This window comes from Electrona antarctica (assembly GCF_951216825.1).
Source record: "Electrona antarctica genome assembly, chromosome: 3".
In the NCBI taxonomy this organism is placed as follows: domain Eukaryota; kingdom Metazoa; phylum Chordata; class Actinopteri; order Myctophiformes; family Myctophidae; genus Electrona; species Electrona antarctica.
The window spans coordinates 21,051,639-21,195,817 of NC_136808.1; the positions used below are offsets into that span (position 1 = coordinate 21,051,639).

The window sequence follows — 144,179 nt, forward strand, 5'->3', positions numbered from 1 at the left end:
CCCTCCCCTAACCGTGCTCCCCCTTTATCATACAACTACAGCTATGGGTGCATCTTAAGTTCAGGTGGATCACCACCCATCACCACCCACCAGGCAAACCAGGCATACTTAATGAACTGGTGGGGGTGTCCACATAAAAACGACATTTTAACAAATACTGTACACTTTTTTGAAAAACTTCTTCCTCCTTATATAACAATAAGACCTGATGATCATGTTTTAGGGTGGAAAAAAATCATGGCACTCCATCTTTAAAAAGTGAAAAAAATACAATTCAATTTCAGCCTACTTGTAGAACAATAGCCTACATATAAGCATTTTAAAAATGTTTTAGGCCTACAGTATTGTAATTAATGACATTGTAATTTATGATATGCAGATTAATTTGTTCACCGGTGACATTTAAACAAGGTAGCCTACTATTGCCCTGCTGGAACAGTGGTTCTCAAAGTAGGGTCCCGGACCCCACTTTGAGAACCACTGTTCTCAAAGTGGGGTAACAGGCAACATTTTGGGTGTTTCAGGGGTCCCCAGCAAAATGAGTTAATAATATTTACATCAAAATGAGTTAGCCAAAAAATAAGTTTTACTCTATGTACCTGTACACAAGATCTAACAATAAAGTACAATCTTGTCCTTGAACCCTATATGCATTGGATATTTGAAAATGGCTGATCTACACGCTTGTGTAGATCTGCTATTTTCAAAGATATTCTGAAAACATTTCTGAAACATTTACAAATCTTGTAAATCTTGCCCCTGGCACAAAATATTTTCAGGTGAGTGTCCGCAGCCAAATACATATTAATTTGGTGGTCCTTGATAAAGTTTGAGAATCCCTTATCCAGAGCACTGCTAATTCATATGAATTTATGCAGTGGCAACAAATCCGTTTAGCAGTTACATGGGTTCAGCCTTGAGAAATTATTATATTATTATTATAGTAAACTGGAATCAATTTAGCAGTTGTCAATCAACAAAGGGGGGGGGGGGGGGGGGGGGGGGTTACCGTCCTAAAGTCGGCTCTTCGGTGCTACAGAACATTTCTGACGAGCCGAAATCATTTCGGCACTACAGCGCCGAAACAGCGGTAAAAATAGGAGTATGAATCGGCCCTTATAGTCCAGTAATAATGTAATTTGACCTCTAACTAATTGCAAAAAAACCAAACTCAACTGATTTTGCATCTTCAATATATCCTGAATAACAGAAAGAAAGTTGCCTGGAATTGTCTGAGGGGAAGTGTTGAAAATGGCCTGTACAGTATGGCCACCATTGACATCCTATTATAAGGCAATATTTTCTAAATTTCCTTATGCTTTAAGTAGCATGTGACATATCAAACTAGGTTGTTGTCATGATGCTGAAGCCATTCCAAGCATTAGTTTTGCATAAAAACTTGGGCTAAATTTGGCCATAGCAACTTGCCAAAATGTAATGAGGTCAGCACATTTGGGCAAGTTGCTATGGCCAAATTTAGCCCAATGAGTGTTTTTATGCAAAACTAATGCTTGGAATGGATTCAGCATCATGAAAACCCCCTAGTTTGATATGTCACATGCTACTTAAAGCATAAGGACATTTAGAGAATATTACCTTATAATAGGATGTCAATGGTGGCCACACTGTACAGGCTATTTTCAACACTTTCCCCTCAGACAATTCCAGGCAACTTTCTTTCTGTTATTCAGGATATATTGAAGATGCAAAATCAGCTGAGTTCTGTTTTTTTGCAATTAGTTAGAGGTTGATCCTGTATTTTCCATAGATTTCCTGTACTATTAGGCTCCAAAGTTATTAGTGCAGCGGCTGCAGCCACGCCCGGCAGCCGGCGAAAACTAGAGTTCTCAACAGGCCTGAAAATTAAGGCCTGACCCTACCTGAGCCCTCATCAAACCCTGTACGCTGAATATACTACCCCCGCTGCCACCCTTAGATCTCCATATATGGAGCTGACCTGTTCTGACATTCCATATGTTGATCTGACCTCATCAAACCCTGTACACTCAAGACACACTCCATATGGCCAGTACAGAATTCATTCTATATGTTGATCTGACCCCCCATGCCAAAGCACCAGCACTCGCCCAGCAGTCTGCTGTCACCCAGGCGGATGTGTTGATCTGACCCCCCATTCTAATGCGCCAGCACTCGCCCAGCAGTCTGCTGTCACACAGGCGTGCAGGGGCGGGCGAGGTCGCTTCTCGCCCAAATACATTATGAATTAACCATTTATGCCGTAGTAAGTATTTTCGTGGGTAATTTCATAGCCTGTATACATTTGTCCACCGCTTGTTAATAACTCATGTAGCATGATAAATAATCATAGTGCCCTGCCTCGCCCCCAACCTTCCTAGACCAGTTTTCTAAATAACTGCGCATGTCTCAGCTAGCCAGCAGGGTTGCCATGTAAATATGAACAGCAGGTCAACAAGTAGCCCCTTTTGGTACCCCAGGTTACCTTTTCTGAATTTTGTATGGCGGTACCCTAGGGTCCCTGATCGGTTATTCCACTCTCCATAGGACGCAGATTTACACACTCTTTGTTCACGGAGACCTGCGCAGTCGCTTGAGTGTTGGTGAGATGTTTCAAAGATGCATAACACAGCTATAGGAAACAACGGAAACGTGTGCGAAAGAGCGCTAATCGGAGTTGCCGTTAAGTATTTTTAATCTTTTTTTTTAAATGTTCCGTCGCTGAACTTCTCTCTCCTCTCTCTTCCTTGACTTCCTTATTGACTTGAATCCCATTGTACCGCCTCCCGCACCGAGACTGGCTAGCTGCACGTCCTTGTTACTGCCTCTGATTGGCCGACCGCGAGAGAATGAAGCCAAAACCAAAAAAAATTATTAACGGCAACTCCGATTAGTGCTCTTTCGCACACGTTTCCGTTGTCTCCTATAGCTGCATGTGTTATGCATCTTTGAAACATCTCACCAACACTCAAGCGACGGCGCAGGTCTCCGTGAACAGAGAGTATGTAAATCTGCGTCCTATGGAGAGTGGAATAACCGATCAGGGACCCTAGGGTAACCTGACTCCGCCAGATGGGGCAGCAGAGAGTACACAGGGTTCCCCACCTCCTGCTCCCATCTGGGAACTCTCAGGCAGAGTCGATGCACCGGCCACCAAACGGCCTGGCCAATCAGCGGCAGCTAGAGGCGGGATCAAGGCAGGACTGTGTATGCCTTGACTGTGTGCATCGGCTCTGCCTGAGAGTTCCCAGATGGGAGCTATATATATATATATATATATATATATATATAATATTATACACACACACACACACACACACACACACACACACACACACACACACACACACACACACACACACACACACACACACACACACACACACACACACACACACACATACTTAATTTTTGTGATTGTTTTCATAGACATGGTTGCTTGCTTCTCTCAGAATCTGGCAACCCTGCTGCTAGACAGTCAGCCTCAGCCTGACAGAATGCGACCGAATGAATCCTAGTCTTGTGTGTGTATGTGTGTGTCACTCACTTCACAATAGTCATTAAAACATTAAACATGTCACCATGACACAAGCAGCGACACGTACACTGACGTCTTCGTGAAGTGTGTGAATGAGGTAAGCGTTTTGATATATTTTCTAACAACGGAATGTTTCAGTTTATGTTCCAATGTTAGCCTGTTAGCTATCCCAGCTAACTTTAGCTTCATGAGCAGCGTCAAGTTAACCTCCGTCACTATTTGACTTCCGGTGTGGTGGGATTCAAAATAAGAGTTGTTACCAGCGATGATTATGTTTTTTTTCCTGTCTTGATCGGTGGCGATCAGTGCTTAAACTGTGAGGTTGGTAGAACAATGGACATTTAGAGACAAACAAATGTACACTTCCATGCAGAATAAATAAATAAATCATATACATTATTAGAAAAAATGTGAAAATGTGTACAGTATAGAAATAAAGTGCTCATTGACATTGGACTATGACAGGCTGTTATATATTTTATGTATTAATTTTATTGCAGCGGACCCTCCCTAACCCATAATACAAATACAAAGATAATAATGTGTTGTGTTGGATGCATTCACTGACTGTATCCTTTCATACCAGCTAATTCTTGCATTTCCTAAACAAAAACAAACAGAACAATATTAACTAAGCTTTTATTTTTGAACGTGATGTTATTGTAGCTCACTTACAGTGACTTGACGCAGGTTATGTTAAAGTTAGCAGCTACAAGAGTACGTTTGTGTGTGTCAGACTGTCTCTCTCTCTCTCTCTCTCTCTCTCTCTGTTCTACTGAGCACTCTGCAGTCTAAATGGTGCATTTATAGTTTGTCATCCAACCAGCCTGAACCAGGTCATGAAACATTCATACAACTTGGCTAATCAGCCTAATGTCAACACACCAAATGACAGCCTTGCAGTGACATCGCCATTGGTGTCACTGAACACATCTAATACTACACTAGTAACTATAGCAATTGTATATCTATTAGGGCTGCAGTAAGGCTACTGTCATACAGTGGTTCTCACCCTTTTCAGGCCATTACCCCCAAAATGAACTATTTTATTTGAACTATAGTTCAATTCACTTCACTGTAATCTGGGGATCCCCCAAAATTCATGTGGGGACTGGGGAGTGTGGACCCCCTAGGGGGTCTCGACTCTCGACCCACAGTTTGAGAACCACTGCTGTAATAGATAGTATAGATGCAAGATGGGTAGATATAAGATATCCTGTGTGTGTGTGTGTGTGTGTGTGTGTGTGTGTGTGTGTGTGTGTGTGTGTGTGTGTGTGTGTGTGTGTGTGTGTGTGTGTGTGTGTGTGTGTGTGTGTGTGTGTGTGTGTGTGTGTGTGTGTGTCACCAGTGTTGTTTTATTGTGAAAAGTCTAGGCAAAATCTCAGAGAAATCATCATTATCCGCTTAGTTATGGTAAATCCTATTAGCCATAATAGTTGATTCTCAAGGAATAACTAACATGCCTCTCCTGTTGTGAGCTTGTAGACCTGCATTTATGTAGGGCATTCCACATTTCGGTGGCTTATATCAGTAGAAAAGAAATCTGGACAAATCTGGGTTGAACGTTATTTGTGGAGCTCCGGAGTCCCTCTGGTGTTTTTAAGCAGTTTGACAGGTACATGGGCATCTTTGTGGGGTAGTGTGTATCTTGTAGACCAGCCCCAGTTTCTTTTTAGTTTGTGACCAACGTTTTCTTTTTTTCCCCTTTTTATTTTTACATTTTACAAAGCAATTAACTGGAAAACAAAACAAAACATGATGACAATGTTATTGGACGTTCTCCAAACCCTGAAGGGAGACAAGAAACAAACAAACTAATCAATCTCGTTGATGCAGAAGTGCAGGTATTCACCCTAACAGAGTTCTGATTTTACCTTCTGGGCCCTACGGTCCTCTAGTCTGACTCATAATGTGGATTCACTGTGAATCCACGTTATTATGAGTCTGGCCAAAGCCAGGCTAGTGAGTTTGCTGTAGGTGTCAGGGCCAAGTAGTGACCAGTGGCGTATCCAGGAATTACGTTTTGGGCAGGCAAGATCATGTGTTAATTGTCGTCTCCCCGCACACAATCGTAGCACTAAAGGTTTTCAAAGAGAAATACCTGCCAGACGAGTAGGATACAAAGGCTGAAAGGCATGCATTTACATTCCAATGGGTGAGTGAGGGTCGCGCTCTACCGCAACGGCCAATCAGCTGTCCATTAATAGTTCTCAGGTCTTGTTTTTGTCTTCTTTTTTTCTCATTGTATGGATTTTGGCCAGGCCAGAAATGGATTTGGACAGGCGGACGCCTGCCCTCGCCTTATTGTAGATACGCCTCTGGTAGTTTATACCAGTTTGTTGGATGTCTGACTCTAGTCTGGAGCCTTGGCCTTTGTGGTGCTATGGTACCATGAGGTGCATGCACAGTCATAGTGACATTGAATGAGTGCTCCAGCCCTCAATGTATTCTTACTGACCACCAGTGAGGAGATCCTGTACAAATATATTGTTCTTTGCTTGCCGTTTTTGATTACTTTAGTTGCCATTTTTTCACTGGAAAGATTTGACTCTAAAATACAACCCAGCAGGTCCTTACCTCTTTTCACTGTCACCCACTTTTACTTTGCAGAGTAAAAGAGTGGGCGGGGGGGTGGGCGGGCGGGCCCCTGAGGATCCCGATCCACAGGTTGAGATCGGGTACAGTACTTAGTAGACTAGTCATTCGTTAGACCAGTCATTAGTCCTACAACCTATCTCAAACCCTCACCCTAACCTCCCACAGGGCAGCACACCTAAACCTAACCATAACCCTCTCCCAACCCTTATGTCTAACCAATGACTAGTCTAAACTGAGTATGCACCCCGTTGAGATCCAGGGCCTTAGTGTTTGCCAGTGAAATTAATGACCCATTGAAAGGCATGCTAGATATAGGTAGAGGTCAGCCCAGTTCTATTAGCCACACAACAGGTGTGGCTAATAGAACTGGTCTGACCTGATAAGTCACGTGAGATGGACCTTCACTCTCTCTCATCCAGGGAATGTCTCTCTGTACTGTACTGTACTGCCCTGAATTATTAAAGCCCTCGTCTCTGGCGACTGATTTGTACACTACATGTAGGCCCTGATCACAATTATTTTGTAATCGGACAATACATTATTTGAGGTGGTATTGTATATACTGTATTGCAGATCTACAAGATCACAATGTGTTATGCTGCATGCCACTTTTTGAGTATACATTTATACAATTGGGCAAATGGGGGCAAATTTTGACCATAGCACATTGTATATTATTGGTCATTATCAGTCATTTCTTTCTATATTTATATTATTTTTCATCCTGTGCAATTTTTATTCACAAAGCCTGAAAGCAAAACAGAAATGCTACATTTTAATCAGTTATTTGTATGACAACATAACTGTCGAGGGCAATTTCATGATGGTGACAGATAGCCATACATCATGCAGTGGCATTCAAGAGGAAATAACTGTTTACGGCTTTACGCCAATGACTGTAAATAAATAGTTAGGCTGGCCGAATGACGATCCCTTGTTCTAAGATGCACATCATGCATATTTTAGTTTGTCTTCTCCGGGCTAAGAGGGACTCGTAGAACAAAGGACACGAGATCAAACATTTGATGAGGAATCTGTCAATCTGAGAATACTTTACTTGACTAAGACTCAACTGGTTTGATTTTTGAGTGGTGGAACCACTCCAAGGAACAGCAATGTCCCTATGTCCTAACCTATGTCCCGATGTTTAGAGTACCAATAGGGGGTGCTGTTGCACCACTCGCTTCAGACTGGTCTTATTTTTAACTCTGCTGGTTTTGTCATTTATTTCCTGGAAAGTTATTTATTTCTGAATAACCTCATATATTATGGGCTCTCATCTGTTACTAATTGTTCTGACTTCTGAGCACAAGAAAAAAATGTTATTTTAATTAGCTTTATTTTTATTTTTTTGTGGTGGTGATTTTTTTGGATAATGTGTGAGAAATACTGAGAAACAGCAAAAACTCAGTGGTGCAGTGAAACCCCAGCCTGGAAATGTTTTTCAAGGGAAATTAATTTTGTGCTTTTTTTTTCTCTCTCTCTCTCTTTAGGACTAAATTAAAACCATGCTGAAGTGGTTTTCTGGAGAAGAAGGAGGGCCTGGCGCTGGAGTAAGTAAAATGAAATGGCTGAATGTAAAACATGACCTTTTGAGTCTATTCCCACTCATGTCTCTGCGTGCGTGAGGGCGTGCTTGTGCGCACGCGGCTACATTAGTTGATTAGTCAGTTGGTCTGCCTTGGCTTGTTGGCACTAGACAGAGCAGACAGGTCAGGGGTCAACCAGTGATCTATTCTAGAGACATTGGAGTGCTGAGCACAGAGCTTTTATACACACACACACACACACACACACACACACACACACACACACACACACACACACACACACACACACACACTTCCTGTTGGGAGGACCACTGCTATAATCCTCCCTCATCCCCAACCTGCCTTAGTGGGCTGCGACTATATCAGTTCTTTTTTAAGATTTTTTTTGTTTTGGGCTTTTGTGCCTTTATTGATAGTTACAGTGAAGACGGACAGGAAAGAGGGAGAGAGAGAAAGGGAGAGACATGCAGCAAAGGTCATCATGAACGGGACTCGAACACACGACACGCTGTCAGGCCAGAGCCTATACGTGGCATGCGCTTGGACCACTAGGCCAGCGGGCGCCCCGCGACTATCGGTTATTGTCTTTATTTTCCAATTAGTCAAATTATCGAGAAGCAAAAAAGGAAGCAGTAAATACATAAATGAATAAAATATATGCTCGCAAAAAAAAAAGTGAACAATATTTTTTTTTTACGTTTTGCCACCACGTGGTTTCCACATGGATTCATTCACTGGGGATCAAGCAGTGGATCATATATTAGCCGAGAGAATCTAGTGGAAAAAAGAAAGAAAAAAAAACATGGAGAAAAACAATGTCCAAAGTCATCTTTGGCGGTGTGGGCTTATAAAAAAAAAAAAAGAATACTGTGGTCACCCTCGTTGCTATGTACTAATCTGGTATGAATGGTTTGAGTTTAATTTAGCATGACATTGTTATGTTGAATGAATGCCGTTCCACCATTTAGCCTGCTGGCTCTGACGGAATGGATTAGAACCTCCAGGCAGGCAGTTTGATCCTTGTTCTCTGTTGGTCCTTGTCATTCTGAAGGGCTCGTTCACATGCTCTTTAGTATCCTGGGTACTCCCACCACTGCTGGCACAATGCTGATTTCACGAATGCCATGAAATGGCAAAATAGTACAGACTAATAGGACTGCATACTGTGTACAAACCGCCGATCAAATAATTGTTGTAATTTAATACATTCAAGCAGACATCAAACTCTCACTCTACTTTTAGCATTTCCAACCACAATGCAGAGGCTTTGGACTCAAGGAGATACAATCTAAGCTGCGGCAGCAAAAACAGATTCTGGATGAGCATTAATTTCAAATTTTCTCATTCAAGATGCAGGATTCATCAACAGACGAGCAAAGTGTGCATTTTTTGGAGAACATATGTCTGCTTTCCTCAATTACTCATTGAGTAATTCAAATGACACTTGTGCGGTTCTTATTGATTGATTGATTGATTGAAATATTTTTTAACAGTTTGCAGAATTACAGTACATTTCAAGCACAAACTCAATACAAAGGCTGTTAACTGTGAGTGGACGACCCAATTAAGCATTACACTTGTTTCCAATAGGGTCCACCATGTTCAATTCATCAAAACCATCATGTCATAGACCCATTAGGGTCTGGCCCCTCCTGTAAACCTTTTACAGTGCAAATTGTACATACAATAGCATTACTAAGCCATTACTAAGCCTACTTAAGTAACGCCTCTTATGCAAACTCCGTGGCTGAAGCTATAGACATTTCCAGAACGTGGCATACACATTGGTAGCAATTTTTTCATAGCTTTGATAGCTTCTCTCAGCAGAAGATTTTAACCAGAAACACAAGGACATCTTCACATGTGTTTTCGGTTCAAATCTGTTGCTGAGCCAATCACATGAAAAAGGAAGCAGGTAGCCTATGTGATGCCATCTTATGAGAAAGGGAACTTCACTTATAAGTTATAAGCCTATAATGAGCCTATCATCACATTAATATGTGTATTGTAATTTGTAATACTGATAAAAATGTCAGCCTTTCTTGTAGAAGGTACATGCCAGCAGTCTACTGTCCCTTGTGTCCCCCCACACAAGGGACAGTAGACTGCTGGCATGTATACTGGGGGATTTATAGAATCCTTAGAAACACAACGTTTTACCAGATTTCCTTGAGGCCTATTCATACTCCAGTTTTAGGTGATAAGATATCACCTAAATTCCTAAAACCTTATCACCGTGGTGAGTCGCTTACCACTGCGGCGGGAAGTCATGTTGTAGTTTTCAGGGTCACTTTTATCACCTAAAACTGGAGTATGAATGAATAGGCCTTTAGTCTAAATCAGAGTACAGTTGCAGTGTCCTGTTAAACGTACTGTATGTAGCGTTGAATCTAATCCTGTCATCTCTGTCCATCTGATCCCTCTTGTACACATCCCCTCCTGTCCAACCTGTCTGTCTGTCTGTCTGTCTGTCTGTCTGTCTGTCTGTCTGTCTGTCTGTCTGTCTGTCTGTCTGTCTGTCTGTCTGTCTGTCTGTCTGTCAGGCGCCAGGCTCTCCCCAGGGGTCAGCGGCGGTGGCCAGTGGTGAGGTGGCTCTGACCGAAGCGGCGGAGCGCCTGGCTCAGACCGAGCTGCTGGTCACTCAGCTGAAGGAGATGATCAGAGAGAGAGACGCTGCGCTGCGCTCCAAGGATGACCAGCTCAAGGTGAGGCCACCTTCTTTTTTTTTTATTGTTTTATCCGGTACCAATTGCATAATCTGTAATCCTTGGCGCTACTCTCCCTCTGCCAACCTGGGGAGCTTCCTTCAATGCATGAGGAGTGAGCAGGCCGCTTCTCATCACCTGACAGGGGGTAGTTTTCGGTAGGACGTAGCGCATGGATGGAACGCTCTTAGTGTCAACGTTTGGTGGTGTTTTGAACAGCTACAATGTGCGTCTCGGTGTTGCATGGTGGGTGGAGGTGCTATAACAGGTGTATAAGGAGGGCTGTAATGTACAGTACAGTAATGTACATCTCGGTGTTGCATTGTGGGTAGCCTCGGAAACCCAGACGTTTTTATTTCCAGGGAGAAAAAAAAGTCTGGGTCAGAGTCCACTTCAAGTCGGCATAGAGTAGCGTAAACATCACTCACTCTCTGCTGATTTCTGATCGTCTGCACCTTTGTTAAATTGACACACACGCACACACATACACACACACACACTCCTCTCTCTCTCTCTGTCGCTCTAATTAATCTCATGTCTAGCAGCTGCGCATAGTTTCTCCCGGCGGATCCTGCCGGGAGCTGCCTATGCCATAAAAAGCATAGATGAGTTCCAGGCTACATTGCGGGTGGAGGTGCTAACAGGTGCAGAAGGGGGCTGTGGAGTTTTGAAGAGCTACTAATGTGTGTCTCTGTGTTGAATTGTGGGTGGGGTTGCCAACAGGTGGAGAAGGAGGGCTGTGAGGCCAAGCTATCCAAGCTCCGTCTGCAGAACAAGGCCAAGGTGACCTCCCTCACCGCCCAACTGGAGGAGTTGAAGAGACTGCAGGGAGGCCAGGACACACCCACCCACACTAGAAAGGTACATGCATACACCCCCATCCACCCACACTAAAAAGGTACATGCATACACCCCCACCCACCCACACTAGAAAGGTACATGCATACACCCCCACCCACCCACACTAGAAAGGTACATGCATACACCCCCACCCACCCACACTAGAAAGGTACATGCATACACCCCCACCCACCCACACTAGAAAGGTACATGCATACACCCCCACCCACCCACACTAGAAAGGTACATGCATACACCCCCACCCACCCACACTAGAAAGGTACATGCATACACCCCCACCCACCCACACTAGAAAGGTACACCCCCACCCACACTAGAAAGGTACATGCATACCCACCCACCCACACTAGAAAGGTACATGCATACACCCCCACCCACCCACACTAGAAAGGTACACCCCCACCCACACTAGAAAGGTACATGCATACCCACCCACCCACACTAGAAAGGTACATGCATACACACCCACCCACCCACACTAGAAAGGTACATGCATACACCCCCACCCACCCACACTAGAGAGAACTATGAGAACGTGAACAGCTAGTAACTTGTTACCATGGAAATGGATCATATACAACCACTTCGTAACATTGGTGAACTTCGAGACTCTCGAGAGTGGTGAGTGAAGAACAAGTACTATACATAGCCGATCAGCACAACTCAATACAAAGAGTAAGACTGTTACTTGACAGGGTCAACCATTTTCAGTTAATCAGAGAACGGATGGCAGGTGGTTGCGGATTTATACATTGGAATAATTAATGTGGTCAGATAACGGGTGGATTATTTATTAATATGCACACGCTCATCTGCAGGTCTCTAATACATACACCCCCATCCACCCACACTAGAAAGGTACATGCATGCATACATGTATAAATGCATAAATGCATTCACTCCCCACACGCACACTTGTCTATGACGTCCGTTGAACATTTGTTGCTGTGTGGCCTCCCTCCCTCCAGGGTGCAGCAGATGGAGGCGACCAGGCCAGTCGAGGGAAGATTGTCCTGCTGAAGAAGAAAGTATCGGAGCTGGAGCAGGAGCTGGGTCACAGAGAAGAAGACCTGGAGGCCAAGGTATGCCATATGCATGGCTGTGTTCTATAATTAGATGCCCGTGTACGGCACAGTACGGTGTACGTGAGTGCATGCTAGAACGTGTCCCCTAACAGAAGCGTAGCGTCTGATGGGCAGCCCAGTCAATGGAGCTCTTGCCTAGGCTAGGCATGAACCATATCACGTGTGTGTGTGTGTGTGTGTGTGTGTGTGTGTGTGTGTGTGTGTGTGTGTGTGTGTGTGTGTGTGTGTGTGTGTGTGTGTGTGTGTGTGTGTGTGTGTGTGTGTGTGTGTGTGTGTGTGTGTGTGTGTGTGTGTGTGTGTGTGTGTGTGTGTGTGATGGCTGGTAGAGTGTGTTGTTACTGTTGTTTTATGGTTGTTTGAATTAATTTGTCACGAGTTGTCTACTTTTGTGTGTTTGTATACTAGAAAAAGCCCCTCGGGGCACAGGTCTCCACCAGGGCAGGTCAGGTTGTGCCCTCCTGGTGGCGCTATAATAGGCCAATGTGAAAAGGGTGCCATTTGTTCTTATGCCTTTGACGGTGGCGGAGATTAGCTGGTATCGGACGGACGGACACACACAAGGACACACGGACAACGGACAGAGTGGAAAACATACTCTCCCCATGCCTTCGGCCTGGTGGAAACAATAAAGGCATAGGAGTGGGTGTGATGATATGAACAACAAGGCTATATGGCAAACCTATTCAATGACTTATATGAGTTTCCTCATTTATAGATGTCGGCCTCCAGAAAGCCATTCTTCAGTTGTAAATAATAGCAGCTCATCCGGTGGGGAAGTTCACATTTAGCTGTGAGCTGCTCTTTGGCTCTTTTGTGAGTCAGCTGATAATAAATAAGGAGTGTGCTCTTGGCAGGAATGCATGGAATGGGGTAACGTTATCACTGAACAACAGGTAGTTGTTCTAAATGACTTCCTCCACACGGGAAGGGGAGCTTTTATGGTTTTCTAGCCTGCAGAATTCCCCCAGGAATCCCTTGATAAACAGAGAGACAGGACAGGACCAGCAGGCTTTACAATGTTATTGAGTCTGTACCCTGGGTTGGCTCCAACAATGTCCGTTTGCTTGCTACCAGTAACCCAGTTCCGTCTCTCCCCACCTTGTCTGTGACTTTATTTTTTGACACACATATATTCAGAGACCCATTGCAGAAAGTTAGTAGTAGTACCTGTATCTGAGCTCAATTATGCGTTTTGTTCTGTTACTGTGACAAAAAAACATGTTCATTGAAAACGTTGAGGAATGATTTATTTATCCTCCAAGGATTAATACCAGGTTTCATTTTGATCTAAATCTCAGAGGAAGGAGGTAGAGAGCCAGCGGCAGCGCGGTGAGGAGATGGACGCCATGTTGGCGGACAGGGACAGGAAGCTGTCAGAGAAGGAGGACTACATCATTCACCTGCAGACCGCCTTGGCAGGAGACCAGCCCCTCCCCCCTGCACCACAGCAACAGGTACAGTAGGAACACACTGGTTATATTCGTTTTTATTTGTATTTAGTTTTGACATTTTGTCTACAGTTTCAGCTTAGCTTTAAAGTTTACATTTTTTTTTATAGGCTTTTGAAGTTTTAGTTTGGTGTTCATTATCAGTTTTAGTATTTTGTTTTTATTAACTTCATAGAGAAATGGTCGCTGTGTGAATATGGTTAATATAAAAGGCAAAAATTGTGAAAATAGAATATCTACAAGCTCACAACGATGTGTCCCCGACTCCCCATCCTTGATTAATGTCCCCCCTCTGTGTCTCCATCCAACCATCCCTCCCACCCATCTCTCCCACCCAAAACTCCCACCCCCACCCATTTCTCCCTCCCATCCCTCCCACCCATCTCTCACTCCCACCCATCTCTCACTCCCTCCCTCCAGGTGGACAGTGGGGACAGTGGCTCCATGCAGGAACTCCAGGTCTTGATCCAGAACCTGACCAAGAAGGTTGGAGAGGCAGAAGAGCGCTACAGCCTCCTGCAGGAGCAGACGGACAGCCTGAAGGCCCTGCTGCTCACAGAAAAGGAGCAGTACACCCAGAAGGAGAACATGTACAAGCAGAACGTATGTCCCATCCAATACACCATGCACACTACAGTTAGTCATTTACACCTTCAAAACATTTGTAAACATCTGGTTTGTTATATTTGCCCTGTGAACTGTAGTGCTGCACGAGTATTGCTTAAATGTGAAACTCGATTCTCCTCCACAACAATTGAGATCACGATTATCACACGATTCAAAACATTTTCCATGAAAATATGTCTTTCTTTAGTCTGTAGTTGCTGAGCATTACTACATTCAAAATGTGGCACCTTGAGCCAACTATTGTGGCTTTAAACAGACAACATCAAAGTGCATGACTTAAACCTTTCTTCTAAAACGGTTAGTCCCAATACTTGATTCTGATTGGCTGGTTACCGTCACGTGAGCGTTGTAAATCTCACCGATAATCCACACGTTCATCATCAAGCGCCTCCTATTCCCCCGTCACACTGGCGGACTAAAAACAAGGAAGTGTTGCTCGCTCTGGTGGGCGCAAAGCATAGCTACTTTTGTGAATTTAATAGTTTTATTAGGTTAATATTGCTGTTTATAACCGTTTTAGAAAAGCAATAAGCCACGCGAGGCCCCAGTTTACCGTTGATTTTATAATGTGAGACACGAGTGTGAGTCACCCTAGTGACTCGATCCAAAGTGTTAATTTGAGGGACAGAAGTATCACTTGTGTGGGACGGGACGGGACGGTGCGGGGTAGCAACTTATTACTTAAAACCTTTGATTCTAACATGTAAACAAAATGAAATAAGAAGGTTGCCTCTTATATCCATTCTGGAAAGTTATGCAAATTCTGGCATATTTTCATATAATGCTCAGATTAGGAGCCCAAATTTGGAGCTCTGGCTCATGGACTTCCGACTTATTTTGGTATTGCCATTAACACCTGAATGCAGCCTGACTACTGACCAGTAATGTAAACCAACCAGAATCTCAACTGAGAATACAGGTTCTGTTTCAAGCTCTGTCTATAAAGAGACACAATTTTAGCCTGGCTAATAAGCCAGACTCAAATCACACCGTCGTGTGGTATTTGAGTCTGGAGATGCTGTGTATGGATCTTGTATCCCGGGGGACGGGTTCAAACATTTTCTCTTTGACGCAATTGGTCAGAGCTACTGTCAGTCAAAGGTCTCAAGCATAGAGACACACGGGGACTACAAATTTCACGCCCCCAAATGAGACAGCGGTCCCACTTCTGGTCCGTTTCAACTGTGTACTGCAGCTGCCAATGCAATCCCTATGAGAGGCATCATTAAATACCCTAATTTCACTGGTTCATTACTGAGGCTATAGCAATTTTTTGTGTGTTCTAATAAAGATATTGATTTTTCGTTTTCAATGTCACATACCTGCCATCTCAATATACATCCTACATGTACTATAATATACTCCATCAGTTTGTGAAAAGTGCTAGCATTGTAAATCTCAAGTCAAAGTGGTCGCACGGTATATACGTCACGGTTGCATCCCTTGAGGTTTTCAATACCCAGATATATTTGTTGTATTTCGTTTTATATGCTATGTATTTGTTGAAAATGATCTAAACAGCTTCTTGCAAGACTATTATTAATACTCATCTGGAGAATTCACTAGGTAGTTGAAAATGTCAGGATGTCACTCCTCCATTTAGCTGGGTTATTTTCCCATGCAACTATTCAGCAAAGTTAATTATACAACAAGTTGACAGCGGTAAAACACACCGTCGGAGCTCCGTGGTAGGTAGAACATATAAAGTAAGCCTGTGACATGTTCAAAATATAGACATGAATAACAAAGTCAGTCTGGACTCGGGATCGGGATGTATATTGAGAATTCCACTCTTCAAAGTCGGCGCTCTTAGCCTCGTAAAGGCAGTGACGTCCCTTAAAAGCGACAGGTTCTCTGTCTGCCGTCTCCCCTTTGCTCCGTTAACATTATGGGTAACTCATTCAAGTGGTAAATTAAATGTGAAATATATCCTCTATTGAGAAAACAACAATATATGTTGACAAAGACACTTCATACATTTGGAAACATATTTTTATTCAATTCAATATAGTCTTCAGTTAATTTCATATTATTTTAAAAGTAGGCTAACTACAGTTGAATTTCAATGGACTTCTATGGGCTGGCCTGCAGTAACGGACCAGAAGTGGGGACGCTGTCTCATTTGGGGGCGTGACATTTGTAGTCCCTGTGTGTCTCTATAGAACGTCACTGTACCAAAGCCCGCCCATATTGCATACCGTGTCCCGATTGGCCACACCAGTTCTCTGGTGTAGGAAATGGGCTTACAATTGAGCCTCTCCAGACCATAATCCGCCGGCAGGCAATTTGTTTTTTGCCAACGGCTGATTCGGGCTGGCTTATTAGCCAGGCTAACACAATTTGGCCATGCAGTTCAACTCACCCTGAGCCACTATTACATAGACTTCATAGACAAGCACTTACCTGTTGTTCTGTAGCTGCTGATGCCCTTTTAGGATGACCAGAATCAAATCCAAACTGTTCATTTGAGGGACAGAAGTATTTGTGTGGGGACGGGGCGGCGTTAGCAACTTATTACTCAAATGCGTTGATGTCATATTCGACCATAGGCCTAATAATGATCATTTTATTATTAAACCCCTCTGATCTCACATTTGGTTTTAAATGCAAATTTTGGTCATGGGTAGTATGGCTGACTTGGTACCGTAGCCCTAGGGGATATTTATCATGTTATTTTAACAGACTTATTAATAGTAGGCTACATTTTGCAGGAAAGAGGCAATGAGAGCTTTACAACAGAAAGCCAACTATTAGGGGACTATAGCGGGCATTTGAACACTGCTAGTCACAATGTGGGACATGGTCTCAATTTGTGGGACGCCTGAAAAGTCCTGGCAATGAGGGACTGTCCCACACAAAGGGGGACATCTGGTCACCCTATCTCTAACCCTCTCACCCATTATAAAATCCACAGTAAACTGAGACCTCTTGTGGTTTATTGCTTTATTAATGTCTCTCTCTCTCTTGTAGCAAAATCGCAAGTAAAATTAATTGGACAGCTAACTAGTGCTGGACGATTCTTACTCAAACATAGGTGTCTGAATCTAGATTGATATTTTGATTAATCGTGCAGCACTAGTAAACTGACAAATATCAGATAAACATATTTTAGTTACCGGTAAATAATTAGGTAGCCTACAATCCAATATCCATAAGGTGTTTGTTATCAGTCGATACCACCTCAGGCTGTTTTTAGCATCCGAGGGGAGCAGACGGCTGACCGGATGTTGACATGTTTTTACAATGCACTGTTGAAACTGTCTTTTTTAGTGACCTGTGTTTGGGGAAACACTGACTCTACAACATATCTATGACATATGATTTCAAATTTTCAGCCCGATCACAGCCCCACTGAGTTCAATTATACAATTAAAGTGAAATATTTCCCCACACAACATATGTGGTCAGGGCCAGCGGTTTGTGAGATTAGCTCTGGACACTTCTTTGTACAAAGTAGCACTTAATTTCTAATTACTCTGCCTGCAGCAAGGTAATCAGTTGTTTGCTCTGTTTGTGTGTTTGTCTTTAGTAGAAGAACAAATGACTGAAACTTAGAGAATGTAGAGAATGATCTTGATCTTTAAAAAAAATCTTGTTAGATCCAGACCTTCAAGGACATCATCCTGGAGAAAGACAACCAACTGACAGAGCTCAACCAGCAGCATGAACAGGAGCTGTTCAGGCTGGCTGCCAAGTCTGACGCCAGTGCTGACCTGGAGCAGGTACAGATGGGGGTCCGCGGCCAAATACACATTCGTTTAGGGGTCCTTGACATGAAATAGTTTGAGAACCACTGACTGCACTAGGCAACATCAGTGTGGATAACTGCTAGATATTAATGAATTGATTCTTAGCCACTGCCAGTGTTTTTCAGTGTAACCATTATTTTGAAGGCCCACAGGGACACGAGACATGAACTCGAAAATACACCCAGAAAATACATTTTGTAAATGCGATCATCGTTTTTTTTGTTCTGGGCTGTTGAATAAAGCTTGTTTTGACCAAAAATGCAATCAGAGAATAATCAGAGATGAATGCATTTTTTTCTCCAAATCTGATAACGTGGAGGTGAATGGCAGGCAAAAATTCCGGACGGGAACATTTCGGAGGTGAACATTTAAAGGTGTAGTGAAATGAAAATGACGTTTTTCACACTTTTAGACCATATCCATGGTCATCATATGGGCATACCTAACAATGGATGCCAAAAAAATGGGCAAATTCTCATTTTTGTGTGTTTTTATATCAAAAGTCCATACAAATATTGTTTTATTACTTCCTGAAAATGAAAACGTGCTGCGTGATGACGTGTCGAGGCCCACATCGATACAAGCCAATAAAAATGAAGCTCACCCGTTTAATTCCCCATATGTGCGCATCCATGCAGCACAGCTGCTATTGATTACAGAAATCCTCCGTTTTTATTCCCATTCAAGATAACATCCAGACAGTGTATTACTCGGTTTCAACTTAATCATCACGCTAAAATATGTATCTGAAAACATTATAGGGTAGAAATAAGCCACATAACGGTAAACTGGTAAAGCTGGCCGTCTATCTGATTTGTAAACAAACACATACCATGCTGCTGCGTATAGCATAGCAACCGCCCCTAGCTACCGTCCCATCGCCTGAAGGGATGCAACGCTCTGATTGGTTCAGAAACTTCAGACCAGTGTTTCAACTTGAAACCGTTTGAAACTTGAAAATAAAGGTCCACCATTTCCGTTGCACTGCACCTTTAATGTTCACCTCCGGTTCATTTCCTGTTTTGTCCGTGGTGTGACCTATCATAAACCACTGAGAAGACCACTTGACGGAGATCTCTGTCATAGGCGGTAAAGCGTTGGATTAGACTTGACTGAGATCTCTTCTCAACTGCAGGGAATGTGTTAACAATTAACATACTTGTATGAACTTTGTTGCCCTCTCTCCACAGCTGCTGAAGGCTCTGAAGCAGAAGCTCCATGAGAAGGAGGAGGTGCTGCAGGGTAAAAACCAGGTGGTTGACGTTCTGCAGGGCGAGGTGGACGGCAGAGACCAACAGATCAAGGTTTGACAAAACACCTGACCTGACTACCTGTCGTTCCCATTAGTAGCTATTCCATCTTTATTCTGGGACTCCACTTCAGTACAGTCACATCATTCACAGGTTTTTGCAGCCCTTCTTTTCTCACCATAAGAGACCTCATGATGTCCTTATTGTATTTATTTTTTCGCACCACAGACCTTATGTTGTCCTTATTGATATAATTTTCTTTCCATTTATTTTGACTAGTGCCGCAACTTCTTCTTAGTAATTATTCTATAGATAATGTTTTTGATTAATCAAATAATCAAGAATCCTTTTGAAATCCTTCATGAAAAGTTTCTAATCGACTAAATTGGTTTGGCTAATCCCTATTTAATAGTCCATTGTACACTGGTGTCATACAAGTGTATACTGAAAATAGCATGCTCAACGCATCGCATTGCAACGCGCTGTGAGCGTGTAGATCGGCTATTTTCACTATTTAGAATTTATCTTATTACTTATCTTTCACAAATAATCAATTCAGTCAGTCTGATTGCAGTGCCTAATTTGAACGATCTCTTCTCTCTTTGCATTCTCCCTCACAGGAGCTGTAGTAGTGAGCGTGTGTCCTTTGCATTATTTTCCTCTATATTTGAACATTCTCCTCCTTTTACAGGAGCTGTCCGAGCGTGTGACCTGATATAATATTTACCTCTGTATTTGAACATTCTCCTCTTCTTTTTCCAGGAGCTATCCGAGCGTGTGACCTGATATAATATTTACCTCTGTATTTGAACATTCTCCTCATTTTACAGGAGCTGTCCGAGCGTGTGACATGATATAATATTTACCTCTGTATTTGAACATTCTCCTCCTTTTACAGGAGCTGTCCGAGCGTGTGACATGATATAATATTTACCTCTGTATTTGAACATTCTCCTCCTTTTACAGGAGCTGTCCGAGCGTGTGACATGATATAATATTTACCTCTGTATTTGAACATTCTCCTCTTCTTTTTCCAGGAGCTATCGGAGCGCGTGCGGCGGCTGCAGGTGGAGCGGGAGAGCCTGGAGTCCAAAATGGAGGCGGAGAAGCATGTGATGCGGGCGCAGCTCCGCGACCTGATGTCAAAGCAGCAGGCGGAGGTGAGCCGCCTGGCGGAGCAGCACCAGGCCCAGATGGACCAGACCCAGCAGGACCTCCTGGGCCAGCTGGAGGAGATGAGGAGGAGGACCTCCACCTCCAGTCCCACCACCACCCACCAGCCAGCCGCAGGAGACACGGCCATGGACCCAGCCTCCGCCCAGAGGCTTGCTGAGCTGGAAGGTAAAAGCGGGAGTACGCGTGGAGCATGTGTTCCCCCCGGGTGTTTAGTTCAGTGGTTCTCAACATGTTTTCATGTCAAGGACTGCTAAATTAATGTGTATTTGGCCACGGACCCCCATCTGAGAATAGTCACAAATATTTAAAAAATTTCTGAATATTTCCACGATTTTTTAGAAAATAGTTGTTACAGATTTTGACATATGGACAGGTTTGCTGAGGAAACCACTTTGAAAACCCCTGCAAAACCCAGGCTACTGCATTAGACCACAGACCGCCATAACTTCCCATGTAGCGAATGGGAATGTAACAAATAGAACCAAATGGACCCGTTCATTTGGTTCTATTTGTTACACTCTGTGTTACAGCCCCATAAAGGGCCCATTTGGTTCCTAACTATCACATCATTTAGCTGGGGACCCCCAGGAACTCCCCTCAAGGACCCCAGGGAGTCCCCGAACACCACTTTGAGAAGCACCGGTTCAGTTAGTAATGAAGGGATAGCACTTCACTCGGTTTCTACCGTATCTTCATATAATTGGTCCTCCTCATTAATTAATTTTCGCACAATAAAAAAAACGTAACAACCGTTACAAAGGTAACAACAGTTACATACAAGTGATGTCATCAGATTTTCCCATCTGTCCATGTTCATGTAAATCCCCTTTTCTCTTTTTGTTTCCAGCCCAAGTGAAACAAAAAACAGACGAGGCCAGCAAGTCAGAGGCCAAGTTCCTGAAAACCAAAGCGTGGTCCAAGACTCGAATAAGACAGCTGGAGGAAGAGCTGAGGAAGAGCCAGGTTAGATGACAAACGTTGAACTATTTATTAACAAGTCTTCTGATGTGGAATGCAGTATTTTAGACCACTCAGGAAAAACAAACTGTGATCTAACTTTATATTGAGTTCATCGGGTAGGAAAATTTTTTTGTCCAATCTGTACTGTAAAGTATGTTAATAGAATATAACTTATACAATATCTATACAATCTGTATGGTAGAGCTTTAATGTACAGTATATAAATATATACTATAAAGGGTGTCACTTGACAACAGGTCTTCAAGCTCTAACGATGCATCCCATTGTAGATCTGTTATTTTTGGCGAGCAACAGTGCCATACTAAGGATTATACATTGGGTGTAAAGCGACTGCCTGGAGAGCCATTTGAATGAGCCGTTTACCCTGAAACTCCTTTTAGGGTGGAGGTGTGCCCCCAGACGTGACCGCCCTGAGGAGCCGAGTCACGGAGCTGGAGGAGGAGAGAGAGGAGAGCATGTGGAAACTGGAGCAGTACGACGAGCTGAAGGCCAAGAACGGTACCATGATGCAACGTGATGACGTTATGTGTTGTTAGTAGGGTTGGGCGATATGGAAAAATATATCACCACAATATTTTGTCAAGCAGTATCACGATGCATATTATTATATAATATTATTTCATGTGGTTTTTAAGGTTATTGTTACTTAACAGTACAACCATCTAGAAGGTAACACAAATTAAAAGAAAAAGGAGTAACAGAACATTTAGAACTAAATACGTATTCATTTTGGCTAATAGCCTAGTAGCCAAAAAGTGAACCCGGACATGTTGAGTACACCAACATTTTATGTTAGAAATGTTTAGTATGGGTCCCCAGCATGTAGAAACTGCCGGATGCTAACTTGCATATGTTGAGCAATTTTCATAATTGACATAATATGTGACCATACCATTAACAACCTATAGAAGGCAAAATATTAAAAATTTCATTATGCTTTATCTAGCATGTGATGTGTCAAACTAGGGGGTTTTCATGATGCTGAATCCATTCCAAGCATTCGTTTTGCAAAAAAACCCTCATTGTGCTTAAAACGGCCATGCCCACTTGTAATTGGTATGGATGGACATATTATGCCAATTATGAAAATTGCTCAACATATGCAAGTTAGCATCCGGCAGTTTCTACATGCTGGGGATCCATACTAAACATTTCTAACATAAAACCTTGGTGTACTCAACATGTCCGGGTTCACAATGGGGCTTTATGGGCTGGCTACTAGACTATAACGAAACCGTCGTTCTACAAAATTATAAATTATGGTATAGAACTCCAAATCATAGAATACGATACAATATCTCTGAAAAGGCATATCGTGGAGACATTTTATCACAATACAATATTTATCATCCTATGGGGTACAGGTTTTAGTTTAGACATACTATTTGTCCAACTGTCATTAGACTGACAACCTACCTCAAACCCTAACCTAACCCTAAGCGCAAGCACGGCCCGGGAGCAGTGCATGTTTGTCCACATGTCGGTCCGTTGGTGTGTCTAATCTGGTGCATCCCACCATATCGCCCACCCCTAGTTGTTAGAACTAGACCATGCTGCAATGTGATGACATTGATGTGTTAGCATTGTTTACTTGGGTCTTAAAATGAACATCCCTTGGTTAGAGCTGGTTAAGTGAAAATGTATTGTGTGTCATTGTACTGCTCTCCTGGCTTTATGTCTAGGGTTGTCCCGATCTGATCACGTGATCGGAAATCGTGGCTTTTCGTCATTTTCAAATGATCAGAATCTGGAGCAAAAAACGTTATCGAGACATCCCTAGTACTATCAATATTATATCAATATTATAAGAAAATGCAATTCATTATATCCATATCTTGATAATAGACTGGACAATCACAAACAATAGGCTGTGATTTTGGATATCGTGTGATATTATGGCATAAAAATCGGTATCGGAAGATACTCAAAATCAAATAATCGGATCGGGAGCAAAAAAACCTGATCGGGACATCCCTATTTATGTCTACATTGTTTTTATATTGATGTATTTTTCTCTCTAGATCTCCTGGAGGCCAAGTTGGTGGTTTATGAGGAGCAACAGAGGACTCTGCAGACTGAGCTGGAGCAGGTCACCAAGAGAGCTGCCTCACAGGTCAGCAGCACGTAACATCACATAGACTTGATTTCTAGAGTGATGTGCCACGGTTGGAACACACGCTCATCTCTGCCTCTCTGACATCATCAGGCCAGCGAGTCGGGCAGCGCCGACGACACCCAGAGCCATGTGCTGGAGTGGCAAGAGATGGTGTCTGGGGCGGTGAGCGCACCAGACCGCAAGGCGGCCATGTCTCTGAGACTCAACCACATGGAGGAGGAGAGAGAGGGTAAGACAATAGAGTAGAACTGACCATGCTGTACCATCTATACAGCCTGACAGAGAACTCTCTGGCTTCACTGGCTTAACACATTTCATGCAGGAGGATGCAGAGTCCTTAATGCAGATCAAATGAGCTATTAGCCACGCTTCTACCACCCCCTAGTGGTCAAAGAGTAAAAGCCAGTTCAGATCAAAGATTTGCAACGATGCCAGATTAAACTGGCAACTGGCTGCAAAATAATGAAAAGAATCAGACGCATGATGAAACCGTTCTATTCAGAAGGTTTTAGACAAAACATTGCACATCAAAGCAGCAAGTTAAATTGTTTTTGAGAGGTTAAAACACACGCGCGCACGTGCACGCACGTGCACAAACACAAGATTAAGAGTCACATGGAAAGGTGGACATTCCAGGTTAAAGTCTAATCGAAGGAGTTCTATTATGCAGTGGATATGACTGTTTGCAGTCCCATAGTCCAGTTGACTATGGGACTCAAATCTCCTGCGCTCCCAGTAGGCTGTGCATTATCAGAGAGAGGCCATGCCAGCCCAGTGAGCAGCACACACAACGCCTTTGTTGTTCTTCAGTTGTATGATATTTGAAGCATGCTGTGGATAGGTAACCCATTTAGACCCGTTAAACCTTTTAGGTTGTTATACCTTCCAAGCTGGAACGCCTCTGTCATTTCAGTTGCTGCTACGTATATCTCATCTCCATATTCTGAATCTGAATGTTTGTGTTGTTTCATAAATGAACGCCCAACTTGATCATTCTACTGCGTCACACAAAAGTAGCAGATCTATAAGCTCGAAACCTTTGAGCTTGTACTGTAGATATGCTACTTTTACTATTTTTGTACAGTTTTGGACATTGGACATGGTTTCCATCTGACAGACAATATATATAGCAATATCATTATTTCTTTATTTTATTATTATTATTTTTTTTTTTGGGGGGACCTTTTTTGTTGCCTCCAGCCATTTTTAGAAGCGGCCTCAGGTCTATATGCGAGAAATCATCACTAGTGCCAATGAGGGATCCTCGTGTCACAAACAGAATTTCCGTTCCATTTCACGAATCCATTTTATTTCATAAATCCACCTCACCCCATCTTTACATGTGGAGAGAATCTTAGAGTATATTTAGTTAACAGTTTATATATGCTTTGTCTTGACTGAGCATAACTCTTTTATTTTCTTTATGCCCCATCCGTGTCCATCCATCCATCCATCATATCCTGGCATCATCGGCTATGATGATGAGAGTTTGGTTGGCCCCCGAGCTGCCTCCCATCTCCTGGACCCCTGTACCCCCTCCCTCTCCACCCCCTGCTCCAGGGATGGGGGCAGCCAATTAGAACGGTTTCCCATCAGTTTTGTGCATGCAGGCACCTCCCACAACCCCCCACCCCCAGTGCAGCGGTTGCTTTGCTGTACTGTCTGCAGTTTCCTCCTAAAGGTCTTGGCTGAGGGAACTGCAGGCAGTACAGAGGCATTCTGCACTCTTAGTTAGTTAGTCAGTCCCTTTGCGTTCCTGTCCTGGCCTTTCCCTTTTCTGTTCTCCTTCTTTTCCGTACCTCCTTCTCTTGTTTTCCTACCTTCCATCATCTTTTTGTCTTTGTTTTATCATGTAAAGGCCACTCTAGGGTCTGTGTTTTGGAACACAAAATCTAATGTATTAATATGTTGCATTGCCATGTTTCTGTGGCGGTGCTGGTTTGTTCAGTTTCTACTAACCCTGGGGGAAAAAATAGATGACTTGCCAATATGAGGAGTTACATCATGGCAGGATAACTACAGAACCCAAACCTCCACCAAAGGGGAATTGGGCCATACATACCAAGAAACAACTCTGCATGCATTGCATATGTGTATAGGCTTGGCTGGCTTCATAACTATTTACTTTGTCTCTCTGATACAATTGCAAATGCATGCATTTTCAAATCACATATGCTATTTGCAATAATTCTGAAGGCCAACACGCCGTCCTTTTTTAATTTAATAAATTATTGCAGAGTACATAAATTGGTCCAATATCGGTCTGATCTCATTATATGAAAGGTTGGAACAGATGGCCCTTGGACTTCTGTACTTGAGGACTTGGTGTCGCCCAATTCTCCTGCGTTGCTCTCTCTTCTCCATGAGCTGCATTCACAGGCAGAAGAAATCAGACAGATGTAGGCCTGTCACAATTACAGTTAACGATTAATTGTCATACAGATAATTGCGATTAACGATTTAATTGGGATTCTGGCATTGCACATTGGAATATTATGAATAAAGAATACATTGCTGTTGATACATGCGTGCAATATACAAAGAAATTACTGACATATTCATTATTTTTATACTTAAAAAGGTAAGAAATTGCGGAAATAGCTGATCTACAAGCTTTTTCAATGCAATGTGATGCATTGTCAGCTTGTAGATTAGCTATTTCAAGTTTTTATGTATGAACATTTTTTCAACATGGAAATGATTATGACAAAACCATTGTTATTATCTCAAATAATTGTGATTAGACAATGATGCAATAATTGAGACAGGCCTGGTCAGATGCACACATGATTGGTGTAATAATCTGTTGTGTCCTGATGAATGCAAATCTCTCCATTCTTATTCCCTCACAACAGCTTGTTCTCATTGTCATGGTCAATGTAGTTATTATCGTGGTGTAAACTGGTGTTTGAGAACTTCTAGGATATGGTTGTTGTCTGCTTCCATAATCATAGCTATAAATGTACCTCCTGGTTTTCAGCGTGCTTGCATGCTCTAAATGTTACCCATATTGTTAAAAGAACAACCAAAAATGTATATTCCAAGTGATGTGCTCTTATTATATGAATGGAAAACCTCTTTCACAACTTGATCATGTTTGAGCTGAACTACATTGACCACTGCATTGAGGCCCCTCCTTCCTCACCCTCCCTCACCCTTTGCTTTAAGACCCCCCCCCCATTCCACCTCGTATCACAAAACAGATGGGAACGTGTTTTGTACAAAATCCTTTTTGTCTTGATTAGTCGGCATTGCCTGGCTTGCACCCCCACGCTTCTAAATTAATATCCAAACATTTAAATCACACCAGGAACTCCCCTCACATTTGTAACTTTTTACATTTCAGACTGAATCAAGTGTGAAACCGCTTCATTTCCCATGTAAAGAAACTATGGAGCTGCTTGGTTTAGATGTGACTGTCTGTCGGCCACTCTTCTCCCACGTGTTTGAACACAGCCTGTTTAGAAATGTGAAATGCATGGCTCCCTCTGACCACAGTGCTGCTTTGGGAAATTATCTTTCATGTACAGTACAGCGTTTAACAAACCCTCATGTGCAAACGGAACAGTGGCACACACACACACACACACACACACACACACACACATACACGCACACACACACACACACACCTTGAGCGTCTGGAGTGCCTCTCTCTCCCTCTACCTTCCTCCTCCTGATTCTTGGTCCTGTCCATCTTCTCTCTGGTTTTGGATGGAAAAAACATTCTGCTGACTGAACTTTGTGTGTGCAACAGAGTCTCTTTGTTGTAGTGAGTGGAGAGAGCGTGGGTCTCCCTCATCGCCTATCCCTTCTCCTCTAGTCTCCCTCATCGCCTATCCCTTCTCCTCTAGTTGTTAACCTTTTCATTTCATTCACTGTTGCACGATGGCGTCGCCTGCCAAAAAAAAGACCCAATCTACAAGCAGTGGTGGAAGAAGTGCTTTTTTTTCCTTCAGATAAAGTATCAATAACGTTGTATAATAACGTTATTGTTCGTTTCCACCACTGTCTCTAAGCTACCAGGTGCGGTGTTAGTTCGTAGATCGGGTCTTTTCGCCATGCGACGCCACCATGCAACGGAGTGTAGAGTCTAGAGGGCTTTACCCATTCTATCTATTCTGCCTTTTCTGAACCCCCCGGTCTGGCCCTCTCCCCACTCTACACTTGGGCCCATAAAACGCATTCCGTCACCTCGAGAAAACCGACCTCCCTCTCCCCTCCCTTTCCCCTGTGGCACAAAACTGATTGAGGATGACTGGTTCTTTCCTGGCTGCTCCGATCCAGCGCTGGCCACTCGGCAGCAGGAGTTGGAGGAGGAGTTGGCCCAGGCCAGGGGGCCGACGGCAGGCCAACAGAGGCCCAGGAAACACCCGGCTCCTGGAGCCCAACGCAGCCTGCAGGTTGGTGGACACAGTGTGCTGGGAAAAGTACTCACACTTGATTATTTTGGGGGGTCCCCAGTTCAAATATTATTGCTTTCTGTTGAATTGTGAACACTCGCCCCAAAACATGCTCACCCTCATTTTCACTACCCAAGACCCCCCCTCCCCCCGTTTGTTATACTGAGGATAAGGTTAGACATTAGTTTAGGGTCATAGTTTTACTGAGGTTGAGATTAGGAATAAATGTAGGTTTTGGCACCGTTTTGCAGATGTTACATTTAGGAATAAGGTTTGGTTTAGGCATAGTTTTACTGATTTTTTTTTATGAATACCTGGTGGCGACTGTTCCCAGGTCGCCGGATTTGACCCCGGGGCCATAGTTTTACTGTGGTTACGTTTATGAATACCTGGTGGCGACTGTTCCCAGGTCGCCGGATGTGACCCCGGGGCCATAGTTTTACTGTGGTTACGTTTAGGAGTAAGGTTGGGTTTCGGTATAGTTTTACTTGAGGTTAAGTTTAAAATAAATGTAGGTTTTGGCACTGTTTTGCTGAGGTTACAATTAGGAATAAGGTTAGGTTTAGGCATAGTTTTACTGAGGTTACGTTTAGGAATACCTGGTGGCGACTGTTCCCAGGTCGCCAAATTTGACCCCGGGGCGAGCGTTCTGATATTCAAGTGTCTGTCTGTCTGTCTGTCTGTCTGTCTGTCTGTCTGTCTTGCAGGAGGACTTTGAGTTTGACAGCCAGCCCAGGGGGTTCCAGGACCCCCGCAGCAGCTCGGAGAGCACCACCCCGATGGAGGAGGAGGGGGAGAACATGGGAGGTTGGTGGCCCGAGTACACTTCTTCTACCACCCCTGACAACACAGGTGTGACACCCGCTGGACAGTTTACACTAGCATGCACCACCCTGTCATTATTATTATTATTAACACACCATGTTGGGTCTTCAGTTGTCATTGGTTTGGACATTATGTTTGTAATTTGTCAACGTAACACCCCCGCCGCTGGTTGTGTTTAAGTGTGTTTTTTTTGGCTGTTTTGGTGTTTTTTGGTTTGGATCTAACCCACCGGAAAAAAGGCAGGGTCCAAATAAGACCCTGTCGTGTATCATCTCGGTTTCCAACTGGGCGTTAAATGTATTGTTTCAGTTTCACATGCTGGGTATCGTCACTGTCGGGCAGAAACCTTGTATCTCCATACGTTATTTTTTTGTTTTTGTTATTGTTTTTTTTGTAAATGACTGACCTACTTTGTCCTATTACAGTGTCACACACAAGTAGCAGAAGTAGCAGATCTACAAGCTCAGACTCATTGTGAGCTTGTAGATCTGCTATGTTTAGCTATTTTTTAAAAACAAAGTGTATCTGTGGGATTTATGACTATTGAACCAATGAAAAGTATTAAATACATAACATGGAATGCAGAGAGACAGTGGTGCCTCAGTAAACTAGGGTCACAGGTAAACCAAGAGAACCTAGCCGTCAGCTATAATATACTATCAAAAAATAATAATGTGTTATTGTGTTGTACATTGAACCTATTCAAACTATAGGATGCCAGGTAAACAAATGTACATACACGGTTTCCACCCGGCAGCGACAATATTAGAGATTGAAGAACAACTCTGGTGATCTGTGCTCAGACCGAGTCATACACGATTTAATATTATTATTGGTTTTCATTGGAAGCATTATTTATATGTTTGGACACATGGCGTGCATGCTGGTTGAACTGACCGTTATATCTGTCAGCTAGACAATTCATTAATAAGTCTTGTTAGCTCACATAAATGTAGGTGGAGAGGTCTACCTCATCTGTGTGGTAAGTTTTTGTTTTTGCCATTGTTTGCATGCCCCCTGCTCCTTTTATTTCCTCCCATTTTCTCCATCTTTCCTTTGCGTTTGTAGGCTGTGGTAAATAAAATGCTGGAGGGGGGGGGGGGGGGTGATCGGTGGTGGAGGTGGGCTTGCCGTTGCGCTGTTACCATTTTGACCCCATTATAACTGGGAAAGCATCTGTGTCATTTTAGTTTTTAGCTATTCAACCCATTTAAGGACAGGAATCATTTTTGGGTTTTTTACCTTTCAAGATGGGAATTTCTTTGGTTGTTGCTATGTACAGTATATAGCAACATCTTTTTATTATTATTTTTGGAATTTCTTAATCCATATTTGATGTTTTTTTCTGAAAATGTAGAAGGCGTTTTTTAGAATCTGCCCCAGGTACTGTGTGTGTATATAGCACATTGGTTCTCAAAGTTCACTTGAACTATTATTTCATACTTTGGCTATTCGGGACCGGGAATAGAAGATCTACAATCTCACTTAGTGCCATGGGAAAATACTTTTGGGGGTCCTTGAAAAAAGTTTGAGAACCAAGAAAAGTTTTTGGTTTGGTTTTTTTCAGATAACTGTTAGGATTTAGAAGAAATATGTAGAATTGGCCTCAGGTCTTAATTGCTTTACCCTCAATACATACTGTGGTTATCATCACCGCCTTTAGCCACTAGAAGAGCTCATAGTCGTTGATCTAGTTGTGCATTAGATGTCATTTTATCAGCTTATTGCTACATATTATAATGTGTATGTTCATTTGCTAAAGCTGCGATCTGTCACTTTTATTCCCTGCTCGGGATTCAAACCCCGGTTTCGACACACGAGAGTCCCATAACTTGTGACTATAGAATGCACAGGGAAGCAGGAATTGGCAACAACTCAATTGGGAGAAAACAACAAAAAGGAATACAAATAAAGTTGCATTAATTACATATTGCAGCTTGAAAGTGAAACCTGGTAACATTGTGCTGGAGCAATTATATACTGTATGTTAGATGTAAATTCAAAAATAAATAATGCAAGGTGCAAAGTTAATAATTATGATGCTGCCACGCCTAAAAGACTTAGCCACCATGACAAGCATAGGCTGTGGTATATAAAACAAAAGTAAATGACATTTCTTCTGTTTTGGGGGCGTTTCTTCATGACTTTTGGCCCTGACACATTGAAAGCATCATTGTCGTGCGTCTCACAAGTCCGCCCGTTTACCTTGACTATTTAATTAATTAAAAAAACGGATAACCAAAAATATGTTGGCTTTCTGCATTGCTCCAACACATTTTGGATGGTCTGTACCATGCGTCCAAAATAGAACCGAACACTGAAAGATGGAGATACGAGCATCTGATGCTTTCAGTGTGTCAGGTGGTCCTTTGACCTTTTGACCTCTGGCTTTGGACTAGGGCTTCATTCTGCTTCATTAGTGCAGTGGTTCTCAAAGTGTGGTCTGGGCGGGGACCCCCAGGGGTCCTTGAAAGGGTTCCAGGGGGTCCCCAGCTAAGTTAGTTATTAAATATAGCATCAAAATCAGTGTAACCCCATCCCCTACATACATCGGCTAGTTGACAATAACAGATCTACAAGCTCACAATGTGTCACATGCGTTGTGAGCTTACGTAGATGTGCTATTAAAACAAATAATAATAATACAAAATAAAAATCTATGGGGGTCCTTGGCAGAAAATATTTTCAGACGGAGGTTCACGGCCACGTCCATATTATATTAATTTGGGGGTCCTTGTCATTGAAAAGGTTTGAGAACCACTGCATTATAATGCATCTGACTGTACCTTCAAATGAATGCCTCCAAATATTCACCTTACACTTTTAACAGTGGCGTCGTTTATAGCACTGCATGACTGATCCCTTGATGTTCATGCTTTCCTCCCTCTTCCTCTCTCCTCCTTTCTCCTCATCCCTCCTCTCTCCTCCTCTCTGCGGTGTCAGACGGCCTGCGCTCGGTGGTGGAGGAGCTGGAGCTTGAGAGGAACCAGCTGCAGGAGCAGATCGTCAGCCTGGAGGAGCGCTGTCAGGACCTGGAGGACCGCGTGCAGCTGCAGCACCGCATCGAGACGCTGCAGGTATACAAACATCTGCCTGTCTGTCTGTCTGTCTGTCTGTCTGTCTGTCTGTCTGTCCGACCTCCTCACTGTCTTCACTCGCTCTCACATGGATTAAAGGTTCTCAGTCGCCACGGCTGATTTCAGTCCAAGGGGCAACCCCCCCCCTGCGCTGGAATTGAAGCTCACTTCCAGGTTCACGTTCAGCCGATTATGATTATGACAAAATAACTGTGATTATCTCAAAGGATGATAATTTTGTATGATTATCATTATGCAATAATTGTGATGGGCCTCCCTATGGACTAATTGAAAGGGAAATTTCCCTTCTGGCACTGAGTCATTCAAAAAGTGAGCGGTCACTGTTGAGCTCTATGCGTTTGGAAACCCTGGATTACAGCCGGCAGCACTTTTTTGTTTTTTTGTTTACAGAATCATCTTACGTGTTCTATCATTCTCTTGCATCCCTTTCAGTTGTCCCGTATGTGTTTGTATGACTTTACATTTGCTCAGTTATGTCAGTAAACTTGCATTTGGACAGTTACTGCATGTCAGTGACTTGCATGAGGACCAGGCTTTCATACCGAACCCTTCTAATACAGGTGACGTTTGATGTAGATGAAGATTTGCGGCCATATTGGTTCCCTCAGGTGTGTTAGTGTGTGTGTGTGTGTGTGTGTGTGTGCGCGCGCTACAGAGAACACCTCTGGCGGTGTCCTTAATGGTTTGGTGTGCACATTAATTTACTCTTAATCACTGTAACCCTATTTACTTCATTGACCGTTGTCTTTGAGGTGTGTACGGTATACTATTCTCGGTCTCCTCCTTTTCTCCTTCTACTCTAAATCTCTTTGCAGAACATAGCCGATCTGCAAGCTCACACAACACATCACGTTGCGATGTGTTGTGATCTCGTAGATGTGCTATTTCTGCCGAATGTTGGCCTATTTTTTGCACACACGGAATGTTATGCCTAGAGGCTAGATCATGACCAGATCAGGGACGCTAGGGTTCATGTGGCCTTTCGGCTAATCTTCCAAGAGTCCAGAAATAAATAAAACATTACAGAATACATTATATTACATTACAAAATAGTACATTGCATTTCAAAAATACATTTCAGATACCTAATCCTCAACTCATACAACCGCACACATTCACGCACACACAGGCACAGAATATGCCTGCCCACAGACAGATACAGTTCATTCACCTATCTATAGTGGACTATGCATGGCAGGGTCGTCCTCTTCCCTGAGCCAGCTGAAAATGGTCCCTATAAGGACTCCTTTGGTAAGCAGGGGAATGTATTTTGTCACTCACTCATTCACTGGGTGCAATTAATACATTAGCTGGACTCTGTATTTATTATGAGCTGAGCATAATAAGCATTTTAGTTTTTCATCAGGCCTATAGAGAATAAAAGTACAGGTTTTTTTTAGGCTTACATTCACCTCTTATCTGTGTGCAGTGAGAGTGACTCTATCCATTAGTTTGACAGTGTTTTATCTTCCTGTATTTATCCTTTCTTCGCCTGTCACTGTGACTGCAGAGCGAGTCAGAGAGGCTGCAGAGCCAGCTGGCCAGCGTACGAGCTCAACAGAGCAGAGATGCAGAGAAGCACATGCTGCTGGTGACCAGTCTGAACCAACAGCTCCAAGGGTGAGGTCTTCTTTCAAACTGAACTCTCTGGGAGTCGTTTGGGGTCACAGGGGATAGCAATAGCCAGCACCAGCTAGTGCAATGGTTCTCATCCTTTTGACCATCATTTTTCCATCATTTTTGTAAAACAAACAAAAAAACCAATACTGCATCCAAAGTAATCAGCAAACTATACTATAAAAACTGGTTAAAACATAACAAATTGTATAATAATAGGAAAGAGTCAAACATTGTGAAAATAGTTTTGGCCGTCTTTGCATAATCAAAATAATGGATATCGGTTTGTCATTAAAAAAATATACTTGTAAGGTGAGGGACATAGGCTATTGACCCAAAAACCTGGCAGCGATGGATGTGGAAAAGCTTCAATAACGGATATCTAAGCCCACGTTTACACAGTAAGAACAGAAAATGATAAAGTGGTGTCACATTCTCACTTTTTATTCTACAGTGATTGAAAACGCTGTAGTGCATGCCAGGTGGCGGTGTGCCCCGCTGCCAGATAAACCAGCCATGCATGCGTAGAACCATGATGTCACATCTGGAAGGGGGTTTCACTTTTTTGTGATTTCAACCCCTGGAAATGCTGTTGTCGTCTACAAGGATGTCACATCTGACATTTTATTTTTCTCTAGATACCGTAGTCTAAACGGGGCCTAAAACACAATGCAAAAAATGGCCAAGTTGTAAACCTATCCTGCTGTTCCTCTTGATTTCCAGACTGACTGACACACAAGAGTGCCTGGAGAGCTCTCTCATTGAGAAGGAGAATACATTAGCCAAGACGTCCGAGAAACTGGAGCTCATCAACAAACTCCGGGACTCCATTACGGACAAGGAGAATCAGCACAAAGAAGTGGCGGACAAGCTGCTACAAACTGAACACAATGTGAGCCTTTGTAGTTTATCTACAGCATTAAATAATTTGAATGAATGATACAGTAAATATATCGTTGATTGTATTATTTTTCTTTTAGCTTTTGGAAGTTTCAAAGAAGTGCAGTGCTTTTGAGAAACAGTGTTCTGAACTGAAGACAGACGTTGCAGACCTCACACAGAAGCTTGTTGTGCTGAGAGAGAAGGTACGTTCCTATTCAGACTCAATTGTCTAACAATTCCATTCATTGTGAGTAGAATAATGTGCTTTCACTTAACAAATTAAACCCTATATACTTTGTTGACCGACTAAGTATATTTGTTGACTGACAACACAAGTGTTCATCGACAACAAATCTACAAGCTTGCACAATACACCGCTTTGTGAGGTTGTAGATCAGCTATTTTCGCTGAATGTTAGTCTTAACCTGGTTAATACTCGTGTTTAAACAGTATGTACTTTTTCACCACACAATGTATGACCATTTATGTTTCTTCTCCACTTTTGTAGACACAGAAGCAAGATGTCACTGTAGAAAGCCTCCAAACGGAGTTGGACCACACGAACGACGAGCTGGACAAACTGAACAGCACCCACATGGAGGAGCGAGCGCAGCTCATCCACGACCTTCAGAGCTGCGAACGGGAGATCGACTGTCTCAAGGACGTCCTGTCCGACAGGGAGAAGGAGATATCCACGCTCTGCGCTAGCCTGACGGAGTACACGGAGCAGATCACGACTCTGAAACAGGACATCAAGCTCAAAGAGGAGGACCTGATTCGAACCGAAGGTGCCTTGAGCAAAGCTGAGAGGGAGGCTAAGGTCATGCGGGAGTCTCAGGGCTCAGACCACGAAGGTCTGAACGAGAAGATAACAGAGTTGGTGGAAAAGCTCAAGGACGCCGAGTCCGAAACGAGCGTGGCCAAAGAGGAACGGGACTCGAAAGCGGCTGCGCTGGCAGAGTTGACCAAGCGGGCAAAGGAGGATAAGAAAACCATCCATGCTCTGCGCGAGGAGGTCCAGAAAGAGAGCGTCAGCCATCGCAATCATCTCTCTGAATGTGAAACACAGATCTCCTCCCTGAAGGAGCAGTTGACACTGTCCACCCAGAAGCTACAACAGGAAGCAGAAGGACTGAGCTCGCAGCTCAAGGACAAGCAACAATTGAACGAGACCCTACAAGAGCAGCTTTGCGATAAAGAGCAGACGCATGAGAAAGAACTTAAGTCGTTCAAGGAGGAACAGAACAGGCTTATTGCAGAGGTGGCAAAATATACAGAGGATGTCCAGAAGCTCTCCAAACTGTTGGAGGAAAATGTAGGGAGCCAAGAACTTATAAAGAAGTCAATGCAAGAAAAGCAAGAAACCATAGAGTCTTTGGAACAAAAACTGAAGACCAACCAGGAAGAGTATGAGGATGAGAGGCTAAAATTTACCAGGGAATTGAAAGCCAGAGATGAGAAAAATGCTAATCTGGGTAAAGAAATAAAAAATAAATCAGAAAACGTCTCAAAACTCAAGAACCTCTGTAAAAACATGAAGACTGAAAAACAGCAATTACAAGAAAGCCTCGAGAAATTGACTGGGGAGATTCAATCGCAAAAGCAGAATGTTGAGCAACTCAACGAAAAAGTGACAACTACTCTCCAACTAAACAATAGTCTAGAGACACAAGTAAATTCCATTACAGAAGAAAATCAGAGACTTCAACTGGACCTAACGGAAAGGATGGAATCTATTGCAGAAATTACGATTGAACGAGAATCGTTGCAAAGTAAATTATCGGCCTTAGAAATGCAGCATTCAGAAAATACAAAACTTATCGCAGGGCTGCAACAAGACAAGGAGGAGTTGTGCACTAGAACTAATGTACTAAACAGAACTCTTGAACAAAGTGCACAATCCATCTCAGAAACTCTCCTAGAAAAAACTAATGAATGTAGTAATCTTAGTCAGTTGCTCAGGGAGGAGGAGGAGAAGGTGACACGGCTACAAGAGCAAGCTGAAAACATAACTTCTCAGGTCGAACAGCTCCAGCACAGCATGGAAGAAAAAGAGCGCATCGTCACTGACCTCCGAGCAGAAGTGGAGTCCAAGCAAAGTCAACAAATGCAACTTCAGGAAACACTGTCTCTGCTTCAGGAACAGGCATGCACCATACAATCTGGGCTTCTTGAGAAGGATATAATGCTGAAACAGAGAGAGGACGAGTACAGCACCTTGCAGAACGAACGCTCACAACTCCATCACCAAACTCAAGAGAGAGAAGCAGTGTTCAAAAGTGTGACGCAGGAATGTCAAAACTACAAGAATGAACTGAATAAGCTCAACGAGTCAGTGATATCGCTTAGTGGTCAGCGAGCTGTCATGGAGGAAAGTGCTGTAAAGCTAGAGTCTGAAAAGGCAGAGATGAATACAAGATTAGAGGAATGTGTCAGAGAGAACACTAAAATGAGACAGGACCTCGAGCAGAAGCAAGCAGACACGGCTGTCCTACATAATCACATCCAGGCACTCACCGAGCAAAACCACCAACTTCGTGCTGCCTATGGAATCAGAGAAAAGGAGCTTGCTCAGCAAATGCATCTTTCGTCTGACCTTGATGAGAGGCTCAAAGTGGCTCTTGAACAGAATTCTGGTTTGAACTTGAAGGTGAACAGTCTAACGGAACATAAGCAGCGACTACAGGAGGAATTGGCACAAAAGGCTGAGTCACTTTCAGAGATAACCGCCGAGAGGAATTCATTGCGAGAGAAGGTTTCTGGCTTTGAAATGCAACACTTGGAAAATCGTAAAATAATTGAAGGCCTATTGATAGACAAAGAACAGCTTACCATAGCGATAGGGGAATTAAACACTGTCCTTGAGACCAGCAAACAGGCAGTCTCTGAGAAGTTGATGGAGAAAACTACAGAATGTATTAATCTCTGTAGAGCAGTAAGGGAGAGGGACGAGCAAGCTGCAGTTTTACAAGAGCAACTTGACAGTTTGCAAGCACAAATAAAGGGACTCACCAGTTCTGTGACTGAGAAAGAGAAGCTTCTGTCAGAACAAGGTGCCCGTGTGGAAGCCCAGCAGGCACAACTGGTGGAACTGCAGGAGACGGTGTCTCTTCTTCAGGAACAGGGGTCTGCCCTTAAGTCAGGGCTTATGGAGAAAGACACAATGTTTCTTCAGAAAGCAGAGGACTGTAGCTCATATCAGAAGGAAGTCATGCTACAGAAAGACCTTCTGTCCAAGACGCAGGGTGAGAAGGAATCACTCAGGGCAGAGTTTTCACAGCTGAGCCAGCAAATGGCAGAAAAAGAACAAGCTTTGAGCAAACTAACGCAAGACTTTAAAAAACAGAATGACGAGCTGACTAAACGAAATGAATCAGTGTTATCTCTCAGCAATCAACTTTGCGTGATGAATAACAATGTTGCAAAGATGGAGATTGAAATTACCAACTTAACATCTGAACTGAAGAAATCAATGACTGAACAATCCAAGGCCCTTGAAGAAATAGCAAGTCTCAAGACGGAAGTCTGCGACAGGAACAACCAGGTGTCTAATTTGGTACAAGAACTCAAAGCGACATGTTCAGATAAAGAGAGTCTTTGCCTGACAGTACAAGAAAAGGATACATCCCTGAGAGTGCAGGAGAGTCTCATTCAGCAGTTGCAGAACAAGTCAGTTGAAGTTGAAGGTCAGACAAGCAAACAGTTTGAGGTCATCACACAGCTGCAGAATAAAATTGAGGCTCTTGAAAAATCCATCCAAGATAAAGATGCTTTGAGGCAACAGGTTGAGAATGAGCTCCAGGAAAACTTTAGTTCAGAGAAAAAACATTTTGAAAAACAGCTTGATTCAAATGCAGAGATAATTATGGGGCTACAGAGTGAAGTGAATAAATGTAATTGTAGGCATAGCGAGCAGGAGGTTCAGCTTAGACAACAAGCCGACGATAATGCAAGTCTAAGATCTCAAGTTTCAGACCTCGAAAAATCCATCTCAACACTCGGAGGTCAAGTTGACAGTCTGACATCAGAGTCTAACATGTTGAAAGAGACACTGAAGGAAAAAGAGCAGCTTATTATTCGATCTCAAAATACGTCGGCGGTCAATGAACATCTCAATTCGAAGCTGCAAGCCAAAGAAGCAGAGTGCGAGAGTGTGAAAGAGCAGCTGGCCCAGTTGCAAGAATCTCTCGTAAAACTAAAGCGCAAACTCCAAGAGAAGCAAATTGCCTTTGACAGCCTTAAGGAATATATTGCAAGTCACTTTGAGGAGTTGCAGGAGGTTAGGAAACAGCTTTCACAGAAGACTGATGAGGTGTCCGATCTTCGTAAAGCCCTTCACGACTACAGTGTTGTACTCCATGCAGCAGAGGGTGCTATAGAGACTCTGAGAAAAGAGGTGTTGTTTACCAATCACGAGCTTCAGAAAACTCAAGAGCTCAACTCAAGTGTTTCCAAGCAAAAGGAAGAAGCCCTTGCTAGTCATCATACAAGTGTGTCGTCAATGACCGTGGAAATAGAACGACTGAAGTCACAACATCTTCAAGTGGCAGCACAGATGAACGCACTGACAGAAAACCTCGAGCAGAGAGAGATGGCGCTTCATGCAATTAACAACCAGTACACAGCCCAAGCAAAAAGCACGGCAAATTTAGTTTCAGAACTGCAGAAACTGGAGGATCAAAATAAGAGGCTAAATGAGGAGGTTAGTTTGTTGAAGCAAGAACACCAAATGCACGTGCACACAGCCGGCAGTGAAAAAGCACACCTGCAACAGGAAATGGAAAAGCTTGTCGCAGAGAAGGATGAGCTGGGGAGAAGACACGAGCATCACATCCGGGCATCCGAGGAGCGTCTGCAGCTTCAGGCGCTGCAGCAGACCAGCAACGTCAATGAAATCATGGAGAAAATGATGACCGAGAAGGAGAGACTTCAAGCTGAGGTTAGTGTCAAAGGTGAAGAAATCACCGGATTGAAAGCAAACATTCAGAAAATAGAGCACATTCTACAGGACTCTGAGAAAGAGTGGCTTTTAGTTCTCGATAGAGAAACACAAGATAAGAATCTCCTTGCAGAACGGTTGAAAAGTGTTGAGAATGAAATGAAGTCCAAAGATTGTAAGGTCAGTGCACTGAAACAAGACTTGGATAGTTTGCAGGAGAAGTTAGAAGAGGCAGCCTCAGCAATCAGGCAGGGTTCTGGTCAGCTTAAGACAAAAGAGTTGGAGGCATCATCATCTAGGGTCCAACTTGAAAAGATACTGGCTTCTGTCCAGGAAAAAGATAGTGAGAACATACATTTTCGACAGGCTCTACAAACTATGGAAAATGAGTTACAGAGACTTAATGCAGACAAAAAGCGCACTGATGAGGATTTGTTGGTTATGTCACAAACCATGTCTCAGAAATTGATTGCCGTAGATGAAGAAAAACAGGCCATGGTAAAACTGTTACAGGAAAGGCATCTGGCCGAATTGAACTCTTTGAGAGATGAATTGTTAAAGGGGGTTTTGCAGTTGCAAGAGTCAGAGTACAGCCTTAATGAAGAACAGACAAGTCATCGTGACAAGTGTCAGCAGATCACTCTCTTACAAGAACAGGTTGAGCATTTGCAAGTACAGCTCCAGACTGAATCAGAGAAACTGAAAGAGGCAGCTGTTGAACAATCATCTCTACATAACACAGTGCAATCACAAAATGATCAAATGAGTTGTATGAGCATTCAAATAAGTCAGCAGAAGGAATTACTCACTGGACTCAGCCAGCAGTTACGAGACAAGGATTTATCCATTGCCCAACTCATGGAATCTGTCTCGAGTGAAAGAACAAAACTCACTGAAGAAAAGAATAATCTAATTGCACAATTAGAAAGTACAGAGAATATAAACAGAACCTCAGTGATAAGGCTTGAGGATATTTCCCAGCAGTTAGAACAGCGTATTTCACTCTGTCAAAGTGAAATTGAAACCAAGACTGTAGAGAATTGCAAGCTGAGTGAGGAAAATAGCGATTTGAAAGGTGACCTTGTCAAATTGTCTAAGGAAAAAGAAGCACTGAAAAAGAAGCTTCAAGCTGCTCTCCTTGTCAGGAAGGATCTTTTGAAAAAGATGGAAGTGCAAAAAGAGGAGGGCGTGAATAATGTAACTGCAGTGTCAGTTTTACAGGAGAAGTTGAAAGAAATGACGTCACAAACTCAAGCCGCTGTAAAAGATTGCCAAGACAAAAATATTATTCTTGAAAAGACAATCACTGAGAAAGAGGAAGAGATCGATGAACTAAAGAAGGAGAGAGAAGGTCTCAAACTAGAACTAACTGAAATGATTCAATCTATTGCAGAAATTACAGTTGAGCGGGAATCATTACAAAGTAAAACATCTGCCAAGCATTCAGAAAATAGCCTAATTATTGCAGCGCTGCAACAGGACAAGGAGGAGCTGTGCATTAGAACTAATGAACTAAATGTTACCCTTGAACATTTACAGAAAGAAAAACACATTTTGCAAACCACATTAAATGAAAGGGAAGTGAGCTTGGCAGAAACACTTCATATACTTGATGAGAAGAGCACCCTCGTTGAGCAATTGAGGTCCTCTATTTCTGAGAGGGAGGATGCCTTTGAACATGATAGACGTGACATGATGCACAAATTGTCAGAGCTGCAAAACGAGCTGACAAAAGGGCAAGATGTTTCCAAGACCGACATCGCTAGCACCGTTGCTGCAGTTGACTTAGAAAATGAGTTGTCACAGATAAAACAAGAAAAGGCATTGCTGCAGAAAAAGACGCATGCTGCTTTGCTAGCACGTAAGGAAATGATGAAGAAATCGCAAGAAACTGAAAAGAAGCTAATCAAAGAGCTGTCTAAATTGAAGGATGACTACAAGACCCTTGTAGAACAACACTGTCAGCAGACCAATGAGCTAAATGCTGTCCAGATGAAGTCTGATGAGAAGGTCAAGGAACTGGAGAACATCCGCAAGGCTTCTTTGTCTCAGTTCGATGAAATGGATAGTTTAAGACGACAAGTGGAGGAGAAAAATACAAATCTGCACAATTTGAAAACAGAGCTTACTGAGAAAGAGAATCAGCACCACTCTCTCCTGATCCTACAAACAGAACTTGAAACCATCAAGTCTAATTTAGAGAATATGTGTTCCGAGGCCCTTGTTGCATTGGATCATATGTCACAGGCATTGAATTCAAAACTAAACATGGTCGAGGAGGATTTAGCTGAATCTTGTAGAAAGCTAAAAGACAACACGAAAGAACTAGCACAAAGATTTCAGCAAGTTCAATTGGCTGGGCAGAAACGTGAACAGGAGAAGCAAACGCTAATGGATGACAACATGGCTTTGCGATGCCACTTAAGAATTTCACAGACTGCTATGGAAGAATTAAAGAATAATATGGATGCTCAACATCACGAGTTGGAACAAAATATTAAGATTTTGATTGAAGAAAATAAGTCTCTTTTGGAACAAATTGATGTGATGAAAGTAGAGCTTGACACAGCACTGGCTCCTGTTTCCCAAAAATTCTCAGAAATACAAAGCATCCAAAACACGCTAGCAGAAACCCGGAAGCAACTCGATGAGGAAAGGCATATTTCAGCCAAGGAACTAGAAAAGGCAGAGCAGCACTGTGCTGAGAAAGAAAGTAACAAGTTACATATCGAATTGTTACAGCAAGAAAAAGATGACTCTTTCAGATTTGTCGACCAGCTAAGAGATGAGGTTTCCAAATTGAATGTTCAACTACGGGAGGCTGAAGAACTAAATCAACAGATGCAACAAATGACTCCTGGAATGCATGAGGGATATTTACAGCAGGAAGACATTGGGAAAGAGGAGGCTCAGTCGCTCCTCGTGTGCTCTAAAGAACTTGAAATGAATCTGAAGGAGGAACACGATGCCTTGTTGAGGACTCAGTCTCTAGTCTCAGAAAAGGAAGAACTCATCGCTGCCCTTGAGCAACAGCTGCAGCGGCAGATTCATCTGCATGAAGTGGCCATGGAGAAGATGAGAGTGGATGTTGCTGACCTGCAGCAGAAGTCTCGGGAGGATGGTACCAAAATGAATGACCATGAAAACCAAAGCAAACTGGCTCTCCTAACTAAGAAGCTCCAAGCAGCTTTGATTTCTAGGAAAGACCTCTTGAAGGAAAACACTACACTCAAAGAGAAATTGGAATCGCTTGCAGCAAAAATTGAACAAAAGGTGGCCGAGTCATTGGCCGTGGAACTATCCGTGTCCGAGTTGAAGCGGAAAAACGTAGATCTGGTAAGTGCTGTATCTTCATTAACCATGGAGAAGGACAAACTCGAGACAGAAGTTGAACGCATATTCAACGATAACCACAACTTATCTGCAGCCTGTGAAAGCCTCAAACAGACAATAGAAAATATCACTCAGCAGAAGCAAGCATTTTCATGCCAGCTTGAGTCACTTAAGGACTCTGAAACAGAGGAGTTGTCTGAGTGGAAGTCAAAGCATGCTGAGTTGAAACAGGAGTACGAGTCCCTTTTACAAGCATATGAAAATGTGAGCAGTGAAATGGATAAGATGAGACAGCTTTTAGAGGCGGTCAAAAGAGAACGGCAGGACGCACTCTTCAAAGTACACAAACTCGAGGCAGTGCAAGATAGCCTGGAGAAGCATGCTAGAGAAGTTGAGGAAGAGAACGACCGACTGAACGAGAAATTGCACACGTTTCCTGAAGGACAGCAGCAGAAGATTGAGGAGCTAGAATTGAAGAACCTTAAAATGAAACAAGACTTAATGGGGTTCGATGAAAAGCAGAACATCACAGTCGATGAGCTGACATTTAGAAATCAACAGATGGAAGCTGAGATCCACAACCTTAACAAATCATCAGAGGAACTTCGAGAGAGGCTTACGGAGATACAGACAGAAAATAAATACCTTAGTGGGAAGCTTAGTGACACTTCCTGTTCATTAGAAGAGTTGCATTTTGAAACAAAATCATGTGAGGACAATATGCAACGTAAACTTGACAAAGCACTCAATTTGAATAACTCATTGACTGCCGAGATTGAGGCCCAGAAAACAGAACTTGGTGCCCAACAAGAAATCAGTGATTTGTTACAAAAGGAAAATCTGTCTGCAAGATTTCAGCAGTTACAGAATGATCTTGAAGTGCAATTAGGAGAGAAAATCAATGTAATTAAAGAGCTCCAAGACATCATCAACAAGCACAGCCAAGAGACTATTAGCCTTAATGAAAAGGTTAGGATCTTGGAGGATGACAAGTCCCTTTTGCAAGAGGAGCTTGAAAATGTACAAGAAATATCAGACAAAGTGAAAAATGAAAATGAATATTTGGAAACTGTGACACTCAAAAACTCAGAAAGAATTGATGAATTGACTGAGTCGGTTAATCTTCTGCAAACCCAAAATGTACAACTCTCCTCCCAACTGGTAGCTAGCAAAGCGAGGTCAATTCAGGTTTGCCAAGAAAAGGAACAATATCAGCTGAAATTAGTCAAAGAATTTGAGGAAAAACTAAAAATTGTTAAGGTTGGGAACGAGGGCTCCACACACGTGAAGAAGGAACTGCGAGAGCTGCTTAAAGAAAAACACCTGGAATTAAATCAGCTGCAGCACGACTGCATCAAATACCAAGAATTGATCTTAGATTTGGAGACGTCTGAAAAAACCTTGCAGTCTGCCTGTGAACAGCTGGAAAAACAACTAAAACAAAGTTCAGAGAAGATCGCTGCTTTAGTAGAAAGAAATAAGCAACTTGAAGCTGATCTGAGTACGCAGAAGAATCTCCTTAAGGAGGCCACAGAAACCATAGTGGTTATTCAGTCTGAAAGAGACCAACTGGTCTCAGATATATCCCAGAAGAGTACGTCTGGACGTGAGGTTGTTACTGAGAGAATCAATGTGCCTCAGAATGTAGATGAGCAGCAGGAAAACATTCAGATGGAGAATCAGATTCTACAGCAACATATAGATGAGCTTCAGGATTTAAAAGAACAAGAGAGACAAGCAGTCGCTGAACTGAGACAGAAAATAGACTCCCAAGATCTGCAGATTAACACTCTGAAGAGACAGGCTGAGACCAATGCAGCGAAGCTATCTGCTCTGTCTTCCACCCCTCAGGGGGCAGATGCGACACAACAATGGGACGTCTTGTTCCAAAAAGTTTTGCACGAGAAGGACAACCAGCTCTTAGAGCAAAGCTTTGTCATCAAAAGATTCCTTGGAGACATGAGGTTGAAGGAAAAGGAGACTGACGGGCTACGAGAAATCAAGGCAAGGCTAGAGAGGGCTCTTAATGAATACTCGGTCGCTGCGGCTGCACACCAGAGACAGTTATATGTAATGAATGCCAGCAATACCGAACTGACTCAAACTGTGGAGCTTATGAATGCACAGCTTAAAGAGCTGAGAGTACAAGTAGACAGTATAGAACGAGAGAGAAGTGCACTGAGCAGAGAACTTGCTGATACCGAGGATGCTGCATCACAGATGCAGTTTAATCTCCAGCAGCTAGAGAACATTAACTCAGACATGGAAGCACAACTACTGCTTTCACAGTCTCACCATGACAAACTTCAAGTTGACTTTGAGAAGCAGCAGGCCATTTGTCTGCATTTGAAATCACTCCTTCAGAACAAAGATTCTGAGATCTCCTCCTTGCTCTCCTCTCGAGATGGGCAGCTTTCAGGCTATCTAGAACAACTTCAAGCTAACCACCGTGCCCAAGTAGCAAACTATGAGGACAGGCTTACCGCAGTATATTATGAAAGAGAAAAGGCTGACAAAGAGTTACGGGGGTTTGAGACCAAGTTAAAAAATCTACAGAATAAATTAGACAGAACTGTTCAGGAGAAGGAGCGCATTTCAGTTCAAATGGATACTCTGAGGAATTCTATGGTGTCTTTGCAGACAGAAAGGGAGCAGTTGATGTCTGAATACAGACTGCTTGAAGCAAGGAATCGGATAGAGTTGAGCTCTAGAAATGACCCAGCAGCAGGGGAACTTGATGCAACCAAAGGCCTTAAATATGAAATAAGGAAACTTCTACATCAGATGGATGATCTCAACTCCGAGAATGCGATGCTCAAGGCACAGCTTGTTCGATACAGAGAGGACTTGAATCAAGTTCTGTCCCTAAAAGACAACCAGTTGAAGGAGCTACTTAAGAAGCAGCAGGACATGATCAAAACCCTGGAAAACCAAAAGGCAGCAGTTGAGAAGCAGAACAGAGAGTGCCTCTTTCAGCTCCATAAGGAGGAGGAAGCGAGCAACACCTTAAAGGCAGAGACTTATACGCTCAAAGCTCAGGTCACAAAACTTGAGGCAGACACGTTGGCTCTGAAAACGGAGAGAGCTGAAACAAACAAAGGCAAAGTGATCGCTGACTTGCAGGAAGCCGTGATGGCCAAAGCTGCCGAATGCAACGATCTCCAGCAAAAGCTCTTTGCCCAGAAAGTGTCTTCAGACGACCTGAAGGAGAAGCTGCAGCTTCTGGGAAATGAGACGTACAAAAAGCTGGCAGATGCTGAGGATAAATACGAGATTGAGTTGGAAGCATTTGAGCGAGCATCAGACATAATGAGGAACCAACGGGAAACCGCAGATCAAAGGGTGGCAGAATTGGCAAAGGACCTTCTTCAAGCAGAGCAACTCTTATCTGAGGCCACGAGCCGAGGCGAAGACATGAAGGCCCAAAACGAGTCTCTGGGCAGAGCCATGGCCGCGCTGCAGAATGACCGCGACCAGCTCATCGAAGACTTCAAGATCCTGCGGAACAGATACGACGAGGAACTGCGAGAGACTCAGGTGGCCATGACCAAGGTCGAGCGCCACCTCCACGATGCCACTTCAGAGCTGGCTGCGTCGACTAAAGAGAGACAAATCCTTGTTCAGAAAATGGCAGCCCTCGAGAGCAAACACGGCCAGTCAGAGTTGACCAAGTTGGTGGACGAGCTGGCCAAGACTGTGACGGAAAAGGAAAAGGACATGACACAGTTCGTGCTGGAGAACGACGCATACAGCAGGCAGGTGTCGGCCTTCTCTAGGTCCATGGCCAGCCTCCAGAACGACCGTGACAGGTTGATGGATGAGCTGGCGGCCAACAAAAGAGTGGTGGAGTCCAGGCAGGGGTCAGGTGGTCCAGGGCCAGAAGAGTCTAATAGAAGCAGTGCTGGTGCCTCCCAGAAACACAGAGATGGGCTGGTAAGTCACCACATGTGACTTGTGTGTGAGGCGCTTCAGGGGTATGAAGGCAGCATGGTCTAGTCAGAACGTCTTTGCTTTGGCCTGCATGTGTGGCACTTTATGTTGGTCTAGTCAGAATGTCTTTGCTTTGGCCTGCATGTGTGGCACTTTATGTTGGTCTAGTCAGAAGGTGTTAACTTTGGCCTGCATGCGTGGCACTTTTTCTTGGAATGCTGATGTCATTGAAAAACTTTGTTTGAGATTTTTTGAAAGAGTGGACTGTGGAGTTTTTTCTTTTTTTTTTTTTTGAATATTGTCTATTTATAAAATATTTTTACACATTTTTAATCTTAATCGAAAAGAACTTTCTGCATATGAGTGTTTCTTTTTTGTTACTCAAGTAAGATATTTCAATTCAAATTCAGTACTTTTACTTGTAACAACAGTATTGTTAGTTCTTCTTCCACCACTGCCAACTAATGATTATGTTTGATGTGTTTGCAGAAGATGAAGCATCAGGTGGGGGCTCTACAGAGAGCCTTGCAGGAGGCTGAAGCTCACAGGCTGCAGACTGAGACGGATGTCACTAGGTACCAGGCAGAACTGGCTGAACTCAGGTAAGACTGAGACTGATGTCACTAGGTACCAGGCAGAACTGGCTGAACTCAGGTAAGACTGAGACGGATGTCACTAGGTACCAGGCAGAACTGGCTGAACTCAGGTAAGACTGAGACTGATGTCACTAGGTACCAGGCAGAACTGGCTGAACTCAGGTAAGACTGAGACGGATGTCACTAGGTACCAGGCAGAACTGGCTGAACTCAGGTAAGACTGAGACGGATGTCACTAGGTACCAGGCAGAACTGGCTGAACTCAGGTAAGACTGAGACTGATGTCACTAGGTACCAGGCAGAACTGGCTGAGCATCGTATTAACCCATTTAGACCTGAAAGCGATTCTACAAATGCCTTCTAAATCCTGACAGTTTGTTGATAAAACTATGTTTTTATGTCAGTCGTTCTCAACCTTTTTCATGTCACGGACCCCCAGAATTATCTGTATTTGGCTGCGGACCCCCATCTGAAAATATGTTGTTCCAGGGACGCCCCCCCAGAAGCAAAGATTTGAGTTAAAAATGTTAGCTGTGAAAGAATATATATTCAAAGATTTCCGCCACATTTTCACGATTTAAAAAAAATAGCAGATCTACAAGCTCGTAGCGCGGCACTCAGATCTGCTATTTTTCAATAGCTAAAGCATAACATAATGCTTACAACACCAAAAAGGGTTCCCGACCAAAATGGGTTAACCTATTAAGACCTGAGGCCGATTCTACAAATGTGATCCTGTTGATGTTTTTAATCGAATTAATTAATATGATGTCGTCATATTCATTGTGCACCAATTGAAGTGTGTGACACCTTCTTGTGTTTGACAGGGCTGACAGAAACATGCTGCATAGTGAATGTAAAACTCTACAACAGCAGGCTGTAGAGATGAAGACTGGACAACCTGTCAAGGTGCGTTTATCCATTTGAAAATGATACACATTACACACGCATTACAGTTTTAAATGATTAGACTGTAATTTAATTAATTTGATGCGTATGCACGTGCGTGCATGTCAGTAAGACTAAAAGACTTTTTGATATTTGGTTTTGATATATAGACTAACACCCCCTTTACACGAGGACGGTGTTCATAGAAAATGGCAAAATAAAGTATCGTTTGCTGCGGTCCCTTTAGATGAGAACAGCGTCTTCGGGTGGTGAAAACGCAACAAAGTGAAAATACATTCCAGAGTGGAAATCTTTGAGAACGCTGTTTCCTCCCGTCTCCATGTAAACAGGCAAAACGGTGAATCTACAAAACGTATAACATCATGGCTCACGACGGCTCACATGTTTATTACATTGATGCAGAGCCATATATGAGTTCCTACAATGAGCAAGTGCTCCCTCCTTGCCTTCAAAGCCTTGCTCATCAGCGATGGTGAATGTAAAACCATGGTGTAAATAAAAAGCCTTTTGATAGGCGGCAGCAGCGTTTATGTAGCCTATAAACCCGTGGCGTGCCACTGCCTGCATGCCTCTGGGCTGCCAGTCAGCCTTTGTGTTACTCGATTTTCAACCTTGCCCGTTTACGCTCTAAGACCAAGGTAACCAGTGTCCTCCTGAGGGAAATGCGTTTTGCTGATGATGCAGCACTAGCATCCCACACCGAGTCTGGGCTCCAGCGGCTGATGGACAGGCTTTCATCTGCTTGTAAGGAGTTTGGTCTTACCATCAGCATAAAGAAGACCAACGTCATGGGACAAGATGTTGAAACTCCACTCTCCATCTCCATTGACAATCAGACTCTGGAATGCGTTAACACCTTCACTTACCTCGGATCTGCAATCTCCAGTGACCCTTCACTCAACACAGAACTGAGCACCCATCTTGCGAGAGCCGCCACAGTGATGTGAAGCTGCAAAAGACTGTGGCGTTTGGAGGCAGACTGTCACTGCAGGAACTTGCCGTGCCGAGGAGAGGCACATCTCCTTGCTGCAGGCGAAGAGACAGAAGAGGAAACTGCGTGAAGCAGCCCCCACTCCTGTGCCAGTCCCCTCTTGTTTTGTCTGCGCCAACTGCACTAAAGACTGCCACTCCGGAGCGGGGCTGTCCAGCCACAGCCGCCGCTGCAAGAAAACCTGACCACTCGGGCACAATCCATCCACTGACGGACGGATGCCTAAGAATATGTCATAATTGTTATAATGATCATTATTACTCGATAACCTCTATCTCCCAGACTCCCTCCCCAGTCAGAGTTCATAGTTTTAATGAATGTAGGATGTGCAGGATGTAATTTACAGCTACAAATGAGGATTTCATTTATTTGACTAGATAAAAAAAAAAAAAAAAAGTGTCAATGTTGGCACTGGTGCCGATTTACAAGCTCACAACGCGATGTACTTGTAGTTCTGCTATGATGTACTTGTAGTTCGGCTATTTTAAAAAATAAGTGACAAATGTGGAATACTTTTGAAACATTTCATTGAAACATTTAAAAACACAAATCTGTCATGGGGGTCCCTGGCACAAAATGTTTTTAGATGTAGGGTCCTTAGTTGGGCAAATGCATTCATCTGGGGGCACGTGATCGGCTCTTGTGTCAAATCAAACATTTATTTTTGCACTTAAGACGTGGTCTGACCCACATCTTGGTCTTTTTAAGTCAAGGCGCATAATAGCAGATGGCACACTGCAACCTTAATTTACATATGAACACTCCCAATGCATAAAATATGCTGGCGAGTCATAAGCTGGATAACGCATAAGATGGTGTTATGACCTAATAAGAGCATAACGCCTGAATTAAAAAATAGGGCCGTAAGACTAAATACTTTGTCAAAATTAACACTGCATTATGATTAATACTAAAAAGACTAAGATGTTGATATTGAGTCGACTAAGAGTGTGTGTGTGTGTGTGTGTGTGTGTGTGTGTGTGTGTGTGTGTGTGTGTGCATCAGGAGACCATGGCTTCGTCAGGTCAGAGTGGTTTGGAAGAGCTGGTAGCTCGGTTCCAAGCGGAACGGGTCCAACTGCACAGTGACCTGCAGCGCTGCCTCTATGAGATCCAACAGAGAGACCAGCTCTACCAACAGCTCAACGCCAAGGTACCGACCAGTTCACACCAAGTACCTACAGGGTGGGGGGTCCCCAAGGTACCGACCAGTTCACACCAAGTACCTACAGGGTGGGGGGTCCCCAAGGTACCGACCAGTTCACACTAAGTACCTTCAGGGTGGGGGGTCCCCAAGGTACCGACCAGTTCACACCAAGTACCTACAGGGTGGGGGGTCCCCAAGGTAACGACCAGTTCACACCAAGTACCTTCAGGGTGGGGGGTCCCCAAGGTACCGACCAGTTCACACTAAGTACCTACAGGGTGTACCGACCAGTTCACACCAAGTACCTACAGGGTGGGGGGTCCCCAAGGTACCGACCAGTTCACACCAAGTACCTACAGGGTGGGGGGTCCCCAAGGTACCGACCAGTTCACACCAAGTACCTACAGGGTGGGGGGTCCCCAAGGTACCGACCCAAACTAAATACCTACAATTCAGGGTGGGGGGTCCCAGACCTTGATATAGAGATTACTATTTCTATGCATTGATGTATTACCTCGTAATAATGTATTACTGTAACTCGCTCTCGATTAAGAGCATCTGCTAAATGCCTGCATTTTAACTTGTCCTTGTTGCTGCTGTGCTCACCATTCAGATGAATTGTAACTTTTAGATAGCAGATATTCTACTCTTAGACGGATGTTAGTTTCTTAGTTTACTTATGATCTTATATACTATTTGATGTATTACTTCGTGGTGTTCTTGCTTACTGTAAATCGCCGAGTGTCTGCTGAACGCCTAAATTGTGCTCACCATGCAGATGCAGCAGACGGTGGAGGAGAAAGGCAGCGTTGCAGGCCAGCTCAGAGCCGTCTCACAGACCCTGAGGGACACCCAGACCCGCTGCCACTGGCTGGAGAGCCAGCTTCCAGGACAGGTACTGTACTGACTGGAACACACTACTTATATCATATGTATGTATACAGGTACTGTACTGACTGGAACACACTACTTATATCATATGTATGTATGTATGTATACAGGTACTGTACTGACTGGAACACAATACTTGTATGTACAGTACCTGTCCTGCCAGGACAGGTACTAACTGGAACACTGTTTCCCAAACAGTGGGTCGGGACACATTTGGACTCAAGGAAGGAAGACAGACAGACGGACAGACAAAAGCCAGATTCCAATACCCCACTCACACTCGGCCACTCCAGCATGTTGGTGTTACGGTGAAATTGGTGACATGGCGTAATATGTGACTATCTTGTGGACTTCACACAACTAACATGGAGGACTTTAAATATGTGGCCTAACTTCCACTAGGTTGAACTCTGCTAATAAACAAACCACAATGATTTATACCTTCGGACACACACTTGAACTCATATTTCAGCAGGTCACCAATTTCACCGCAACACCGCCATGCTGGAGTGACCGAGTGTGAGTGAGCGAGTGGCCGAGATTTGGGGTATTGGAATTCAGCTAGACAGTCAGACAGAATAAACAACATGGATGGTGTGTTGAGGTGCGTTGCAATGTTGTGTTCCACCAGCAGGGGGGAGTGAGTGCTGAGGTGGCACCAGGAGCCCCCCAGGAGAAGAGCAGCCATCCCATCACCATGGAAACCACTGATGCCTCCCAGTTCAGAGACCGGTGAGAGAGAGAGGAGAGAGAGTGTGTGTGAGAGAGTGAGTGAGAGAGAGATCCCCATTAGCTGCCGCCTTAATGACAACTAGTCTTCCTGGGGTCCAGACATTAATGCTTCTGTTTTTTTCTTTTTTAATCAATTGTAATTAGAGAATGTAGTTTGAAAACCACTGTAGACAGATGCCAGGTGATAAGTGACTCACCACTCACCAGGCACTCACCCTCTGTTTAGAGGCTCCTATATACAGGTTTAATGTTTGTTTATAGTTCAATGTTTGTTTTAAAAACACCATTGACAATGAAGGGAAAACTTACGTCATCTTGTCCCTAACACAAACATTAAATGCCATTAACAATAAAGAGAATTTAATGTTTGTGTTGGCACTGTTTGTTTTACATCGCCATTACATCACCTAATCAACATGAGTTAGACTTTAATATATTAGCGCCCCTCACTTCACACGGGTGTGATTTTTACTAACCACCATCACCTAAAAGATGAGTAGGTTATCACCTAAAAACTGGAGTAGGCGTGGGCCTTAAGTAGCTCAGGATTAAGAGTGACTGCCTATGTTGTAAATTGTGTGTTCAGCTTGATGGAGCTTGAACAGTCTCTGTCAGAGGAGAGGTCCAGGAGAGAGGCAGCAGAGGAGGCTCTGGGTCTGTTGGAGGACCACACCACCAGGTCAGAGGACGCGCGCACACACACACACACACACACACACACACTAGTCCCCACAGGAATCCGCGATCGCAGAATTTACCGCTGATTTCAAAGCCGTCTGTGGAATTCTCGACCATCCGTGGAATAGTAGAATGTCCGTGGAATAGTCGGATGCCCCCATTTTTCCTCGTAAAGGGAACGGGTCACTCGGTCACTTGTTCCTTCTGAAACGGAATCTGTGTAAATGGTTCCTACTGAAACTGAAAGCGAGCAGCAGTCTTGCTCTGTGCTAAGGAAGGGCTTAGACAGCTTCCACTTTTCGACAGCTTCCACTTTTCGCCACTTTTTTTGCGACAGCCAACAGCTTTTCTTAAATTTAGAATAGATTTAGAATAGATATTGTTCATTCATTACCCAAGTGTCTCGGCAAGCATGCCCAGTGAGGACACAATGTGATTGGCCTATCTTCGCTTTGACTGGCAGCTGTCCCTTGGTGCCTTGGTAATTGCTAGGATGAAACTTATTGTCTCCCCTATACATAGTAATATTCATGTAACTATATCATTTTGTGGGACATAATATGCTAAAAAGAGAGCTGAGCCAGAAGGCAAAGCTCTCTGTCTACCGAGCAATCTTCGTTCCTACTCTCACCTGTCCGGTGTGTGTTACAGTGCTGGCTCCAGTCCCTCCAGGGGCAGTCAACAGGACTACAGCATCCAGATGGAAACAGAGGATGAGTGGGAGGCTCTCATCCTCAACCCCAACCAGCCCCTGATCACACGCAAGGTTTGCTGCTACACCATACTGTACTGTCATTTATTCACCTAAACATGTAGACTTATGTAGAGGGAACCATCGCACCTCAGGTTATACTGAATGTTGTTCATGATTACATTGTTGATGATAGAAGCGCTCTATTGATATAGTGCTTTATTGCACCCCCCAAAAAACGTTGACTTTTTTTAGCTACACGCTCGATCTTGTGTGTGTGTGTGTGTGTGTGTGTGTGTGTGTGTGTGTGTGTGTGTGTGTGTGTGTGTGTGTGTGTGTGTGTGTGTGTGTGTGTGTGTGTGTGTGTGTGTGTGTGTGTGTGTGTGTGTGTGTGTGTGTGTGTGTGTGTGTGTGTGTGTGTGTGTGTGTGTGTGTGTGATCACAGTCAGTAGTAGCTAGCTGTATGTACATGTTGAAACTTGGGCACCGTCAATCATACCTTTATGGTTGTGTACATTTCCTCCCAGGTGAAAGGCGGCCTCCTGGCTTGTCGCCGTTGGATACGGGGGAGGAGCTTGTATTGCTCCAAGCAGCTGACCACTCGCGCGCGCTCCCGCTACTTCTTCCTGGCCTACCTGCTCACGCTACATGTGTTGGTGCTCATGTGCCTCAGTGGCGCCCTCTAGCCAGGCCAAACCGTTTCACAGCGCTTTGCGGCGTCAACTTCAAAAAGTGAAGGTGAAAACTTTGCTGGCTGGCTGACACCAGTCATGTTGACCAAATGTCTTAAATTCTCAGATGTTGTTTTGGGTAAAAGACGTAGAAAAGCTTCTGATTACAGCCAGCTAACAGGATCCGACGATTTTCTGAAAGTTTTCTGAAAAGCATGTTGCTCAAACTCTTTCATGTAAAGTACGCCCAAAATAATATGTATTTGTCATCCGCGGACCCCCCATCTCAAAATATTTTGTCCCAGGGACCCCCAGAAGCAAAGTTTGTAGTTATATAGGCCTATACAAATATATATATACATTCAAAGATCTACACACTAAACGGAAGATCTAACGATCCCCCGATCGTTGATAAACACAGGAGGTTTCCTCTGTGCGTCCGCGAAAAAAATAAAATCAGCGCCATTCTGGCCAAAAATGGAGATGCGACACTGAAGCCGAGATAAAGATGAAAAGTGTATGTACCCCATAAGGGGTCCATTTGGTTCCATTTGTACCCACGCAGAGTTGCAGACCTGCAGCCGACCCCCTAAAGGAACCCCGAAGGTCCCTGGACCCCACTTTGAGGACCACCGCCTGCCCAATAGGTGGTGATCCCCAGAAATCTCTTGACGACGCAAAACTAGTTCGACTAGTTTGATGTCAATTTTAAATGTCCTGTTTAGTTTGTAAAACCTTGCTAAATGAAGCCTTAACGTTTACAGAGCTTTCCGTTCCGTTGATGAGGTGCTGTGGTCATTTCATCACTGGCCAGTCATTGCTTTGGCCCAACAGAACTTCCTGTCTTCGTAAAAGACAAGCTCTTTTATGTCATGACTGTTGAATCTATGCACTGAACTCATGTATGTAATATTCATCTCATATCATTTCTATGCACTACGCGTAACACCCAAACCCTATACTTTGTTGATCGGAGACCCCTAGGTGTCTGTTCTCGGGGGCCCTGGCCTCGTTTTCTCCCTACCAAATCTGTTCAGCGAAAATAGCGTCTTGACTTTTGTATTATTATTATTTCACAGAACAAAAGGCCTATTTTCACCAAATGTTTGCCTGTTTTTGCTGAATGTTCTATTATGAAAGGCCCAGAATAGGAACGTGCTAGGGTTCAAATGGTTATAGTACAGTACACTAGATTTGAATCTGCCTTTTCTGTCGGCCAATATTATGTCTGTTGACTAAGTATAATTTAGCCTGAAGTGTTGTCATTCACCTTAAACACAGTGGTTCTCAACCTGTGGGTCGGGACCCCATGGGGGCTGGGGGGAGTGTTGGGGAACTTGTGAACTCAATACTGCCACCATCTGGTGGAGTCAGGTTACCCCAGATCACAGTGAAGTGAATATTTATGGACTTTTAACAGCTTCCGCGCCATTGCCGACGATTAAAGTCAATTGAAGCTTAATTTTGATACTGGCGCTTAAAGCCATTGCCGACGGCCTCCGGCAATTGAGCTTTTATAGCGCGTTCGATTGCTCGAGCCAAAATGCTACTCACGTTAGCCGGTTAGCTAGCTGTGTTGTTAGCACAGGACTGGATCGCCCATCTTAGATCGTCGTCGCCATAAGCATCCATTCTATCCATTTCTTTCAATCGCCTGTAACTCCCAGGTGGCATTTTGGGTCAAAACAGCGTTTCTTTGACGGCACAGAGCTGACAATCTAGAGCTCTCCGGAGCTCCGGCCTGGATTTACATTGTAAACAAGGCCCATCCAGCTGTGTGAAAACTCCTAATTTAGGACTACCGGTTGTGGACCGGAAATGGCGGCTTTTCAAAATAAGAGCTCAAATTAAAAAAATGCTGGCGTGAATTAGATCCTAATTTTTCAATAAATAATAGCAGTCTAAGTGTTAAGACCTTTTTAATACCTAGAGAAAAAAAGAAAAGACTGCATCAAGACTGGGGGGGGGGGGGGGGGGGGGGGGGACGGAGACGGAGACGGACGGACGGACGGACCTGAAAAGGTTGAGAACCACTGTATTAAATACTACATGTACTTCAATGACACCACTGAAAAAAGACTGCACAGGACATAATGTCTTTATTTATGTATTTATTTATGCATTTATTGTAATTATCCCCTCTTGCTCTGATGGTCAGTTGCTGTACATTTTAATTTGATTGTGTAGAATCCCATAGTTATGGTTGATCAGAGACAGGGTAAATACATATAGCATTGATGGTAAAAGTAAAATTACTTAAAGCGGCACTACGTAGTCTGGGGTATCAGTGGACCACTTTGGACACAAATATTTTTTTTTGTGGCTTTCGCCTTTATTTTATATTTTTTTATGGAGGGATAGACAGTAGGCTGACAGGAAATGGGGAGAGAGATGAGGGGGTGACATGCAGTAAAGGCCGTCGGGATCGGGAATCGAACCCGCAGCACACTGCCAGACTGGATTACCAGCCAAGGTGCCTGGACCGCTGAGCCACGGCCCAGGCCGGCAGAGAACATCTTTGACTACCCAACAGTCACCGTGGGCACACTTGAGCCGACAGGCCAAAGGAAGCTGACTCCCGACGTCTTTTCCGGCTTTTTAGACAGCTGGTGGATGGAAAAGAAGCTCCACCCACGCGGGAGGTTGCCGCTGGGGCAAGCTTTAACGGGAATCTGGCCGACGCGGCAACCTGCCGCATGGGTGGAGCTTCTTTTCCATCCACCAGCTGTCTAAAAAGACGTCGGTAGTCGGCTTCCTTTGGCCGCGCCTGTCGGCTCAAGTGTGCCCAGACCCATTCTCTGCAAGCATGTCTGGCGAGGAAGCGCTGTGATTGGCCAGTCTTCGCTCTGACTGGCAGCTCTGCCTTGGTGCCTTGGCAAATCCCGAGATGAAACTCTGTCTCCCCTATACATTCACTACATTTATTAGTGAATTAATAATGCGAAAACGCACCCAGGGAGCAGTACCCCCGCGGCCACAAGGGGGGGGGCAATATCTCACAACGGGTAAGGGCTAGTGTTATATAGTTGTTAAAAAGGTAACGGTTACATAGTGCTGCTTTAAGTTGCTGTAATGATGTATTATTCTCCATTATTTTATAGTCAAATGTATTTACGTAGGGAGACATGCTGAGCTGGGAATGTCCCTATGTTAGGGTCAGTGATTTGAGTTGATTTGTTTTAGTCACATATAGAGTCATATAGAATGTCACACTACATTTGTTTTTGTCGTGTCGAGGTTGGAATGAATGTGTCACAAGGGTTGGTTTTGGTTTGCTCATCAATCCAAGGTTTGTGGAGAACTGTCTATACTGTGTAGGCTGTGTAGGTACATTTGATTTGTCCTAATGCTCTGTATATAAGTGTGATCCGAGGACAACATGATCTGAATCTATTTATAAAAAAGAGAACTACTGAAAGATGTTAAGATGTCATATTTTCTATACTGGCTTCTATTTTTTGAAGAGATTAAAAATAGCACTGCAGTACCATTAGCCTTGTGCGAGGCTTAATTGTGTGCAATACTGTGGAGGGGAACACATTTTCTTCTGCTTCTTCAGATGAGCTGTTGCCATCTTGAGGAAATTATTTTAATAAAGCTATCAATAACTTTTCTAATTGTTGTTTATTCAATAGATGATAGTTTTATTATTTTACATTTAATTTGTATAGTTACTGTACCTTTTGGTTGGATTATAATGTAAAAAATGAAGCCTTTCACAATCTTTGTAAAGGACTCCACTACAATAATTTAATTTGCAGATGTAAAATAGTGTATTATAAAATGTAAATGAACCACTTAAGCCCTATTTTACATGCACGCTTGGTCTTCAACCAACCAAAAGTTTTAGTTTTAGTTTTTTTTTTTTCTTTGAACATAGATCTACATGCTCACAAGAGCTAGTATATCTGCTAATTTAATTTAGTTGTCTGATTGTTCTGAAGAATCTGAGATGCCTTGTGGATACACACCTTACAGACTACCACAAAGGGTGTTATTTGCATAAATTATATTTTATAATGTATAATTAGTTGTCATTGTCACAGTATATATTTATATAGAGATGTAATACACATGCCAAACTAGGTGTTATGCTTATGCTTTTTTTACTTTATTCTCAGATGAAGATTCCAACAAGGTTATCACACACTGTCATACTGGGAAAAGTATCATATTTCACAGTTAATTACTCTTATAAAATGCAAAGCTCAGAAAAGGTGTTCATTTTCCCTTGGAACCAATGAATGCAAGGCTTTTGCACACCTACAGGTGACCGGTGCGTAGGAGAAGGTCAGCCAGTATAGTCTGACATACTGAAACAGGAAAGAAAATGCGCACTGTTCAAATGCATTTGAAAAGTTCATAAAGATAACCTGATGAAGGTTGCATAGACTGAAACGTTGTGTTGTTCCCTTAAACATTTCGACTGCATTTGAAGACTTTTTTTTTCCTGTTTAAGCCTTGAATCAAGCCATTAAGGATCCTGGTGAATCGTGACCATAAAACGTTTGATTCTGTCTAAATAAAATATATAATATAATTCAGAATTACAATATATTTTTCACACTTAAAAGTTTGTATGGTCATGATTATGACTGGCTATGGGTAGCTTGGTTCCATAGCCAGCCATAATCATGACTATAAAACATTTGATTGTGTCAAAAATATTTGAATATTGAATTATATTGTATACTATATTTAGACAGAATCAAATGTTTTATGGTCATGATTCCAAGCTTGGAATTCCAAGCTTAAGGTGGGACTGCAGACAAAGAACATCAGTTCTCAGTGTTAAAACACACAGACATTGTGTAACACAACTACATTAGACTTATGCACAATAATTGTCAATATCAAACATGATGAATATGCTGGAAAGAAAATGTATGCAGGATTGACACAAATAAGTCCCCCGGGTCACGCCAGGGCTGTCTTTGATAAACAGCGCTGTCTCTTTATACTCACCAAAGTGTTCACTTGAGAAGAATTATAACAGATTGTCAGCGTGTGAAATTGTGTTTGGAGGGTGAATGATGGTCCATGTCTTTCAGTGCCAGAGCCATTTGGGGGTGCTATAATCATTGGACGGGAATCCATCACAAACCACAATGGAGACAAATACTTTGCCATTCCACCACCTACTATCATGGTGAGTTTATCATACAACAACGCTTTAGCTTTTTGTTGTCTGTCTCCACACAATAGCACTTTACATATTAGATATTACTTAGCCTTTTGTTGTCTCTGTTGTTTTTACTCTTCAATGAGCATAAAGTTGTGTAAGTTAGGCTTCGAGCCTGGGGTGACGGGGCCTTCTCTGTGACAAATAATTAGAAAGAAGAAAAAAAGGGCAGGGTACAACACGTTTTTTTTTTAGAGTTCTTCTTTCTAATTATTTGTTCGGCCCAAAAAATTGTGTTTAAAATGTCATGATTTGTCAGGAGCCGAGTTGGCTTTGTCCGAGGCTTAAAGGTCTTTAAATAAATAGTTTCCGAAACGTCTATGGGAAAAATGAATGGGAAATTCTCTTCCGGGCCATGGAAGGGCGCGGGACTGCGATGGTCTATAGTATACCTTCAAAACCGCCCTGAGTGAAAACCCTCCTTCAGAATAGCCTTCCCGAGTTGACTTTGATTTTAACTTGTTACTATTAGTGTTTTATTGCTTTTAATTATTATCTTTTACTTATCTGAGTTTTTCTAATACAGTAGTTTTGTGTTCTCTCCCCTGGCCCCCACACATGTAAAGTGTATTTGAGTACTTGAGTACTAAGTGACAGAGACATATGCATTCATGAATTCTGGAAATGGAGAATGACCCTGTAGAATCTTTACAAGACTATGAGACTTCAATGAGTCTTAGTCACTTAAATATAAAGCCGAGATACCTGGGCTAAAACGGTATCTTGAAAGCTGGCCAAAGGTAGTGGTGTTGTATAGTTTTATCTGATAAAACTATACAACAGAGATGTCATCAGTTTTATCTGATGACATCGCGTGGCAAAAGACCTGTTAAACTGAATGGACTTATGGTTTACGCTGCGCATAATTGACATTTTATGCTTGGATACTTTAATGGCACATCATTTAGTCTTGTAGCCCAATTCATTTAAATAAAAAGATCAGTGAATTGATAAATTAGGATTTTAAAATACAAATTGCTGTATTAACCAATGAACCCTATAGCTGCTTGTAGATTGTCTATTTTTGTTGAACAGATTTGTTGTACACAGAAAAAAGGAGTAGTGTAATCTTTATCTATAAATGCACCATGTCTCTCTCTGTACATGTGTACGACTGTAATCCACCTAACTCGAGAAACGTTCGCCCCACCGACTTCAAATTCGACCCCCACAGGGAGTGTAGTGCCCGCTGTCAAGTCGCTCGGACCCATGGTTGTCCAGAACTGCCACAAAAGGCCTCTGCCCGGTCTCTGGACAGGGTCCCAGGGTCCATATATGGAGCTGGCCTGTTCTGACATCACAACACAGAGACAGATACAGAAATATCCATATATGGGCATAAAGGGGACACGGGCAGATGAGTGCAATGGGTACTCTGACAGAGGTACAACGGGTATTGCATAGCCACCCGGATATGGATCTCCAACTTCCATCATTTCGTTACCGACTCTGTGCTTTCCGGGCACCGGTCTATAGTATTTTTAAAGCCAGTGTGTCGGTGTGTCTCAGAGTTGAATGTTGTTCAACGTGTTGAAAAAGATGTGGTCTCTACTATGTGCTGAAGCTCAAAGACGTCTCATATCTATAATTAGGAGTGTTCTTTCACACTGACTTCACCGCTGCGCTCACTTCTAAATGGAACGCTTCACTTTAGTTTGTGCCTGATTGTACACAGCATGTATAATTAAAAATCTAGCACAAAACGAACGTACATTTGTACACTCTCAGATTTATGGAGGTCCTTGAAATGTAAAAGTTTGACAATCACTGATCTAGTAACATTGGAACAACTCTATTCAGCACATTATTGGTGCATGTCACATTGTCTTATTGACTCAACAAGCTCTCAACGCGTTGCAAGCTTGTTGATTGGCTGAAATCTATAATTTTAATCAAATAATAGTTTTTTGTTTTTAATAATGGATTAAGTCAATTAGTTCAATTAAACTGTTGCATTGTTTGTTCATCATGAACAGCCTTCTGCCAAATGAATCAAGTAAATGTGTCTGTATCCGTCAATTCCTTCATTTTCACACAGTACTATCTACATTGTACAGTACAGTGTCTTCAACTGTGGAGGATTTTAGAAATGTGCTGAAGACTCAGAACAGTTAATTATCAGCAGCAAACAGCTTTAATTAACACTTGTAACTGGGCTATTTTCTTTTGCTAAACCAGTGTTACTCGCTACAAAATGGATTTCTCTAACGGTAAAAAACGAGAAGCAAATATCTTAACGGCTGATTTCTGCCTTCTTCTAAAGCCCAGTTTTTGCTTACAAGACAAGACAACACACTTCACTAAAGCATCTGGAAATGTTCCCAAACTGTTTAATGTCCATGGCAGCAAAATGTTCTGCTTGTTGTGTTTTTTCTGTACCGTCTCCAAACGATATGCACTACGGTCAAGCTCACACCTGCCTTTACCCAGGCAGGCATTATGAACCAGCTGGTGCTCAGCAGATAGACACTTACATTAATGAATTAAGTGTGAGGGAGCTTGTACCAATATGGTGTTATGAAGGTTAATTGGACTATGCTCTGAGACAAGATATTAAAGGAAGGGAGCCAGAGCTCTGCTTCACTATCGTACCCAGAAGGTCTACGAGACACCCGGCCTGCGGAAACCCTCACAGACCTGGACTACGTTGATGACATCTGCCTGCTATCTGACCACGTAAGGCAGGCACAGGCTCTCCTGACCAGAGTGGAGTTGGAGTGCGCTAAAGTTGGAAATCCAACCTCCCCCGACACATCAAGATCAGTTTCTTCTCTGCTACCGTGGAGTCCGTCCTCTATGGCTGTGAATGCTGGACACTAACACAAGACCTACAGAAATCCCTGGACGGGTGCTACACCAGAATGTTACGTTTGGTACTTAACATCAACAGGGACGAGCACATCACCAACAAGCGTCTGTATGGGGCATTACCAAGTGTAACAGAGAAGATAGCAGTAAGGAGGATGAGACTAGCTGGCCACTGCCACCGGCACCAAGAACTCTCGGCCAAAAAACTTGTACTGTGGGAACCAACACATGGGCATCGATCGAGAGGACGTCCCACACCTTCCTACGTGGACGTACTAAAGAAAGATGCTGGTGCAGAAAGCACAGCTGGCCAGATGTATGGCGAACCGAGATGACTGGAGACGTCGATGGAGGGCTTCTCTGAGGACGATGTAGAGAGAGAGAAGGTGGAATCATCAGCTGCTTGAAAATCGGCTGGACAACATGTTCACTTACCTCTACTATCGACCGTAGTAGAAACCTAGTGGAAACTTTTTCCATCATTGGCTGCCTCTAGGCTGCCTCTAAGCCAATGACTTACACATAAAACCAACGTGAAGCCGTATTGGCTGCAAACTCTGAACTCTGAACGACATGAAGCCGTGAGCTGAGGCTGAGTCTGCGGCAGCTCGTAATTATGACAGTCATTCTTGTTTTAACTTTCGATGCCTGTAACTTTCGATGGCTCTTATGTGTTTTTATGTCCGGGTAGCCCAGTCGGTAGACTTTTGACCACAAAGTCATGGGTTCTATCCCAGGCACCATCAACTAGGGATGAAGCTCGAAACCTGAGCCCATTACAAACTCGATAACAAATCTATGGAGTATACCAGGTATCAATAAGCTTTGGGCTTGCCGAGCCTGTTAATGGCTGGGTTTCCTGAACGCATTTAGTGTAAGACTTGTAGTGCCGCACATGCTCAGATGCCCTCTAGGCCGCACACAGAAGCCTGTGAACATAGACATTCCGGCCTGGTATGGTAGGGAAACCCAGCCATTGAGCATAGCAGCCCATACTACTACTACTACTACCACTACCACTACCACTACCACCGGCAATCAGAAATGAGACGCATCAGGTGTTCGGGTGGTGCAGTGGTAAAGTGCCTGCCCACTTCCGGCTTTCACGAGCCTCAACACAAACACTATTGGGCCCTTGTCCGGGGGAGGGGAGCCAGGAGGCTCTGCATCCTCCCGGCGGGGGCTCCTCACTCACTAGCTGGTAGGTTATAGGATAATACCCCATACCCTGAAGAAGGCAGTTGTACTGCCGAAACGTTGCATCCTAATAAATAATTGTCTCTTTGGCTATCAGTGCATGTGTGCAGCCACTCTTTTGTCTTTTTAAGACTTAACTCTTTAGATGTTTCTGCCGTGAGCTGGCACCACTACTAAGACTAGTGTGTGTTTAGCATCCTCCTGCACAGGTTATAGGATAAAACAGCAGTGACAACACACATAAATGTGTAGGGGAGGAATCAATTGGTGTGGCAACTAAATTGCAGAGAAAAAAGGGTAAAAAAGCAAAAAAGAAAGAAATGAGAAGCATCTTGTAAAGTAGGTTATGCAAAGTTATGTTTTAATGTACGACTATCCGGGCTGGCAGCTGGCACCTGTGGAACACCCTGGCATTCGTGTGAGCTTGATAGGCTACACAGTATGTTCCCTGTTTCTTCTGAAGATTTCCGACTACAGTAGTATATGGACAGAATGCCCAAAATAGGAGCGTGCGCGCGCATCACACACGTACACACACACACACACACACACACACACACACCAGGTTTACAGTGCTTAATATTGTTTGACACTTTTAATGCTCCATGGTCCTAGAAGCAGCTCCAGGAAGACGGTAAACTGGAGCACTTAATCCCTTTGGGTGATTTAAGAAGTTTACTTCACACGCTGGCTGAGTTACTTGAGTTTATTTAATGCAGGTTCTCAAACTGTTTAAACTTTTAAACTTCATTTTTCTATAACTCTGAGTGTACAATACATTAGTCGACCAAATCAAACTCGACTAAAATGTTATGGTATTTAGTCGTCTAAAACTACACTAAAACTAAAACATTTCAGATGACTAAATGGAATTGGCTGTCAAAATCAACACTGTTGTTCACCTGCTCTCCTATTCTGTGGCTTGAGGCAGAAACCTTTTATCTCCATATTTCATTTCTTTGTGCTCTCAAATATGTGTTCATGTTTTATACGAGAAATTAAGCACTCTGCAAACTCACAGCATGGCGCGAATAAGGCCCGGATTAACAATGGAATTTACTGGTGCTCGAGATTTGAGTTGGAATTTGGCTATAGAGTAATGGTTGAGACGAATCATGTGAAAGGTCCTGAAAGATACATAATGTCAGTCTTACCCAACCCAGTCTTTCTGTTGTATATACACAATAAAGGCTGCTGTACTTTATACTTCATACTAAGCTGTGTGGGCTAGTGTTTGTTTACAAGTTAGAGAAAGACGGCCATCTAAGCATGCTTGCTACTATAGTGGCTTTATTTCTAACCTGTTTTCAGATACATATTTTAGTGCTGATTATGTTTAAAATGACACTGGATATTTTAGATAGATAGATAGATAGATAGATAGATAGATATTTATTGTCATTGCTTGCATGAAACAACGAAATTCAGTTTAGAGCTTCACCACTGGCATACAAATAAATAACCATACTGTGCACAATAACCCAAAGTCCATTTTCAGTACCCTTTTAATCCTATAGAGGGGGCTCGGGATGGGGGGCAGGTTGTTCATTCAGCAGCCTAACAGCCTGTGGGTAAAGGCTGTTGGTTCTGGACCGGTCAGTGGATCGCTCACTCATATCATCTTGAATGAGATAAAAAAGAGTGCATGTCATCACGCAGCATGTTTTCGTACTTCACAGTAGTCATTCAAATTGGCCTTTTAGGGACTTTTGGTATAAAAATACACAAAAATGGAAATGTTCCCATTTATGCTCCAATAACAATCCAATGGAACGTATTGACAAGAGCAGAGCTTGTATAACTAATTAATTAACTATCCATTGAAATAGGTTATTTTGCTCTATTTCCTGTAAAGTAAATTTTTTGGTCATATAGGCCTACAAGGATTCCGTCCGACAGCGAAGTGGAGTTAATCCTGCCCTGATCTGTTTGTGTGTGTTGACTGATGTCTCATCATTTAGCATTAATGTCTCCTCCGTCCTCCACGCTTCTTCAGAGGAGCAGGGAAATCGTCTCTGTCCTGCAGGGGCTCGTTACAAGTTCTCACCTCTTCCATTTGCATTAGAAGCACCATATGGGTGTAGAACAGCTATGAATGTTATTATGTTTCTCAGGGATGGGCAGTGTATTGATATTGTCTTATCATTAGTACATTTTTCCATCACAATGTATCACAAATAATGTCATGAAACCAGCAAAAGAAAATGTGAATATTAGGAAATGGTTCATTAGATGAGCAGCAGGTGGCACTGTTTCTCCAGGTGAGACCAGTGTTGACAGCAAACTTGGATTTAGTTTTAGTCTTTTGAATAGAATTCCATTTAATTTTAGTCAAATTTTCGTAATCTGAAATGTTTTAGTTTTAGTCTAGTTTTAGTCGACTAAATACCATACGATTTTAGTCTACTAAGTCTACAGTTGATTTAGTCGACTAAAATGTATTTGGGAAGGCCTTGATGTTGTTGAAATGCCTGATTTCTACTCAGCTGCAGTGTTGTTCAAGTTACTTTTAAAAAGTAGATACTAGTCTGAAAAAGTAACTAATTACTTTACTAGTTACTAAATTATGAAAGTAACTAGTTACTTTACTTTACTTAAAAATAAGGTTTTAATGGTTTTAAAAAGAAGAAAAGCTTTTCCAATTCAGACACATTGTTTTCAAGGAAAAAATATTCCCTAATGTCACTGGTCCAGTTGTGGTGTGTTTTAATCTCTACTCTTAAAGGTATATTCAGTGATTTCACTTAATTCAAATATCACTTATTTTTTCTTATTTTTTGGATAATCCTCCCTACTATAAAGTGTGCTGACCATACAAGGAGTTCCTCCCTGTCCCCAGTGAGTCCCTGGGGTCAAAAAACCCTAGTTTCGGTTTGGGCTTTGGGTGGCAAAGCCTTCATCCAATCAGGATGAGAGGGGCCTTCATCCAATCATGATCGAGTGGGGCGGGCCTTGGTGCACGTGCTGTTGGTCTGTTGTGCTTCCCCCACTGTAGAGCGTGCATGTGCACATCTTGTTACCGGGGCGGACCGGGTTTTTTTTCCAAATCACTGAATGCTCCTTTAACACAATATCCAAAATCACAATATCCAGTCTAATGATATCGATATAATACTGATGCCCTTGGCGTTACTGAATGGGAAAATGTAAAGAGTTACATTACAAGTTACAGCAAAAAGTAGTTTCGTTATGTAAAGTAACTTAATGTAAGGGCGTTAGTTCCAACACTGCTCAGCTGTGTGAATTGTGAGTCAGTTTTTGTCTGTGATAAAAGGTAGTCCGGGAGCAGTGCATGTTCGCCAACCTTAATGCATGTTCGGACTAACGGGACTTCGGATCTATGGGCAGTTCCCTAACAGGGACCGCCTGGTTGCCCTTTGTGCTGTGCTGCGCTGACGTCTCTTGGTTGAGGAGGTCCCCTGGTTGAGCAGAGGCTGAGGTCCCCTGGTTTAGGTGGTCCCCTGGTTGAGGAGGTCCCCTGGTTGAGCAGAGGCTGAGGTCCCCTGGTTTAGGTGGTCCCCTGGTTGAGGAGGTCCCCTGGTTGATCCGGGGCTGTTTCTTTCATCCAGGCTGTGTGCGTGGAAACACTATTCATAATCATAAACAACATTAAAGTTACAGACGTGCTTGAATTGGGTCACATTACAGAGGTATTTGTCCCTAGAACATTATGGATTCTATTTGGACCAAACTGTCACCTGAGTTTCAGAGTTAGGTGCAGTTATGAGCTAGATATGAACATAAAATAAAAGCATCATTACATTATGCAACGATCCTGCGTCTCATCATCCTATGATGAGACGATAAAACAATAAATATCAATACACTGCCTAGCCCTTGCAGACCAAAGTAACATTTCAGCAATATCGGTTTTACTGATGCTGGATGAAATACTGGGTGAAAATCTTCTATTTCACCAGCCCTGTCAGGAGTGCACCACCTCCCTGACGAACAGATCGAAAACATGTTTTGTGATGAATGTGTTTGCAGCAGCACTCCTACACAGCCTGATAAATACCAGCCCCACAGTCATTCAGTAGTAGCATGGAACTCTCTGCTAACGCCTCAATAAGTCATCAAGCAGCCGCCTGCCAGGCACTGTCTGCTTTCAACACGGACTCCGTTCCAGGCATTGTATTCTTATCGCGCTGCTTCTAAATCAACGTGTAATGGAAGAGGTGAGAACTTGTAAACAGCACCCGCAGAAGAAGCGCGGAGGACGCAAGGAGACATTAGATGGAGTGGAATGCTTTAGGACTAAATGATGAGATGTCAGTCAACACACACACAAACTGGCAGGCGAGGCTGAACTGAACTCCACAAGCATGATCACTGTCCAGAGGAAACCTTGTATGATCTAAAACCGTTACCTTTTTATAGAACATTCCAGTGTGATGAACGACAACATCACATCAGAAAACAGATCACTTCTGTCGTGGGGAAACAGAGTTATGTCACATTGCAGTATTATACCACTGTACATGTTATGTATAAAGGGTAAAAGCTTTTTGGAGACCATTAGCAGCAATCTTTTGTTGTAACATTTGGGACAATTACTGTAGCAGCATTTTCTCAAAAACGATTTAAAAACTAACCTCAGATTAAAAATGCATGTGCTCTCTCTCACTCTCACTCTCACTCTCTCTCACTTCTCCCCCTCCTCTGACAGACGTCCATTGTAGAGTGTCTCTAGTTGGACAATGGAGTGGTGTTTGAGGCCATCAGACTGGGAGACTCTCCCCACTGGTCAAGGTAAAGAACACCCAAGACCTGAGGCCGATCACCTGCAATTTCAGCCAATAATTCAGACTTTGGTGTAGATGTTTTGTTTTGATTTTTGTAGGAACAGTACAACATAAGAGCATTTGGAAATGTATATAATACAAAAGTGGGCAACAGATTATAGGGACAATATCAGATCTTTAGATAATTACATGCTACAGTATAATGTACACAACAATATAAATTATTTTTCTTATATCATCAGATGGAGTTGCTTATATGAATAGATCTTCAAAGGTGACTGTAAGGTAGCATAATGGATCAGTTTAAGTGTTTACGGCTAAGGGGTTAAATGCCTGAAAATACACATTAACTTGAATCCAACATAGTGACCAACATACAGTAACATATTATGTTGGAAGTGCCGTCAAACAAGTCTATGAAGCTATCTTTAAAATCTATGAAAAAGTTTAATCTGCAACACAATGTTATACAATAGAGGACCCATGCATAACGTGAGTGGCAAATAGAGTGGCAAAGTGAGTTTAACGTTGTTTAATGCAATCAGATACATTTTCTGTTTGGATGTATGGGCTATAGCTGTCAAGGCCAGAAAGCCTTTTTTTGCCACTCAGTAGGTGTTCACTTCCCACATAACTTCCGGTTATGACGATAATGTCACACACATACCCTCTGTACTGGGCGTCCCTCCCTGCCTTTATCTCTCTTCTCTGATAATGCGATCTTGGGCTGCAGATTGAAAAAAAAAACGGCTAAAATTGCCATTCTCTGGGAGCCTTTCTACTGTTAAAATAGTGAATTAAAATGTGTATTGATGTGTTTGCCAAGTGGTCAAGCAGCAGCTAAGTTAATGCTGATGTTACAGCATTGATTATGGTAAATGTTATAGGCGGGCAGACTTACCGTAGCTGTTCAAACACAATTTCCTAAATATGTCGTTGCTGTCAGGCAGAAAGCAACGATATGCAAGTGTGCATTTTGGCATACTGGAAAGAGGATTATTCCGTGAGGCTACAACCTTTTGTCAACTTTGTCAAGTAGTCGGCAGCCCTCATACTATTTTCTGCTAAGTTGTTTTTCACTAGTATTTCCTGTTAGCATATAGCCTACCTTGGGCTATCTCAAAATGAAAGGAACACCCCCAACTCGGGGCCGTTTGGTTTCAGGGGCCCCACAATCCCTTTTTTGGTATATGTCTCTCACAAAATTGTGTAAAGGCAAATATTAATTCACAAAAATTACATAAATACACAAGTATGAAATTTGGCATGGAGTATCCAGACACATGGGGGTAGAATGCTACATGAATCACACACACATCACAGTTACTGTACATTGCCATGAATGGAATACGTTTGTAGGCTACGGTAGTATATATTCATTTTACCCATTTGTGCGCAGTGCACGTTAAATAACTCATGTAGGCGATCCCTGTGAGACTGCCGTGAGTGAGTGATGCCACGTTAAAGAGAGATAGCCTGGCAAGGCAGTCATAATCAACGTTTATGGAGTGAGTGATTGATGTATGAATGCATAAACTGGAGTATGCTGGGTGGGATGCATGTCCATGAAAATATTTAAACAGCGGCGCCCGCTGCGGTCCCGACTCCCGAAAATGATATTGCATAATCAGATCAGATCTGCAATTTATCTGAATGACTGTTAAAGGCAAGCACTTATTTAAATGAGTGAATAATTAAGCCCCTAACACCTATGCTATTGCAAATAGGCAAGCTGCTTGTCATTGTCACTTGGAAATAAAATATGGGTGCACGTCCATTTAGGCCAAAATATATATATTTGTATCACAGGGATATGTATAGGCGGCTGATGTCACGCTGTGCTCCCGTGGTCTCACACATATGCATGTGCTCGCATGTTTTTACAGAGCCAATAAAGCACTGTTTGAATAAGCATCTAATAAACTTGTAACATTGTTTTTAATTGCGCAATGTTAATTGCTTGTACAGTTGGAAATCTTCTACCAATTTCATGACACATCAGGATGTATGCCTTTACAACATTTTCTTTTCCCCACATGTGTAATATTTATTAGTTTCATATAGCTATACATTTTAGGAGTGAATACATACTTTTAGATGCCTTTAAGCTGGTCAGACAATGCTTCTCCGCCTGTCTATAAGACAAAATAATTGGTGCAGACAAAGCCAACGACAGCTCCGGCCTAACGTGAGTTTTGGTGTAGGTACGTCAAAGTCACGCAGGAATGAAAAATTCCGGTGAACTTGGTGTTGATAAATGAGGGCCTATAAGAGTGGGCTGCGTCTGCGACACACATGGTATTGGTGTGTGTAGTTAGTTACTGTATTGTGCCGAATATATAAGACGACCCCCCCCCCATTTATCAAGATTCATTTGTGGAAAAAAGAGCATTGAATGTCAAATAGTCTCTAGTCCCCGATTATAATACGACCCTGTTTTTTAGGATATTTACATTGGGGAAAATACGTAGTCTTATATTCAGGACAATAGGGTATATCAGATATCAGACCATTGGTTAGCATCTTAAAGTCTGTGGAAGAATGTGTGGTGGATAAGTACTGCATCATCAGAGGTATGAGGCATCTGTGTGTGTCGTTACCCTATTTGTATGTAGAATCTGCACACTGGAATGTGTCGAAAAGAGGGAAGGGGAAGAGAGCTCTCTCGTGCATTTGCCTTGTGCGAACCGGAAAAGTAATTTAGATAGCACTCAGAGAGAGAGAGAGAGAGAGAGAGAGGGATGAGTGTGCACTGTGCAGACACTAACAGTCACTTCTGGCATTCGATAAGATGACAGACATTTCCTGTAATTGTGATGGTTGCTTGCTTCTGGTATAGGGAGTTCTGTGCCCAATACGTATCTGGGTCAAACCATGAATTTTCAGGGACATTTGCCCTAGTGACGGAGAGGAGAGGGAGAAACACTGACACTTCACAGATGCACTTATTTCATGGCATGCACTCATTCATGTCACGTGGAAAATGTCCCCTTTAACCCATTCTGGGCGGGAACCCCTTTTGGGGTTCTGTACAGTATGTACAGTATTCAAAAATGTTAAAAGAATGATGCTGCTATATAAATATTTGAAGTTTTTCAGAAAACTTAGGTCAGGATTTAGAAGCGTTTTTAGAATCGGCCTCAGTCCAAAATGGGTTAATGTCAATGTTGTGAACATTGACAAACCCTGCCCACTGGTGGTGTTCAACATTTTTATTGTGAGGAGTACAGTTATTCCTTCATGTTTTCACATTATTGTAGATGTATTTTTCTCTTACGGAGGTATAGACATGTGCCATGTTTGACCAACTGATGGTCAGCTGCATTTTTCTATGAATTCCAGAAACCTCTATACGGTATGTCTATCATTTGTATCCAGAACTGATCCGATCACCTTCATAATTGGCGTGTATAGTGCTGAGGACCCAACCCAAGGTATACTGCAGTGTCCAGTGTGAAGTCAGATCAGATGAGCAGTTCTCCAGAACCGGCCCTCTTTGACCCGCCGTGCATTCCGAACCAGAATGCAGTCATTAGTGTGTTTCTAATAGAAGGCAGCATGCACGACTCCATCTCGTCTCACTCACTTTAATCATTTTACCGGGTGCACGGTCAGAAACGTCATTTTAAACAGAGAAGAAAACCAGCACTCATAGCAATATATTTTAAGGCACTTATTTATTTTACTAGGTAGGTTAGGTATGGCATGCTGCAAACAAGCATCAGCACACAACGAACGCGTTGTGGCAGATGCCTTCGTCAGCGTTGTATACTGCAAACAACTGGTGTCATATTTATAGTGTCCATGGTTGTAACACCATCCCCTGTCCGTGTCGAAACAACGTCCAACCAATCCAAGTACCACAAGTGCAGTCGCATAACATTTACATCAACCATAATTATATAAAGCTTATACATGATTTTGAGTCAATAAGGCACAACATGCCTTATTGACCCGTATTGACCCTCTACCAACCTTCTTTTAAACTAAAGGACTCATTTTCGACATTTTACAATGTCATTAATATACCTTAGAGGTGTTGTGTGGAAATAATAAAAAAGTCCATCTGTTCTGTGTTTCCTGGAAAAATCATTAACAAAAAAATCATTAACATGGTGAAACACATCTTGATGACATCATCAAGATGTGATTCACCATGTTAATGATTTTTTTCAGACCTCCAGTTCTAGGAAACACAGAATGGGGGGACCTTTTTATTATTTCCACACAACAGCTCTAACGTATATTAATGACATAGTAAAATGTTGAAAATGAGTGGAATGCCCCTTTAACACTATTATTTATTTCTTACTGTTTATTTGTGTTGTAATTGTTATATGGGTAAATATGCGACTGGCATCAGGCATGTTGTGCCTTATTGACTCAAAATCATGTATAAGCTTTATATAATTATGGTTGATGTAAATGTTATGCAACTATTGTGGTACTTGGATTGGTTGGACGTTGTTTCGACACGGACAGGGGATGGTGTTACAACCACGGACACTATAAATGTGACACCAGTTGTTGTTTGCAGTATACAACGCTGACGAAGGCATCTGCCGCAACGCGTTCGTTGTGTGCTGCTTGTTTGCAGCATGCCATACCTAACCTACCTAGTAAAAGAAATAAGAGTCATTAGTGTGCACAGTGCACACTGAAAGCAAAATCAGTTCATTAGGCAACTAAGCACCCATACTCATTTTGTTAATTACATGGAGAGCAAATAACAATCGAGGAGTGAATGTACAATACAAACAAAACTTTGATGACATTACCAAACAATTTTAACACAATTTATGCCAAACCCGGGATTTCCCAGGTTTATTGCTTGCACCCTCGTGTGCCAAACCCGGGAAATCTCGGGTTTCTTTAATGTCTATTATTAATCCAGAATTTATGGTATTTTATTTACCATGTGTTAGCTGTTTTTAGCATCTGTCGCTAGCCTCCAGGGCTCCTATGGTGTGACGTCATCAAAAATCAAAAAACGCTGTGCACACGCACACTTTTGCTGTTTTAGGGCTCAGATCGCGGGACGATATTAGGAGCTTAAAGGACCACTTCACCACTTTTCAACCTATCTTCATATAATAGGTCCTCACTAATAATCATGAAAGAATGGCGCAATTCTTTTCTACTCGGTCTGTGTCTCATAGGAGGGCTGTGGGCAGTTCAGAAACCGTCCTCCAGCATGGCCGGGTGTGGGCGCCCTCCGCCGGGCAGAGGTCCCCAGGGTGTAGCCCCTGGTCCCTGCATGGCCGTTGGGTGCCTGTGCCTGGGCCTGTGGTGGTGTGGTTCCAGGCAAGGGACCAGGGGCCAGGCCCCTGTTCCATGCCTGGACATGGGAGCTCTTGGCTGGGGCAGAGGACCCACGGGATGTGACATAATCGATGGGGAATACAAGCTAATAGAAACTGCAGGCTTTCTAGTCCTGAAAGGTTGCAATGCGAAAATGGAATGTCACTGGAGGACGGTTTCTAAACTGCCCACAGCCCTCCTATGAGACACAGACTGAGTAGAAAGAAATCATGCCATTTTATCATGATTATTAGTGAAGTGGTCCTTTAATAAAACTTTAATCCGATCTCGCAGGTAGTATACTACTTCATGAAATGGAGGAATACTACTTCCGGGTTAAAACAACGGGTTCACAGCTCTCTCTTCATTTTCGTGCATTCTACTGGCACTGGCCATAGAGCACAGCCTGCTATAACGGGAGGGATGATATCAACATTTAATGTTTGTAGTAGGACAAAGTTTGTGCACATACACAAAAAGCTCGACATAGCTATCGCGGCAGTATCGCCCCTCAAAAATTAAGACCTTGGTATTATTGTATTTACTACTTGAATCCAGTGCATTTCTCTTTGATTCAGTCTTTGCCTAATATAAATATTATTACCTCTGTGTAATGCAATTAGTCTATTCACCATAAAGCATAGAGTTGGGAAGAGCATCCATGATGAACATATAGCATGCCTGTTCTAATAGCTATAGCTATCCGTATCATTCAGCCTGCATTGTCTAGCCTACATAACACATCCCACACGGGAAGAAGGTTAGCATATAGACAATGTGGGAGGATTTACAGTGATTATATACTGCCCGTTAGGAATTCTGGGATGTGTGAATGATTCATGTTTGCAGTGTTACATAACAGGCGTAAACAACACAGACACCACAGCTGGTGACAGATTGCCAAGTAGTTGTCTGGCCTGATTTGTACTTGGTTGCACAGTATGTCGCACACTGAAAATAGCCAATCTAGAAGCTTTTAGATGAGGTGTTTTTGAGAATAAATCAAGCCTTCACGGTGTCTCTGGTACAGGCTTTTGAGAAACAGGAAAATGGGCAGGGGGTGTGCAAGTGTTCTTTTCTTTTACAGTTAGGTTCTGCCTGTAAAATATCATCATCATTTTGTCATTAGATCGGTGGTTATATTAGGCTGCAAAATGCACACCGCTGCCATCGTGCCAGCAAGGTGGTAACTAGGTGCAATTTCCCATTGACAGCCCATTCATCCAAATAGAAAAGTCAGATCTGATTGTATTAAACAAGGTAAAACTCACCAACGTTGCAGCTGTACGAAAAGCTTGAATTTTCCTCTTTCTATGTGTTAAAAAAAACATCGTAGACATGTTATGAGCTACTTCCTGTCAAGAAATTCCTTGCAGGTGATTTTTTTGTGTTAGAGTTTAAGTGCTTGTTGATCACTCAACGGCCCATGCGTACCACCTGTTTTGAATTTGCACATAATGCAGGAGGTTGCTTTACTGATAAAGAGCGCTTCCAAACTGACACATCTGCAAGGAATTTCTTGCAGATTGAAATTTCTTGCAGATTGAAAGAGGATAATTCAGGGGGACTGGTGGCACAGTCGGTAGTGCTGTCGCCGCACAGCTAGAAGGTCCTGGGTTTGATTCCCGCTGGGGATGCTGTGGGCGCTGGCGGCGTGTTAACTCCTCCACGTCATCAGTGCCCATACCCGTGGCGAAAGGGCCTTTCTGTGTGGAGTTTGCATGTTCTCCCCGTGTCTCCTAGGGTAGGTACCCTCACAAAAAATATGCAGTAATCTGGTCTCTAAACTACCTCCCCCTGGCCCTGGAAATGAACTGGTCGGAATAACGGGTTCCTTCCACGCACTACGTCCGGCCGGGGAAACTTGAATTTTCTAAAACATATTTTTTGGGGAAAAAATTAAAACAAACATGATATGCCCACTTGCCCAGTCAACATGCTGCATCTGTGATGTTCCTTTTTACTGACACCAAGTTTAAAATAAGAATTGAGTGCACAGAATATCAATATGAAGCAACTGAAAACCCCAATATTTCAATGGTAGTGGATGGGGAGAAAGGATGTTTGTCCAACCACGAAACGGCAACCAATGGGTGCAAAGAGGGGCACAAACTTGACAAAGGGTGAAACACTGGGTGAAAAAAATGGGTTGCAAAATCTTGGGATAAAAATTATAGAGAAAAAAAGAGACGATAATTCAAGCTTTTCGTACAGCTGCAATGTTTTTGTGAGTTTGACATTGTTTAATACAATCAGATGTTTGGATCAATGGGCTGTCAATGGAAAATTGCAGCTATGTAGTTACCACCTTGCTGCAGGCAAGATGGTAGCGGTGTGCATAAGGTCAATTGCTTTGTTTTTTGTTCATCAGTATTGTTTGGGAAACATAGCCTGTTTACTTTAAACTGCTTTGTCATCTCTTCTGCTTTTATTTCAAACTCAGCTTCATTATGGCAGCTTCTCGTATAAGGAGCTCTTCGCCCATTGTATTCAACTTTCTCTTCATATAACTGGCCTCTTCTCATTAATGCTCGTTATAAGCTCAGCAACCTCCCTACCAGTGACATTGTTGATTGGCAGGTTTGGTAATTTTACAAACAAGATTTAACTTTTCATGTTTTTAATTTAATGCAGGGCGTGAGGAAGGCTGTGGTGGGCCACTACGTGTGGGTTCCTCATCACAGTTGTTAACTAGAAAAAGTGCCAGGAGAATAGGAGTGTGAGTGTGATGTTTGGCAAAATGTTTAGGAGCAATATAAACGTGTGTGTGCGCGTGCGTACATGCGTGCGTGTGTGTGACGTGGCTTGGCCTGGTGTAGCGCCACCATGAGGCTGATTTGAAAACTGTCAAGTGGCATTTCTTCCAAAGCCTAGTGGGAATATGCATGCACAGTTTCACCACAACCGGACGCTGCGTTGAGTAGTTGTGGCGATTTGTACAAAACGGGTACAAAGCGGGCTACTCCTGAAAAGTTTAGAAGCCAATCGTAGCCAATGAGGGTGGATTATGAGAAATCAAACAAACCCGTCTTGATCACATGACTATGGAGAGCATGTGTACCGATTTGCGTGAAATTTGGATAAAATAAAATAAATAAAAAGGAGTAATATTAGAAAATGTGTTTTACATATGTTGGCCTCCTGGTGGCGCTATAAAGAGCAGATGTGAAAAATGCCAGGCAAAGGTTTTTCCTTGGCCTCTAGGGAGTTGGCATACAAAGTTATCCACAGATCCGTGCAGTTAGAGGTAAAAACACTTTTCTGCCAGTTATAGCGCCACCATGAGGCTGAGTTGAAAATGTTCATGTGGCATTTCTTCCTCGGCCTAGTGGAACAATGTGCACAATTTCACAGAAATCACACGATTGTTGAAACTGAGCTAAGCACTCCTGCTTGCTTTGGAAGCCAATCTTAGCCAATCAGGATGGAGTCTGAGAAATCTGAAAGACCCGTTTCGTTGAATGGCTCTAGAGAGACTGTGTACCAATTTGCGTGATGTTTGGACAAAATCTGTAGGTGTACTGTCCAAAAACTTGTTTTGCACAAAGCGGCCTCCTGGTGGCGCTATAACAGGCGGTTCTGGAAATTGGGGCAGAGGTTCATCGTTGGCATCCAGGGAGTGTGTGTGCAAAATTTGGCATCGACCGGGTTAACGGTGCCGGAGATTAGCTGATCACAGACGGACGGACGGACGGACACACGGACGGACGGACGGACGGACGGACGGACGGAGTGCAAAACATACTCTCTCCCCATGCCTTCGGCCTGGTGGAGACAATGATGAAATAGCCATCTGAATAGCCTTGTTAACCTTTTCACCAGGAGATTTGATTCCCAAACCAAAGAGCACCTTCATTACACATGTTTTTCGACTTCCGAGCACTCCAGACCTTTTCTTTCTTCAGTCATCGTAGAATAGTGTTGATTAGTTGTCAGTTTTGTGGAGTCACGGGTCAGACAGCTACATGCTCCCTGTCACTTCTGCTTAACTTTTCTGTCACCACTGGCTCTGAGGTTGTATCATATCTACATGATGTGAGATTGTGAGGCACGAGGCATCTATTATTCAGCACTCTTTTATTGATTATTGATTTATGTCTGTGAGGCAGACATGAGGCTCTGCCGCATTGTGTGTTTCAGACAACGCTCCAGAGAGTCGACTTGATCCAGTTCCAAAAGGCAGCAGGTCGACTGCCTTCACACATTCAGATACGGAGTGCAAAATTCAGCCGCATGGCTCGCTTCACTCAAAAAATTGTATAATAGCCTTAAAATGTTATCTATTTGGTTAAAGCAGCACTATATGTAACTTTCCTCTTCTACCCCGGATTTGAACCAGGTTTCCTGCACAAGTTTTACCAATGAGTTAATATAGCCTGACCTGCTTGTTCAGGGGATACATTTAATCTTGACCATCAGGTAAAAATTTGTGTCTGATCCTGTGTCTAGGTGAGACATGACCTTTGACACGATCTAAACGTCTCAATAGAAGTAGAGTAAGGAGACAAAAACAGAACAGTGATTCTCAAAAAAGCATATAGGCTGATACTGTACCAGTAAGACGCCCTAAGGGCGAGGTCGTGTGAACGCATACGCCTGGCTGACAGCAGATTGCTGGGCGAGCGCTGGCGCTTTGGCATGGGGGGTCAGATCAATATATGGAATGAATTCTGTACTGGCCATATTTGGAGCGTGACTTGAGTGTACAAGGTTTGATGAGTTGCTGGCCGGCTCCATAATGCAGATCTAGGTGGTGATCCAGTCTTCTCCATGTATGGTTATCCACATATCCAGGGTTAGATGTGGTCAGTGTCGTGATCTTCATATATGGAGATGGCCATATATGGTGGTGTGACGTGTCACAAGGTGTGATGTCATGAGGCGTGACCATATATGGAGGCGTTAAGGGTCTCAATGATGTCACGAGGTCAGATCCATATATGGAGATCTAAGGGTCTCCATGATGTCACGTGATGTCACAAGGCATGATGGATTTGCAAACATTGGTGGTGTGATGGATGGATGGATTTTATTTTGTCATTGGACACAAGTGTACAACGAAATTAATTGATGGACCTGAGACGCAGGATTTCATAGTAAATGCGACCTTTGGTCGCAATAAGTATACAATCTATTTATGTTCTGTTTTTTTCACTCCAAGGAACAGCAATGTCCGTGTTAACCTATATGCGTGTGACTATGAGTAGCAGTAGGGGCAAAAGTGGCGCTGTTGTGCCAGAAACAGAGAGAGAGAGAGAGTGCTGCACTGTTGCCTGCTAATGAGAGACAGAGAGAGAGGGGGGAGAGGGGAGTTGCACCACTCTTTTGTTTTTTTACGTGAAAAATGTTGAATCATTTAGCATTTTTAACACATCTTATCTGGCACAAAACGTGTTCAGATTGCAGGGCCACGGCCATACATTTACTATCGGCCTCAGGCCCTAATGGGTTAAGTGGTATAGTCAGACTACCGTAATATATTTAGTCAATTATGAATGTTGTTTTCTATGTTTCATATCACACACGCCAGTACACATTCAGCCACACTTCAACCACGCTTCAGTTCTTTCGAGGCAGCCTAAGCTAAGGCCAGGGTTTTTGTCGTGTGCCTTTTATTCACGCTGCCAATAACAATTATCCTCCGTTCAGTCAGACATGGCAAACTGCGCTGATATTCATCTTTGGGAGCACACTGAGATGTCAAACCTATCCAGCCGTTTTAACGTTCATTTTCATCTCAAAAGCGATGTTGCGCCGTTTACAAATGGATGGTGATTCACCCGCTGCAACACACCTGTCGTTGGTTATCTTCTCTGTCGGCTGGAAACCTCATATCTCCAATACTGTTACTTTCAGGATTCAAAGTACCAGATCGACAAGCTTAAAGCATGTCGCTTTGCACTGCGTTAACGAAGAAACAAAAACAAAAAAACACAAAAAACACAAAAGGTTAAAATATCGAGAACTGAGGTATCCGGCCGACAGCAATGTTTATTATTGCTTCTTCATCTCATCTCATCTCATCTCTCTCTCTCTCTCTCTCTCTCTCTCTCTCTCTCTCTCTCTCTCTCTCTCTTTCTCTTCTTCTTTTTCGTTCCGTTTGTGGCTTGCAGGCCATTGGATTCACGAGCGCACCAGCACCAGCACCAGCACCGACCTTCCAGGAATCAAAGGTTTGTTTGTGCGAACATTAAAGTGTCTCTCTTGGACTTCTGTGATGTCACCCCCCCCCCCCCCCCCCTCTCTCTCTCCCTCCCCCTCTCCCTCTCTCTCTCTCTCTCTCATGTGCTGGCCTTGGTTCTGGTGCTGACTTCACTTTCATATCCACTCCAACCTTAACATCTGTGTGTGTCCGAGCCAACGACACACAGGGATTGTTGGCAGTTGCGCTCCTCATTATAATATTGCATGCCCAGATGGCTTAGTTGTCACTGTTCCCCGGGCCAATGAAAAAAAAAAAAAAAAGTTTGGCTGGGGAATTATTTGGAATCACTGGACATAATTGTCACAGGAGACTTGGAAAACGTTTTACTTCAATTAGCAAACTGCAGTGTGGAAACGTTCCATTTACCCCTCCCCACCCCATATAACAGCTAGGACCGTAGCAGTTAATCAAAGTCATTTAATTAATTCATTATAGAAAAAAAGACACTACACATTTTAATAAAATATAGATTTTTAGGGATTTAGATTTATTTTTTCAACACAAAAATGTATTAAAAACACATTTATTATTCAATATTATCGTCGCCACGACTGATTTCAATCATTTGGATTCCACAGCATGTCTTCTATATGGAATCAATTGCGAAAGTGAAAAGCGGAAATAGCCCATAATCGGCTATATTTTTGTTTATTATTTTAAGATCGAAGCATTTACAGTGGTCAAACTAGCAATGTGTGCAAAAGCCTCAATCTGTGTTTTCTTCATTGGCAGTATATGTACAACAGCAGGAACATTATTATAATACATAATTGTACATGTGTTGATTGTTTTAGGAAACAGCACTAGTGTTTGGGGGGGGGGCTCCTTTCACATATTTCACAAATACGCATATTGGGACACAATGGGCAGTATTATGCGTGTCTTAAGTACCAGGTCTTATTACTTAACTTAAGACCTGGAGGCGTGATCAATGCCATTTGGCTATTCTGAGTGGCCAAACAGCATTGACCACGCCTCCAGGTCTTAAGTTAAGTAATAAGACATGGTACTTAAGACACGCATAATACTGCCCAATGTTTCAGATGAGATTTAAATTGTCTTTAATCCATTAGAATAATAATAATAAAGGAGGTAATCGTGACAGCTGTGGCTCAGGAGTGGTAGAGCAGGTGAACCAATGATCCATGGGTCGGCGGTTCGAATCCCATCTCCTCCTGTCTAAGTCTAAGGCCCTTTCCCAATTCCTTTTTTAACCCTACCCCTCATCCCTTGGCCCTAGCCCTTATCCCTTGGCCCTTCCCCTTGCCCCTAGATAATGAGTGTCAAGGGGTAGGGGGATAAATCATCACCCAAGGAATTGGAACGTCCCTAAATATTGAACGTCCCTTGTAGATATTGATATATTGATATACAACCTGTTCTCAGAAAATAGCTGATCTGCAAGCTCACTACAGGCCAGTGGTCCCCAAACTTTTTCATGTCAAGGACCCCCAAATTGACAATAATTAGCCCGCAGACCCCCATTTGAAGAGATATGCCAGGGGCCCCATATAGATTTTTACGAATCTAGCAGTGTCACGGACCGCCAGTGTGACATGCATTAGTCCATGGACCCCCATTTGATGGCATTTCTGTCTTTGGGACCCCCAATTTATATTGTAAAATCAATGTTAATTAACTCTGAGTGTACAAATGGGTCCATTTGGTTCCAAACTATCATTTAGCTGGGGACCCCCTAGCTACCTCTCCGGACCCCCTCTGGGGGTCCCCATAACCCACTTTGGAAACCACTTTCTATAAGCTGTAGATCGGCTATTTTGGGAGAAGAGATGGAACGTAAACATTGCTGTGGTTATGATGAAATAAATATATTGTAATTTTGTCTCATCTTGGTAGCCCACCAGAATGTAATTCAGCTAGATATAGCTCATTCTGACACCTGCTCAACAGTTGTACCTGATTCATTGATTATTGTATTAACAGTTTGTATAGAATGGGTACAGTTATATCATATACAGGGTTAGAAAAAGGAAAAACAATTTACAGTATAGAAAGAAGGGGCTGTGGTCACTGTGTTCATTGTTTTTAATATCATTAAGAACAGTCATTTTCTATCATGTCCTATGACAAGTCGTGGTATGCTACATATGATCATATGAATGACAATGTTTCAAATTCAACAACATTTGGGACAATGAAAATGTCATCGTGATTCATCTCCATCCAATGTACAGGCTGTACAGCAGCTTGCAGTCTGTTCCATAGCTGGTTTGCCTGGGGGGAAAAACAACACCATTGCTAATTAGTTATGTAACTTTTGCAACTTGTGGGGATTAGCATAACATTGGTCATGATAAAACCATACCAGCTATAACTGCAGCGAGTAGCCAACGTTATGCAGCGACAGCGTTATGTAGGTACAGTAGGCTATTTCACGGCTTTTAAGAGCTCCAAAACTGCAGAATGTTGACATATCGTGGTCTGGGGGGGTCGGACTGATGCCTGCTAGTTAAGCTAGTTTGCATCCGAGTTGTTCCACCGGGGCACCGGCGGTAAATAAAAAATAAAAAAGCGCCGATGCCAAATGAATGGTTAACTTTACCGTAACGTTGTATTAATGCAACGCCGTAGCATATCGTTAGTTCAAGTGAGGTAACGTTAACCTTTGCTAGAGATTTCGATATTTTTGGCGATGCAGATTGTTAACACATTAAAATAATATTGGTTATTATCATATTCTTCCATAATAAAGGACGAAAAAGGCGTCTTACCTCGTCCGCCCTCTGTGATGTCCCTTCGTTTTAAGTCTGGTCGCGAAGTCCCTTCGTTTGAAGGGGATCCTAACCCTACCCCTTGGCCCTACCCCTCGTTCCAAAGAGAATTGAGATAACCCTTCCTCCTCACGTGAACGCGCATCAGCAAGGGGAAGGGCTAAGGGCCATGGAGAAGGGGGGAATTGGGAAAGGGCCTAAGTATCCTTGGGCAAGACTCTGAACCCAACATTGCCTCCAATGAGTCGGTCGGTGCTTGCTTGTCACCATTGTTGTTGGAATGTGGGAAGTGAGGATCATGCTGGTGTTGACTGTTCATCGCTTCTCCTCCCAATGTATGAAAGTGCTTTGATTAACCACTCACGCAACGTCGCAACCCATTATTATTTGATAGTTGCAGATCTAAACACCACAGTGCTACATATGAGAATTCCAGCAGGTGTATAAACGTGCAAGGCACGCTCGCTTTAATCAACAGCAGATTGGATTCTCCTTCCTGAGGAGACAGAGGCCGGCCGAGGTCTGCTTAACTTGTTTATTTATTGAGTAGTTCTGCCTTAAACATCTGACCCTCTGTCACCTCCTCCTGGACCTACTGATGAGAGGCAATTACTCGAACTGATCGATGGAGCGCTGCCATCCTCATTACAAACTAAACATCTTCAGACACATCCAAAAGATGGAACTGTGGTACGGCCACTTGTGGAATTGATGTCCTTTAAACATGTTAAGTGAATGCCTTTACTGGCGGACAGATCAAAATTTGTGTCAGATCCTGTGTCTAGGTGAGACATGACATTTCACGATCTAAATGTCTCAATAGAAGAGCAGGGAGATAAAAAACTGGTTCTCAAACATAGCACAGATATAAGCTCACAGCATGTCACTTTGTGCCACACTGCAAAAGCTTGTATAGGCCTACTAGCCTACTATTTATTTTTAAACTTGAAAAATGTGAGATTGGCCAAGGATCATTATCTGATATTGACTTTTTTTTGCCAATATCCGATTTTCCGATTATTGTTAATAGCGTCTGGATACAGTAGCCAATTGCATCACAGGAAAAATAGGTATTTTTGACCTGAATTCAGCTTGTGTGGTAGGTGGCCTTACTTCAGTCATGCGAGTGTTAACACCCCAATCACCCAGGACGAATTTCACCGTCCTTTCAATTAGTAACACCCAGCGCCAGGACTTAGTTTTATCCAAAAGACGAAGTTTATTGATATGAAAACCGATCGCATCGCTCTACAGCCTAGTAGCGCCTGTTGCGCAATCCTCGATGTTGCGCAACAGTGGGACGTCATCGAAAATGTTCCCCCCCTGTTTAGCCGACGACAACGAAAATCTTAAAACGTTAATAACTCGCGATCTAAATCATCCCGTCCAATTCTAAGAAAAAATCCTGTGTTAGACGGCCTCCCGCTGTCCAGTCGCGTTAGATTTAATCATGCCTCACGTTGTTGTCGATCGCTGTTAGTGTTTTGGCTACATTTAGCTGCTCCAGCCACATCCGGTATAACTTCCGGTCCGTCGGTAAAAGTGCTCCGTTGCTATAAATCACTTGGGCGCTATATTTAATGGATTAAATAACCCCGGGCAATCGGAGTGTTAATGTGGTCAAAGCTCAAGGTCACTGATCTCACAAAACATGTTCATTCAATTCCTTTAAAAGTCTTCATTCACTACATAACATATTGTGTGCGACACTCTTGTAGAATGAAGTAGGATGTAAATTTAGGTGGGAAAAAAACATAAAAACATAAAAAGTTGAAATATGAAGATACAAGGTTTCTGCCTGACAGACGGTCACGGATGTAATCGGCAACTGCTTGGTGGAGGCATAAAGCCACAATGCAGTAATGTAGTTGCTTGTATTTGTGTGTGTGCGTGTGCGCTTGTGTGTGTGTACATAACAATATTATGCCACCTACCCTCTGTGTATAGTTTGTGCAATAATTCATATTCATTGATTTATCTGCCCGGTTGGCTTTACCAGCCTCTACAGTGTGCATTTTATATTGCAAATCACACATACAGTAGATTGTAGCTTTGTGTTGCTTATGTTTGTATTTTGAGCATGGTTGTAAATCATTTTAATGACTATGCTTTGCTTCGGTGTAATATCCTCCAACCTTACTGAGACAAATTCCTTGTATAGTATGTGCAAGCATTCTGCATCTGAAAATAAAGATAATTCAGGTTCTGCTCAATGCACTTTGCACTTAAGAGGTTAAATAAATTAAAGTTCTGTTTACATGCATTTCATATTTACATATTTGCTTGTTCATTATTATAAGAATTAAAGTTTGATATACTAGGGCGATGCATGTTGAGAATGCATCCTCCTCCGGTTATGCAAACCTGTTGCCTTTGTACCTGTTGTCGGAGTATTCTTGGGTGCGTTCGGATATGCACATCGGGAGCGCAGTTTGTATGCGCTATATGCCCTTAGTATAGTACTCGTATGCTATATCAGGTGTTCTCAACCCGTGGGTCGCGACCCCTCGGGGGGGTCGGCAAATTATTTTGGGGGGGTCCCCAAATTATTATTATTTTTTTTATTTTTTTGCAACTGAATGGCTGGAAATGGAAATTAAGAGTTTACATAGTACACATAGTGCATGCATAATCTTTCCTTAATGATTATATCTGGTTTCAGTATTAATTTATGATATATTTTCTCTATTATTAAGGTTATTTTTGCAGTCAGTTTGTATTGGTGGTGTGGATGGGGTCGCGAGACATGGCCAAAGCATTTCCGGGGGTCCCCAGCCAAAAACGTTGAGAACCCCCGGGCTATATGATGTCAGTACTTGCTATTGATGGCTTCAGGGATCTCCATATATGGGCATGCATATAAGGCACTGGCGGAACTACTTTGGGCCGGGCCGGGGAGAAGACCGCATGACCGGGCCTCGCCGAACCTGACTCCCAACAACAAAAATCTGGTTAATTGCGGGAGGATGCGGGATTCGCGGGGGCCCGCTGGTTGTATCTGTCGTGACTCGTGAGTGACTGTGTAAAAAATCGATCATCTGACAGCCCAGGCCCCCAGGAGGTCCGGGCCGGGGGGAGACCACACCCCCATCCCCCCCCGGTAGTTCCGCCCCTGATATAAGGTACACAAACACAGAGATCTTGATGTTTGGTTCTGGACAATTATTGTCAGTACGTGGCCTTCAAACCTAGTCCTATATTGCACTGATAAGAGCAATGGTCACAAAGTATTATGGTGTATTATGGACCCTATGGGAGCCAACCCAGGGCACAGCCAGGAGGGGAAAGAAGCGTACCACCTACAGTATATAGACGGCTGCGGCACGACAGCTTGGCTGACAACACTGCAGAGCTCAAGAACCTGATGTTGGATAGGAAATTGTGGAGGGCAGCGAACCAGGAATCCCGAGTTGGTGTTGGCTAGACCTCACTCTCGAGTCTCGCAGCAACTACTATTGGACTCAACAATCTGATATGAATCATGCTGTAATCCCCTCCATTTTATCTTCAGGAGTCCGGCCACTGTGCCCGGAGGCTGGCCGACTGCATGCTGCAACGCACGCATGCGCGAACGCACGCGAGAACGCACGCACGCACGCACGCACGCACGCACGCACGCGCACACACGCAGACAGACAGACAGACAGACAATACGTCTTGCTTGCAAAATAAAAACCTTCATTAGAAGTTTCAGAATAAGGCCCCCAGATTATTTTGCTTAATGTGCAACATTGTTTTCTTACTCAACAGTAAATAAACCAACATATAGTATAAGTGGACATCAGACCTTTTCAATACCTCAAAAAATACCTCAATAAATAAATGATATGAAAAAAAAAGCTCAAACATTGGCCAAATTGTCAAATATTACCTAAGAAAGAGGTGTTGTGAGCATGTAGATCGACTATTTTCACAGTATTTATCTGTGGAACCTAGTCAAATTACTAATGCCTCATCTCCTACAATTCCAAGTGCTTATCGGGGTGGGGGTCCCCAGTTAAAATATGATTTTTAGTTTTTTATATAATTTTTATCCCACAATTTTGCAACACATTTTTTCACCCAGTGTCAATGTAATCCTGGGCGCTACACTTCCTCTGCCAACCTGGGGGGGGGGGGGGGGGGCAGCGGACTGACCTCATGCGTCCTTCTATACATGAGGAGTCCAAAAAATATGATTATTTTGAGCTGATTTAGACCGTTAGGTTAGATAGATAGATCTTTATTGTCATTGCTTACACGAAACAACACAATTCAGTTTAGAGCTTCACCACTGGCATACAAATAAATAACCATACTGTGTACAATAACCCAAAGTGCAATAGTGCTGGTGCAGTGTAATGGTGCAAAGTCATAATAGTTCAGCAATGCATAGTCCAAAGTTCAATGCAAAGACCTTTTTAGTACCCTTTTAATACTATAGAGGAGGCTCGGGGATGGGGGGTCGGAGGGCAGATCTTAGTTCTAGTTAAAATTCTAGCTGCTGCATTCTGAATAAGTTGAAGGTTGTCAGATGTTTTCTTTGGCAAGCCAGAGAATAGTGTAGTGCAATAATCGATACGAGAGAAAACAAAAGCGTGAACCAATGTTTTTGCATCGTCCAAGGATAGATATGCTCTAATGCGTGCAATGTTTCTAAGATGAAAGAACGTGGTCTTGGTAACCTGATTAATATGCGCATTGAAATTCAGTTCAGAGTCAATAATAATCCCCAGGTTCCTTACTGTAGAGTTAGTGGGCTGAGCACGCAGTGGGTAGGGTGGGGGAGATGTGGTAGGGTGGGGGAGATGTGGTAGGGTGGGGGAGATGTGGTAGGGTGGGGGAGATGTGGTAGGGTGGGGGAGATGTGGTAGGGTGGAGGAGATGTGGTAGGGTGGGGGAGATGTGGTAGGGTGGGGGAGATGTGGTAGGGTGGGGGAGATGTGGTAGGGTGGGGGAGATGTGGTAGGGTGGAGGAGATGTGGTAGGGTGGGGGAGATGTGGTAGGGTGGGGGAGATGTGGTAGGGTGGGGGAGATGTGGTAGGGTGGGGGAGATGTGCTTGCCAATTCTGACATGTTGTTGACCTTGGAGGTTAACCTAATGTGTTTATTACTCATTAAGTGAATTGAAAGGTTCACTTAAGAGATGGGGGAATTTTCTCTGTCAGTATGGATTACATTGTAAATATTATTTCTATAATACACTTTGATAAACATCAGCAATTAAAATGAAATGTAGCGTGGTAATCACAGATTAGTCACAGTTTAGCTTGTAACCTAACGAACCGAAAGTCTGTGTTTTTTGTATTTTTTGGGTAGGAATTCCTCATTTTCCAAAATTAGAGCGAGAGCTCCATAATATGTGTGCTTGAATCCATTAATGAGCTATCTGCCTGCTGGCCTTTTAGAAGCAGCTGCAGCTGGTCCGACATTTCTCGTCTAGTGTTAGCGCTGCCTGCCTATCTATAGATAAACCTTTATTTCAACGTGTTTTCAACAGGAGAAATGCAGTTACGGTGATTCTTGCCAATAAGAGATGCTTTATTGAGTTAATTCAACCTGATCCTGTATGAGGACAGCTAGACTCATCTGTATTTCTGCCTCGTTCTGCATTACCTGGGAAATGTGTAAAGAAAAGTGTGGTGGGAGAAAGTTGTTCTGATAAGGTTATACTTGTCTTTATCTGCAATGTTTTCTTATACAAACACAAAAAACATGCATACATAAAAACACTTTAACAATTCAAGTTATATGACCATGTGGTTTCTCCAGCAGAAATATGCCTATGTTAATGGCTTTTCTCCCTTTTAATCACGTAAACGCTATACTTAAGGATGGAGTGCCGTGATCCCATATACCCGAACCACCCTCAACCTGCATGGCTTCCCGATGTTGGGCATGCCATTATTCTTCTAGCCAAGCACTGTGAATAGGGGAAGGGAATCCAAGTCAGGTGAATGTGGTTTTGTGTGCTGTGCAAACAAAATGTACTGTGGATTCGGATCCGTTCCGTGGCTCGGAAGCTTCGAACGTCCTTTGCATCGTCCATAGCTTTGCCCAAGGACAGAAATATATCTCACCGTATATGTATATTGCTGTCACGATTATGACTTTTTACTTGACGATTAATTGTCACTCTAACAACTTAATCGCGTTTCTGTCGTTGAAACATTATAAATACAAAATACATTTCTATTTGGCTTTTATAGGCTTCTTAACAGAAATTACATTTTCAGGTTTAGGTGACAAAATGTCAGCTAATGAGGAGGGAGTATCCATTCATCAGCAGCTGATGTCGGCTGATTGATGTCAGTCTCCTCCTAGCTTGGTAGACCGAGAGCTTTGCGTTCTGGCTCAGCTCTCTTTTCGTGCAATATACCGCTTCTGCTGCTTCGATTCTCCGGCTGATCTCCTGCTCCGTCCGTTCCCCTCACTCGCGAACAAGACTCTGAGTTATAATCTCCTTCACCTGGGGCAAAGTCCCATTCCATAATTGGACAGCACACTCCATTGGTTTCCTGCTGAACCATGGCCTCATATTTGGATACACACACTCGACTGCAAACCGATCCAGTGACTTTCGCCTCTAGATCCTGTCCATGAATATCACAAACGGGATAGGTGACCAGGTCCCGCCCTGACGGAGGCCAACCGCCACCGGAAAATAATCAGACTTATTCCAATTATCCCTGTTTAATAAAGAGCTGGAGAGACACGGATATACCTGTTACTGAACAAACACTCTCACGAACAGAGACAGATGACCCCAGAGTTACCTTTCCTTTTGGAGCAATTCTCCCTGTGTGCTTGGTATTTGAATATGGTTCAACTCATTTATTCATTGGCCGTTCCTTCCCTAAAGATCTCAGCCTCTGACATCCACTCTGAGACTCTTGATGAGAGCCAATTACTCACTTAATCGCTTTGCTTTCTAAAGGTGCTGTGTCCAGCACTATCAAAAGTTATTCATTAAATAATAATTCAATCCTGGTCTCTAAACTACCTCCCCCTGGCCAGCCGGGGCGCTTGATGGAGGGAAAAGGAACTGGTTGGAATGTGTTCCTTCCACGCGCTACGTCCGGCCGGGGAAACTCTCCCCTGTCAGGTGAAAAGAAGCTGCTTGGACTCCTCATGCATAGGAGGAAACGCCTTTTGTTCTGTCTTTTGCATTGTGCTTTTTTGTTCTCCTTATAAAATGGATGGCTATCGTTTTGCTCGAATGGAGTATATGTCTCGCCGTGTTCGTTTTCCTTCTTTACCTGTGTTACTTCAAAAGCCCTTTCATCTTTATTCATTTCTTTATTTTTTTATTTAATTTTTTTCTGGGCCTTGTTGGCCCTCTTCCAAATATAGAATCCATAGCAGAGGATCAAGTCTTCTTAGCCGGAGGGTAGCTAGAAGCCACCAAGGAGGATTTGTTCCGGTGCGTGTGCATGCATTTCAGCCATTTGAAAATAGATAGTTATGCATTTGAAAACTTGAAATGGGACATTTCTGCACAATGAGTAGCCTACTTTTACTTTTGGTACTTTGAGTACATTTTGATGCCAAATTGCCAATACTTTTGCACTTTTACTCAAGCACATTGGAATTCCTGACTTTTACTTGTCACAAAGTATTTCTATATTGCAGTATTTATATACTTTTACTTAAGTAAAACATGTGAGTACTTTTTCCACCACTGCCCTTTAGAGGTAAGAGAGACAAGACAAGGTCATTTGAAGTGGCGCAGCACCGCCGAGACTAGAGCCTACTTTATGGTGTGTGAATAATGAGCCATATGGCTCATGGCTCTGTGTCCTCAGTGGAAGTTCTTTCACCTTATCTATAGTAAAAATAGAAATAGAAGCTATGTGCGCGTGACATTATCGTAGCCGGAAGTTACGTGTGGATGCCTATACTGAGTGAAAAAAAAAACGTTCTGTCCTTGACAGTCCATACAAACAAACAGAAAATCTGATTGTATTAAAGGACCTATAACATAAAATTCAACTTTTTCCATTTCTTTTGTGTTTTTGGGGCTCCCATATGGGTTTTCTATCCCCACAAATAACCCATTTTGAACAATCAGGCTTTCATATCATATGGGTGCTTTAATGGAAATTGCTCTCAGGAACAGCTCAACTGATTTTGTCCTCATCGTGATGTCATCAATGTCACCCTACTTTGTATAATTCCTCCTCTTCTTCAGTCTAATTTGCATTTCCACTTTGTTTAAAATGTCCACCATTGTTGATTTTCCAAGCTGGCATGGAATGGAAACAAGCCTGGTTTTATCTAGCATCAGTATTATAATGACTCAAATATTAAATAATCTGCATATCAGCACCCCCACCAACTCAGGACATTGTGGTACTGCAGCTAAAACTGCTTTCAAAGTCCATAAAGAAATGACAAGGACTGATTATATCAGAGTGGTGATTGAGGATCAAACCATTAGAAATAACTTTGAGGGACATAGACAATATAATATTAAAAGCAGTTTTAAAATGCATGTTATTGCGCTTTAAATGAGACTCACCAACATTGCAGGTGTACAGAAAACCTGAATTATCTTCTTTCTAATTCTATCTGCAAATTTCGTGCAGGTGATTTATTTCGTGTGTACGGTGTGTCAGAGTGTCAATGCCAGAGTGAGTTTGGAAGCGCTCGTTTTCCATAATGCTGCCTCCTGCATTATGTGCAAATTTAGGTGTGGGGCCGTTTAGTGATTTCCAACGAGCGCTTCCAAACTCCAATGCTCCATGCTGCTCAATGTTTTGCCACTCAGGCCCTTTTACACAAGAACGGTTTCCATAGAATTCGGCAAAATAAAGTATCGTATAGTTACCGTATAGTTTTCAGAGGTTGAAAACGCAACAAAGTGAAAACTCCTTCCAGGGTGGAAATCTTTGAAAACTCTCTGCCTACGCTACGAATACAAATGTAGCAACTAGCGAGCCACTGCATTGGTGAATGTAAACCATGATGTAAACAAACAGCCTTGTTTGTGATAGGAAGTAGAATAAAAGTGCTTCTAGTCATAGAGTTACAATATAAGCTAGAGATCGGATAGCTCCGCCCTGCAATGTCCATGTTAAATCTTTTCAGCTCCCTGGGAATTGTGTGTGTGTGTGTGTGTGTGTGCGTGTGCGTGTGTGTGCGCGTGCACGTGTGTGTGTGTGTGTGTGTGTGTGTGCGTGTGTGCGTGTGTGTGCGCGTGCGTGCGCGTTAGGAATGTGCATTTTTTGACATTTCATTGCAACGTGTTAATCATGATTTTATCATGTATTAAGTCACAAACCTTGTCATAATAATGCAGTTTTTATTGCTCCTTCAACTTGGATCTCCCAGTAATCTGCAGAAGATTATTGGTGGATGAATTATTTATTATTGTTTGAACAAATGCAGGCCATACAGATGCTGGCCTTTATACGGTCTGTCATGTTACATGTATATTACATTGAGAACGCATTGAACTCCCAAGTACACTTTCGGTGAATTTCAGTTTCTGTGAATTGGCCTACTTTTATTTGATTTTACTAATCTGTGTTACATTTTTCACCTGAATATTTTACTGCATAATGTGTTTTACCTTTTTTTGAGTGGTGCATTGCCCAGCTACGTATGTGTGTCCCTGGCTGTGTCCCTGAGTCTGAGCATGGAAATAGCATATTTTCACTACCAAGTGTCACTGTTGTGTACACACACACACACACTCACACTCACACTCACACTCACACTCACACACACACACACACACACACAGAGGCCAGGGAGGAGTGCTTGTACAGTATGTACAGCACAAGTACAATACGGCACAGCACCACTCACTTCAGACGGGTATGATTTTGTTTTACTGTAAGACGCATGTGGCTTATAACAATCAATGTGATTTTTAGAATATTATGTCTAGTTGTAAAGCATGCATGCATAGGGTTGTCACTATAACCCAGTTACTTATAACATCAATATGATATTCAGATCATTATTTCTGGTAGTGTTGGCCCTATAACCCCATTTCTGATATTTTGATAATTATTTCTAGTTGTGAAGCGTGCATGCGTAGGGTTGGCCCCATAACCAAGTTGATGCATGTGTACAATATCACCCCCGCATATCTTAATACAGCCACAAAACAGAAATACCGCTAGATAACAATGTCTCGTTGTGCATTGGTGCAAAAATCACAATTCTTACTTAAGTAAAAGTATCAATGCTGCAATATAGATATGCCAGTAAAAGTCCGGAATTCAATATGTGCTTGAGTAAAATTAGCTACAAAAGTATAGACTATTGGCATCAAAATGTAAGTACCAAAAGTAAAAGTACTCATTATGCAGAATGTCCCGAATGTCAAGTTTTCAAATGTACAACAATGTGCCACGTGCATGTGTTTACAGAGCTTTAATTTTCTCCCGTGTGAATCTAAACTTCATGCAAGGCAAAAAAAGCATACATTTCTTCTGTGAAGCTTGCGCACGTGCCTATAGCATCCATCAAAGTCCAATTCCCTCAACACAATCCAGATGGCTTCTTAATTGGATTTCTGTTGGATTTCTTAATTATTTGACAATTTATGCAAATATTGAACCACCCCCCCTCCAGCCCCCATTGTGTTTTCCAATTGATGCTTATTCTGTCTGAGTTCAGTTTCTGAACCGGCTTTGCTTTTATACTGTAGGCCTATATGTTGGGTGGAAACCTCATACTGTAGGCCTATATGTTGGGTGGAAACCTCATACTGTATGTGCAAAACTGTTACTTTTCGGGATTCAAAAGCATCAAAAGTAGCACAGCTACACGTTTCGAGGCTGCAGATCCACTACTTGTGATGCTTTTCTGTGATGCTAGTATGATCAAGTAGGACGCTAATTTACCAAATAACACAAAGCATTATAATATTGAGATAAGAGGTTTCTGCCTGACACCGACGATATACAGTACACAAATGAAAGTGTGTGTGTGTGTGTGTGTGTGTGTGTGTGTGTGTGTGTGTGTGTGTGTGTGTGTGTGTGTGTGTGTGTGTGTGTGTGTGTGTGTGTGTGTGTGTGTGTGTGTGTGTGTGTGTGTGTGTGTGTGTGTGTGTGTGTGTGTGTGTGTGTGTGTGTGCGCACAATTTGTTGAAGAGATAATAAATCATCTGTGTGTGTGTGCGTGCGTGTGTCCCCAGAGATCATTCCTCGCTCCATCCTAATGACCATGCACCTTCGAGGGGAGCTACTACTTGCTGCGTGCCCTTGGAGATGGGAAACTCTCTTCTATTTGGGTCTGGACCTGCAGAGAGGTATAGGTCACCCGCCCCAGCAGGCAGCACAATCGCTGAAGATCTTTGATATATTATTGCTAAAGATAGCCGGTCCCACCCCTCGCCACTGGTGTACATGGTATGGTCACTCCACGGAAGGTGCTGGGTCACTGACACACAAAACGGGTCTTGAGCAAAGCAATTGTCTCCTGATTTGTCCGCCTGAAAATAGGCAGATATTTTAATGTCAGAATGTTCCGAACATAAGTGGCTCGTTAAGAATGGGTCGAATATTTACTTGAGTAACTATGAGGCAAAGGAATTCAGTCATAATCTGTGCTTTTTGTCATTGGAACTAAGAGACTCATGTCCTACTGCTGGTCTCCTCTGTGTATGTGACACACACATACAGGAAATCAAAGTCTCTTGGTCTCTTGGTTACTCCCACCATCTGTGCTACATATGTTTCCAAAATGTCTCAAATAAGGCCCAATAAGAGACCTGTGCTCAGAGGAGCACATTCTTCTAGCTTATACTCTGTCACTATACAACAGCGTTGTGTGCCCATGAGAACACATCCTCAAGCTAACGTTAGCCCATGTTCTTTTTGGCAAGCCACACCGGCTGCTCGAGATGAGACGGCATATAAATGGAGCTTCACAGAAAAGGCTGGTACATCAGTGGAGTGCAACGGGCCACGGGCGGGCATGTGTGCGAGACAGAAGCACCACCGCAATCGCTCTGCCTGTCAAGGTTTGCCCACATCTCCCCACCTGCCTCTGGTTGAACATTAATTACCAGACGTGTCAGTGGCTCGTCTGAGGAGACCTTATTCAGCGAGCAGCAGCATACCAAAGCCTTCCGTTTACAGCAGCACTGAAGTGGTGACACTGAATAAGTGGTTCTCTGTGAACATTATAGTGCGTTGCATAGCATTGTTTGTCAGGCAGTACAAACCGCTTGACAAACACGTCAAGACAACAGCACGGGTAGAGCGTTGCTTGACTCTCAGTAACGAAGGTTATGGACGACTTTCAAGTAGGAATTGTGTTGGTATTGATGTACCACGAGGTTCCCAGTTCGATTCCGGGCTCCCCCAGTGTCCTTGTGTCCTTGCATGGTTTCCTCCGCCACCGGTGTGTGTGTGGTTAATGGGTGAATGTAATGCACATCATAGTGCCTTGATGAAGGAACAATAAGTGTGCCATTAGGCCATTTGATACTGAACCCTAGTGGTCCTGTAAAGCGGGAGTGGATCATGGAATCACGTGATTTCCTGGTTCCTGGTTTCAATGACGATGTCAAACGGTGACTCATAGGTTAGTGAAGACAGAGCCATTGAAGGAAAGTTATGACATCTCCGTTCACTTCACTGGGCCATTCCAATGGCGGCTCTTTTCCATAGACTTCTATTGGCGAAGTGTGAACAAAGTCCTGGACCCGAAGTTGACAGAATGCACTGGACTCAGGCAGCAGCCCAGCTTTAATGATCTTAAATACCTTTATTAAAATAAAGGGAACATTACAGAGACTTTAGTTGTCACTGTACAATACTTAAAAACAGTTGGCACGTTACACACGTGCCTAACTTTGCTGATATTTGCGCCGCCCTCATTGAAAACAATGTATTTAAAACTCCAGCTTGTCACTCCAGGGCTGCATGACCGCTTGAGCGCTGTTTTCTGCCCCCTCAATGACGCCACTCTCCTAGTCTACAACGTTCGGCAATTTAATGATGTATTGAGAGACATTGGACCACAATGGAAACAAGCCCCCTGTGGGCTTTGACTATACGTACTACCTGTGCTATTAATGATCTTTTTAATAACGTATATTCAATGGATTAGTCAAAGCCAGACAGCTCTTCCACAATCCTCAAATGCTACAGAGAGTCTGTAACAATGTCACCTCATTAGCACAGGACGCTGCTGACAATGAGCTTCCTGTGGCGTTGAGAACAGATTAATCCTGCCCTTGTGTAGCACTCACAGCTTGCAGAGCTCATGTTGGAATCCTCATAAAGGCGCTAATGTCAACAAATAACCGGATTTTAATCCATGTCGGTTCAGAACAATTGCCGGGGGGAGATGATAACAGTTAAGAGACAGTCTGTCCCCTGGAACATTTTAAAGTGAACTGCTCAGTTATGGTTGTGCGGCCCTGATGCAGTGTTAATTTCGTCTACTAAAACTATGACGAAACAATGTTTGTCGACTACCTTTTTTTTCACTGACAAAAACGAAAGAAAAACTAAGCTATGATGACAAAATATATTGACAATTCATGTCATTTTCAGCATGCAACCGCCATCACACCATCATGTTGTTTTTGACCCAGTTCCCAAATACAAACATCTTTGTCCCAATGATGGTGGCAGTCCCAAATCTACATAGTCTCCTATTTTCGAAGAGCATGGCGAAGAGTGACGGAAGTTGACAGAAGTCAGAACTCAGGCAACAGCCCAGCTTTAATGATCTTAAATCCCTTTATTTTAAATACTTTTAAACAGTTGGCATGTTGCACACATGCCTAAAGTTGCTGATATTTGCGCCACCCTTGTTGAAAACAATGTATTTAAAAACTCCAGCTTGTCACACTGCATGAACAGCTCTCGAGCGCTGTTTTCTGCTCCCTCAATGACGCAACTCTCCTAGTCTACACCACTCTGGGCCTACTATAGCCATGATTCCACCAACACTTAATTGTTGCAGTTCCTTAAATCACACGTGTGTATGGCACTTAATTGACTTGTTGTTTTTGCATCCATTTAATTTTTTTTAAACACTTTTTTTTTATGCAGCAATGAATAAACATACATGTACATTTTGCTGTATCTGACATGTAAATATCCACTTCACTTTCTTAGCCACATGAATAGCTTCTGTGCCTGTGTGTCTACATGCATGGGTTTGGTGGAGATGTCGGAATTGGTTTGGTACTAGAGGCCGATTTCCTCCGATATCCTGGTTTTGGAGAGTTCTCTGTTTCTCATGTGTAAATGAAAAGTGCAAAATGTAATAACTGATGAGCAAACAAATAAATATAGTGTAAGAAGAAGAATTTTTCACTATACACTGGGACACTGATCTGGCATCACACAAAAGCATCAAAAGTAGCAGATCTACAAGTGTGAAACGCTGCATGAAGCAACAGGGTTTGAGCTTGTATATCTGCTACCTTTGCTACATTGGATTTGAATCCTGAAAAAAAGCCATGTATAACTCCAAATTTGGGCACATACGCTACTGTATGTGCCCAAATTTGGAGTTATACATGGCCTTTTTTTGTCTATGACATAAGTAACTGATGTCACAGGTAGTGGGTGTGTGTGATATGACAATATTAGATGGTGAACGATTATCATTTCTTAACAATCTGCATTTACACCTCTTCTAGCACATCACACTGCACATTCTGCAAGTTACCATGTCCGGGATCGAGGGTCCTGTTGCCGTCCATCCCCCTGTAGACGACGATGACGACGAGTTGGATGAGACGCTAGGGGAGAGGCTGTGGGGACTGACAGAGATGTTCCCCGACGCGGTGCGCGGAGCTGCCGAGGCGTCCGTCTCTCTGGCCAAGAGCGCGTACGTCTGGTCCCGCACGGGGCTGTGGGTGGCCACCACCTCCCTCATGATCCTGGTGCTGCCCGTGCTGCTTGAGATGGAGCGACAGCATGAGGACGAGCAGCACCTACAGCTGCAGAGGACCGCCCTGTTCGGCCCCAACGTCGGCGTGTCTGGGAGGATGCTGCCACCTGCACTGGGAAAAGTGTGATGCTGAAACGTTTGCATTTCAAGGACACCAGGTTCGATTTGCGTCAGACCTATCGGACCCCCGGCTGATACCGTTTCTTAGTATCTCCGGCACCCCCAGTCTACACTGTAAGATCCTGATTAATATGTAACTCTGAGTGTACAAATGGAACCAAATTGGACCCTTGTACACTCAGGAGTCCAGGGTAAACTGATGTGCACTTCTTTGGGTCGGTGTGCCAAACGGGAAGAGTTGAGGCTGGGGCAAGTGTGTGGGGGGCACCGGTTAAAAATAAATACATAAATAAATAATTAAATAAAATTTGACAAACGTGTCACAGTGCAAAGGCAGGAGTTTTAGGACCCAAATGCAGACAGATAGGCGCAGGTACTTCAACTCGAGGGTTTTTATTCCAAAAAACACTGGAATAGACTACGATTTAACCATGGATAGATAAACTAGCAAAGGAACTGAAACAACGGGAGTATAGACAGTGAACAAAACGGACAATAAACACTGGGATATATAGGCTGACACAGGTGGAAACAACACTGACAAATCACAACGTTAGACAAGTTACAGAACTACAGGGGCAGGCAGGAAGGCACAAAACGTAAAGTAAAACCACCACACTAAGTAAACTGCAACTGAGAAACAGGTAAATACAATAATTCAAACTCACAGGAAAACAAACAGCAAAGTAACTTTTAACAGAGATACAGAACAAGTCACGGACCGTGACAGAGCGGGAGGCTGACGGGCCAACCGGTGCCCACCAACGGCCGGCAATCGCCACCCCAGCCCGCCTTCACACGCTTAGCCCTGGCGGGCAGAAAGACGGTCGCCCCCATTCCGTTTTTCCCACTTGGTTTCTCACTTGTATTGTAAGCCAATATCTTAACCACTAAGCCAAAGGGATATCCTTGTGACTTTGGGAGATATTACTTTTAGGTCATCAGGCTGAGGCTGATGACCTAAAAGTACAGTATGTAGGACGTTAATTAAAAAAACAAAAACAAACTTGTAACATGGAGATAAAAGCTTTCTATTATCAGCTATTTGACAATAGCCAATCTGCTGTTTTCAAAAGACTTTTATACATTACTCCCAATTTATACTCACTCCCAATCTTCCGCCGTAGTCTGAAAACCCACCTCTTCAGACTCCACCATGGCCCGTAGCACTTGCCCTAGCCTAGCCCCTTAGATAGCACATTATGTAGACTTAGATAGTATTTTAAACAGACCTATAGCTTGTTACGTAGACAGCTCTAGAATTGCACTTTATGTAGTCATAGCACTTTATAGTACACATGTATAATATATTATATAGTATAGTATGTATAGTTAACATAGATACTCCACTGTTACGTTCTTAGTTTATGATTCATGATAACTACTTTTTATATATGTAATGTATGCCATGCTTTTGTTATTGCTTAATGTAAGTCGCTCTGGATTAAGAGCGTCTGCTAAATGCCTAAATTGTAAATTTTAAATTGTAATACATTTGAAAAAATGGGACATTCTGCATTAATGAGTAGGACTACTTTTATTTTTGTACTTTAAGTACATTTTGATTCTAATACTTTTACTCAATAACGTAATATGTCTATATTGCAGTATTAAATGTGTGTACTTTCCCCACCACTGCATTGATTGATTGAATATTTTTAGACAACATATACAGTAAATGCAAACAGCACAATGTACACTGTGCCAACCCATTTACAGACTTAAAAACAAACATTACAATCTTAAACTGGATCCTGTAAACACACAGGGAGCCAGTGTAGGGAGGCAAGGATCGGGGAGATGTGGTCATACTTCCATGCCCTGCGTTTTGGACTAACTGTAGTCGTGACAGACAGGCTTGGGTAACACCAACATAAAGTGCATTACAGTAGTCAAGTCGGGTTGAGATAAAAGCATGTGCACGCATCTCCCGCCCACCTGCACGAGACCCAGAGAGGCCTTCGACTGGCGACGCCAGGAGACATAGTGTAGCCGCACGGAGGGAGGGTGCTCGAGCAGTGCACAGATGTGCTGGAGTGGCAGAGCACGGAGCCAGTGCTCATGGTCACTCCGGAGGAGCCAGTTCTGCCCCTGGCCCAGGGCTTCCTCAGCGCCCTGTCTTCCTTCTGGCGGTGGCCTGCCTCCACGGACTATGTTACGCCCCACATGGCCTCGAGGATGGCAACGGAGTCACCGCGAGCGGCCGGTCTGGCGAGGATTTCCCCTCTAGACCTGGAGATTTCAGCCTACCTGGCAGACCCCTGGTGCCCTTATGAGGGCCAACCCGGGGGTCCCACCCCGCTTGTCAACGAGCCAGAGGGACGGGTGGCGGACTTTACACACAAAGTCCATGCCCTTGCTACAGCAGGCGACAGTGGAGTCGGCACCGGGACGCCTGAGAGCGGCCACGGTCTCCCTGGGCTCTCTGTGTGGTCCAGGAGAGGACCAGGTGGTTGGAGGCCCACCTAGTCCCGGAGTCAGTGCAACCCCTGCTCCTGGACAGTCCCATCGTCCCCGACTGCCTCTTCCATGGGGCGAGATCATCAGGACTGCCACGCACAGCCAGAGGGCACGTTGTCTGCGACTTACAAATGGAAATGGGTCCCGACCCACTGTTTTGGAACCAGTGATCTAGAGATGAATTGAGTTGAACATAAATAAGGTGATGCTGGTACCTTGCCCCCGGACCAGGCCCAGACATGACATCCACTTAGTAAACATCTAGTCTAGTCACTGGAAGGGGGTATCATGCACCCCCCGGAATTATACTTCTAATCAGTGTTTTCTTATTGGAAAAAATGTGCTGAAAATGATGAGCTATGATAAAAAGTTGTCAAAATGTCCCACCTACCTCAAAACCCCCTTTTAGGTATATGGCTCTGGCGAAATTGTGTAAAGGCAAATATTAATTCACTAAAATTACATAAATAGACATGGTGGTCTGAAATTGGTCATGGAGTATCTTGACACATAGGGGTAAGTAGCAGAACAGGATTTGGTTGGTTGCTACCATTATATTCTTAAATATGACCCACATCATCCTCAGAAACACACAAAAATATGGTGTCCGCTTGACTAATAACAACAAAGATGGTTATTTTCCAACACATTATGGTGAGTATCACTGCCTCACTTGTATATAGAAAACTTCCCATATCCCTAAGCTTCAATTTGAGCCCAAGATAACCTTTCTATCTTGTAAATTACTCTTTCTGTCGCCAAAATTCTGAACTATACCTCAAATCGGTGAAAATTGTATATTCAGTCAGTTTCAGCTATACATTTGGAATGAATGATTGAATAACTGAGTTTGAACTGACTCCACATTATGGAATATTTCTTGAATAAGCCATGTTAAAAAGTTGGCAAAGTGTCCAATCTACCATTGTTATGCAAATGAGTTATGAAACAATCGATTTTCACTATATCTCAGCCAATATTGCACTTAAATGAACAAATAGGTGTCTAGACCTATGTTTTGAGGGTCAACCGGTCAAGGATCTCAGTGAAACTATTCTTAAAGTGACCACATGTGCCCGTGGCATGCTGGTGTACAAATCAGTGCTGCCATTACAATAAAGTCACATTTATACCAAGTAAGAGATACCAATATTGCATATCACTTTTACAAATAAGGTATCTAGACAGGTGCTGTGCATTTAAGCAAGCTTTATAATTTAGAATATACTGTAGCATAACATAAAAAACTAAAAACATTCTTAGTATGAACAATAGTATACGGCAGTATACACGCTATAGAATGGCCTGCAATATGCAGTACAAAATTCAAACAGTCACACAATCCTGTAACAGTATTCCATCCTATTACTATACACACTCAAAGGCAAAAATGTAAACAGTGTACAAACAGTGACCACCCTAGCCTGCACCATAAAGAACAAAATGCACAAACGTCACATTAATCAGTCATCGTGTTCATAGAACTCATCAGTCTTCTTTGTCTTCTTGTCCATGGTCTCCAATGACAAGGATTTTCAACCATCTCTGCCCTTCATATGGTTTTGTTTTTACCACAATAGCTTCATCAGCTCGCTTGTATAAGGCGATGGTTCTCTTCAGAGCAGAGTAGCATGGAGGAAGACGAGCCAGGTCAACTTTAGATTTAAGAAGTGAGTTTGTCATTTGCCCCCACCATTGTCCGCAGCAACTTGGCACGGGTGACGTCCACTGGGGCGGCGGTGGCTCAGGGGTAGAGTGGCTGGATGGTAACCGCAAGGTTGCCAGTTCAAACCCGGGCTCCCCCAGAGTTAGTGTCGAAGTGTCCTTGAGCAAGACACTGAACCCCTAACAGCTCCCGATGTGCAGGTTGGTGCTTTGCATGGTTTCCGCTGCCATCAGTGTATGAATGTGTGTGTGAATGTGTGTGTCTATGTAAAGCGCCTTGGATAAAGGCGCTTTATAAATGCACCATTTACCATACTGAAGACTCGCAACTCTGTCCATACAGCAGACAGATGAATTGCTCCAACTATACTAATTAAGGATCTGTTCCATATAGTGTAGCACAAGGCACATTTGAAGGACCCCCATAACCCTTACAGGTCCATTTGGTTCCATTTGTACATTCAGAGTTGCACACCCGTAAGGGGCCCTGCATATCAACAGCTCAGTGGCCTTGTGGTCAGAGCGTTTGCCTTGAGACTGGGAGGTCGGGGTTCGATCCCCGGCCGGGTCATACCAAAGACTCCGAAAAATGGAACCCAGTACATCCCTGCTTGTCCCTGCTTGGCACTCAGCATCAAGGGTTGGATTGGGGTAAGTCCCTGATACATACTAGCGTCATGTCCAGGGGGTGTACTTGTACATCAAGCTGCCTCCTACTACAGAAACAGGAGATAGGCTCCTGCCCTATGGGCCTCATGGCTCTGCAAGGCTTACAGGTCCATTTGGTTCCATTCTGTACACACTGTAAAGTTACACACTCGTAAGAGGCCCTGGATATCATCAACAGCTCAGTGGCTTTGTAGTTAGAGCGTCCGCCCTGAGACTGGATGGTCAGGGGTTCGATCCCCAGCTGGGTAATACCAAAGGGTTGGATTGGGGTAAGTCCCTGCGACATACTAGTCATGCCAGGGAGTGTACTTGTTAGGCTCCTGCCCTATGGGCCACATGGCTTGGCTTGAGCTATAGAGCTATTTGAATTGTGAGTCTTCAGTGAAACAGTGGTGGGAGCAGATGACAAACTAATTTCTAAATCTAAAGTTGACCTGGCTCGTCTTCCTCCATGCTACTCTGCTCTGAAGAGAACCATCGTGTCTTATACAAGCGAGCTGATGAAGCTTTTTTGGAAAAACCAAAACCCTATGATGAAGGGCAGGGGGGGTTGAAACTAAAGAGTTTTTTAATCCAGTGTGTCCTGCGGTGCAGTCCTACCAACCTCACTGGTTGATCTCCTTGACACTGTCTGGAGAGCATGGACAAGAAGCCGACGAGATAGAGGAATTGATTTAATCGGCACTGATTTGTACACCAGCATGCCACGGGCACATGTGGTCACTTTAGGAATAGTTTCACTGAGATCCTCGACCCTCAAAACATAGGTCTAGACACCTTATTTGTTCATTTAAGTGCAATATTGGCTGAGATATAGTGAAAATCGATTAATTTGATAATGGAGGCACTCATTTGCATAAAAATGGTAGATGGGACACTTTGCAAACTTTTTAACATAGCTTATTCAAGTAAGAAATATTCCATGATGTGGAGTGAGTTAAAACTCAGTCATTCATTCATTTATTCCAAATGTATAGCTGATACTGACTGAATATACAATTTTCACCGATTTGAGGTATAGTTCATAATTTTGGCGACAGAAAGAGTAATTTACAAGATAGAAAGGTTATCTTGGGCTCAAATTGAAGCTTGGGGATATGAGAAGTTTTCTATATACAAGTGAGGCAGTGATACTCACCATAATGTGTTGGAAAATAACCATCTTTGTTGTTATTAGTCAAGCGGACACCATATTCTTTGGTGTTTCTGAGGATGATGTGGGTCATATTTAAGAATATAATGGTAGCAACCAACCAAATCCTGTTCTGCTACTTACCCCTATGTGTCAAGATACTCCATGACCAATTTCAGACCACCATGTCTATTTATGTAATTTTAGTGAATTAATATTTGCCTTTACACAATTTCGCCAGAGCCATATACCAAAAAGGGGGTTTTGAGGTAGGTGGGACATTTTGACAACTTTTTATCATAGCTCATCATTTTCAGCACATTTTTTCCAATAAGAAAACACTGATTAGAAGTATAATTCCGGGGGGTGCATGATACCCCCTTCCAGTGACTGTACTAATCATCACAATGTTATTTCATCAAAAGCATGTCCCAAAACAATCCACAACGAACTCCCCAGCCTGTCAGGCTTTTTACTGTCAGTTAATGTGCTCATGAATTATGCATGTATGTATGCCTACACAAACTTAACCAGCGCTCTTGATCATTGTTCCCACACTAATGAGGTACAGAGAGGTTCTTTTAAAGTACCCGCTATCTCCATCGGCTTCAATCACAGCAGCATATTATTATCATCAGAGGAAATGCGGACCCGTGTCCATTTTTAGCTCTTTAATACTTGACGTTATACTTTTCAGTCGTTCAATATTCATAAAAGCCCACAGACACACTTAAAACCACTTCCAATCTGGCTCCTTATGTGTTGGGCATGTGTGATGATCGGGGATTATATTATTATGATTATTATTATTATTAGTAGTAGTAGTAGTAGTAGTAGTAGTAGTAGTAGTAGTAGTAGTACTTGTGAGATATGTATATATATATTGGCTAATATTAGATACATATAATATGTGAGTTCTCACATTATACTATCAGGGGTACACACAAGGCCCCAGTGAGGCTCTCCAACGTTGAGGAGGGACTGCAGGCGGATCCGTGGGGTTATGACGAGGAAACCCTGTGCAGCTGGGCTTTAACGTTGAGTGTATTTACACTTCCACAGTAGTAGACGCCTAGACGGTTCTTCCGTGTTCTTCAAAACGCCACTGAGCAACTCCCACTGAAACGAATAGCAGGGGGGGGTATCCATTTAATACTCTATGGGTACACAGTACTATGGTGGGGGTAGTGGTTTCCTGTGTTTCCTAATCCTCTGCAGGTGGACTAATGGATGATTGACACCTATAAGGTGCTGCCAGACTTACTAAAGAGCCGCGCACGTTCTCGGCTGTGCGCAGCTTCTTTTTCCGGGTTTTTAGACAGCTGGTTGGGTGTGGAAACACTGATAGAGAAGCCTATCTGTCAGGGAGTGATCAACCCTGACTGGCTGTCGGACTAGTATGGGAGTGCCCCTGATCATGGCTCTCCCTGCTCACCTACTATATCAATCAGTCTGTTCCTGGAAGGCGTCGGGTAGACAGGCCAGGATCCTCTCTCTCCCAACCGCCACACTAACTGTGGACTTTTGCCAAACGTTTGATTCTTAGTTTATTCCCTTCGGATAGGAATACGTTTACTTTAGTTGTAGTGTTAACTTGTGTCTGATTGCTAGGTTTATTTTCAGTGTATTTTCTTTTGAGTTTGCTCCATATTCTTTAAACATTTGTTAAATCATTATCTAATTCACCTTTTGTAAATAAACCACTCACATTTTGGAATCTGGTTTCTGTCCCTCCATTATATGTTACACTCAATCACCCCTAGACATATTGGGTTGTAACAGCATGTTTTCTTTGAGGGGTACTAGCCCCTCCTGTGTCCAGCTTTGAGGTGTTTTGCTGCCCTTTCCTATGACTATAGTTAACACAAACATTGCGTAAACACAAATATTGTGTAAACACAACATTGAAGACAAAAGTGAGGACGCAAATTGTGATTGGCCGGCATGAGATATGTATGATAAGAGTGCCTCTCATTTCGCACAGGTGTGATTTTTTTATCACGCTTGTGTGAAGTACAATTTTGAGGTATTGGTACTTGAGTATTTTCAATTTCCAATACTTTTACTATATCTCGGATACAAATATTGTATACTTTTACCCCACTACATTTAATTGAAAACTTGAGTTACTACTTACTTAGATTTATAATACAACACAACCACTTCAGCCCATAAACATTTCGGCCATTTGGAAATAGCCCGATCTACAAGTTCACAATGCATCGCGATGCATTGTGAGCTTGTAGCCTAGGCCTAGAACTGCTATTTTCAAAAGATGTGTATACATTTGAAAACTTGAAACGGGACATTCTGCATATAATGTATAATTTTACTATTGGTACTTTAAGTACATTTGTACTTTTACTCAAGTAAATGTTTTAATTCCGCACTTTTACGGAATATTTCTATATTGCAGTATTGATACTTTTACTTAAGCAAAAAAGTTTAGTACTTTTTCCACCACTATTTAAACTGTTATTATCTGGATCTTGTGACCATGCATGTTCTATATGTTCTTGTTTATGTATGTTTGCTGTTATCTGCTGTACATGACTTGCTCAGTTTGGGACATGCTAATAAACTTGACTTGCTATTTAATTAAATCACAATGCATCATCATAGCTATGGCTGCTAGTTAGCCTCTTATTTATCCACTCACAGTCTGGGGCTGAAAACGTCACTCAGCAACGCTGCTGTTGACGTCGGGGCCTTGAAAGAGCTATATTTGTTGGGGCGGGCGAATAAGCGGCACTGCCGGCAGTCATCGCCCGGATCATAAAGTACTGTCTCCTCCAATAACCTGGTAAATAGCTCGTAGCTGTATTGTATTAAAAGCAATATCACACTCAAGGTTGTGCCGTTGTGCAGTATATCAGCAGCACTCCCCTCTCCTGTGAAGCGCTTGACCTTAGTGCTCCCGTGACTGTCACACTCAATTTGTTTGACGTGTTGTGTTGTGTTCTTTTGCTGGCAGTTCTCCACGCCTATCAGTTCCTCCCCAGCGAGTACGCCCTGATCATGGTGTCGTGGAAAGACATGGCCGCTTTTACTCTGAGTCGATTGGTATAGGAATTGAGAGTTGAGATTGAGAATATGGTATCTAGTTCATACTACACCAGTCAGCCCTGAAACATGACTAGCAGATTATAGATCCACTCTACGGCGGCGGTGGCTCAGGGGTCGAGTGGCTGGATGGTAACCGCAAGGTTGCCAGTTCGAACCCGGGCTCCAGAGTTAGTGTCGAAGTGTGCTTGAGCAAGACACTGAACCCCTAATTGCTCATGATGTGCTGGTTGGTGCCTTGCATGGTTTCTGCTGCCATCGGTGTATGAATGTGTGTCTGAATGGGTGAATGTAATGCACAATCTATTAAAGTGCCTTTAATAGATTGTGTTGGAAAGCGTCTTTCAGACGCTTTCCAACTGCTTCTGTGGCCGACATCGGTGCAGTCTGGAGCTATACCTTATGAGGCCAGCTCCTGTCTGCTACTTGTGGACCATATGAGGCCAGCTCCTGTCTGCTACTTGTGGACCACATGAGGGGCTCCTGTCTGCTACTTGTGGACCATATGAGGGGCTCCTGTCTGCTACTTGTGGACCACATGAAGGGCTCCTGTCTGCTACTTGTGGACCATATGAGGGGCTCCTGTCTGCTACTTGTGGACCACATGAGGGGCTCCTGTCTGCTACTTGTGGACCACATGAGGCCAGCTCCTGTCTGCTACTTGTGGACCATATGAAGGGCTCCTGTCTGCTACTTGTGGACCATATGAAGGGCTCCTGTCTGCTACTTGTGGACCATATGAGGGGCTCCTGTCTGCTACTTGTGGACCATATGAAGGGCTCCTGTCTGCTACTTGTGGACCACATGAAGGGCTCCTGTCTGCTACTTGTGGACCATATGAGGGGCTCCTGTCTGCTACTTGTGGACCATATGAGGGGCTCCTGTCTGCTACTTGTGGACCACATGAAGGGCTCCTGTCTGCTACTTGTGGACCATATGAGGGGCTCCTGTCTGCTACTTGTGGACCATATGAGGGGCTCCTGTCTGCTACTTGTGGACCATATGAGGGGCTCCTGTCTGCTACTTGTGGACCACATGAAGGGCTCCTGTCTGCTACTTGTGGACCATATGAGGGGCTCCTGTCTGCTACTTGTGGACCATATGAGGGGCTCCTGTCTGCTACTTGTGGACCATATGAGGGGCTCCTGTCTGCTACTTGTGGACCACATGAAGGGCTCCTGTCTGCTACTTGTGGACCATATGAGGGGCTCCTGTCTGCTACTTGTGGACCATATGAGGGGCTCCTGTCTGCTACTTGTGGACCATATGATGGGCTCCTGTCTGCTACTTGTGGACCATATGAGGGGCTCCTGTCTGCTACTTGTGGACCACATGAAGGGCTCCTGTCTGCTACTTGTGGACCATATGAGGGGCTCCTGTCTGCTACTTGTGGACCATATGAGGGGCTCCTGTCTGCTACTTGTGGACCATATGAGGGGCTCCTGTCTGCTACTTGTGGACCATATGAGGGGCTCCTGTCTGCTACTTGTGGACCACATGAAGGGCTCCTGTCTGCTACTTGTGGACCACATGAAGGGCTCCTGTCTGCTACTTGTGGACCATATGAGGGGCTCCTGTCTGCTACTTGTGGACCATATGAGGGGCTCCTGTCTGCTACTTGTGGACCACATGAAGGGCTCCTGTCTGCTACTTGTGGACCACATGAGGGGCTCCTGTCTGCTACTTGTGGATAATGAGTGCAGCTGGTGGTTTAGTGTCTTGTTCCAATGCATCTGGACAGCTGCTGTTGCATTACTAATACTCTACACTACACGATGCTACATTACACTACACTACGCTATGCTACACGCATTGCACGCACGCCCGCACGCACACACACAGGTTCAGAACATCTGCTGTTAAATTACTAATACACTTCATCACTCCAGACATCACTACAGGCACGCACGCACACACATTGAGAAAACATCTGTGAGGCATGGTGAGACCACGCATGGTCACAGAAGATGATGACTTGTCAGTTATGAAATGTGTAAAATCAGCCATTACGTTGCCATCAAGTCACCGCCAATATACATTTTTGTCGACTAAATCAACTATAGTTTTAGTCGAATAAAATCTTATGATATTTAGTTGACTAAAACTTTTCAGATGATTAATGTGACTAGAACTAAATGGAATGTTATTCCAAAGACTATATGACTGAAACTAAATATACATTTGCTGTCCAAATCAACAATCAATCAATCAATCAAACTTAATTTACAGCCGTAGCCAATAGAAGACATACAAACAATTAAAAAACATACAAAACCATTAAAAACAACACTGACTGGCAGACAATTTGAGGCAGAGTTATTGACATTATCCCACGCCCGTACAGCGCTCATGATATATCATCATGAACATCAGTCATTTAAATTTTAGGCTACAACTTGCCAACATAACGGCAAGATGAATATTGAAGTTGCGCTTCAGCCTCCATACGTCCATTGTGTAGCAGCACATGAGCACATCCTGGCATTGAGAATGTATTTTGGTTATGTGTGAAGTGTAGCCTACTGCATTGTTCTCATCACTCGCCCACAAGTCCCTTGGGTTTCTGCATATTCATATAATCATATGTTGTTGGAAGTGGAAAGGCAAAGGCAGAGAGGGGGAGTTTCACCGAACATTATGTGTCACTATGCCATATTATAGAGATATAGAGACAGAAAGCACCCCCCAAAGACTGCTTTATGTAACAGATGTATTATTATTACTTGCGCGAGCAGAGCGGCGCAAGTACTGTATTCGGCTGCGTATGTCCGTAACTAAATCTAAAAACATATGACGTAACATATTTGAGTTTCAAAGTTATATGCCGGTATACAGTACGGAGGGCAGTAAGTGACTGGCCGACTTTCTGTATTGTAGCCGATGGCCGCAGTAACCCTCGATTTTACTTGGTTCTCCCCCCTCTGAGGGGACAGGGCAGGGGAGATGCCCAGCACCTCCAGGGAGTTAAGTTAAGTTAAATAAGACCTGGTACTTAAGACACGCATAATACTGCCCTCAGTCTGCTGTCATACAAGTGCAAGCTGCGCGATACTCGGCTATATAGGCTATCATTTTTTTATGTGCTGACCAATGTTGGGGACACAGCCTACATATTTTATTCGAGGTTTGGGGACTATTAATTGATTCAGCATGAATACTAAAGCCTTCTAAATAAATATACACATGCCTTGATCACGGGTACACCACCCTCCGAGCTGACTTGGAAATTAGCAGATTTTACGACCAGCGTCCGTCAACGTCATGCCAAGTTCAAGTTTATGAATTCCACACATAACGTGGCAATCCTCGTAAATGTCCATACGCTCACGATATGAGTGTAAACGCCGCTGTGAATCTGGCCCAACGTCTCTATTTCAATGATGCCCTGTATCCACCTTTTTCCCCGCCAAGGTACTGTACTGGGGCTCTTTGTGTATGTGCTTTGCTTCCTTCAGGCAGTGTTGCCATGCCTGCTTATTATAAGCAACCTTTGACTTGTTCAGTCACTTGCAAATAAATTATTGGTAGTTGCTGGTTGATGTTTTTTGGGGCTTGATTCTAAAGTGTACATTAGTTGCTTATTTGGGCTTTCTTCCTAATGTTGTTTAAACCAGTGGTTCCCACATTTCTTCACGTCAAGGAACCATATTTTGTGCAACAGTTGTACAACCTCACAGTGTGTCGCTGTGAGCTTGTAGATCAGCTATTTTCATTTGTGCTTGTTTTCATAGACATGGCCACTTCTTTAGCACCAGAAACTTTTGGCCTTTTGATTAACTTTGTGGTTTCCGAACAAAGAGAACCTGTCATCACACATTTTTAGACCACCGACCAACACACCTGAGCTTTTTTATTTTCTTCCGTTTTCCTAGATTTTAAAGAATCTGGGATGACAGCCTGTACAAGGTTTATAGAATCATATAATCATTCACTTAGTCCGCTGTCTAAGTTGTGGTTTTCCACTGTTTGTAATTGTTGCACAGATGGCAGGAGTGTTACTGTATGTCTATTGTCTACTGTTGCATGACGGATGAAGTGAAGTGATCTACGGAAGTGTGGCTGATCTAATGCCTGAGCTCTGTTTCTCTCTCTCCTGTTACAACAAAGTGTCTTAACTTCATCACAATGCAATGAGGTTGCATCACATGATCTACTAATTCACATAAAGCCTCTACATTTATACCAACCTGGCCCTCGGAATAGCGAGGGCCAGGTTGAATGTCTGTCTGTGGGTTGTATAGCCTAAAAGCGTGTCAAGAATACAATACAGTAACTTGGTTGTACAAGTATAGCCTTGAGCCATTTCAATAATAAAAGGCTGTAACAAGTGGAGCTGCATGGCAGCATTAATTTCCATTACATTCACGGTTGCTTGACAAAGCCAGTCAAGGAATACATTTACAAGCAGAATAGGAAGAAAAAGAGAAAATAAACAATATACAATAATGTATATATATATATATATATATATATATATATATATATATATAGCCCAGAGGACAGGGTGACTACCTGGTTCGGCCACTTCCGGGGGCTCCTGGGTAGGAGGAGGATGTGCCGGCAATCCTCCAGGGCCTGGACATTGAAGATGGTCCCTTCACGACCAGTGAGCTTTCCAAGGCGAAATCCACAGTGAGGGAGGGCAAGAGTGCTGGGCCAGATGGCATACCCCCAGAGGTCCTAAAGAACTGTGACCTTGATGACCTCACCCTGGAGTTTTGCAACCTGGCACTAATGAACAACAAACAGCCTGAAATATGGTCTCTGTCTAACATCATTCCAGTGCCTAAAGCAGGGGACCTCTCAAAGCCAGACAACTACCGAGGCATCAGCCTAACTTGTATCACTGCAAAGGTTTACAACAGAATGATACTAAACAGGATACGGCATGCCATCGACCCTCTCCTGAGGGAGAACCAAAATGGCTTCAGAGAGGGGAGAACTACCGTAGCACAGATCTTGGCACTGAGGAGAATGATTGAGGAGGTGAAGAAGGATAACTTGACTGCTGTACTCTGCTTCATCAACTTCAAAAAGGCATTTGACTCGATTCACAGAGGCACAATGGTGAAGATCCTTAAGGCCTACGGTGTCCCTCCCAACTTGCTCCGGGCAATAGAGACCATGTATGCAGGAACAAGGGCCAAGGTGGTGACCCCAGATGGCAACAGCGAGGAGTTTGATATCCGGGCTGGGGTAATGCAGGGGGATACCCTAGCCCCCTTCCTCTTCATCATAGTCCTGGACTATGCACTCAGGAAAGCCATCAGTGGACGAGAGCAGGATCTTGGCTTCACCCTAACACCAAGGAGGTCGAGACAACATCCCAAAGTAGTCCTGACAGACCTGGACTATGCGGATGACATCAGCCTGCTCTCCGACAACGTGGAACAAGCTCAGAAACTCCTGAACAGAGTAGAGCTGGAGTGTGCCAATGTTGGCCTTAGGCTAAATGCCAAGAAAACTGAGGTTATCACCTATAACATCTCACCGGAACATCCACCTCTCACAACAATAGGAGGCACTGTGCTGAAGGAAGTCAAGGACTTCAAGTACCTGGGCTCATGGGTCAACTCAACCGAGCAAGATCTGAAAGTGAGGAAGGCCCTTGCATGGAGGGCCCTGAATCAATGGCATGACCAGTGTATGGAACTCCAATCTCCCCCGACAAATCAAACTCAGCTTCTTCTATGCAACAGTGGAGTTGCCTATACGGCAGTGAATGCTGGACCCTGAAGCCAACCCTGCAGAAGTCCCTTGACGGGTGCTACACCAGAATGCTGCGTGCAGTACTTAACATCAGCAAGACATGTTACTAACAAGACTCTGTATGAGGGATTACCAAGGGTGAGCCAGAAAATAGCAGCCAGGAGAATGAGACTAGCAGGACACTGCCAAAGGCATCAATAACTGCCAGCCAGCAAACTGGTGCTCTGGGAACCAACACACGGGCATCGATCACGAGGACGTCCCACGCTAACATATGTGGATGTACTCAAGAGCGATGCAGGAGCGCAAAGTACCAACGAACTGGCCAGATGTAGGGAGAACCGGGATGGAGGGCTCGTCTGAGGACGACCTAGAGGATATATATATATACAAAAATCACACCCGTGTGAACTGAGTGGTGCGAGGTCTTATATAGCCTGATCAGCTGTGGTCTGACGTAATGTCCATAGCAACCATGCTAATTTTTTTGGGTACGAACACACACGGGTACAAAGCCAGTTGTTGGAGTGGTTTGCACCACTCCAAAAAAATGTGTGTGTGTGTGTGTGTGTGTGTGTGTGTGTGTGTGTGTGTGTGTGTGTGTGTGTGTGTGTGTGTGTGTGTGTGTGTGTGTGTGTGTGTGTGTGTGTGTGTGTGTGTGTGTGTGTGTGTGTGTGTGTGTGTGTGTGTGTGTGTGTGTGTGTGTGTAAACTTCAGAACCCTCACCACTATTGTGTCAGGTGGGTCTGGATCCATCCTACACGAATAAAGACCTTTCTTTTAGTGCACATGCTTTGAATTTGAGAAAATTGGAAGAAGCAGGTACTTCAATGTGTTCTGTCTGTGCACCGGCCCACAGCACGGACGTGTCTTTGTGAGAAGAGAATCGGAGACAGGCTGGCAGGGTCAATGTGTTCCCATATGAGTACCTGGCTGATAAGGATACAGGCTCTCATGATGAGCAATCTGTCTGAGAGACAGAGCTACATTCAGCTCCTGAGGGGTTGAATGAAACATGATGACTGTGTTAATGAAAGCTAATGGATGGAGATGTAGGGCTGTCACAAGTACAAATTCAAGTTGACGATTTTTTTGTCAAATTAATAACTGCATGTGATTGATGATTTATGGCATTGGAACGGGGAGAACATGCAAACTCCACACAGAAAGGCCCTTTCGCCAACCCGGGAATGGGCACTGATGACCCAGAGGAGGGAACACGCCCACACCGTCGCCAGGGGGAATTGAACCCAGGCCCTTCTAGCTGTGAGGCGACAGCACTACCGACTGTGCCACCGTGCCCCACAATTTGTATTTCTGCTTGCATTTTGGTCTTCGTTAGCACAAATTGCCGACATGAGAAATAACTTAAGTATACAAAGACATTACTGACACAAAAAAAATGAAATAGCGTAGATAGTTGATAGTTGATCTACACTCTTACAACACATTTTCCCTTTTAGTTGCCACCAAAGTCCTCCTGGCACTATCCATTGACTGCCAGGCGTATGCAGGGAGCTTTAATTCTGAAAACGCCCACTTTCCCATTCCTTCAAAATCAGGAAGTGAAATCTACCATTTCTACATCGCGAGAGTAACATTGATTTCTCTTCATAAGTGTTAATATTATAAGCACAATGAAGCATAACGTCAGTAATTAGCCCAGAACATCCACGTTTTGATCCGCTGCGCCGATGCAATGTAGATTCAGAGAAATAAATGGTTTTAAACAAGGAATTGAATGGGTGGGCTGGCTGAGCAAGGCGTAGCATATCAACCAGGCCGTTTCTAAAACAAAAATAGAAAACAGCAAGGCCTTTTTATATCGATATAAAGGGATCAAATACGAGATATCTCGTAGTTGGCAGCTGACGGGTGCTCATTATAAGATGGCACCATTCATGGCTATACTTACTTACATCTCAGAGGGGAGAGCTGTGGATGCAACCATTGAGAGAGAGAGAGAGAGAGAGAGAGAGAGAGAGAGAGAGAGAGAGAGAGAGAGAGAGAGAGAGAGAGAGAGAGAGAGAGAGAGAGAGAGAGAGAGAGAGAGAGGCTCTTATGTGTTTCATGCAGGGCCGTGCAGGGAGCACTGAGGGGGCACCGATTTTTGCGGGTGGTCTTTTTGTGGCGTCCGTCCCTCGTGCTATTTCACAGCACACATGTAGTGGGCCTACATTGGATGTCTTATGCTAATGAGGCAAGATGTTCACAATAACTTGTCCCATGTCATTGGACAGTTAAATAAGAGACATGTTTCTCATTACAATGCAAACATTAAAATATATAATATTGTTTTACAGTTTAATAATAAAAATAAACACAATAATAAAACTTTATTCGTATAGCACCTTTCATGACCTGAAATGCAGCTCAAAGTACTTCATCAGTTAATGCAGGGGTCTTCAAAATCTTCTAAGTATGTCAAAGGGTTTTGATCTGATCTGAAAATTATTTGTGCACAGGGACTCCCCAGAAGAGAAGCTTTGTGTTAGAATAAAACCACACTTGTGTCAAGGGGAGCTCTTATCATCATACAGTGCATCATCATACGGTACATCACATTCCGTGCTTAGCCAATCAAATCATTTCCGTGGTACACACAGACCAGAGCTCAAGCGCTGTTCATTCAGCCTGGAGTGACAAGCTGGAGTTTGAAATACATTGTTTTCAACGAGGGCGGCGCAAATATCAGCAATTTTAGGCATGTGTGAACACGACAACGTATTTTCAACGTATTTAAAGTATTGTACAGTGACAACTAAAGTTTCTGTAATGTTTATGTTGTACTATTACTAAAAAACGACCTAAAATAAAGGGATTTAAGATAATTAAAGCTGGGCTTAGTCCAGTGCATTCTGCCAACTTCCGGTCCAGGACTTTGTCACTCTTCGCAATGTTCTTGGCCTATAGAGCGTCGCAGTCCCGCCCCCTACCAGGGCCCAGGAAATGATTCCCCATTCATTTTCCTCATAGACATTTCAAAAAGTATTTATTTAAAGACCTTTTAAGCCTCGTACAAAGCCAACTCCAGTTGTGACAAACAGTCATGACAACAAACACAATTTTTCGGGCTGAACAAATAATTAGAAAGAAGAAAAAAACGGCAGGTTAAAACACTCTTTTTGTTGTTTTTCTACTTTGTCATTATTTGTTTGGTCCAAAATATTGTGTTTGTTGTGTCATGATTTGTCACAACTCGAGTTGGCTTTGTCCGCGGCGTAACCGTCTTTAAATAAATACTTTGTGAAATGTCTATGGGAAAAATGCATTGGGAATTATTTCCTGGGCCTAGCGTCATCATGAAAGGGGGCGGCACTGTGACGCTCTATAGAAGTCTACAGAAATGTCTCTATGGCTTTGACACAGTCACAGACACACAAAGCTGGGCATAGGGCTAGCGTAAATAATCACACTTGTGTAAAGTAAGGGGCGCCCACTGTATTTATATCAGCCACACAGACATCTTACTTAAGTCATTTAGTGCTCTAAACAAACATTGAAGTCCATAGACTTGGCTGGCAAATGATTTATATCATATGTGCTCTGAACAAACATTAAAAATCCCATAGACTTGGCTGCCATATGACGTAATCCTCAAAAGCCATACAAAGCGCCCCTCACAAACACTTCCATAATTGCTTGAGCTTGTACATCTGCTATTTTTCAATTGTTTTGAAAAAATCTTGAAAGGTTCTTAAAACAAATCTTCTCTTCTGGGGGTCCCTGGCACAAAACAGACTGTTTTAAACAGTGTCATATGGGGGAGGGTACGAAAAGTGTGACTACTGATTGAATACTTTATTAACAGTTTGCAGAAAAAAGCAAAAGCACAGGAAAGTACAGTTCAACAAGTTCTGCTAAGAGGATTTAAGCCAAATAAAGCCTCTGGCTTTTTTCCATTGGGGTCCTTCATATTTCGAAAGATGATTTAGAAGGCATTTGTCGAATCGGCCTCGGACCTTAATCGATATATTTTTTTGTGGTTTCTATGTTTAGTGTGAGGATTCACGCTGCTCAAGGCCTGGTTTAGCACCTTGACAGCATTCCATAGCAAAAAGTTATAATCCTTTCTTTTTATTCATGAAAATGTCACATTTCTACGACCTTCTCTGTGTGCCATACTGCCATTGAATGATTAGATTTCTTATTAAGCATTCCTTGAGGAATTCCATAACCAGTGGAGTAACCTCTGAGATGTATTCTCCTACAGAAAGTTAGTTTTTCAATTGATCAAGTTGTCAGACTGGCTGGAAATGAGACAGTTCTAACTTGTGTGTGTGTGCGTGCGTGCGTGCGTGCGTGCGCACCTTCCTTATGAGAACAAGAAGTCGACTTGACTTGAAATCACAAGTCATTAATGCCCTAGCGTGCATGCGTGCGTGCTTACGCGTGTGTTTTACTATAGGCATGTTACAATATTACATTATCGCCTAATCACAATATTTGAGATAATCATAATTATTTTTGTATGTATTTCCATGTTGAAAAATGTCCATACATTGGCAGAAATAGCAGATCTACAAGCTTACACCACTTTTTAACTAAAATGCAAAAAGAAGAGAAGAAAGTGCATGCAGTTTAGTAAATAGCTTTCTAATGTATCTGGTCTCATGCATGCATGGCTGAACACTTGACCTTCGTTTTAGTTTTTTAGTTTTAGTTTGTTGAGGTGAGCATCTCAATTCACCGTATAGCCTAGTTTCATGGTCTGTAGCAATATATAATCTCTTTTTCCTTCTGTGTCTCTATCACTCTGACCTTTTCAAAACATTTGCAACCTCTCTGCCTCCCTGGTGCTCCCCATGGCTCTAATCTCTGACACCCGTCTGCTCCGCTTTCCTTTAGTTTTTACATCCATTACCCTGTCTCCCCTGATCTCCTTCTCTTTGACCTGTCCTACACTCTCTCTCTCTCTCTCTCTCTCTCTCTCTCTCTCTCTCCCTGAAATGTAATTGTCTTGTCTCCACCAGGCAGAAAGCTTGTGGAGAGAGTACCTTTTGCAGCCTGTCCTGTCCGTCTGTCCGTCCGTCCGTCCGTGTATACCGCTAATCTCCGGCACCGCTGGCCCGGTCGCTGCCAAACTATACATACACTGCCTGGATGCCAATACTGACAGCCTGTTATAGCGCCACCGTATGAAGCCAAAACACATTTTTGAGGGGCGCTATAGCCCCTCCCATACACAGGTTTAATGAAAATTGACAATGAAGGGAAAATGTACGTCCTAATGTGTCGTTTACGTCATATTGTCTCTTTATTGTTAATGGCGTTTAATGTTTGTGTTGGCACAGTTTGTTTTACATCACCATTACATCACCTAATCAACATGAGTTAGACTTTAATATATTAGCGCCGCTCACTTCACAGTTCACACGGGTGTGATTTTTTATATATATTACTCCTACAGATTTTATCCACATCACGCAAATCGGTACACACTATCTCTATAGTCATGTGATCAACACAGATCTGTCTAATTTCCCATAGTCCATCCCGGTAGGTTTAGATTTCCTTCCAAAGTTTGCAGGACTGGTCCGTATTTAAAAAATGCCTCAACTCATGAACGCAGTGCACAATCTCAATTTTCAAATCAGCCTCATGGTGGCGCTATAACAGGCCGATTCATGTTTTACCTATAACTGCACCATCTGTGTAAAACGTTGTATGTGCACTCCCTAGAGACCACGGAAAAACGTTTGCCCTGCATTTTTCACATCTGCCTTTTATAGCGCCATCAGGAGGCTGACTTATGTAAAACACATATTAGGCCTAATCCTTAAATTTAAGTTTTAATCCTTAAAACTGTATCCAAATTTCACACAAATCGGTACAAATGATCTCTATAGTCATGAGATCAACACGGATCTGTTTTTCATATTACATCCTGATTGGCTACGATTGACATCTAAAGTTTGCACGACTGGCCTTTTAGAACAAAATGATCCAAATCATGAACGATTGCGGTGAAACTGTGCGCGCACATTTCCACTATGTTGAGGAACAATGAATGCCACCATTTTAACATTGCCTTACTATAGCGCCACGAGGAGGCACATGTTTATATTCCTCCTACACATTTTGTCCAAACATCACAAACGTTATGACCTGGTGGAGACCTGTGCTCCGAGGAGCATTTTTTCTTTACTCTCCTCTTTCTGCCTCTTTTTCCCCACAAACATCCTCTTTAACCGTCTCTAGCGTTCCTATTCTAGTGGCAAACATTCGCCGATAAGCTGCACAACATGTCGCTGCAGAGAGCCGGAATAAAAGCTTTGGGGACCACGGTCAACTATAGGCTAAAGCTTTTATATACTTGGTTGACTGGGTTCAATTTTCTTCAGCTTTCGTCCTAGTTTTATAGTCAATTAAATCGACACTGATCCTCTCTGTCTCTCTCCCCGTGCAGCGCAGCCACCACACACAATGAGGAGAATCAGTGCCAGCAGGAGGTGGGGGTCTCTCACCTGGGAGAGTTCGTCAACGTGTTCTCCCGCATGCACCCAGGGCTGCAGAACCTCCACCCCCATGCAGAGAGTTTCACCCCCACCAAGGGCAGAGCTCCACCCCAACCCAGGGCTGAGCTCCACCTCCACCCAGGGCAGAGCTCCACCCCACCAGGCCCCAGAGCGGTTGGCCAACATTGAAGCTGCCGCTACCCTACTGGCCAAAGCTGGCACTGCAGAACATTCCGTATACATACTGACGGACGGACGGACTGACTGGCGGGAGATGCAGGTTTTCATAGTAAACTGCGACCTAGGGTCGCAATAACTCTATGACCCCTACCCAGGGCTCTCTGCAGAACCTGGGCAGAGCTCCACTCCCACCCAGGCCTCTGTGCTGTTCGGCACCATCAGCATCATGATCGGTAGGCACCGCAGCGCGCACACACACGCTCCCCTAAATCCGTTGGGGGTCACCTCACCTCAATGAGCTCACCTTGTCCATCTGGTACAGAGACAATAATTGGTCCCACTGACAGCCATTTGGACTGACATTCTTTGCTGATTTTGTGTGCTTTAGTGAGTTTAGTGTTCTAGGGTTAATACTTTAGATTGCATTTTCTTATGAGAAACTTGCAGACAGACTTAAACACTTTCATTTACAAAAATAATAATATACAAATATAGCAGAAATAGCAGATCTATACTGTAAGCTCACGCTCGCATGACACTGTTGCACGACAAAGTATGAGATTAATTTATGAAAATAATGTGGAGATACGTCCAAAACTTTTACGTTTCAGGATTTCAATTCAAAAACAGCAAGTGTGGCACTGGCAGATCTCCAAGCTCTAAACGTGTCACTTCACGCCACCTTTCGAGCTAGCAGATCTGCTACTTTGTATGCGTTTGTGCGCCGCTGAAGTATGATCAAATAGGGTGTTCATTTACGAAAAAACACAAAGTTAAAATATGGATATAAGAGGATTCCGCCTGACAGCGAGGATACACAATACAATGTGCAATGCGCCAGGGGAGATGGGGGTAAGTTCACTGAGTCTGGCCTTTTAAGTCCATGCCTTTGGTGATTTATTTTTCAATCCCATCGGATTTAAACGTTTTCGTAAAAAAAAAAAGAAAGAAAAATCCTACCCTCCTTTTCTCGCAGGAAAGGTAAAGGCAGGAAAGAATCATTTTACCCCTCGTTTCTCAAAAAACAAATTAGTCATGCTCAGACAGGCAAGTAAAGATGAAATAAATGAAAGAGTGGAGATCACAGCTCATGTGGGACATGGCTTTAATTTACCTTTAAGCGCTTCCCCACTGCTCCCACAGTCTTGTACGGTTATCAGTGGGGAATCTCAGTCAGTGGTGTGTTTTTCCTGTGAGCACGTTTTCCAACAGCAAAGCCCGCCCCACTGAGACCACAGACGTGCCCCCGAGACAGCCGCTCCGCTTACGGTCACTACAACACGATAACAGGCTTCCCAAGCAAACTCAAACGGGAAACGTTGGCCTTTCACAGGAAACACTCCACAACTGTTATTTTCACACAACGAGGCTCTCTACACTTCACCCCAGCTGTGTCACTGAACGACAGGCCAATTATTGTGTTCGTATCGAAGAACCAACAAAGGGGGGGCTAGAAGATGTCTGTAACAAGGGGGCTTGCGTGCGTGCAATTTTTTTATTCTTTTTTTGGCGTAAAATGGTGTATTTTTTATTTATTTAGCCAAGCCATAGACCAAACATTAGTTGTAATAGACATATTTGTGTATATGTTACTTTTAAGTAAATATATACATAAAACAAATCTAAAAAGAGGACAAAATAAGTCAGCCCCCTCAACACCCCCGTTCCCACACCACTGTAAAGCCACATGCACAGCGATGGGTTCGAACCTCTAGTCTAAACCCTGAGTGTGGGCAGATACTTTTACACCTGCACCACCCTGCACTTTATCTGGTTGCTCTTTAAAGGAACACTTTAAAATAACTTTTTGTTCTATTACCCCAGCCTTTGATGCCTTGAATTCATGGAGAATGTTTTTTTTCTCGCATGGCTCCAAGTCAATGAAGAATCCCAAAACTGAGATAATAGTTGATGAATTGAAGTTGATATAAGGCAACAATAACAACAACAGCAAAACTATTTAAAAACAAGATCTGTTTATAAACTCGGCACACAACTCTTGACAGTATACACCAAGTGTTGTATCCCAGCACTTCCAAAACACGCGTTTTTAAAATGTTGATAATTTATTTATAGTGTAAACAGTCTCATGCACAAACGAGGCGTGTGCGTGCATGCTTGACGTGAGCTGGCACTGAAACTCACACAAATCTGACAAGAAAGAATATATTTTTGCATATTTCTGTTTTCTCACAGTTTTATGCATGTTTTATGCCAAGGGTCTTTGGTGTGTGTGGGTCTTCAGAGAGGCTTTTGTCCTTCTGGAAGCTTGTACAAGTCCTCGTTACTTTTCACCACAATATACATCCAGGTCATTATTGTAAATGAGAACCACAATATGGTTGAATAAATTTTATTGCACAATAAAGAGGATAGTGCATAATTGAATACAATCAGACATGGTTGGTGTAGGAAAGGAAGGGAAATCCTAAACAAATAATTAAAGAAATGCCATACTCATCTAAAACACACGCACGCACGCACGCACGCACGCACGCACGCGCGCACGCACACAGTGTATACAAACTAGCAAACATCAAATAATACAGCACAACATTAAACTTGGCTAAATACTGTATGAGATCAATGAAAAATAAATGTATTGATTGGGGAAATGAATTGGAAAGATGGACCTGGTCCTCTAAACCACTAAAATCCTATGTATCCTTGCTCCCCTAATTTTTGAGGGGCGCTAGCCCCTCCTATGTCCAGCTTTGAGGGTTTGTGTAAGTAAACACAAAGACCGAAGGCAAAAGTGTGTAAACACAAACATTGAAGACAAAATTGAGGACGCAAATTGTGATTGGCCAGAATGAGATGATGTATGATGACTTATAAGAGCGCCCCCTCACTTCACTTTTTTGAGGTGCGCTAGCCCCTCCTATAAACAGCTTTTGTCCCCACACGTCTCAAGATTTGCCATTGACAATGAACGGAGAAATTAGGTCAAAACTCTGCTAAATATGACGTAAATTAAACATCGAAACAATAAACGCCATTGACATTGATGGGAAAATGTACGTCATATGTAAATGAGCAAATCAGCTGACCAATCACAGGCAACAGGCATTCTGATTGGCCAGTATGAGATGATGCATGATGATGTATGATGCTAAGAGCGCCCCTCACTTCACACAGGTGTGATTTCTTTCCCTTCCAAATATCTTCGCAAAAATAGCAGAAAGTTAGAAAGCTTCAATGACGTGTGTGATGTCAGGCCATTACGTTCACCATACCTACACCACAACCTTTAGTGGAACAAGGGAGGTATGACTGTATTAATTTCACATGACTATACTGACAGGCCATAAATAATACATTTTAGGATTGAAGCCTCAGCCCATATCAAATCTGGCCTCGTGGCACGATTGGCCTCTGCGGCAGGACTTTGGGACATGTCTGGCTTATTAAGTGATTAAAACCAGGAAAATACAGCACTTAAACCATGTCATGATATGGATTTAATTTCAATATATTTGCCTATGTGTAATTTGTGTTCATGGTTTTCAATTCATTCTAGGTTTCTTTAACTTTTCCAAGGAATGCCTTGATTTATAGAACCTATAAGAAAGAAAGTAGAATAATAGAATGCATACATGCATAAGCTATCAAGTATCAACATGTGATGGTGGGAAAAACAAAAACCAATATGGACGTGGATAGGATTAGGCTATGCCAGAGCCATAGAGTAAGACAGAGTTAGGACATTGAGGGGGGCAGAAAACAGCCCGGTCACATGGTTCATGTAATTCGTTTGTCACTGTAAAGCCTATACTAGATTCCAATGCATTCCGTAAACTTCCGGTTCAGGTCTTTGTCACTATTCAGTAATATAAGTCTGGGTAGAAGAGCCACCATTGGTCTGGCCCCATGAAGGAGTTGTCATAACTCTCTTAATTACTCTATGGCTCTGGGCTACGCTATCCTGAATATATGGCTTGTGGAACGCATTTGATCGTTCACTCTGCTGCCCTTGGTAGACCAACGCAGTCTACTGAATGGAGAGAGACCAGGGCTATCATAACATGTAGCAGTATGACAGCATTACTGGGACCGTTGTGTCGTGGGCATGCACGTGGCACGTCCCATTGTGGTACATGACTCGCCTGTATGTAATATATTGTGCTCCCCAGTCCCCAATCGTGGTTAGGAAATGAGCGAGCAGTACTCAGCCTTTCAATGGCTCAGCTGGGGGGGAAGGGAGCACTCATTTATCTTCACGTGACAACCGATTTATCCACCACACTTAGTACAATTTTGAGTTATTTGTACTTTTCTTGGCACCAGGCACGATACCCTGGTTGCAGGTACTATAGGTATACCAAGTATTTTCAACAACTACCAGGTATTTACTCTGCTACCAGGCAAGTTACCCAGTAGGTACTAGGTCATTACCAAGTATTTTCCTGACAACTACCAGGTAATAACATGGTAACTGTATTCACTGTGTTTACATGGGTACTACCCATGAAACACATGGGTAGTAGCCTACCAGGAAATTACCAGTTGTTACTAGGTAATTTCCTGACAACTACCATGTAATTACCTGATAGGTACCCAGTAAGGAAGGAGGAACTGTACTGTAAAAGGAAGCGTGCTCTATTTCCCTGATATTACCATGTACCTACCTGGCAATTGTAGATTATAATCACTGGTAATTTCCCGGTAGGCTACCCATGCCTTTACATGGGTAGTACCCATGTAAACACAGTGATTACAGTTACCATGTAATTACCTGGTAGTTGTCAGGAAAATTACCAGTTGTTACTAGGCAATTCCCTGACAACTACCATGTAATTACCTGATAGGTATCCAGTAAGAAAGGAGGAACTGTACTGTGAAAGGAAGTGTGCTCTATTTCCATGATATTACCATGTACCTACCTGGTAATTGTAGATTATAAATTATAATCTATAATTTATAATCCTCCCCATTACCCATCAGGGTGTATTTTGAACTTTGAATTTTGAACTGGCAAAAACTGTTAATTACCAGGTATTTACTGTATAAATTAACAGGTAAAACCAAGCAAGTTACTGTGTAAGAAAGGTGGAATTGTACTGTGAAAGGAAGCGTGGTTTGTTACAGTGAAAGTACAGGGTAATATTATGGAAACAAACCACGCTTCATTTCACAGTACAGTTCCACCTTTCTTACATGGTAACTTGCTTGGTTTTACCTGTTCATGTACACAGTAAATACTTGGTAATTAACAGTTATTGCCAGTTCAAAATTCAAAGTTCAATGTTCAAAGTTCAAAATACACCCTGATGGGTAATGGGGAGGATTATAATCTACAAATACCAGGTAGGTACATGGTAATATCATGGAAATAGAGCACACTTCCTTTCACAGTACAGTTCCTCCTTTCTTATTGGGTACCTATCAGGTAATTACATGGTAGTTGTCAGGAAATTACCTAGTAACAACTGGTCATTTTCCTGACAACTACCAGGTAATTACATGGTAACTGTAATCACTGTGTTTACATGGGTACTACCCATGTAAACGCATGGGTAGCCTACCAGGAAATGACCCGTTGTTACTAGGTAATTTCCTGACAACTACCATGTAATTACCTGATAGGTATCCAGTAAGAAAGGAGGAACTGTACTGTGAAAGGAAGTGTGCTCTATTTCCATGATATTACCATGTACCTACCTGGTAATTGTAGATTATAAATTATAATCTATAATTTATAATCCTCCCCATTACCCATCAGGGTGTATTTTGAACTTTGAACTTTGAATTTTGAACTGGCAAAAACTGTTAATTACCAGGTATTTACTGTATAAATGAACAGGTAAAACCAAGCAAGTTACCGTGTAAGAAAGGTGGAATTGTACTGTGAAAGGAAGCGTGGTTTGTTACAGTGAAAGTACAGGGTAATATTATGGAAACAAACCACGCTTCCTTTCACAGTACAGTTCCACCTTTCTTACATGGTAACTTGCTTGGTTTTACCTGTTCATTTACACAGTAAATACTTGGTAATTAACAGTTATTGCCAGTTCAAAATTCAAAGTTCAAAGTTCAAAGTTCAAAGTTCAAAATACACCCTGATGGGTAATGGGGAGGATTATAATCTACAATTACCAGGTAGGTACATGGTAATATCATGGAAATAGAGCACACTTCCTTTCACAGTACAGTTCCTCCTTTCTTACTGGGTACCTATCAGGTAATTACATGGTAGTTGTCAGGAAATTACCTAGTAACAACTGGTCATTTTCCTGACAACTACCAGGTAATTACATGGTAACTGTAATCACTGTGTTTACATGGGTACTACCCATGCAAACGCATGGGTAGCCTACCAGGAAATGACCAGTTGTTACTAGGTAATTTCCTGACAACTACCATGTAATTACCTGATAGGTATCCAGTAAGAAAGGAGGAACTGTACTGTGAAAGGAAGTGTGCTCTATTTCCATGATATTACCAGGTACCTACCTGGTTATAATCCTCCCCATTACCCATCAGGGTGTATTTTGAACTTTGAACTTTGAACTTTGAATTTTGAACTGGCAATAACTGTTAATTACCAAGTATTTACTGTGTAAATTAACAGGTAAAACCAAGCAAGTTACCATGTAAGAAAGGTGGAACTGTACTGTGAAAGGAAGCGTGGTTTGTTTCCATAATATTACCCTGTACTTTCACTGTAACAAACCACGCTTCCTTTCACAGTACAATTCCACCTTTCTTACACGGTAACTTGCTTGGTTTTACCTGTTAATTTATACAGTTAATACCTGGTAATTAACAGTTATTGCCAGTTCAAAATTCAAAGTTCAAAGTTCAAAATACACTCTGATGGGTAATGGGGAGGATTATAAATTATAGATTATAATTTATAATCTACAATTACCAGGTAGGTACATGGTAATATCATGGAAATAGAGCACACTTCCTTTCACAGTACAGTTCCTCCTTTCTTACTGGATACCTATCAGGTAATTACATGGTAGTTGTCAGGGAATTACCTAGTAACAACTGGTAATTTTCCTGACAACTACCAGGTAATTACATGGTAACTGTAATCACTGTGTTTACATGGGTACTACCCGTGTAAACGCATGGGTAGCCTACCAGGAAATTACCAATGATTATAATCTACAATTGCCAGGTAGGTACATGGTAATATCATGGAAATAGAGCACGCTTCCTTTTACAGTGCAGTTCCTCCTTCCTTACTGGGTACCTATCAGGTAATTACATGGTAGTTGTCAGGAAATGACCTAGTAACAACTGGTAATTTCCTGGTAGGCTACTACCCTCGTGTTTCATGGGTAGTACCCATGTAAACACAGTGAATACAGTTACCATGTTATTACCTGGTAGTTGTCAGGAAAATACTTGGTAATGACCTAGTACCTACTGGGTAACTTGCCTGGTAGCAGAGTAAATACCTGGTAGTTGTTGAAAATACTTGGTATACCTAGTACCTACATACCTATAGTACCTGCAACCAGGGTATCGTGCCTGGTTGCAGAGTAAATACTTATAAATACCGGGTAGTTAGCTGGTAATTACATAGTAAAAACGTATAAATACCTGGTAATTGTCAGGAACATACTTTGTAATTACCTGGCAACCAGTGTGTCATTTACCATGGTAAGTTCCATATAATTACCAAGAGATTATACAGTAAATAGTTATACATACTGGGTAATACTTGGTAATTACATAGTAATTACTGAGTAATGTATCTGGAAGTTACCATGTATTTACCAGGTAATTAATGGGTAAATACTTATAACTACTACCTGGTTGTTACCAGGTAATACCAGGTACTTACCTATTATTACCAGGTAATTACCTGGTAGTTACCTGGTAATTACCGTACCGTAAAATGAAGGGTTACCAATGACTAACGCTATAGCTTCACGTTAGCTGGTTAGCTAAACACACAAACAACACAACAAAGGTGAGTGGTTGGGTGGACATAGTCTGGATTTTCGGTGGTGGGGTGACCACCACTCCGGTGGTGAGGTGACCACCGGAGCTGAAATAACGTTGAGCGATGGTGAGTAAAAACAGAGAGAAGGGCTGGGGCGGTGGCGGTGGTTTGCTCTTCACCGCGGCTCGTGACGTCATGTTGTAGTTCGGTGGTCACCTCACCACCAAAAATCCAGACTATGAATGAGCCTTTACTCAGTTCTCACTCTTTTTACTTTCCAAATATTTGTGATTGCAACTTTTTTCATTTAGTATTCATTCATTCGTTCATATCGTTAATGTAATGAATAAATCCATCCATCCATTTTCATTTATGTACCGGTATTTATTTATTACATTAACGACATGAACCTTAGAATCACTATTCTGAGGGGAATATTAGCAAAATAAATCAGATCTACAAGCTCACAAGCTCATGATTTTGGAGGATTTGAAAAAAGATGAAAATCATGAAAAAACGATATACTATAGTCCATGGTTTCGGACCACATGCCGTTTTTCATGATTTCGCAGGATTTGAGAAAAGATGAAAATAATGGACATGTAAATTACAACAAAACAAACTAAGGCACTGGTGTGGTACTCCTGGTTTACCAGAACGGGGTTCAACTCCCTGCAGTGCTCTGCTCAATTTGTTGTATTTACATGGTTTATTTTAATTTTCTGCTCATTGTGTTGCCTTTTCATAGATGATAACCCCCAGGTTTCTGCAAAAATGTGTGATGAAGTGAGCAACACAACACTGACTCATCAAAGTTGGTTTGGGGACTTTATACATTGTGAGATACTTGAATGTGTTCTTATATTATCATCACTTTACCCAAATACAGTTCAATGTGTTCTTATATTATCATCACTTTACCCAAATACAGCTCAATGTGTACTTATATTATCTTATATTATCATCACTTTACCCAAATACAGCTCAATGTGTTCTTATATTATCTTGTATTATCATCACTTTACCCAAATACAGCTCAATGTGTCCTTATATTATCATCACTTTACCCAAATAAAGCTCAATGTGTTCTTATATTATCACCACTTTACCCAAATACTAATGTGTTATTAGTGATACACCATCGCCCACGGTCAAAAATGATGAAAAATTAGGATTTGAGAAAAAATATTAAAATCACTCTGAGACCATGGACTATAGCCTTTCGCTTTTCCGTGATTTTCAAAAAAAAAATCAAATCCTCCGAAATCGCCTCCCCAGACAGTGCCCTCCCCAAGTGCCCCCCCAGTGTCCCCCCAGTGCCTCCCAGACAGTGCCCCCCCAAGTGGTCAAAGATGATGAAATGATGAAAAAAGACAAAAATCACTCCGAGACCATGGCCTATAGTCCATGGTCTCGGAGTGATTTTCGTATTTTTTTCAATCCTCAAAAATGATGAAAATCGGCATGCTATAGTATGCCGATTTTCCATATGGTGAGACCATATGGTGCAGAGTGAAGGTAGGAGGATCTCAGCTGGATTTGAACTCACAACCTCTGGCTCTCATGGATGTCGTCTTAACAAGGGTGCCACTGAGCTCTTTGTGATTTTAAGTTTTAAGTTGTCCTTCTTGCTGTCACTTTTCAAATGGGGCCTTGGGATCATGTACAGAGCATTTTAATGGTGTTTGCTGCTGTGCATCAAAGGTGTCTTTAGTGCTTTTAAGTGCTATCATGTATGTTAATCAGATAATACAGAGGAGAAACCATGACAGAAGATAGACAGCCTGGTAGCTCAATGTGTTACGTGGCTGTCCACAAGCTCCAGATGTTGTGGGTTCAAATCCCACTCTGGTCTTTACTCTGGAACTTTACTTTGAAGAAAGAAGAAGATAAAAGTGCCTGGAAATCTCACTCAGTCAGGCAAAGGTACCTGTGCAGTTGGTAAAGAAAAGGACCTTGAAGTAAAACAAAAATCACTTTCACCTAGAAACTCCATTCACACTTTTTATAAATTTGAGAAATTTATAATGGGGCTCAATGGCAGATATTGGCACATCAAAAAAGCACTTTCACCTAGAAACTCCATTCACACTTTTTATAATTCAGCTTACTGTGGGCACACATGCTGGAACTTTTTACTTTGAAATGTTTTGTAGTTTCTGAGTTATTTAACTTAAATGCCCAATGCATTCTCAATGGCAATAGCACAAACTTTGGCATGCTACTAGTCCTACATACGTACACCTAGGAACTCCATTCAAACCTATTTAGGTTCATCTTACGGTGGACATGTTTGCCTGAAAAGGAATCTTTGAAATGTTTCATAGTTTTAGAAATATAGTGCTTTCAAATTTGAGAAATGTATAATGGGGCTCAATGGCAGATATTGGCACGTCAAAAAAGCACTTTCACCTAGAAACTCCATTCACACTTTTTATAATTCAGCTTACTGTGGGCACACATGCTGGAACTTTTTACTTTGAAATGTTTTGTAGTTTCTGAGTTATTCAACTTAAACGCCCAATGCATTCTCAATGGCAATAGCACAAACTTTGGCATGCTACTAGTCCTACATACGTACACCTAGAAACCCCATTCAAACCTATTTAGGTTCATCTTACGGTGGACATGTTTGCCTGAAAAGGAATCTTTGAAATGTTTCATAGTTTTAGAAATATAGTGCTTTCAAATTTGAGAAATGTACAATGGGGCTCAATGGCAGATATTGGCACGTCAAAAAAGCACTTTCACCTAGAAACTCCATTCACACTTTTTATAATTCAGCTTACTGTGGGCACACATGCTGGAACTTTTTACTTTGAAATGTTTTGTAGTTTCTGAGTTATTTAACTTAAATGCCCAATGCATTCTCAATGGCAATAGCACAAACTTTGGCATGCTACTAGTCCTACATACGTACACCTAGGAACTCCATTCAAACCTATTTAGGTTCATCTTACGGTGGACATGTTTGCCTGAAAAGGAATCTTTGAAATGTTTCATAGTTTTAGAAATATAGTGCTTTCAAATTTGAGAAATGTATAATGGGGCTCAATGGCAGATATTGGCACGTCAAAAAAGCAATTTCACCTAGAAACTCCATTCACACTTTTTATAATTCAGCTTACTGTGGGCACACATGCTGGAACCTTTTACTTTGAAATGTTTTGTAGTTTGTGAGTTATTTAACTTAAATGCCCAATGCATTCTCAATGGCAATAGCACAAACTTTGGCATGCTACTAGTCCTACATACGTACACCTAGGAACTCCATTGAAACCTATTTAGGTTCATCTTATGGTGGACATGTTTGCCTGAAAAGGAATCTTTGAAATGTTTCATAGTTTTAGAAATATAGTGCTTTCAAATTTGAGAAATGTATAATGGGGCTCAATGGCAGATATTGGCACGTCAAAAAAGCAATTTCACCTAGAAACTCCATTCACACTTTTTATAATTCAGCTTACTGTGGGCACACATGCTGGAACCTTTTACTTTGAAATGTTTTGTAGTTTCTGAGTTATTTAACTTAAATGCCCAATGCATTCTCAATGGCAATAGCACAAACTTTGGCATGCTACTAGTCCTACATACTTACACCTAGGAACTCCATTCAAACCTATTTAGGTTCATCTTACGGTGGACATGTTTGCCTGAAAAGGAATCTTTGAAATATTTCATAGTTTTAGAAATATAGTGCTTTCAAATTTGAGAAATGTATAATGGGGCTCAATGGCAGATATTGGCACGTCAAAAAAGCAATTTCACCTAGAAACTCCATTCACACTTTTTATAATTCAGCTTACTGTGGGCACACATGCTGGAACCTTTTACTTTGAAATGTTTTGTAGTTTCTGAGTTATTTAACTTAAATGCCCAATGCATTCTCAATGGCAATAGCACAAACTTTGGCATGCTACTAGTCCTACATACTTACACCTAGAAACCCCATTCAAACCTATTTAGGTTCATCTTATGGTGGACATGTTTGCCTGAAAAGGAATCTTTGAAATGTTTCATAGTTTTAGAAATATAGTGCTTTCAAATTTGAGAAATGTACAATGGGCTCAATGGCAGATATTGGCACGTCAAAAAAGCACTTTCACCTAGAAACTCCATTCACACTTTTTATAATTCAGCTTACTGTGGAGACTCATGCTGGAACTTTTTACTTTGAAATGTTTTGTAGTTTCTGAGTTATTTAACTTAAACGCCCAATGCATTCTCAATGGCAATAGCACAACCTTTGGCATGCTACTAGTCCTACATACTTACACCTAGAAACCCCATTCAAACCTATTTAGGTTCATCTTATGGTGGACATGTTTGCCTGAAAAGGAATCTTTGAAATGTTTCATAGTTTTAGAAATATAGTGCTTTCAAATTTGAGAAATGTACAATGGGGCTCAATGGCAGATATTGGCACGTCAAAAAAGCACTTTCACCTAGAAACTCCATTCACACTTTTTATAATTCAGCTTACTGTGGGCACACATGCTGGAACGTTTTACTTTGAAATGTTTTGTAGTTTCTGAGTTATTTAACTTAAATGCCCAATGCATTCTCAATGGCAATAGCACAAACTTTGGCATGCTACTAGTCCTACATACGTACACCTAGGAACTCCATTCAAACCTATTTAGGTTCATCTTACGGTGGACATGTTTGCCTGAAAAGGAATCTTTGAAATGTTTCAAAGTTTTAGAAATATAGTGCTTTCAAATTTGAGAAATGTATAATGGGGCTCAATGGCAGATATTGGCACGTCAAAAAAGCAATTTCACCTAGAAACTCCATTCACACTTTTTAAAATTCAGCTTACTGTGGAGACTCATGCTGGAACTTTTTACTTTGAAATGTTTTGTAGTTTCTGAGTTATTTAACTTAAACGCCCAATGCATTCTCAATGGCAATAGCACAAACTTTGGCATGCTACTAGTCCTACATACTTACACCTAGAAACCCCATTCAAACCTATTTAGGTTCATCTTATGGTGGACATGTTTGCCTGAAAAGGAATCTTTGAAATGTTTCATAGTTTTAGAAATATAGTGCTTTCAAATTTGAGAAATGTACAATGGGGCTCAATGGCAGATATTGGCACGTCAAAAAAGCACTTTCACCTATAAACTCCATTCACACTTTTTATAATTCAGCTTACTGTGGGCACACATGCTGGAACCTTTTACTTTGAAATGTTTTGTAGTTTCTGAGTTATTTAACTTAAATGCCCAATGCATTCTCAATGGCAATAGCACACACTTTGGCATGCTACTAGTCCTACATACGTACACCTAGGAACTCCATTCAAACCTATTTAGGTTCATCTTACGGTGGACATGTTTGCCTGAAAAGGAATCTTTGAAATGTTTCATAGTTTTAGAAATATAGTGCTTTCAAATTTGAGAAATGTATAATGGGGCTCAATGGCAGATATTGGCACGTCAAAAAAGCAATTTCACCTAGAAACTCCATTCACACTTTTTATAATTCAGCTTACTGTGGGCACACATGCTGGAACCTTTTACTTTGAAATGTTTTGTAGTTTCTGAGTTATTCAACTTAAACGCCGAATGCATTCTCAATGGCAATAGCACAAACTTTGGCATGCTACTAGTCCTACATACTTACACCTAGAAACCCCATTCAAACCTATTTAGGTTCATCTTATGGTGGACATGTTTGCCTGAAAAGGAATCTTTGAAATGTTTCATAGTTTTAGAAATATAGTGCTTTCAAATTTGAGAAATGTACAATGGGCTCAATGGCAGATATTGGCACGTCAAAAAAGCACTTTCACCTAGAAACTCCATTCACACTTTTTATAATTCAGCTTACTGTGGGCACACATGCTGGAACCTTTTACTTTGAAATGTTTTGTAGTTTCTGAGTTATTTAACTTAAATGCCCAATGCATTCTCAATGGCAATAGCACAAACTTTGGCATGCTACTAGTCCTACATACTTACACCTAGAAACCCCATTCAAACCTATTTAGGTTCATCTTATGGTGGACATGTTTGCCTGAAAAGGAATCTTTGAAATGTTTCATAGTTTTAGAAATATAGTGCTTTCAAATTTGAGAAATGTACAATGGGGCTCAATGGCAGATATTGGCACGTCAAAAAAGCACTTTCACCTATAAACTCCATTCACACTTTTTATAATTCAGCTTACTGTGGGCACACATGCTGGAACCTTTTACTTTGAAATGTTTTGTAGTTTCTGAGTTATTTAACTTAAATGCCCAATGCATTCTCAATGGCAATAGCACACACTTTGGCATGCTACTAGTCCTACATACGTACACCTAGGAACTCCATTCAAACCTATTTAGGTTCATCTTACGGTGGACATGTTTGCCTGAAAAGGAATCTTTGAAATGTTTCATAGTTTTAGAAATATAGTGCTTTCAAATTTGAGAAATGTATAATGGGGCTCAATGGCAGATATTGGCACGTCAAAAAAGCAATTTCACCTAGAAACTCCATTCACACTTTTTATAATTCAGCTTACTGTGGGCACACATGCTGGAACCTTTTACTTTGAAATGTTTTGTAGTTTCTGAGTTATTCAACTTAAACGCCGAATGCATTCTCAATGGCAATAGCACAAACTTTGGCATGCTACTAGTCCTACATACTTACACCTAGAAACCCCATTCAAACCTATTTAGGTTCATCTTATGGTGGACATGTTTGCCTGAAAAGGAATCTTTGAAATGTTTCATAGTTTTAGAAATATAGTGCTTTCAAATTTGAGAAATGTACAATGGGCTCAATGGCAGATATTGGCACGTCAAAAAAGCACTTTCACCTAGAAACTCCATTCACACTTTTTATAATTCAGCTTACTGTGGGCACACATGCTGGAACCTTTTACTTTGAAATGTTTTGTAGTTTCTGAGTTATTTAACTTAAATGCCCAATGCATTCTCAATGGCAATAGCACAAATTTGGCATGCTACTAGTCCTACATACTTACACCTAGAAACCCCATTCAAACCTATTTAGGTTCATCTTATGGTGGACATGTTTGCCTGAAAAGGAATCTTTGAAATGTTTCATAGTTTTAGAAATATAGTGCTTTCAAATTTGAGAAATGTACAATGGGCTCAATGGTAGATATTGGCACGTCAAAAAAGCACTTTCACCTAGAAACTCCATTCACACTTTTTATAATTCAGCTTACTGTGGAGACTCATGCTGGAACTTTTTACTTTGAAATGTTTTGTAGTTTCTGAGTTATTTAACTTAAACGCCCAATGCATTCTCAATGGAAATAGCACAAACTTTGGCATGCTACTAATCCTACATACTTACACCTAGAAACCCCATTCAAACCTATTTAGGTTCATCTTATGGTGGACATGTTTGCCTGAAAAGGAATCTTTGAAATGTTTCATAGTTTTAGAAATATAGTGCTTTCAAATTTGAGAAATGTACAATGGGGCTCAATGGCAGATATTGGCACGTCAAAAAAGCACTTTCACCTAGAAACTCCATTCACACTTTTTATAATTCAGCTTACTGTGGGCACACATGCTGGAATCTTTTACTTTGAAATGTTTTGTAGTTTCTGAGTTATTTAACTTAAATGCCCAATGCATTCTCAATGGCAATAGCACAAACTTTGGCATGCTACTAGTCCTACATACGTACACCTAGGAACTCCATTCAAACATATTTAGGTTCATCTTACGGTGGACATGTTTGCCTGAAAAGGAATCTTTGAAATGTTTCATAGTTTTAGAAATATAGTGCTTTCAAATTTGAAAAATGTATAATGGGGCTCAATGGCAGATATTGGCACGTCAAAAAAGCAATTTCACCTAGAAACTCCATTCACACTTTTTATAATTCAGCTTACTGTGGGCACACATGCTGGAACGTTTTACTTTGAAATGTTTTGTAGTTTCTGAGTTATTTAACTTAAATGCCCAATGCATTCTCAATGGCAATAGCACAAACTTTGGCATGCTACTAGTCCTACATACGTACACCTAGGAACTCCATTCAAACCTATTTAGGTTCATCTTACGGTGGACATGTTTGCCTGAAAAGGAATCTTTGAAATGTTTCAAAGTTTTAGAAATATAGTGCTTTCAAATTTGAGAAATGTATAATGGGGCTCAATGGCAGATATTGGCACGTCAAAAAAGCAATTTCACCTAGAACCTCCATTCACACTTTTTAAAATTCAGCTTACTGTGGAGACTCATGCTGGAACTTTTTACTTTGAAATGTTTTGTAGTTTCTGAGTTATTTAACTTAAACGCCCAATGCATTCTCAAAGGCAATAGCACAAACTTTGGCATGCTACTAGTCCTACATACTTACACCTAGAAACCCCATTCAAACCTATTTAGGTTCATCTTATGGTGGACATGTTTGCCTGAAAAGGAATCTTTGAAATGTTTCATAGTTTTAGAAATATAGTGATTTCAAATTTGAGAAATGTACAATGGGCTCAATGGCAGATATTGGCACGTCAAAAAAGCACTTTCACCTAGAAACTCCATTCACACTTTTTAAAATTCAGCTTACTGTGGGCACACATGCTGGAACCTTTTACTTTGAAATGTTTTGTAGTTTCTGAGTTATTTAACTTAAATGCCCAATGCATTCTCAATGGCAATAGCACAAACTTTGGCATGCTACTAGTCCTACATACTTACACCTAGAAACCCCATTCAAACCTATTTAGGTTCATCTTATGGTGGACATGTTTGCCTGAAAAGGAATCTTTGAAATGTTTCATAGTTTTAGAAATATAGTGCTTTCAAATTTGAGAAATGTACAATGGGCTCAATGGCAGATATTGGCACGTCAAAAAAGCACTTTAACCTAGAAACTCCATTCACACTTTTTATAATTCAGCTTACTGTGGAGACTCATGCTGGAACTTTTTACTTTGAAATGTTTTGTAGTTTCTGAGTTATTTAACTTAAACGCCCAATGCATTCTCAATGGCAATAGCACAAACTTTGGCATGCTACTAGTCCTACATACTTACACCTAGAAACCCCATTCAAACCTATTTAGGTTCATCTTATGGTGGACATGTTTGCCTGAAAAGGAATCTTTGAAATGTTTCATAGTTTTAGAAATATAGTGATTTCAAATTTGAGAAATGTACAATGGGCTCAATGGCAGATATTGGCACGTCAAAAAAGCACTTTCACCTAGAAACTCCATTCACACTTTTTATAATTCAGCTTACTGTGGGCACACATGCTGGAACCTTTTACTTTGAAATGTTTTGTAGTTTCTGAGTTATTTAACTTAAATGCCCAATGCATTCTCAATGGCAATAGCACAAACTTTGGCATGCTACTAGTCCTACATACTTACACCTAGAAACCCCATTCAAACCTATTTAGGTTCATCTTATGGTGGACATGTTTGCCTGAAAAGGAATCTTTGAAATGTTTCATAGTTTTAGAAATATAGTGCTTTCAAATTTGAGAAATGTACAATGGGCTCAATGGCAGATATTGGCACGTCAAAAAAGCACTTTAACCTAGAAACTCCATTCACACTTTTTATAATTCAGCTTACTGTGGAGACTCATGCTGGAACTTTTTACTTTGAAATGTTTTGTAGTTTCTGAGTTATTTAACTTAAACGCCCAATGCATTCTCAATGGCAATAGCACAAATTTTGGCATGCTACTAATCCTACATACTTACACTTAGAAACCCCATTCAAACCTATTTAGGTTCATCTTATGGTGGACATGTTTTCCTGAAAAGGAATCTTTGAAATGTTTCATAGTTTTAGAAATATAGTGCTTTCAAATTTGAGAAATGTACAATGGGGCTCAATGGCAGATATTGGCACGTCAAAAAAGCACTTTCACCTAGAAACTCCATTCACACTTTTTATAATTCAGCTTACTGTGGGCACACATGCTGGAACCTTTTACTTTGAAATGTTTTGTAGTTTCTGAGTTATTTAACTTAAACGCCCAATGCATTCTCAATGGCAATAGCACAAACTTTGGCATGCTACTAGTCCTACATACTTACACCTAGAAACCCCATTCAAACCTATTTAGGTTCATCTTATGGTGGACATGTTTGCCTGAAAAGGAATCTTTGAAATGTTTCATAGTTTTAGAAATATAGTGCTTTCAAATTTGAGAAATGTACAATGGGGCTCAATGGCAGATATTGGCACGTCAAAAAAGAACTTTGACCTAGAAACTCCATTCACACTTTTTATAATTCAGCTTACTGTGGGCACACATGCTGGAACGTTTTACTTTGAAATGTTTTGTAGTTTCTGAGTTATTTAACTTAAATGCCCAATGCATTCTCAATGGCAATAGCACAAACTTTGGCATGCTACTAGTCCTACATACGTACACCTAGGAACTCCATTCAAACCTATTTAGGTTCATCTTACGGTGGACATGTTTGCCTGAAAAGGAATCTTTGAAATGTTTCATAGTTTTAGAAATATAGTGCTTTCAAATTTGAGAAATGTATAATGGGGCTCAATGGCAGATATTGGCACGTCAAAAAAGCAATTTCACCTAGAAACTCCATCACACTTTTTATAATTCAGCTTACTGTGGGCACACATGCTGGAACCTTTTACTTTGAAATGTTTTGTAGTTTCTGAGTTATTTAACCTAAATGCCCAATGCATTCTCAATGGCAATAGCACAAACTTTGGCATGCTACTAGTCCTACATACGTACACCTAGGAACTCCATTCAAACCTATTTAGGTTCATCTTACGGTGGACATGTTTGCCTGAAAAGGAATCTTTGAAATGTTTCAAAGTTTTAGAAATATAGTGCTTTCAAATTTGAGAAATGTATAATGGGGCTCAATGGCAGATATTGGCACGTCAAAAAAGCAATTTCACCTAGAAACTCCATTCACACTTTTTATAATTCAGCTTACAGTGGAGACTCATGCTGGAACTTTTTACTTTGAAATGTTTTGTAGTTTCTGAGTTATTTAACTTAAACGCCCAATGCATTCTCAATGGCAATAGCACAAACTTTGGCATGCTACTAGTCCTACATACTTACACCTAGAAACCCCATTCAAACCTATTTAGGTTCATCTTATGGTGGACATGTTTGCCTGAAAAGGAATCTTTGAAATGTTTCATAGTTTTAGAAATATAGTGCTTTCAAATTTGAGAAATGTACAATGGGGCTCAATGGCAGATATTGGCACGTCAAAAAAGAACTTTGACCTAGAAACTCCATTCACACTTTTTATAATTCAGCTTACTGTGGGCACACATGCTGGAACGTTTTACTTTGAAATGTTTTGTAGTTTCTGAGTTATTTAACTTAAACGCCCAATGCATTCTCAATGGAAATAGCACAAACTTTGGCATGCTACTAATCCTACATACTTACACCTAGAAACCCCATTCAAACCTATTTAGGTTCATCTTATGGTGGACATGTTTGCCTGAAAAGGAATCTTTGAAATGTTTCATAGTTTTAGAAATATAGTGCTTTCAAATTTGAGAAATGTACAATAGGGCTCAATGGCAGATATTGGCACGTCAAAAAAGCACTTTCACCTAGAAACTCCATTCACACTTTTTATAATTCAGCTTACTGTGGGCACACATGCTGGAATCTTTTACTTTGAAATGTTTTGTAGTTTCTGAGTTATTTAACTTAAATGCCCAATGCATTCTCAATGGCAATAGCACAAACTTTGGCATGCTACTAGTCCTACATACGTACACCTAGGAACTCCATTCAAACATATTTAGGTTCATCTTACGGTGGACATGTTTGCCTGAAAAGGAATCTTTGAAATGTTTCATAGTTTTAGAAATATAGTGCTTTCAAATTTGAAAAATGTATAATGGGGCTCAATGGCAGATATTGGCACGTCAAAAAAGCAATTTCACCTAGAAACTCCATTCACACTTTTTATAATTCAGCTTACTGTGGGCACACATGCTGGAACGTTTTACTTTGAAATGTTTTGTAGTTTCTGAGTTATTTAACTTAAATGCCCAATGCATTCTCAATGGCAATAGCACAAACTTTGGCATGCTACTAGTCCTACATACGTACACCTAGGAACTCCATTCAAACCTATTTAGGTTCATCTTACGGTGGACATGTTTGCCTGAAAAGGAATCTTTGAAATGTTTCAAAGTTTTAGAAATATAGTGCTTTCAAATTTGAGAAATGTATAATGGGGCTCAATGGCAGATATTGGCACGTCAAAAAAGCAATTTCACCTAGAACCTCCATTCACACTTTTTAAAATTCAGCTTACTGTGGAGACTCATGCTGGAACTTTTTACTTTGAAATGTTTTGTAGTTTCTGAGTTATTTAACTTAAACGCCCAATGCATTCTCAAAGGCAATAGCACAAACTTTGGCATGCTACTAGTCCTACATACTTACACCTAGAAACCCCATTCAAACCTATTTAGGTTCATCTTATGGTGGACATGTTTGCCTGAAAAGGAATCTTTGAAATGTTTCATAGTTTTAGAAATATAGTGATTTCAAATTTGAGAAATGTACAATGGGCTCAATGGCAGATATTGGCACGTCAAAAAAGCACTTTCACCTAGAAACTCCATTCACACTTTTTAAAATTCAGCTTACTGTGGGCACACATGCTGGAACCTTTTACTTTGAAATGTTTTGTAGTTTCTGAGTTATTTAACTTAAATGCCCAATGCATTCTCAATGGCAATAGCACAAACTTTGGCATGCTACTAGTCCTACATACTTACACCTAGAAACCCCATTCAAACCTATTTAGGTTCATCTTATGGTGGACATGTTTGCCTGAAAAGGAATCTTTGAAATGTTTCATAGTTTTAGAAATATAGTGCTTTCAAATTTGAGAAATGTACAATGGGCTCAATGGCAGATATTGGCACGTCAAAAAAGCACTTTAACCTAGAAACTCCATTCACACTTTTTATAATTCAGCTTACTGTGGAGACTCATGCTGGAACTTTTTACTTTGAAATGTTTTGTAGTTTCTGAGTTATTTAACTTAAACGCCCAATGCATTCTCAATGGCAATAGCACAAACTTTGGCATGCTACTAGTCCTACATACTTACACCTAGAAACCCCATTCAAACCTATTTAGGTTCATCTTATGGTGGACATGTTTGCCTGAAAAGGAATCTTTGAAATGTTTCATAGTTTTAGAAATATAGTGATTTCAAATTTGAGAAATGTACAATGGGCTCAATGGCAGATATTGGCACGTCAAAAAAGCACTTTCACCTAGAAACTCCATTCACACTTTTTATAATTCAGCTTACTGTGGGCACACATGCTGGAACCTTTTACTTTGAAATGTTTTGTAGTTTCTGAGTTATTTAACTTAAATGCCCAATGCATTCTCAATGGCAATAGCACAAACTTTGGCATGCTACTAGTCCTACATACTTACACCTAGAAACCCCATTCAAACCTATTTAGGTTCATCTTATGGTGGACATGTTTGCCTGAAAAGGAATCTTTGAAATGTTTCATAGTTTTAGAAATATAGTGCTTTCAAATTTGAGAAATGTACAATGGGCTCAATGGCAGATATTGGCACGTCAAAAAAGCACTTTAACCTAGAAACTCCATTCACACTTTTTATAATTCAGCTTACTGTGGAGACTCATGCTGGAACTTTTTACTTTGAAATGTTTTGTAGTTTCTGAGTTATTTAACTTAAACGCCCAATGCATTCTCAATGGCAATAGCACAAATTTTGGCATGCTACTAATCCTACATACTTACACTTAGAAACCCCATTCAAACCTATTTAGGTTCATCTTATGGTGGACATGTTTTCCTGAAAAGGAATCTTTGAAATGTTTCATAGTTTTAGAAATATAGTGCTTTCAAATTTGAGAAATGTACAATGGGGCTCAATGGCAGATATTGGCACGTCAAAAAAGCACTTTCACCTAGAAACTCCATTCACACTTTTTATAATTCAGCTTACTGTGGGCACACATGCTGGAACCTTTTACTTTGAAATGTTTTGTAGTTTCTGAGTTATTTAACTTAAACGCCCAATGCATTCTCAATGGCAATAGCACAAACTTTGGCATGCTACTAGTCCTACATACTTACACCTAGAAACCCCATTCAAACCTATTTAGGTTCATCTTATGGTGGACATGTTTGCCTGAAAAGGAATCTTTGAAATGTTTCATAGTTTTAGAAATATAGTGCTTTCAAATTTGAGAAATGTACAATGGGGCTCAATGGCAGATATTGGCACGTCAAAAAAGAACTTTGACCTAGAAACTCCATTCACACTTTTTATAATTCAGCTTACTGTGGGCACACATGCTGGAACGTTTTACTTTGAAATGTTTTGTAGTTTCTGAGTTATTTAACTTAAATGCCCAATGCATTCTCAATGGCAATAGCACAAACTTTGGCATGCTACTAGTCCTACATACGTACACCTAGGAACTCCATTCAAACCTATTTAGGTTCATCTTACGGTGGACATGTTTGCCTGAAAAGGAATCTTTGAAATGTTTCATAGTTTTAGAAATATAGTGCTTTCAAATTTGAGAAATGTATAATGGGGCTCAATGGCAGATATTGGCACGTCAAAAAAGCAATTTCACCTAGAAACTCCATCACACTTTTTATAATTCAGCTTACTGTGGGCACACATGCTGGAACCTTTTACTTTGAAATGTTTTGTAGTTTCTGAGTTATTTAACCTAAATGCCCAATGCATTCTCAATGGCAATAGCACAAACTTTGGCATGCTACTAGTCCTACATACGTACACCTAGGAACTCCATTCAAACCTATTTAGGTTCATCTTACGGTGGACATGTTTGCCTGAAAAGGAATCTTTGAAATGTTTCAAAGTTTTAGAAATATAGTGCTTTCAAATTTGAGAAATGTATAATGGGGCTCAATGGCAGATATTGGCACGTCAAAAAAGCAATTTCACCTAGAAACTCCATTCACACTTTTTATAATTCAGCTTACAGTGGAGACTCATGCTGGAACTTTTTACTTTGAAATGTTTTGTAGTTTCTGAGTTATTTAACTTAAACGCCCAATGCATTCTCAATGGCAATAGCACAAACTTTGGCATGCTACTAGTCCTACATACGTACACCTAGAAACCCCATTCAAACCTATTTAGGTTCATCTTATGGTGGACATGTTTGCCTGAAAAGGAATCTTTGAAATGTTTCATAGTTTTAGAAATATAGTGCTTTCAAATTTGAGAAATGTACAATGGGGCTCAATGGCAGATATTGGCACGTCAAAAAAGCACTTTCACCTAGAAACTCCATTCACACTTTTTATAATTCAGCTTACTGTGGGCACACATGCTGGAACTTTTTACTTTGAAATGTTTTGTAGTTTCTGAGTTATTTAACTTAAATGCCCAATGCATTCTCAATGGCAATAGCACAAATTTGGCATGCTACTAGTCCTACATACGTACACCTAGGAACTCCATTCAAACCTATTTAGGTTCATCTTACGGTGGACATGTTTGCCTGAAAAGGAATCTTTGAAATGTTTCATAGTTTTAGAAATATAGTGCTTTCAAATTTGAGAAATGTATAATGGGGCTCAATGGCAGATATTGGCACGTCAAAAAAGCAATTTCACCTAGAAACTCCATTCACACTTTTTATAATTCAGCTTACTGTGGGCACACATGCTGGAACCTTTTACTTTGAAATGTTTTGTAGTTTCTGAGTTATTTAACTTAAATGCCCAATGCATTCTCAATGGCAATAGCACAAACTTTGGCATGCTACTAGTCCTACATACGTACACCTAGGAACTCCATTCAAACCTTTTTAGGTTCATCTTACGGTGGACATGTTTGCCTGAAAAGGAATCTTTGAAATGTTTCAAAGTTTTAGAAATATAGTGCTTTCAAATTTGAGAAATGTATAATGGGGCTCAATGGCAGATATTGGCACGTCAAAAAAGCAATTTCACCTAGAAACTCCATTCACACTTTTTATAATTCAGCTTACTGTGGGCACACATGCTGGAACCTTTTACTTTGAAATGTTTTGTAGTTTCTGAGTTATTTAACTTAAATGCCCAATGCATTCTCAATGGCAATAGCACAAACTTTGGCATGCTACTAGTCCTACATACGTACACCTAGGAACTCCATTCAAACCTATTTAGGTTCATCTTATGGTGGACATGTTTGCCTGAAAAGGAATCTTTGAAATGTTTCAAAGTTTTAGAAATATAGTGCTTTCAAATTTGAGAAATGTATAATGGGGCTCAATGGCAGATATTGGCACGTCAAAAAAGCAATTTCACCTAGAAACTCCATTCACACTTTTTATAATTCAGCTTACTGTGGAGACTCATGCTGGAACTTTTTACTTTGAAATGTTTTGTAGTTTCTGAGTTATTTAACTTAAACGCCCAATGCATTCTCAATGGCAATAGCACAAACTTTGGCATGCTACTAGTCCTACATACTTACACGTAGAAACCCCATTCAAACCTATTTAGGTTCATCTTATGGTGGATATGTTTGCCTGAAAAGGAATCTTTGAAATGTTTCATAGTTTTAGAAATATAGTGCTTTCAAATTTGAGAAATGTACAATGGGGCTCAATGGCAGATATTGGCACGTCAAAAAAGCACTTTCACCTAGAAACTCCATTCACACTTTTTATAATTCAGCTTACTATGGGCACACATGCTGGAACTTATTACTTTGAAATGTTTTGTAGTTTCTGAGTTATTTAACTTAAATGCCCAATGCATTCTCAATGGCAATAGCACAAACTTTGGCATGCTACTAGTCCTACATACTTACACCTAGAAACCCCATTCAAACCTATTTAGGTTCATCTTATGGTGGATATGTTTGCCTGAAAAGGAATCTTTGAAATGTTTCATAGTTTTAGAAATATAGTGCTTTCAAATTTGAGAAATGTACAATGGGGCTCAATGGCAGATATTGGCACGTCAAAAAAGCACTTTCACCTAGAAACTCCATTCACACTTTTTATAATTCAGCTTACTATGGGCACACATGCTGGAACTTATTACTTTGAAATGTTTTGTAGTTTCTGAGTTATTTAACTTAAATGCCCAATGCATTCTCAATGGCAATAGCACAAACTTTGGCATGCTACTAGTCCTACATACGTACACCTAGGAACTCCATTCAAACCTATTTAGGTTCATCTTACGGTGGACATGTTTGCCTGAAAAGGAATCTTTGAAATGTTTCATAGTTTTAGAAATATAGTGCTTTCAAATTTGAGAAATGTATAATGGGGCTCAATGGCAGATATTGGCACGTCAAAAAAGCACTTTCACCTAGAAACTCCATTCACACTTTTTATAATTCAGCTTACTGTGGGCACACATGCTGGAACCTTTTACTTTGAAATGTTTTGTAGTTTCTGAGTTATTTAACTTAAATGCCCAATGCATTCTCAATGGCAATAGCACAAACTTTGGCATGCTACTAGTCCTACATACGTACACCTAGGAACTCCATTCAAACCTATTTAGGTTCATCTTATGGTGGACATGTTTGCCTGAAAAGGAATCTTTGAAATGTTTCAAAGTTTTAGAAATATAGTGCTTTCAAATTTGAGAAATGTATAATGGGGCTCAATGGCAGATATTGGCACGTCAAAAAAGCAATTTCACCTAGAAACTCCATTCACACTTTTTATAATTCAGCTTACTGTGGGCACACATGCTGGAACCTTTTACTTTGAAATGTTTTGTAGTTTCTGAGTTATTCAACTTAAACGCCCAATGCATTCTCAATGGCAATAGCACAAACTTTGGCATGCT

General features: G+C 42.1%; 1 protein-coding gene and 1 long non-coding RNA gene across 6 annotated transcripts; both read left to right on the forward strand.

Moving 5' to 3' along the window:
• Positions 1 to 3,482: 3,482 nt before the first annotated feature.
• Positions 3,483 to 55,825, forward strand: LOC306920761 (uncharacterized protein). Of its 5 annotated transcripts, none has more exons than XM_079497624.1 (30): positions 3,483 to 3,611; positions 7,606 to 7,665; positions 10,206 to 10,367; positions 11,091 to 11,228; positions 12,197 to 12,310; positions 13,612 to 13,767; positions 14,182 to 14,364; positions 17,988 to 18,110; positions 19,328 to 19,441; positions 20,425 to 20,728; positions 21,411 to 21,526; positions 21,925 to 22,042; positions 23,566 to 23,657; positions 23,751 to 23,889; positions 27,948 to 28,063; positions 28,771 to 28,915; positions 31,832 to 31,965; positions 32,547 to 32,594; positions 33,497 to 33,606; positions 34,327 to 34,495; positions 34,584 to 34,688; positions 34,994 to 39,424; positions 47,177 to 47,289; positions 48,111 to 48,192; positions 50,189 to 50,335; positions 51,108 to 51,224; positions 51,852 to 51,952; positions 52,539 to 52,631; positions 53,282 to 53,396; positions 53,849 to 55,825. In XM_079497624.1, exons 2-30 carry the CDS (start codon positions 7,621 to 7,623, stop codon positions 54,005 to 54,007), a joined length of 7,989 nt encoding a protein of 2,662 aa, XP_079353750.1. In that variant the 5' UTR covers positions 3,483 to 3,611; positions 7,606 to 7,620; the 3' UTR covers positions 54,008 to 55,825. The 5 variants fall into 5 exon arrangements, with proteins under 5 accessions (XP_079353750.1, XP_079353747.1, XP_079353748.1 ...); XM_079497621.1 differs by having other exon boundaries at positions 28,771 to 28,870; positions 34,994 to 46,690; XM_079497622.1 differs by lacking the exon at positions 32,547 to 32,594 and having other exon boundaries at positions 34,994 to 46,690.
• A 174-nt stretch (positions 55,826 to 55,999) lies between these two features.
• On the forward strand, positions 56,000 to 57,604 carry LOC306919983. Its single transcript, XR_013789595.1, has 2 exons — positions 56,000 to 56,524; positions 56,782 to 57,604. It is a non-coding gene; the product is annotated as an uncharacterized lncRNA (long non-coding RNA).
• Positions 57,605 to 144,179: the final 86,575 nt, after the last annotated feature.

Excerpts from the sequence above, each read along its gene's own strand:
- LOC306920761 (XM_079497621.1), top strand. The coding sequence starts at position 7,621 with ATGCTGAAGTGGTTTTCTGGAGAAGAAGGAGGGCCTGGCGCTGGA. Across the intron at positions 12,311-13,611 it reads AAGAAGACCTGGAGGCCAAG|AGGAAGGAGGTAGAGAGCCA; the intron begins GTATGCCATATG and ends TCTAAATCTCAG. Across the intron at positions 47,290-48,110 it reads GCAGAACTGGCTGAACTCAG|GGCTGACAGAAACATGCTGC; the intron begins GTAAGACTGAGA and ends TGTGTTTGACAG.